Source organism: Mixophyes fleayi, chromosome 6, assembly GCF_038048845.1.
Source record: "Mixophyes fleayi isolate aMixFle1 chromosome 6, aMixFle1.hap1, whole genome shotgun sequence".
In the NCBI taxonomy this organism is placed as follows: Eukaryota; Metazoa; Chordata; class Amphibia; order Anura; family Limnodynastidae; genus Mixophyes; species Mixophyes fleayi.
This window is the reverse complement of record NC_134407.1, coordinates 166,095,199-166,239,377: the sequence shown is the minus strand read 5'-3', so window position 1 is coordinate 166,239,377 and position 144,179 is coordinate 166,095,199. Positions and strand designations below refer to the sequence as shown.

The following is a 144,179-nucleotide window of genomic DNA, read 5'->3' as shown; positions in this document are numbered from 1 at the left end:
GGGCTTACAGACAGGCAAAACAGCGCACATGTCCTAAACAGCTATATCTAGGGAGGTGAGTAATGTCAAATTCAGGGAGAAGACATGGGTTTGACAACTGGATAGAACTGGGAGGAACTTGGGGTTTAAGATACCTGTGTTTCTTCTGAGCAGGACGTTTGATGCCAGAAAAGCTGGCGAACATAATAGACACATGGTTTCTGTTAAATTAGTGCTAGGGATCGCCAAGGGGAAATTGCATGTTTAGTTGAAATCTTGTTTGCCATACTGACAATAAAATGGAAGACTGTTATATCAGAAATATTTTGTGAGTGTCATCTTCTAGGTGCCAGTGACACAATGTGTTTATATATATATATATTAGACACACACACGTTTTAATACATTTATGTCCCTTTGTTTTAACAGCATCTGCAACAAGCCCATAAAAATATACGTTGCATATTACATTACACAATATAAATGTCAACAATTGGATAGTAATGATACAAGTATATGTCTGGATGACATCACAGTATACCTACTGCACACCACTGAAAATCAGCCTTAAAACAAAGATATCCACTTTCATCCACTGGTGTATACTGCACTATTGTCCTGTACAGAAGTGAAATGGTTAACTTAGGGGGCCCCTACAAATGTTCCCTACGTGGGGTCTGAGTCTCCATAAAACGCCAGGCGGAAGGAAGGCGCCTTTACGATGGCGCTTTGAGGCAGGGAGAGATGGGGTCAGAGGTCAGCAGGCCCCAAATAACTTCATACTGCTTTTATAAAACCCAACCCAGAGCTATTATGGATGGGGTCACAACTCTAAGGCAATGACTGGGAGGGGGTACCCAGAGCAGGCAGAGGTACACGCAAACAGTAGAGTCACATAAAAGGGTAAAGAAAAAACTAGAGAATAAAATAGGAGAATCTAGAAACTAGAATGCAGATTGAAATTTAATACGAGCAATAAAAACAGGAGTTTAGATGGATACAGCACAAGGGTAGTAAAGGGCTATATGATAGAAAATATAAAGTAAAACAGTTGTGTTAAAGATTTCTACATAATGAAAAAAATGGCATATTTAGCAGCAATGGTTTAGGACTATCTATATCTATCTATCTATCTATCTATCTATCTATCTATATATATATATATATATACACACACACACAAAACAATGTACATATATAAAAGTAGTGGACATGGAAAGATGGAGAGTCCCCTGTGACTCCATAAACTGTCTGTTTTATTATTTATTCCAAGTAAAAAAAAAGTTAAATATTTTAGAGGCTTCTGAGAAGGCAGCCAGAAGAGAGGGAGGGGGGGAAATGAAACAGGAGGCATATGGGCCTCTGTGCCACAGTCTCCTGCAAAAAAAGGAGGACACAAGGCTGGGCTAGTGTTAGTGAACAGAGGGAGCTGTCAGACTGCGTCTTCACCCTGTATTATGCTGTGTTCTCTGTCATTGTCACAGTCAATGGAAGACATGGCTTTCTCTCCTGTCAATTATGTTCTGTAAAGTGACCTAAACGGACTGTATTGGTCTGGACCCCATTCCAAGACTTAGGGGTATATTTACTAAACTGCAGGTTTAAAAAAGTGGAGATGTTGCCTATAGCAACCAATCGGATTCTAGCCGTCATCTTGTAGAATGTACTAAATAAATGATAACTAGAATCTGATTGGTTGCTATAGGAAACATCTCCACTTTTTCAAACCAACAGTTTCGTAAATCTAGTTTTTAAACTCGGTAAAAAAAATTAATCCCTTTCTTTCAAAGGATTTACACATTCTGTATAACAACAACAGGGATGGACATAAAGGATAATGTCCCAGTGTAGATGGGCACTTCAGGTTTTTAAAAAGCACACTCCAAACATTCTAATAGAATATGTGCCGCTATATGTCTACATATCACCATACATGGTTTAATTTAGAGTTGGGAACAAAACAAATAAAGAAGCAGATTTTCACCTTGGCAAAAACATGTTGTACTGCCGGAGAGGCAAATTTAAAATGTACTGACAGATTTTGTGTTAGGAAGGGCCTATCCTAACTCAACCCTAAACTGCAGCATATAAATGCAATTGCACCCCTTCCATTGCAATATGGTTCCTCCAGGTACAAATTTGCACCTTTTTTGTTGCTTTACTCCTAACTCTATATAAGACCCATAGCTTCAACCAATTGCTCCAACTTCTTCTATCTAAACCTGATATTTCCATATATCAGGATGTGCTGTCTACCAACTCTGAACTCTTTCTCAATATAAAGTATTGTGGAGCGCTGACAATGAAACTTACAGAACAGAGTGTGAGGCTATAAGATAAAAGATGAATAACCATCAACTTCTCCCAATGATTTCAAAATAACCATGTGAAGGAATGACCTTAGAGACCTAACAGAGCTATGTGTATGTGTTCATTGAAGGATTTGTGGAAAGGCTGAAGTGTAGGATACAGATCATAGCCGTGTGTTTCAGAGAACAATCACAGTGAAAAGACTAAATATGTGTTGAGCACATTTAGCAGCAGAGGTTGCAGGACATGATAGATTAACAATGATGGGTCATGATGTAGGTGTCAGTACTGGGTCAGTGAACAAGATGTGTATATGTTGAAAGTACGGAAACATTAGTAAACGAAGCAATTTTTCGCCATAATTTAAGTACGGGTGGTGGTGTCTACAGCATCAAAGATGTGTGGAGTAACCCAAGAAGTGACAAGATGCTGCTGATGTACACTGATACAGCTATGTGACTGCATGGTACACATGTTCACATTTACAATCATTCAGCGAAGGGGTTAAACAAACATCTATTAGCCTTTATTCATAACATATCCCACCTTCCCCCCGACCCTAAACAGGGAGCCCCTCTCTCCTGCTGCCACTCAGACCTAAGAGGGCCCCTTCTGGGTCAGAGGAGTTTCGGCTCCCTAAATCCTGTCCTCATAAATCTGCATCGTGCAGCACCCTGTCAGTCGGAACAGAAAATATTGAATTTAGTCGGATACCTTAGGACTAGTGCATGAGAACAGCCCAAATAGCGTGTTGGTAACATGTGCGTTCCTCTTATGATCATGTGTGTACCTGCATTTTTTTCTTATGTGCATATATAACATTCAATAATACATGCTCATTTATCTGAAGTAATGTAAGATATAAAATGTATCAACATCCAACTTGGCAGTATTCCCAGAATGTTACTGTAGCAACTATGGTCAGGATTTATCCTGATTTACAAAGAGAGTCAGGGATGGTCTTTAATCTAATGCTATATCTGACAGCAAATTATTAGGACAGGACTAGACATGCTGGGTGTCTACATGTAGAAGTCCTAGTCAATTGCTGTTTTTTTAGATAATATTTGTATAATTGACATGTTCTGACGTAAGAACAATACAATTATACACTAAGGAATATTCAGTTACCTTTTCCTGATGAAAGGAATCAGATACCAAGTTTTGCACTAGTGCCCCTAGGTGGTCGCTCAGTGCACATTAAGGTGCATGCCTCCTCTTCACTCTTGGGAGATGAAAATCCAAACTAGAAGTGCACCTCGGTGTGTGGTGAGGGCGAAAACACTTGCACAAGAGTAAACATCACATCAAAAGTCCTGAACTTTAGTACCATCCATTAAATACAAGTTTTCCATTTTTCTCCTAAACTACTTCTCCATTCAGCCTCATTTATGGCTAAAAATTATCATGCAAGTAAGGGGACAATGGGACAGTCTTTATTACTTGTGGTGCTGTGTTTGAAGCTTTGTTTTACATTGGGCAAAGACCACCTAGCTCTGTGTTAATCCAGTTGCTAAGTGCAACTGGAAGTCACAAAATACATCCCATTAAAAAACAGTTTAGAGCTGGTGCAAAAACCAAGTTGCTTTTTGGTGTGGAAATTGCTGTGCAATCTTCATCATCATCATCATCATCATTTATTTATTTATATAATTTATATTTAATCTTCTACAACTTTATCTTATTTCAGTAATCATGTTCTGCAAAATCAAGTCTTTTATTTGCACTGGTCCACAAAAGCAGGTACACTAATGCAGCTACCCTGTACTTTGCACTCCGCTGATCTCCTTCCAGTAGCAAACTTCTACTCTTTATAAAAATTATAAGGACTTACATTCATTTTTGATTTCCAAACCATTACTACATAACATAGGCCTATGTCCGTCACCTCAACAGCATGTGCCCCACACGCTTCTCTTCTCGTCTCCCTCTAACCCACATGGCCCTCCTCACCAGTCTCACATGTCCCTCTACTCGCCAGCCTGTGTCCTATTTGCACCCTCCTCGTCTGCCACTACCCCACATGCCCTCTACTGACAAACCTGTGCCCCACATACTCACCACTCACCTGTGCTCTCTGTATCATGCGACTGTAGTGTCACATGACATGGTGATGTCACAGTGTCAACCTTATCGCAAAGGAGAACTGATACCATAGTGGTGGGAGATAGCAGGGGAAAGCAATGATGGGGAATAGCATAGTTCCAACACCTGCAATCATTGACGAATTAGTGATTTGTTGCAATCCCGACCCATTCTAGCCCAGGGAATAGGTTATCCATATTAGCAGTATTCTAGCTGCAGAGAATCCAGACACGATGAGACAGTGTTGGGGTTTTATATACTGTACAGTGATCTCCTGACTGTAGTCTGTGTCATTGTGTATATAAATAGCAGATGCTATGTACTATAAGGTGAACATCATGTAATACATAATGTACTACATTATGCATCCCTATTGTAAATGATTAAATAAACTAGGATTGAATCAGACAGTGCCTGGTTTCTATATATCTATATGTGCAGTGGGCAACTGCCTACAGTTTATCAGGACTGTGTTTTAGTATTACGAAAATGGCTTCCTGATTGCAGTTTGCAATCACAGGTTCACGGTCATGTTGTTGAGTGACGTCTGACCACAGCTTTTCTCACAAATTAACACTTTCTTCCCTAGAATGTTGAACCTCTAGGCTTGGCAGTGAAGCAGTTACAGCCTGTAACAGAAAGCAGTGCAGGAGGAGTGATATCACTGCAGAAGCATGCAAAAACACAACTCCATTTCCCTCAATTAGCATAGCGGTTTAGCTACACATATTTCCAGAAAGCGTCTAATCAATTTTTGGCTGGGAGAGGAGAATCAGACGCCAGTTGCTTTGAGTTCCAACATGCTAATCAGGACTCGTGGGGAATGAAGACTGACGTGAGGGGTTGAAGGAGGGGGTATGTGCGGAATGAGAAATACATATTGTATATTTATTACAGATTCAGTTTCAGAAAAGTCCAGACCAATGGATATTGTGACCTGGTGTGTTGGGATGTACTGTGGACAGAAAGTGCTCATCACCATTGCACAAGCTTAAAAATACATAATGGGCCTCATTTTAGGAGGGCACAGCAAAATGCCTTGTTTTTCCGCCAAACTATAAGTGTATCTGGATTTGTGGTAGGCAGCAAAAGTCTGATGACATACAATGCGAAAGTAAAAATGTTACATCAAAAATAAAACCTATCACTTTAGAACAACCCCTTTCATTAAATTAAACTTTTATCTTTCTTCTAAAACTCTGCCAGCTCTGAGCTGGTGCAAAATGTCCTTTTGCAGAACAAAAGTTGCAATGCACTTTTCTGCTGAGCTGGGAATGTCCCTAAACATTAGCCTTCCCCACGCATTAATATATCCACCCAATTGTCTCAAGGGCTCAAATTTACATGCTAAGCCACAGGTGCCTTCTTTCAATGTTTGTAAGCAGAAAGAAGTTCTTATTCACTACAAAACCCTTAATATAACATCAAATAACTACTTGAAGCATGCAAATATAAGATAAATAATAGTGAACATACTGGAAATACGGAATGTTGTTGGCACTGTAGAAAAACTAAAATATTGTCCTTGGTGTCGGTGAGGTGCCCACGTTGAAATTACTAGGGCAGGTACGGTCCTAATATGATATCTGACCTCAGTAGCATTTCCATGCTCTGTGTCAGATTTTTGTCCATAAAGATCCACCAGAGAAAAGTGGCTAGCTGGGCCAACTAATGAAATATGTGTTATCTGTGACATATTGTATCCTCTTATTAAGTTGTTTGAAAAATAACCTGAATAACTAGAGGGACATAAAGAAACGTGTCCTTTCTTTAGCAAAAAAAACATGGATTTTGTGCAAGTTTTGTGTCCCAAGCTCAGTACATCTCTACTACATGAAGAATACTTTGCCGTGATAAAAATATCGTCAAAAAACATATATAAGTCGCTTAAGAAGATCTTTTGGTATGATTTTTAAATGCATATGGCATTTAAAAGTTATATAAATTTTTGCCCTGTTCCTTATTTGATATAGCTATGCAGCTACTGCATGCCCGGCCAATTTGACTGTACTCTAAAAATGAAACAGGTCATTTGTTCTTTTGGAAACCCGTAAAAGACATTTCATGGTCGATAAATATCAAAACAATATTTAAGATTTGGCACAAAATATATGTTATCTTTTATTTATAAACTGCCACCATACTAAGTAGTGGTGTACATTGAGGGGATCATAATCCAAATAAATAACATAGAAAGACATGAAATAGAAGGTACAATACCAACTCACTTCTCAAATTAAGCAGAAGAGTTACACGCTGTAAGATTCAAAGTGCTAATATTTTGCAGGGACCACTGTGTCAGCAGCCAGAACTGCTCTGGATCAACATTAAACTCTGCTTGCAGCTTACTTGCAAATTAGGCCCTGTGCTAGGCGCTAATTAAATGGGAGCAAGAGGAATGGGTCGATTACTTTTCAAAATGTCCCAACTACAGGAGAATTAGCCTTTAAATAAGATGTGTAGGTGGTGCTGTCCCACAAATACTGAGAGTGAAGTATATTGTATAATGGAAACATTTTGCTATGATTAAGGATGTGGAACGGATTGTCATGGAAATATCCCAGCACTCAGTAGCATTCAGTGAGAATCTTTGGATTTTCTGATTAACCAGAGCTGTTCTAAAATTCAAGGGAAGGTAAGCCAATACAGTTTATCCTCCTTCAGAACATGTCAAATTATCAACCTGAAAGATGACTGCTTACTTGTATGGTCCTTGCTGTCTGTTGTCACGGTAACTCTTCCCGCTAAGGATGCTACGTGGGTGGATGTGAATGCTGCCGTCAGTGGCTCAAAGTAGACAAACAAACTCTAGTGACCCCTCAGACACGATGTGAGGACTATAGCACATTACCTACCCCCACCACATTAGGTGGTTCTCCGCTCAGGTACTCAAATCTAGGCATTTTATTTGCACCAAGTCCAGTGTTATGAGATGAAAGATAAAGAATGTTTTAAAACAGTTATGAGCATCTTCATTTCCTTGACATTAATAAGATATCTGTCTATAAACAATGTAAAACTATCTTTTAATAATCTCAATGTCAAACTATCTTCAAATAACCAATATCCCTAGTACCTAAGTGCTTGTTACTCTAGCTATAAAGTGCAGATCTGCCTGTGGTTCTCCAGTCTCTTAGGTGCCCATGTTAATGCTCGCTAATAACCCAAGACTTCTTCTTGAAGTTTACAGCGGGTTCAAGGACAGAGAATGTGGATATAATCACTACAATATTGAATCAACGATTTTATTCTCAGCACAATTAAATAAAAAAAAAGGTCTTATTTGTAAGTCTAAGGCTAAGGCTACTGCTTCTTGGAAATAGTCCTTACTTGTTAACTTAATATTTCCAATTTCCAACAAAATAAATAAAATATAAAAATAAACACTGCAGTTGCATTGTTATGGCAATATCCAGTTACACACAGAATTGTTTTGGTCCTCAGGAACAGTGTAATCAAAGTACCACATAACCCAAGTACAAATCATGCCATCTCAGCAGCAAACAGGTTAATGTGACTGTACTGTAAAGTATTAATCTGTGAAGAGACATATGGACTTCAGAGCAGAGATTACTTATAGTGTGCAGTAAGTAGTGACTGAGTAGGTCTGTGCAAAACAGCCAAGGGATCAGACAAGCAGAAACAGAGAGAGGAAAAGGTGTAAAAAACATAAAGGGAATATTTAAAAGCGGGTGAGAATGAGAAGACCAAAGTTGAGCGATGAAAGCAGATGAACGAAACAATAGAAGCCAGAAATGTGAATGTGGTCTGACCAAGATGTGGTGAGAGAACAAGGACAGAGGAGATCCAGAAAACAAGAGCGATATGGGAAACAATTTTGAAAAAGAGCAGACCTACAAATTTGTTAGTAGACAGCGGCTGGTGTTTGTGAGACGCAGAGGTGTGACAGAAGAGTGAGAGGGAAGATCTGGAAAACTAATACAAAAGTCTCAGGAAGGTGTGAGAGAAAATGGAGGTACACCCAGGGCCGCCGAGAGGGGGGGGAGCGGGTACTAATTACCCGGGCATGTCAGGGCCCCCGCGCCTACGATTTTTTTTTTTATTTTATTTTTATTTCTTCACAACTAATTTTTTTTCTTTTTTTTTTTTTTTCGGCGGGGGAGGGGGGCTCGGTCGTTGGTGGGGGGAGCAGGGCAGTAAAAAAAAAAACAAAACCATACTCACGTGATTGCAGCGCCGACGTCCCTCCTCTATGCTGCTCTGTGCTCTATTGCTCCAGGCTGACTGATTGCCGGGTGTGACATCATCATGTCACGCCCAGCATTCAGTCAGTCTGGAGCAATGGAGCACAGAGCAGCAGAGAAGACAAGAAAGAAGAGAGAAGTAAAGGTAAGTGAAGGGAGGAAAACAGGGGGGGGGGGGTTAAAAAAACTGGGGGGGCAGCATGACACAGAGAGGTTAAAGAAAAGAGGGACAATAGCAGTATGACACAGAGGGGTTAAAAAACGAGGGACAAGCAGCATGGCACAGAGGGGTTAAAGAAAGGAGGGACAATAGCAGCATGACACAGGGGGTTAAAGAAAGGAGGGACAATAGCAGTATGACACAGAGGGGTTAAAAAACGAGGGACAAGCAGCATGGCACAGAGGGGTTAAAGAAAAGAGGGACAAGACAAGCAGCATGGCACAGGGGGTTAAAGAAAGAAAGGTGAAATGCAGAGAGGCACAGGGGGTTAAAGAAAGGAGGGACAATAGCAGCATGGCACAGGGGGTTAAAGAAAGGGGCAAAGGCAGCATGGAGGGCGCAGTGTGATCATAAGGGGGCAAAGCGTGGTAATGATAAAGGGGCACAGTAATGTGTGTGAGATGGCACGGAGCTTTTGGCAATGTAGTGTGTGTGAGGTAGATGGTGACTAATTAATGGCTGCTATTTTGTTTGCGGGGTAATGGGAATACTATTATTTTAATGTTAGGGCTGGAGGAAAGCCTAATTATTAATCATGGATGTTATTGATTTAACGGTGGGGCTGGCTGTAATTTTCTAAATGTAGCCATTTTTTTTCCAAATAGGTCCTCCAACATTCCAGGATCCGGACAAGCCGCAACTAAAGAAACCAGCAGCCATATGTGGTAAAAGTGAGAAGAACAGGTAGGACAGAGCAGCATAGTGTGTGAAATGTTGTGATTCTAGTAGGGACAATGCCAATGTTTGGTGAGCCCAGTGGGCGCAGGCCAAGACTGTACTCTTTCTGTACACACTGCATTCTTCCTATACTACACAAGGGTGCTAGATGTCCTGAAAGTCAGGAGTGCTTGGACAAATGTCACTCTCCGGGGAATTCAGGAACTAGTGATTTTATTGTGCTAGCCACGCCCCAACGGCACATCACCACACCCCCAATTGTGTGACCAAATTTTTTTTGCTTACTCAACTATAAGGGGGGCCCCATGAATTTGTTGTACCGGGCCCTGAATTCCTCTTGGCAGCCCTGGGTACACCATAATCCAGCCACCATAATATTCTATGAATGCTGGCTACACAGCAAAATTTCCATAGAATAGCATAGGGCAGATCTCACTCAGGACAGAAAGTTCAGAAACCTACATTATTGCTGCTTTATAATCATATACTCCAGTGGCTTTTAATACTTGGCCCTTACATCTGTTACCCTGCAATAAAAGGGTCAGGGTCCATGCAGGAATGCTATGACACAAATGCTCTATAAATGTGCCTGTGATTACATTTTTCTGTGGAACATTTTAAACAAAAGTTTAATGTACAATAGTACTGCTCTTCCTGTCATAATAATGTGGAGGACAGATGTGGGGAATCACTTTTACTGGCAAACCCTATTAGTACATTTAAATTGCCTGTTTGAATTATATTCCATCCAGCTACTTAGGTACATCCTGGGAACGATTCTCTAAGTGCTGGATGACCGGGCCCCACCAAGTGTGAAGCTTGTGACCCATAATTAAATTACTTTGAGTATTATCGCTACTTCTGTGATAATATTTGTGCCCTCATTTCATAAAACTCCTCATACAAACAACAATAGAACTAAGTTGAAGAACAATTCCACTTTCAAACAAATGGCTTCCATTAAATAGATTATTTCGAAACAGATATATTTATAATACATCCTTTGAGATTCAGCATGGAAGATATAGCAATGCCTGGCTTCTATTGGAGTAAAATTGTTCCGTTAGGCAGGTATAGGTAAAAGACACTGCTACTCAGCCTCACTGTCGGTCTCAGTTCAAACTCTATTTTGTGTTATATTCTCTGCAAGTGTTAGCTCTCAAAATTCAAACACTAGCTGACATATACATGATGCAGACAGCTTGACGATGGAAGCCCCAATGGAACAGAATATACTGATTAGTGGTGGAGTAATACTTGCACAACTGTAATGGATGATAGGAGGCGCAGTTCATTGACAAAATCACTGCACACAGAAGTTGCTATTACTGCACTTTACTACCAGGACTATATATAAAAAGACACAAAGCCAGAAATCTACTACTGGGATTCACAGAAATAAAATAAATGTAAAATGGTTATTCTGGCTTCTGGGCAAAAAATAGCTTTAATGCGATGTACTAAGGCAAATATGGAGGAAAGAGCGGCACATTGTCACTCTTTCCTCTATATTTGCCTCCTCCTGCTATATCATGAAAATGAGGTAGTAGCATGATGGTGTTGGGAGAGCAGGGTGTCCGGACTGCCAGAACTCTATTATTTATATTTGGCCCTTCACCGTTTAAACCTGACTTCCTCAAGGGTACCCTAGACATAGAGGAACAGAGTCAAAGGAAAAGACAACCATTCTGCATGTATGTAGGGGGACAAATACATCCATTTTTTATGGTACTATATCTATTTTTGCATTACATAGTATTTTGTTGTTTATTGAATCCCTCGCTCTATATAGGTATCTCATTCTGCAGAATGTTGCTTTGCAACTAATTATCTGATACAGCTCATATCTTACTGTTTCCCTTGCTGCCTTTCTTCTGTTCCCACTGCTTTCATTCTCTTTCCTGTTCTATCCCTACATCCTGGGGCTCCCCCAGCAGCATCTCCACACCAATCTCTCACTAACCCTTCCACACTTTGTTTCGCACCATGTCTCCTCTCTCCTGATCTGGCGTCCATCAAACTTCTTGCCCTTTCTTCCTCCTTTGACCTATTACAATGGAGATCCTCCCCCACCCACACTATCATGGTCAGTCCCTTGTCCTTGTCTTCATTGACCTCTGCGCTCTTTTTAACTTCTCCAACTTACCCATCCATATTCTCTGACCACCACCTCCTTTCCTTTTACCTGTCCTCATCTAATGCATTCCTCCCCTCACCCAAATCCTTACTCGCTAGACATAATTTTAATACCCTTGACCTTGCTGCATTTTTCCTCACATGAAAATCTCCTCACCTACAACCTCCAGGGCCCAAAAAGAAGGCCTTCCTCTTCACTCACACTCTCGCATTGACCCTTAACACTGCTGCTGACATCACTTCTGTTTGCCTCTGCTGTTCCAAACTACAACCTTGCCACTCTAAACTTACCCAGTTCCTTCAAAAATGCTCATTTAGCGCCAAATGCCAAATGAGGAAATCTCGCTCTCTCGCAGATTTTAATTTTAAGTTCATCCTTAACTCCTACAGTCCCGCCCCTTTCTTTGCTAAACAATCCTTATTCAAGTCTTTCATCTCCTCCCAGTCTTCCAACTCCCGCCACCTCTTTGCCACCTACAATTCCCTCCTCTGCAATCCCCTCCTCCATTACTGCCACTGATTTTGCTTTCCTTTTTCACCTCCAAAATTGATTTAATCAGACACAAAATCAGCTCATACCATGTGTTTCCTGCCACCTTACCAAACCCATACACCCTTGTTCTTCAGCCACCATCCCATGTGCTCCTTCTGCCCCACCACGAACAACAAAGTTCAGTCTCTATTATTGTCCTCTTCCCCATCAAACTTCCCCCTGGATCTCATCCCCTCTCACCTCCTTCTATCCTTCTCCCTCATCACCGGCTCCCACCTTGCTTACCTTTTCAACTTATCCCTCTCCACTGAATCTACCCCTCATCTTTCAAACATGCTCTTGACCCAACCTCCCTAACTACCACCCCATCTCTTTCCTCCACTTTCCCTCCAACATACTCTAATGGCTCATCTACAACTGCTTCGCCAGCTACCCCTCTGATTAATCCCGCCTTGATCATCTCTAATCTGGCTTCTGCCCTTTTACTCTACAGAAACTACCCTGATCAATGTCATGAATAATCTTGTTTTTGCAAAATCCAAAGGCCACTGTTTATCCTCATATAAATCTATGCTGCCTTTGACACAGTAGATTGCCCTTTCCTAATTTGCTCCCTTCACAAAATTGGCTTTTCTGCCACAGTCCTATCTTGGTTCACCTCCTACCTGTCCAACTGCTCTTTCTCTGTTTCTACCTCTTGCTCTGCCTCCCCGCTTCTCGTAGGAGAGGCTCAGGGCTTTGTCCTCGACCCTGAGGACTTCTCTTTATACACCCCAGTCCTGGGTGTACATATCAGCTCCTTCGACCTCCAGTATCACTTCTATGCTGTTGATACCCAAATCTACTTTTCATCTCCTGACCTCTCCCCTTCACTCTTCTCTTGGTGTCCTGCTGCCTTTCTGCCATCTCCTCTTGGATATCCTAATGTTTTCTTAAACTCAACATGGCCAAAACTGAATTTGTAGTCTTTCCTCCCTCTAACGTTTCCTCACATCCCCACCTCACCATCACTGACAACACCACCATCTCCTCCCACCCCCAAATCCGATGCCAGGGCATCATCCTTGACACTACGCCACCCATACCCTTACATCTCTGCAACATTTCTCTTATCAGACCCTTTCTCTCCTGTGGTGCCACCAATACTGTCATCCAGTCTCTGATCATTTCTTGCCTTGATTACTACAATATTCTCTTGACTGACCTCCCCCACACCCATATTGCTCTTCTTCAAGCTATTCTCAAGGCTGCAGCTATACTGATCTTCCTCTCTTGCCCTCTACTTCTGCCTCCACTCGCTGACAAGCCTTACACTAGCTCACCTTCCCCTACAGAATCATCTTGAATGTCCACACCCTAACCTATTAAGCCCTCTCCAACTCCTCTGCTCCATACATCCCCAACCTCATGCCCATACATACTTCCTCTCACCTTTTCCACAAGGCCAAAGACCTCCACTTTCCCTTCCACATCCAAGATTTCTCCCATACTGCCCCACAACTGTGAAATGATCTCCGTGTGTTCTATCAGACTATCTTCTAGCTTGCAAAGCTTCAAACGTTTCACCACTCTCTCTTTACCGCCTGTTTATTTGCCCTTTCACAGTCACAAAGTAGTCATCACCCTCATTTGTCCTTCCCTCTTTGAGTCACCCACTATTCATCCCACCCATCTGATTTTTAGTTCCCTTTCCACTGACTCACCACTATGTGTCACCCCATCCTCTCTAGATTGTAAGCACTCACAAACAGGGACTTTTTCCCTTGTGACCTCCTCCTTTTGTTACCTTTGCCTTCTCCAAGCCCACTATATTTTGCACCTTCTCCATGAGATTTCTGCCCTCAGTCTCCACATCTCCCTTGTCTACGCATCTCAATCACTGGAACTAATCCAGTTAGTTGTACCCATGCTCCTTACGCATAGGTTCACCTTACTCTAATACCCCTTGCACTTTATTGCCGTGTATGCTATTCATAGTTGTCTCATTAATTTGCTCTGCAATGTTTATTTTATTGTCCTGTAATGCTATGTAATGTTTTGTTTTTTTGTATATGTCCTGTATGGCGCTGCAGACCCTTGATGACGACCTAGAAATAAAGGATAATTAGAACAGCTACATTTCAGAATATGTGCTATAATTATATTTATAAATATGCCTTTCTGATACATGGAAGGCAGCATGCACCCACATCTAGCTTACCCCATCAAGGGATAAACAGCAGGCATTGTTAACAAGAACTTATACATTGTGCACACATGGTTAATACTACTTGCTTTTGACAAGTTATAGGACCAAGTTGGCTACACAGCCATCTGTGCCAGTTTACACTGTTTCATCCTCAGATGTTACACCAATATTTCCTTTCTTTCTTCACTGATATCTGATACACATTTTGCAACTGCACACATTTTTTTAAAAGAAATTAAAATATGTAATTATTGCTTTTTTAAAAATATACATTAGTGGTTAAAAAAAATCTCACTGTTTCCTCTCCACATCATTTAGCGAAATTAACAAGCATTGCATGACAAACAGTTCAACGAATCAAAGAAAAACGTGCACATAAATTGAGCCTTCTGGGTATTTTGAAGCAAAAATATATCAAATCTAGACAGAGATATGATACCCAGAGTGTGCCAGCCTGCCCGCCTCTCTTGTTATGCTCCATTTCCTTCACATGTCTAGGATCGTCTAAAACCCACCCTGAAGGAATCTGTAACCCAGAAAGGACAGACAAATATTATTTATAGGGAAGTGCCCATATGCAGCAGAAGGAGATTATCGATGAAGCATTATGAGATATAGATAAATGTTACATGTAGCAGTAGGCTGTTACAGCCAGACCTATGAGAAGTGGCGGAAGGATTAAACAAAAACAACACGATATATTATGAACAATGACGAAGTTTCCTAAATGACAGTGGTTCCTAACATTTTTGACATTATGGCAAACCTGCTGACATGCCTTCTATGTCAGAAATTTGCATGTGACACACCAATCTTAAAGCTGCATTACCACCTTAGTGGCAGAACATTTAGATTTGCAATGTTAAAATGGCTGTGGAGGGGTAGTGTGAGCAAGAGGACCAATCAGAAGCTGCATCCGTGACTGTAGCTTCTGATTGGTCCTCCCGCTCACAACGCCTTTCACACAACCCTGGTTTTCACTTGTGACTGCTATACAAATTATATACTCCTTGAGGAAAATGCCGACATGGAGCAGTCCACAGGGCAAGGAAGGACCATCTAGTGTGGTAATGCAGCTTTAAAATATTGCATATTTTTTTACATATGACACAAGGTCTGATGATACATCCAGTCTGTTAATGTGATACACAAATATGTCCTGACACACTGGGAATGAGCAGTCTTTGGGGTATGCATGCACTGTAGTTCCTAAATCTAGTTATCTGTGTATACTATACACCAATCAACCACATTAAAACCACTGACAAGTGAAGTGAATACATTAGCTTATTACAATGGCACCTGTCAAGGGGTGTGATATCTTAAGTAGCAAGTGAACAGTCAGTTCTTGAAGATGATGTGTTGGAAGTAGAAAAATGAGCAAGTGTTAGGATCTTAGCAACTTTGATAAGGACCATATCGGCATAGCTAGACGACTGGGTCAGAACATCTCCAAAACGGCAGTTCGAGTGGGGTGTTCCCGGTATGTAGTGGTGTCACGATTTGCACTCTGCAGCTGCTGTCTGCAGTGACTCTATTGGATTTGGTATGCTTTCCACTTGTAGTACTGCCCACCAAAGGGGCCACTGTGCTACTGTACCCCCTCCTTAAAGGGCGGATTCCAGACGCCCAAATACTAGAAATGGTCAGAAAAGTCAGAGTCATAGTCCAGAATTGGGCATGTATTTGAGAAGTCCTCATGCAGCTGAAACCACTCCCAGTGATCAAGGAGAATAATCAAGTAGCACAGTGGCCCCTTTGGTGGGCAGTGGTACTACAAGTGGAAAGCATACCAAATCCAATAGAGTCACTGCAGACAGCAGCTGCAGAGTGCAAATCGTGACAAGTGGTTAGTACCTACCAAAAGTGGTCCAAGGAAGGACATCCATTGAACCAGGTCATAAGTGTCCAAGGCTCATTGATGTCTGTGGGAAGTGAAGTCTAGCCTGTCTGGTCCAATTCCACAGCAAAGCCACTGTAGTACAAATTCTGGAAAAGTTAATTCTGGCTATGATAGAACGGTGTCAGAACACACAGTGCATCGCAGCTTGCTGTGTATGGGGCTACGTAGCCGCAGATCAGTCAGAGTGCCCATGCTGACCAGTGTCCACAGCTGAAAGCACCTACAATGGGCACATGAACGCCAGAACTGGACCATGGAACAGTGGAAGAAGGTGTCCTGGAATGATGAATCACTTTTTTATTTTACATCATGTGCACAGCCGAGTGTGTGTGCGTCATTTACCTGAGGAAGAGATGGCACGAGGATGCACTATGGGAAGAAGGCAAGCTGGCGGAGGCAGTATGGTGCTCTGGACAATATTCTACTGGGAAACCTTGGGTCCTGCATTAATGTGGATTTTATTTTGACACATATCACCTACCTAAACATTGTTGCAGACCAAGTACACCCCTTCATGGCAATGGTATTCCCTGGTGGCAGTGGCCTCATTCAGCTGGATAATGTGCCCTGCCACACTGCAAAAATTGTTCAGGAATGTTTTGAGGAACATGACAAAGAGTTCAAGGTGTTTACTTGGCCTCCAAATTCCCAAGATCTCAATCTGATCAAGCATCTGTGGGATGTGCTGGTGCAAGTCCGAGCCTTGGAGGCACCACCAGGGGCAAATCTATACTTTTCTTTTAGAGTTAAGGGGGTATTTATTAATCCCAACTCCTGTACGCCCTGTGCCCTACAACACTATGGGCCTGATTCATTAAGGAACTTAACTTAAGAAACGTCTTATTTAAGTCTCCTGGACAAAACCATGTTACAATGCAAGGGGTGCAAATTAGTTTTCTGTTTTGCACATAAGTTAAATACTGACTGTTTTTTCATGTAGCACACAAATACTTGATAGCTTATTTGTACAATGAAATTTAAAGTTAATATGTGTGTGCTACATGAAAAAGCAGTCAGTATTTAACTTATGTGCAAAACAGAATACTAATTTTCACCCCTTGCATTGTAACATGGTTTTGTCCAGGAGACTGGAAAAAGAAATTTCTTCATTTGAGTTCCTTAATGAATCAGGACCTATGTGTCACACAAATTAATGTACAGTATTTTAGAATACAAGTCAGTCAGGTTTGTTCTTTTCTTTACTTCAAGTAAAACATTATATAGCTATAAAATTATAACAATAAGAACAACAAATAATGGATATCTGCCCCATCATCACACTGCTGTCCCCTTCATCACAATGTTCCCCTCCTTGCTCACTGCTGCCCTCTTAGCACACCGTGCCCCTTTTCACACCATGCTTTGCTTACCTTACGGTCTTCTTTCCCTCTGTCTGATGACATCATGCCCGACAGTCAAGGAGGAGGATGTTAGGCAGGGTTGCAAGGCACTGTCCCATCGCAGTGTCGGGGGAGTGGGGGGTTCTGCCCCTGTGCCCCACCTCTCAGCTTACAGGACTTAAAGGATCTGCTGCTAATGTCTAATGCCAGATACCACAGGTCACCTTCAGAGGTTTTGTGGAGTCTATGTCTCCACGGGTCAGCAATGTTTTGGTGCGACGAGGGGGACTTTTCAAATAGTAGGCAGGTGGTTTTAATGTTGTGGCCGATCGGTGTATACTAGCACTACCAAAGTCCACATTAGAAAATAAACACACAACAGCTAGAGCCCACTAGCGCTAATACTCAAACAGTGAATGTCCTTGTGCGCCAAAAAATATAACTTAAGTTTAAGATGATATTATTAGTTCTACATTTCGTACAGCTTGAGCTAAAAGGGAAACACATGTCTAATCCACACCGACACATTATTTTTAAATGGATTTATTTATTCATTTATAATAAATACTTAATAGTAACATAATATAATATTTTTCTATACATGAAGTGTAAATCAGAGCAATATTATGATTTGTTTGGGACTATGGTCTATGTCCAGATACTCTTGTGTGTATGGCCACATACATATAGCATAGGGACCAATAATCCTGTATTTTAGCATTATTTCAATGTAGGGGCATTCCATAAGATACATATCATAACAGACCACATATTGGCATAATATAGCCCTTACAAATGCAATGGAGGCAGACAGTGTTGGGCATAAATCAATATTCCTACTAATGCAGCCTATTAAATTACAAGGAACCAATGCCTTATCAGTGCCTATTGTTCTTGCCTCATAAATACTCGTTATGAAATGCTTTGGTGATGTCACTGACTCTTAGGGAACTGATAGGATGGATACTCATAAATATTGGTTTAGCCATTACATTGCTGACTCCACTGCATGTATACTTCAGGGTCTCTATAAAACTATATAGTAAAAAAACCCCAAAATAAACAGTATAGTTTGCTCAAGTATTAGATATTTGTGTATCTGTTTATTCTTTATATCATGGCTGGATTTATCCAAGGAACCTGGTAGCCAATCTGCCTAAAAAAAGTACTGATGTTGCCTAACGTTTCAGTGTCATCACTGTTGATGTCAATGGATGCACATTTCTCCCAGGCTCCTTTGAAGATCAACCCAGCTCCTCGGTTTTACGGTCATCCAAATTCTAAAATATCCTGCCCATCTCTGCTTTAAATGTATTTGTTTTGCTTGTGAATTAGCAAAGGTGAAGAAGGACAAATCAAAGCATAACAGCCAATCAGGCATTTGCTTCAGGGTACGGGAAGAATCCAGTCTCATGAAAATCCTCATTTTGTTACCTGCATGCTATGGAAGAGCCTGTCCATTTTTCATATACATAACATTTAAGCTGCCGGTCATTTTTCACTAATGGAAAAGCTGTACTTTGAGAGGGACTACAGTAAAATTCTGTAAAGAAGGCTTTAGCATATGTCCCAATGTGGATAATGTAAATTTCCTGAGCTCTAGATTTAAAATGATTGGCTTGGCTCTCACTTCTCTGGTGCCCAACACTGGTGAAGGACTGTGAATGGGTAATCAGGGGGAGAGGCAAAAATTTGGGTATGAGTCAGAGTCAGTTGGCAATAGAAACCAACAAAATATTATATTCTGTTTAAAAAGGTAAACACATAAGTTAACTTCTACATCACAGTGACCTTAAAAGAGTGAGACATTTGTTACTCAAAAAAACGAAAAGCAAAAATTGAATGTTTTTCATTGCAAAATTAAAGTTACGAAGGAAAATCGACATAGAATTATCTGTTACACCCACAGTAACAGACTATGGCATCATCTATAAAGGTAGTATATTTCACCCAGTAAAAGTTTAAATGCAGCAGCAGTAGTAGTGCACACACAATTTATTGTGACAGAAGCACTGGGCAAATGGTGAATGTCCCAGGCTTTCTGTCTTGTATGCTCTAAAAACCCCCAGGGAGATTGTCTTGTATGAGAAGGAGCTTCCCAAAGAGTATATTCAGCTTCAGGAAAAGCAAACTGGTAAAGGTCCCTGGAATTATGTATCATCATCAGCAGCAGCTAATTATATAGCGCCTCTAATTCCACAGCGCAGAGAACTCACTCACACCAGTCCCTTCCCCCATTGGAGCTTACAGTCTAAATTTCATAACATACACACAGAGAGAGAGAGAGAGAGAGAGAGAGAGAGAGAGAGAGTCTAGGGGCAATTTGATAGCAGCCATTTAACCTACCAGTATGTTTTTGGAGTGTGGGAGGAAACTGGAGCACCTGGAGGAGACCCATGTAAACACAGGGAGAACATATAAACTCCACACGGCTAAGGTTGGGAATTGAACTCATGACCCTACTGCTGTGAGGCAGAAGTGCTAGCCACTGTGCTGCCCAGTCCAGGTCTTCTGTCCTTCCAGTCTGGCAGAAGACTGATCAGGAGTGCTGATAAAAAAAACTGCTACGCAGTTTCCTCTGTGTCTCACAGTCTGGGGAGCAAGTTGGATGCTATGAGACACTGCAAACAGTGACCAGTAAGCGTTGTATTTTGTATGTGTGTGTGGGACACAAGGTACCTCACTTGAGACAGGGTGTTCCTGTATGTTTAGTAAGTGCTGGACAAGATTTTGTTTCTGTTTGTTTATTTTTATGACTGGAAAATAAAACTAGATGTGGCTATTAAAACTAAAACAATTGACTGTGAATCCTTGGCTGATCTGTCTGAAGTGCAACCATCTACCCCAGAAGGCGGTAACCAGAAGGCAGGAACTTATAGAAAGTGTGCTCAGTATGCTAAATGCATGCCTTGCAGCACTCTGTCCACCTCCTTGCTTCTCCCTGGTGTAGGGAGTTGGTAGTGATAATTATTAGCATGCTGACCAGCGCTGTTCAGCATTCTAGCCGCGTTAACTGGCATGGCAATCACACCAAGTCACAGAGCCTCTCTCTACCAAACAGGGGACTTTTTTCCCCACTAGAGTTTTTGATAAGCCTGTAATAAACAAAGGAAGATGTGTCATAGAGGTGACTGTTCTTTTTCTAAATGCTCTGTAATCCTGTACAGTATTGGTCAATTACAATGCTTCTTACCCTTTTTTGGTGGCCAGCATCCCTTTGATTTTCATAGAATAGTTTTAGATTTTTATACAAAGAAAACATTTATTTCAAAATACTAATAGATACATGTTTATTATTGCGCAGTGGAATCACTGCCATCTTGCACCAATCTTTTTGGACACCGTTTAATTACTTATTTGATCTACATAACTAGAGCTTAAAAATAACTTTGCGCTAGATTAAAAATCTAGCGAGAAAACGTGCACCTCCAAAAATGTTGTCACGCACCCCTGGTCTATGGTCTATTAGAATACAGCAGAGACAGACTTTAATACCAATATTAAGAAGAAAAAAATGGAGACAAGAAACTGTCACTTGTCTCCTAAATATAACCATATAGTTTTGTGGGCTTTCTTTTTTTTTTTAATAAAGAAACCACTGGAAATTTCCACTTCCACTTTGGGGATGGCTGAAGATGGTCAGCGATGACAAAATGAGACAGCTCCCCCTACTGGACATGAGCAAGAAGGATGCTCTAGTCATACCACCTGTAATTTCTTACCTGCTTATTTTTGAGTGTTTCTTCAGTCTGACTAAATAATTAACCCAGCGGTGCCTTTAAAATGTTAACCTGTAAATGCGGCTGTAGTTATTGCCAGATGCCAATGCTAAGAAACTGATCTAAGTGACTGAGAGAAGGGTGGTATGAAGCTCGATACAGACCATTAATAGTGGAGGAGTGTGTTGGGCTGTGCATAATTTGTTACGAATGTGATAGCAGTGTTAGATAAATGTAGGGAGGCAGAAAAAGTCATTAAGTAAAGTAACAACATTTCTACAGCTACAAGCACCATTAAGTATGGATAGGAGAGGCTCTTAGAGCCAGGCTGACTCCCAGCCCCCTACTGAGGACTGCAAGCTGCAGGAACACATGGAAACCAGGACGAAATTATCTTAACTAAATTGTACTTGCCCCTTTGAAGTACATTGTGCCTACGTTCAATGAGTAATGTACGAGAAGGACTAAAACAATATGCTACGCTTACCTATACATTCCATATAGAATAATGTATTTTATTTAGAGTACAGACACTATAGTGAATCCTGATCTTGAAATTTCTTATGATTGTTTATTCAGGGAACCAAGATCACTTGCAAATTTTCCAAATAAAAAGTTCTTTTTTGTAGTACAAAATATTGTTATGCTTCCCTCTATTGCTGAAAGGCTGTGAAAGAGATCATTTGACCGTATTAAACAAAAGAGGATTTTGACGTAAGAGGTACTTATGTCAAATCTCTTTCTCTGAATCCATCTGGGGGACACTGCTACCATGGGGTTTTATGAGGGCGTACGGAGTTGGCACTTAAATTGTTAACTAGCTGCTGCTGGCCCCTCCCCTCTGCAACCCCTGCTAGCCTCAGTATAATAGAAAATCCCCAAGGAAGGAGAGAAGAAGAGCAAAAGGGAGGGAACTCCGTGTCCCCCAGATGGATTCAGAGAAAGAGATTTGATGTAAGCACCAAAATCCTCTCTTTTCAGTCATTCAATCTGGGGGACACTGCTACCATGGGGACCTTCTAAAGTAGCCCCTAAAAGAGGGTTTGCTTGGAAACCCCTGCGCGCAAAACACTGCAGCCAAAGGTAGTATCCGAAGCAGCAAAAACATTAAATTGGTAAAATCTGGTAAAGGTGTGAACTGAGGACCAGGTAGCAGCCCTGCACAGCTGATCCGCTGAGGCACCATGACGAGCAACCCAAGACGCTCCCACCGAACGCTTGGAGTGAGCTATGAGTCTCTCTGGCACCTGCCTGCTAGAACTCACATAAGCTTGCCGAATCGTAGATGTAATCCAACGGGCAATGGTTTGCTTGGATGCTGGCCAACCCCTCTTATGAGAGTCATATCAATGAACGAGATAGTCCTTCTTGTGATAAACAGAGGTCCTATCCAAATCAGTGCGTAAAGCCTGCACAACATCCAACAATGAACCCTCACGAAAAAGCAGGAACTACTATATCTTGGTTCACGTGGAAACCTGACACAATCTTTGGCAGAAAAGAAGGCACCGTCCTCAAGACTGCCCTGTCTTCATGAAAAATCAGGTAGGGAGCCCTATAGGACAAGGCCCCGAACTCTGACACCCTGTGTGCCAAACCGATAGCCAACAAGAATACTACCTTCCAAGTCACAAATATGAGCTCAGCCGAATGCATCGTTTCGAAAGGTGGCTTTTGAAGAGCACCTAGGACCAAATTGAGATCCCAGGGCGCAATCGGCGGAACGTAAGGAGGCTGAATGTGCAACACTCACTGAAAGGAGGTTTGAACTTCTGGAAGAATAGCCAGATGGCGTTGAAAAAACACAGGAGAGCTGAATCCTGAGGGAACTAAGACGGAGCCCAACATTCAAACCATCCTGGAGGAACTCCAATTAATGAGACAGGCGGAAAGAAGATGACTGGCAAGAATGAGCCTCACACCATTTAACATACGCCAGCCACGTTCTATGGTAAATGCGTGCTGAGGACGGCTTCCTTTCATCAAGGTCTGCATGACCCCTGAGAAGAACCCCCTGCCCCGCCAAATGCTAGCCTCAACAGCCATGCAGTTAAAGGAACCCAAAGTGAAAGTGGTGAAAGGGTCCCTTTTCCAGTAAATCGGGCCTAAGAGAAAGAGGCCAACCCGGTCCGTCTGTGAGCAGAAAAATGTTGGCGTACTAAACCTTCTTGGGCCAGTTTGGCACCATCAGAATTACCGAATAGCCCCCCAGAGTCACCCGTCAAATACTTGCTGAATCATGGGAATGGGAGGAAACAAGTATCCCAGTTGAAATTCCCAATGCATGGTCATTACATCCACTGCCGCTGCCATGGGATCCCTGGATCTTGCGCAAAACCTTGGTACATGGCAATTGTAACGAGAGGTCATCAAGTCTATGTCAGGGAGGACCCATCTGTCGACTAGATTCTAAAAACTTGAGGATGCAAGGACCATTCTCCTGGGAGGATCGCATGCCTGCTCAGATAATCCGCCTCCCAGTTAGCCACTCCCGGTATGAACACTGCAGATATGGCTGGAACAAACCTTTCTGCCCAAGATAAGATCTCGTTTACCAATGCCATGGCGCCTGCACTTCTTGTCCCCCCCTGCAGGGTATGTAGGCCACCTGATTACGGAAGCCGTGTTCTCTGGTAGAAAAGCCTTCTGTTGACTGGTGTCCATGAGAAGGCCCAAGAACACCATCCTCTGAGACGGAACCCACTGCGACTTCGGGTAATTTATTACCCACCTGTGTTGTTCCAGAATCCGAATGGTCAGAAGAAGATGTTGCTCCACGGCATTCTTCGCAGGAGCCTTTATAAGGAGATTGTCCAAATACGGGATTATGTTCACACCCATGGCTCGCAGACGAGCAGCCATGATGGACATGATCTTTGTGAACACACAGGGCGCTGTTGTTGACAGACCAAAGGGAAGCACCCTGAATAGAAAATGGTCCCTCCCTACCATGAACCAGAGAAGAGACTGATGCCACTCCCAAATGGGGACATGGAGATAGACATCAAAGACGCCTATCGACGCTTTAAACTTACGGGGTTCCAGGCCATTGATAACGGAGCAGACCAATTCCATCCGGAACATGTCCACCAGCAAATGTTGGTTGAGTTCCTTGAGGTTTAAGATTGGCTTAAATGACCCATCCTGTTTTGGCACCAGGAATAGATTCTAATAAAATCCGCGACCCTTCTGGGAATCTGGAACTCGGCAAACGACTCCTGCCGAAAGAAGAGAATCGATGGCTCGAGTCGAAGCCCTTCGTTTAAGAGAATTGCGAGGAAGAGAAGTTGAGAAGAACCGTTTGGGAGCAGGACCCAAAAGGTCTATCACATAATCTCTGGATATGATCCCCAAAATCCAGCTGTCTCGTGAAGACACCGCCCACTGGTCTCTGAAAAGTTGCAGACGGCCCCCACCCGCGCAGCCATAAGTAGAGGGATGTTCCCGTCATGCCGGGGACTTGTCCGGGATCTTGGAAGTTGGGTGTCACCTGGGGAACCCCTACCCCTGTGAGACTGCCATCTGGATGAAAAGGGTCCACCTCTTGCTGACGACTGACCACTGCCAGAGTTGTGGCCCCGAAAGGACTACCGAAAGGAACTGAACCTGGGGGGCCTGGCCCTAGGAGCATTCACCGGCAGAAAATGACTCTTACTGCCAGTGGACTGGGAAATCATAGTGTCCAGTTCTGGACCAACTAAGACCGACCCAGAATAAGGGTTGGTCTTATTTGGCCGCCACAGCCGTTCTAGCGCCACAGCAGTGGCAGAAATCGAAGAAGCCACCGATGCCGCATTCTGGGCCACTTCGTAAAGATAGCCCAAGGCCTCCCTCAAATGAAGAGCTAAAGGCAGAAGATCAGAATCCTGCAAACCTGATGCCAATTGGTCAGCCCAGGTTTCCATGACTCCGGCTATCCACTCAGATGAGAACATGGGCCGGAATGAAGAGACTACTGCTGAAAACATGCTCTTAAGAAAACTCTCAGTCTTCCTATCTGTGGGGTCCTGCAAGACTGCAAGAACTGGGAACCTGCAACGTGGCATGACGAGCTAAATTAGCCACTGGCATATCCACCTTGGGAATCTGCTCCCAGCGCGAGGCATCCTGGTCCTGCAGTGGATAAAGCTGAAGGAACGTGCGAGGGAAAGAGAATTTCCGGTCCGGAGCCTTCCAAGCGGACTCTGCAATCTCTGACAGCTCTGAAGAGGAAGGAAACATACAGTCTTCGGCTTTTTCCATTTATAAAGACCCTGAACTGAGGTGCTCTGCTCCTCTGAGTCCAAGGCCTGACATACAGCTAGCACCAAGTACTGTACCCCTTGGTTTCTTGCATTGTCCTCCCAGTCACCCCACTGGGTGGAGTCAGAATCCTCTACTAGCTCCCCTTCTTCCTCAGAGGACACCTCTGAGCCCAAGGCCAAAAACAGAGCATGGGATAACTTAGCCCACTTGGCCCTTGGGGGAAGCAGCCCTGGGCAATCCAGGAATCTATTTAAATGGTCCAATCTTCTCCCCAAGGAAGAAAACAAAGCTGGCTTCCCCTGGCAGCCTGAGGATACAGGGGTAAAAAAATGGGGTGTCGCCCCCATATTACCCGCAGAAATTGTGTTAGTAACCCCTTCTGCTGAAGTAGCTGGCGTGGAACACGCGGCGGAGTGTACAGGCGCTGTCTGTGTCTCTGCCTGTCGGGAACTGAGCTGTTCAAGTAAGGAGACCGATTGGACCAGAGAAGACGCCCATGCCGGCTTCCCTGCCAACAGCGATGACGCCCCTTGTGCCCGCTCATCCTGGACCCCAGCTACACACTGTGCACAGAGCGCATCCCGGTCCGTCTGTCCCACCAGAAGTTTAGCAGAACATTTTGAACAGACATAAACTTTGACACTGGCAGATTTACCCTTATCTGACATGATAACAAGCAGAAAAGGAATACACCAACAACAGTAGCAATCACTCCACACAAACACAGGGTGGGTAGAAAGACAGGAACGGAGGATCTCAACATCAAAAACCCTGTCCAGCAGTTAAATAAGTATGTCTCACTTATTTGCTTTGCTCTCTTTCTGCCTTATAACATATATGTCCTTTTTCTTTTCTTTTTTTTCTAGCAAAATAAACTTGAGAGTAAGCTCAAAATTGCTACCATGGCAGACTAGCCCCTTTAAAGAAATGTAAACTTAACCAACTAAGTATACCCCAAAATTTAACCCACAGATGGGGAAAAAAACTAAACAGCTTGACTGCATGTGTCTCACAGATTAAGAACTAAGGCAATGACACTTAGCTGGGTCCCAGGGTAAAGAAAGAAGGAGTCAGCAACAGCGCACTTCTTTCCCCCCACAGAGCCACCCGAGGAACTTACATTATTCTCTGCATTCACAGGAGATTTCACGCTCGTGGGACATACCATCTAGTAGGGGGAAAGCCTCCACTGCTTCCTCCTGTCAAGACTTTTACTGACAGCAGACTGCAGCGCGGTACACACCTTCCGTGTCATCCGCTTGCAGTTCAGAGACACGTGTCCCGCGCTTCTGCTGTTTGACCTAGCCAGGCACTGCCGTAGACTGGCCCTGCGTCCTGAAATCCAGGTTCCCCATCCGCCTTAGCGGGGAACATGGTATCTCCCAACATGTCCAGCTTCCTCCTCACTGCGACCTCTTTGCCTGCCGACAGCGCTGGTCCCGAGCAGCGCTGGTGACAGCGTCGCAGTGAGCGGCTGCTGTCACCCTAAGAACAAGCCCAAAAGCCTGTCTGTACGGGCAATAGGGAAAAAAATCTTCGTCCGTCCGTCCAGACCGCTGACCTAACAGATAGCCTACAGCACCTTTATCCGTCTACACTGCACTCCAGTATAGAAAACTAAAATAAAAATAAAAGAACCGTACTAATTTATCTAAAAAGCAACAGCACAATAAAACAACAGCCCAACTCCTTAGGCACTTAAATTAAACTGAGGCTGGCAGGGGGGAGGAGCCAGCAGCAGTTAGTTAACTATTTAAGTGCCAACTCCATGCGCCCTCATACAACTCCATGGTAGCAGTATCCCCCAGATTGGATGACTGAGAAATCACTTGTATTTTCTGTTTTAATAAATGTGCTAACCTTGGTTTTTCTCCATATACTAGCTTAGGACAGACTAGCTCTACCCCGCACGAGCCTATGACTCAAGTCTTGCCTATTGGTTAGGATCCTTCACACAGAACAAAAAAAGAAGAAAAGAAATACTTGATAAAACAATGAGTCTGAGCTTTTGAATGTATATAGGACAATTACAAGTTCATCGCCTTTGAAAATATGGACAGTTGATAGAAAATGAAGCATTTGCAAGCAGTGCCCCATGACCTCTTGTCTCAATATATATCCCTGTATTGTTACCAATGTACATTCAATTTCATCTCCCTTATTGTACAACTGTCTGCCTCTTAACAGCAGTCATCTGCTTTGGTCGCCATGGTGACCAGTATTTGCCCAGCTCTGCCTTAAAAATAATAAAAAAAAAAATATTAATGTGAACCTGTTGCAGGAAGAGGCATAGGGATTGTTTATTTATAAGTTCATACATATTTTTAAGGAGTTTCTTAAAATAAAACAAGTTTTATAATCACAGATTTGCTGATGAGAAAGGCTGCATTGTTGAGTGCACAATACGCTAAATAGCAGATATAAGCACTGCAATCATCGCTTCACCAGCCGCTTGCTCTTTGTCAGGTATCTTGATGAGTAGGAAATGCTGAGGGGTGATGTACTGGAGGGAGGCTGGCACTGGAGAGACTCTGCTCTGTTCACCCACCTTTCATCTAAACAAATGGGCCAGGCAGAGATGCATCTCCAGCATCAACCTCCTTTATCACCAGGATTGCTGTGTGTGGAAGCACGGCTTTTTCCACAGGATTGTTAAAATAATCGATGTCCCATAGATTGTAAGCTTGCGAGCAGGGCCTTCTCACCTCTTTGTCTGTTTTACCCAGTTTGTTTATTACTTTACTGTGTTTGTCCCTAATTGTAAAGCGCTACGGAATATGTTAGCGCTATATAAATAAATGATGATGATGTATTGGATGCACAGACTGATATAATATAGTGTATGTGTATGGGGGTGGGAGTCACTGTCTGATATCATTGTGCGGTTCAGAAACTGTTACACAATTGAGCTGATATAACACATGGTGGCACAGGCTGGTATAATTATTTGTTGGAGGGACCAAAGTGCAAAGTGGGTGTCCAAGGTTGGTATAATAGTGAAAATGGGCAGGTTCTGGCTGGCAGACTTTATCCTGGGGAGCAAGCACACAGCACTGGTCCATAAGTAGCAGCCTATCGATAAAGTTTTCGGTACAATATATATTTATCAATATATAAAAGAGGCTATTTTAGTGTTGCTTAATCCAGCGTTACTTTATTATTATAAAAGTCAATCTTAAACAATAAAAATAAATAATGCAACAAAAGACAAACTTACTATTGTATTTTATTTTAAATGTTCTTTCCCCCTACAGCACCTTTTATTAATTGATAGATAGACAGACAGACAGACAGACAGACAGACAGGACACTCAAATGTGGTTCGGTATGTGCTGGTATGATATACTATCACTTCTTCTCCACACTTCCTTACGGGACAATGAAGTGCTGAACCAAACTCTAGATCTATCTGTGGTCTTTAACAGCTCCGCCTGTCTACTGCTGCTCTAGACATCACCGGGTTCCTTCAGATCACCTCACTAGCTCGCCTATCACCTCCAATCACACTGCACTCCTAGCCCTGGGAAATTAGTTTCCGCCCTAACCATGCCGTGAGAGTCACATCTTTACCCTTTCCACTCTGGCCCAAGACTGTCATAAGGTCATAACCAATGGGCATGGCCTCCTCTGCGTTACATACCGAAGTGCACCACGTCTCCCCTGGTGGACCTACTGGACTCTTGCTGCTGCGGACAAAAGCAGATGGACTTCCTGTCCACTATCTGCCTCCACAAGGACGAATTTTCCAGCCCATGCTGCGCCCAACTGCAGTATGCACCTGAATGTTTCATGTGCAGGCGCTATACCAAATCCCGAACCTGGTCAGCTGGGGGTCCACCCTATCACGGTTCACCATGATCCCACCCAACCTTGTAATGGGTAGCTCTTCCCCCTAGGGCTACTTCACCCTTCCTGATGCAAATGTGAGTCTCTACTGTCCGGCTGCCTGTGTCCTGATGTCTGGCGGTGCATGCTACTCTGCCGATCTACAATCTAATTGGGCTTCTGTTCTGCTTAGTGTCTCAGCTTCATTTTGGTTTATTCACCAACTTGGCCAAATCAGGAACCATCTCCTGGTGCAGCACTGCGTCTCCAGTCCACAGCCATAGCCTTCCTCTGCGCTACTAACGGTAATTGCTCCACACTATTGCTACTGCTGTACCCTAGTTTTATTGTTTGAATATTGAAATAATATTGCCACTGTTAAACCTCCACTGTGTTACTTCACCTGCCTCTTCACTGTTCTTACTGACTCTATCTATCCTCTTTTCCCTTCACTTACCTCATTGCCACTGTTTTACCTTGTCCTCTATTAACATTTCCATTGCTTGAATTGCTTCTTAACTGCTCATAGCTTGACTGCCTCTTTGCTGTCTTCACTACCTGTGTAATTATAGCTATTTTGCTTTTTAAGTTGTTTAACATTTAACTCTGTCTCAGCTGGTGACACTATTATGTCTTATGCAATTATGTATTAAAATAATTAAAAAAAACAACCCCTTTCCATAAACACATATATATATATATATATATATATATATATATATATATATATATATATATATATATTAGTCGTCCCCCCCCCACTGGTTATTTACTTCTATAAAAATATGGAAGAACATGAAACATGTATCATAGTGTTGATTCAAAATTCAACAGTCAGAAGGAATAATAGGAGTAGGAAAAGTGATAGATAGAAGGGAGCAGGGAGTCAGAAGAGCAGGGGTTGAGGCACAGAGGAGAGGGAGAGAGAGAGGTACAGATGATGAAGATAAGAGAACACGGGGAGAGAGAACAGAGAAATTAAATAGAAAAGGGAAAGATGAAGGGACACATGGAAGACGTATGGGAGAGGTGAAGAAACTCAGGGGAGATATTATAGAAAGTATATTATAATATTATAATATTATGGAGATATGAAGGGAAATGCAAGTACACAAAGGAGACATGAGAGATGTGGGGAACACAGGGTGGATTGCCTTACATCATTTAATATGGACTAGGTTGTCCCCAGCCATTCATTTAAAACTTCTATACAAGAACTTCTAAATTTCCACTTTGAAGAGTGTGTCGGATAGGTAGAAATCCCAAACAGTCTGCAGGTACAGGCTGCTGACAGGGTTAAATTCCCAGTCTTTCCCACAGCGCAGAGACAAACAGGTGCATGACATGGGTGTGATTGCTGTTGTGTGTTTATTGTGAATAAAAGGATTGAAAGATCTGGTGGGTGGGGCTTCTGAAGCTGAATAGCAGCTGGACCATAGCTAGGGCTAGTGTCTGGAAGCTGTGAAATATTTGACGATTGTGTTACAGAGTTATCGTGATGAAATAAAACATCAACTTGTTAAGAAGAATGTAGTAAGGAGTCACTTACTTTGTTATTCCTACAATATCTATATATCTATCTATATCTATATCTATATCTATATCTATATATATATATATATATATAGACACACACACATATAAAAACTTTTGTACTGGCTCCTCTTGTCTCCTGTGTTCTGAAAGCAGCCAGACCTCATTTTTGCACGTCAGGACGCTGTAGTGAAATGGAGCTGGTCCCTTCCCCAGTGCGCCGGCTCTGTCAATAGGCAGTGTAGTCCTACAGTAACGGGCAGGTGTTGCACCCCCCACTGCTGACCAGGCAGCCCAAAATGGACTGTGGGCATCTGACCTGGGGGGCCCATGGTAATTAGGTGTCCAAGGCTGGTATAATAGTATAATGGGGTTTCTAAACTGGTATAATAGTGTAATGGAGTGTCTAAAAGTGTCATAATATCGTACTGGCTTCTCATTTGGGCTGTATGACCTAAAATAAATGCTGTTTATATAAAGCATGCATTGATATGATAAAATGCTGTGCAATGAAAATATTTTGTAAAGCCACACATCGAGTTTGTGGTACACAGCTTGCACCTTTCACATCTCAAAATTTCAGGATTCTAAGGCTTTGACAGATTTGTCCAGGCCTGCTCTAATGATAAGGACAAGACATGAACTGTATAGAAAGGGAAAGTTACCTTATAAAAATCATCCTACTTTTTGTACTACGCTTTATTTTTGTCTACTTTTTACCCCTAATCAGGTAGACAACTAGAATCTGATTGGCTGCTATAGGCAACATCTCTACTTTTTCAAACCTGCAGTTCAGTAAATATACACCCAAGATGTTTGTTCTAATTGGCGAATGAAAAAATGATTTTCTTTACAGCTTTACACTACTGTACCTGTGATACCCCTGGTCCTGACTCTGAGATCCCTGTCACATGTGCATAAACATGCATTTTTTTAATCTATAAATGTGTATTTTAAACCCTGTACGTTTGTTATAATGGCTAAATATTCCCACGTTATGGCTAATATGTATTTGACAATGTAATGTAAAACATAGATTTCTTTAAAAAAGGAATGAAGCACTAACCATTTTGGTTTTTTTTTAAAAAAATGGGCATTTGGCTTTAAATATGCGCAAAGTGAATATAGTGAATATACCCATTCACTTGTGCTCCATATATTAAACCTGAATATAAGTTAAATATGCATTATTGATGCACACGTGAACGGGCTCTAAGATGCTCTTTTCAATGTCATTAACATTCTTAAAGGTAGCAGAGTGCCTACCTTAATATCAGCTTAATCTTGCAAATCTCTGGATCTGATAAATGTCTGAGATTCATATATACTTGTTATTAGTAACCATTTTAAATAAGGCAGTTTGTATTTTAGGTTTAATGTTCACACTGAACCCTTCAAAATTTTTTATAAAAGATTGGAAATAGGGGAAATCACAAGAAAAATGTCAGTACCGGAAATACACAGTTGTTAATATTAGAATTCAGTAAATACTGAGCAGGTACATCCAAAAAATAAGTTTGCCTTCTAAACAGACACAGCTGCTGTAATCACGACAATAACATGGCACTTGAATGATTTCATGACATAACAGGTAATCATAGTGTCCCAAATTATTTCAACAACATGGAAAATGAGTTATATAATCTTCATTACTGACTGTTCATTGTGTTTAGATAACAAGAGCCTAATTTCTAGTTCTATTGAATTTTACTAATCTCCTCTAATTAAAATAAAAATAGTGGGGCCCATTTGTCATCCAGTAGCAATATTGATGACTTTCTTCTTATTTCCACAATAAAAAAATCTATGATCTACACAATAGATCAATAAAATCTTGCTGAGGCAGCAGAGCAATAGTGGCCCAGAGTAACAAAGGCTAACTTACTTAAGTAGGCCACTGATAGAAATGCTTTACTCAAATAATAAAGAATTTGTCATTAACTTCCTTCTGTTATAAGGGTTTTATTATAGTATATACAGTACAGTATCAAACATGATATTTTGTGGAAATGTTAGTTAAACTATTGTATCGTACGTATCTTACTCAGGCTTGTATCCAAAAGATTTGGCCCAACCACTCTAAATTTTGCTGGCATAACTGTGGAGCTATAGTTGATCTAATACATGTGTTTTGGTTGTGTCCCATCATAAGGCCCCTCTGACTTGAGGTCTTTCACCTAGCCCGTAGAGTAACCTCTGTATCTTTGACCCCAACCCCACTTATAGCCCTCCTGCATTTATACCCCGACCAACTTCCTAAACACCATCGCTATGGTTGGGGTCATATCCTAGTCGCCATTAGAGTGGCAATTGCGCAATTTTGGAAGCAACCATCTCCTCCCACCCTCCAAAAAGTTATCTAAAAAATTCACTTTAGTTTCTAGATGGACACATTAGACGCCCCATACTATATGGCTCGATCCTCCCTATTGTTAAATGGATGTCGTGGCACGTATTTACAACCGACGGAGAGGGCATCCGAGCTTATCCACCCTCTGGCAATATCCAACATTCCCACACATAATCCAGCTGACTCACCCTTGATTTTTAGTGGAGTTCTCTATACTGTGCTAACCTATGACCCTCTAACAAGATACTGCTGTTATGTATCCTGATTAATGTTCCATAAATAGATATTTATGGTTATGTCTGCTCCCCACTCTGTACCCCTCTCACTCCCCCATTTTTTTCTGTACCCCCTCATCCCTTACATACAAAAATTGAATAATAAAAACTATTGATGACAAACATAATATTATGAAAACCCTTACAAAATAATATTCAAAAGTCAACTGAAACTAGAGAAAACCCGGCGGTAACTGCCTTAAATTAATGTATTGACTAAATTACTTTATTAACAGAATTCAATGACTTTTCTATATGCTACATTACATGTAGAAATTTTAATATTGGGCCCAGTAGAAATGTAACAGGCAGGGCCACCCTCCTTCCTTCTCTCACCCGACCTTTACTTTTAAATTATGCTCTAACCAACATTTGCCTTCCCCCTCATTCTGTACAGTCACCCCCATTCCCGGTTCCATCTAATCCCTACAGTAGTTTACTTATCTTTCTGAATCTACTTGCTGTCTACTTTTTGGCTCCTCTCTATTAACAGCGCTGTGACGTTATTAATTAGAGATGCTCAGGCTCGGTTCCCTGAGTACCGAGCATACCCGAACTTACCAGATCCGAGTTGGCTCGGTACTTTTGCGCTTTTTCGGAATTGAAAAACAGGCAAAACGTCATTGTCACGTCATCGGATCTCGCGGTTTTGGATTCTATAAGTATCACCCTCCACGGCCATCTAGCGCCATTTCACAGAGGGACACAGAAGGGGTAGCACAGACTGTAGAGCAGTTGGGCAGCAACATAGGTATAATAGAAAGTGGAGGTAGGAGTGTTCTTCAAATCTACAGTGACAATCAGGAGAGCTCCAATGCTCCTAAATATGCAGTCCCATTGGAGCTTACAGTCTAAATTTCCTAGCATACACACACACACACACACACAAACAGATAGAGAGAGACAGACTAGGGTCAAATTTGATAGCAGCCAATTAATCTAATAGTATGTTTTTGTAATGTGGGAGGAAACTGGAGTACCCGGAGAAAACCCATACAAACACAGGGAGAACATACAAACTCCACACAGATAAGTCCATGGTCGGGAATTGAACTCATGACCCCAGCGCTGTGAGGCAGAAGTGCTAACCACGGAGCCACCGTGCTGCTCCATTGCTAATTGTCATTGCTGATATACAAATACTGGGGCTGGCAGGCTCGGTCTTCTGAATTTGCAGTCAAATCGTATGGTGTTATATAGGTTACACACAAAGAGGAGAGCTCTATTGCTCCATTGCTAATTGTCATTGCTGAAGTAGAAATACTAGGGCTGGCAGGCTTGGTCTTCTGAATTTGCAGTCAAATCGTATGGTGTTATATAGGTTACACACAAAGAGGAGAGTCTCATTGATCCATTGCGAATTGCCATTGCTGAAATAGAAATACTAGGGCTGGCAGTCTTGGTCTAAATCTGCAGTTACATTTTACTGTACCATAGCTCATTCAGAAACAGGAGAGGTGGCAGGGTTCACTGCTGAAACATAAATTGTAATAATAGGGCTGTCAGTGTTCTTAAAAGTCTCCAGTGACTTTCTACTGTGCTATAGCTCAGACAGAAACAGGATCAGTGGCATTGTTCGTATCACTCTCCAGTCTCAGTCCTGATGATACTAATCCCTCTATCTCATGTGCTAAAGACTATGTTCAAGTGCATAGTGGTTTTAAATCGGTGAATCCAAAATGTATCTAATAAGCTTGTGCCTTTTGAAAGAAAAAAACCACCTTTCTAATAAAGGTGAAAGTTTGATGTAGAAAAACATAAAATTGCCAACATGCCATTCTACCAAAAATATTACCAAGCATACCAGCATCAGCTAGCTACCTTCTCTCAGCTAGATTTCAGCACCTGCAACCTACACTCATCATATTCACCCTCATCAGTGTGTACATCATCCTTAAACAATACTAATTCATCCCCGCTGGAATCCACCATCACAGAAGTCTGTATACTTTAATGTAATTGCCAGTAATGGCCTTCCTCATGGAATTTGTAGTTCATTTTACGGAAGAACTGTCATGATTTTTGGACAATTCTTTTAGACTAGACCAAATGTCAAAATGTTGTGCAGACTCATCTGCATCGCCACTGGGTGTCTTGGGAAAGCTAAGTATTTTCCTAGCATCAATTTCCAGAGAAACTGAAGGAGGAGACGTCATTGTGTCATGTACCACTTGAGCTTGCTGACCAGGAGCTCACTGTATCTCTTGAGATCTGGGTCAGTTGGAAAGAAAAAAAATACATAGTTCTTAAACCTAGGATCAAGCACAGTTGCCAAAATGTAATGATGTTGATAACTCTTGGATCCTGGCGAAGCAAATAAAGTACTTAATCTACAAGTCCAACATAATTAGCAGAATTGCTTTGTTTCATGTCCTCCTTCAATTTCCCCTGCTACTTTTCAAAAAGTCTAATTAGGGGAATAACTTGACTCAAGCTAACAGTGTCTGCACTCTCTTCACAGATGACTACTTCGAGTGGTTTCAGCACCTTGCACAACACGGAAAGAATTATCCACTGCGCTGGACTAAAGTACATTCCCCATAAATGCTATTCTTCTTGCAGCTGCTGCATTCTCCTACATGCTGTTGCAGAATCCCGAAAATGACCCTAAATATTTCGGGACACAGCCAGCATCGCCTGCATGTCATTTTCATTTTTTAAAAAGTTCTGATACACTAAGTTGATTGTGTGAGCAAAACAGGGAATGTGATGGAATTCCCCCCGCTCTAACAATATTGGTGGCGTTATCAGAAATCGCATATCCTCAGGAGAGTCCAAGTAGAATAAGCCATGTTGCCATGACATCCCTTAGTTTTTCAAACAGGTTGTCAGCGGTATTACCTCTGACCTGCGCCTTGTCTCGTCTCTGATAACCAGTTCTCACGCCCGCCTTCAACACTTCTCCCGTGCTGCTCCCCACTTATTATGGAATTCCCTACCACGCTCAATCACTTTCCCACAGCCTTCAAATCTTTGATGCTCTTTGAAAACCCATCTCTTTTATAGAGATGACCTTATCCTCGATAACACTATTCACACTAATGCACCCTCACAACTATCCCAATCTCCACTCTGAGCCACACTCGCTCCTCTTGTTTCAGCTGTGCCCTCTTCCCTTTAGAATGTAAGCTCTCTAATGAGCAGGGTACATACCCTTTGTTTTCATGTCTCTATTAATTTTGTCTGCCTTGTCTGTTTTTGTTTTATGTATGTCCTTGTCTTCCCTACTGTACGGCGCTGTGGAGCACTGTGATGCCTTACAAACCTACGATAATAATACTATTAATGATAATAATATGCCTCTTAGTGAAGCAGATGTTACACAGAGTAGCCTTCCTCTAAAAAATGTGACGTACTTGGGTACATGCCGATTGCTGTTCCTGCTGGTGAAGGCGAATCACCAACCCAGTTGGCAGTCACAGTCATATAATCTTTAGTTTGCCCAGTTCCGCTTGTCCACATACCTGTGGTTAAGTGTACAGTGAGTAGAATGGAATTTTGTAGCCCAATAATTACATTTTTACAAACCTTCTGGTGCATCTGAGAAATAGTTTTTCTAGTAAATTGGTGTCGTGATGGAATTTGGTAACGGAGACACAAAACCACAAGTAACTGTCTAAAACCATATTGGACGCAGATCTAATACTAGCATAGTCGCCATAGCGTTTGTGATCCGCTTTGCGACTGGGTGACAGCTTTCATACTTGCTAAGGATTGTTTAACAGTCAATTGTTGTAAACTGCTAGTAGTCTTCTTCTTCTGGGTCTGGGTCTGCTTCTGCGTTGAAGATCCACTCCCAGCAGCCGGAGAAGCAGCAGTGGGCCTAACGCTCAAGGATTCTTCTGAGGAGTCCTGGATAAGGAAGGAGTCATCTCGCATTAGCAACTTGGATGCAGGACTAACTCTGATCACTTGTGAGGATATTGCTGATAAAGGTGTTGGGGGTGTAGAAAGCAGGTGCTGGGATCTAGATGAGAGAAGGGAGGTAGCTGATGCTGGACTGCTTGCTGTTATTTTTTTTTAGATAAGTTTCTGATTTTCCGAAGAGCTTTCCATGAACTTGCTTCAAATGGCGTAACATGGATGAGTTAGATGGTTAAGGTCTCTACCTCTACTGACTGTGGCTTTACAATGCTACAAATGGCTAGACAACTCTTGTCAGAATTTGGGCAAAAATAATTCCACACATAAGGGTGGATTTTTTGATCTTATGCCCACGCATGACAATGGCCTTCTTATCACTGGCAAGAACTGCTGCAGTCTTTGTTTGAAAGTGTATGAAAATAATATTGTGAGGTGGTCAATATTGACTGCAAATGACTTGAAATTAGTGTTATTGAGGTTAATAATAATGTAGGAACAAAAAACGAGCAAAATGATATAATTTTAGCATATTTTAGCTGTTCTAAAAAATACAGATCCAAAACCAAAACACACAAGGGCAGTTTTGCCAAAACCAAAACCAAAACACGAAGTTAATCCAGATCCAAAATCAAAACCAAAACTAGAACACGGGGGTCAGTGAACATCTCTATTAATTATATGACGTCAGCGATGCTGTAATCACTATATTAAAGGAACTAAAGTGTCACTCACCGGACTATTAGTGCCTCTAGTTTTAGACATGGGTCTCGCTCTCTCTTGCCGGCGCCTGTCTTGCCGCAGCCGTCCGCCATCTTGACCAAAGGATTGCGCATGTGCAAGACCCACGGACTGTTAAAACCTTGTTCCTAGTCTCATTGGATAATTAATCACCTCTCACTATTTAGGGCACCTGTTGCCCTATTACCTTTGCCTGTTCTTGGTCCTCATTCCATTGAGACACCGAGGAGTTTCCTGTTCCTGCTTGTGCTATCTGTTTGCTGTGGACGCTACCTGCACCTGGACAAGTTCTTCTCTCCACATCAGTGGTAATACCTGCCAGCCGCAGACCGCTCCATGCTACATTGTATCCTACCTGCGCCTGGACAAGTCTTCTCTCCACATCAGTGGTAATACCTGCCAGCTGCAGACCGCTTCACGCTACATTGTATCGTATCTGCACCTAGACAAGTCTTTCTCCACATCAGTGGTAATACCTGCCAGCCGCAGACCGCTCCATGCTACATTGTATCTTACCTGCACCTAGACAAGTCTTTTCTCTACATCAGTGGTAATACCTGCCAGCCGCAGACCGTTCCATGCTACATTGCATCTTACCTGCACCTGGACAAGTCTCCTCTCCATATCAGTGGTAATACCTGCCAGCCGCAGACCGCTTCAGGCTACCTTGTACTCTACCTATCCCTGGACAAGTCTTTACTTCATGCCAGCGGTAACACCTGTCAGGAGCAGCTTACTCTACTACTTTGCATGTTACCTATTTTTGGGACTAAAGTCTATAGTTTCTCGGGAGTATAGCTTTGAGTCGCTGACTCTCCTATTACATTGTTGATTGATTGTTTGCATAGACTTTTTCCAGTTGTCAAGTATTTGCCTGCTGTATGCTACCTGCGTCCTAAGCACTTTGGAACGCTCTTCTTCTTTTATCACTACTCATCATTCTGCCGTGCTACCATTGTTTCCACTGCTCAGAGACTATGCATATATATATCATTGACGTTCCTTCTTCCATTCAGTTTGTATAGTTCCGTATATTCACCACACTCCCCAGAGGGCCGTGACCTGCACAGTGGCAGCTGCTAAAACCATACTTCCTTGCGGGAGTTCCTGGAGAAGACCAGCCACTGTGTTAGACTTCGCGCCTCTGGTGAGTAAAGCTACACCTGGTGAATTCTGGGTAAAACTCCTAGTGCCGTGACATTAAGAATTTCCTTTAAATTTCCTTCCATTTTTCATAATTTACCTCATAGGTAAAGAAACAGTATTTTTTTGGTCTTGAGTTATTAAGCAAATAAAATAATTTTGTTTTGTGCCATCAAAATTTTCAAGAAGCCATATAAACTTTTGAAACCTTGACAGAATGGACCACTCTTATTTGTATGAAGAATATTCTCAATATTGATGGAAAGTAACATAATTAACATACTGTATAGAAATGGAAAATGTTGTTAATATCCTATTTGTTTTCATGTTTCTTGCCAGGAAAATTAAAAAAACATAAAAATGTGTGTTCAATGGAGTTCTTCACCTGGAGGCGCCTTATTGTCCATAAAAGAAACATCAGGGGGTAAATGTATTAAACAGTGCTTTTTGCAACTCGCCGATATTCGGCGAGCTTGACAGCTACATTTAAAAGGGCCATGATTGCCTTTAAACACTTTGCCGTTTTAAATTTAGCTGTCAAACTCGATGAATATCTGTAACTTACAAAAAGTGCTGTTTAATACATTTACCCACTGATGTTGAATTTAGAAATAAAGTGCAAAAACAATGTGGTCATATTTTGAAAACACAAAACTGTCCTTGGAAACTGTTAGTTTCTGGAAATGCGAGAACAGCAGTGTCAGTTTTATGTACCTGGAAATTCCCTGTTCACAGACGATATGCACAGCATAATTCCTGTTTATTTATTATGGGGGAATTCATTTAGCCACGAAGTGTACCATAGAGGTGCAAGGAAAAACGAGTGAAGACTTCTACCAAAATTGGCAGCAAAGTGCACTATGTCCATGCGCTACATCGCCGGCAATTGAATTCCCCCCTTAGTATACTGAATGTGCTCCTAATATATATATATATTTTAATAGAATCGTATTGGGGATGCCGTCCTCTGGGGTGGACAGTTGCACTTCAGCCAGGAGAAAATCACACAAATCCAGTGTTTCAAGTTCAATAGCCTAAGGTAGTTTTTTTCACCAGTTTGCAAACACAACAAAAACATAAACAAAATCCTAGCCGTCCAGCTACTAGCTAATACAAAGGTATTCCCTCTCTAGTGTGATGGGCCTAGTGTCCTTCACTTAAACCAAGCAAATGGAACTCACAGGATAAAGTTGCAGTTTCTCTCAGGAACCGTCTGACCCCCTCCCCAGACAGTGAGAGGCAGAGTGATCAGAGCTGCAGCTTTTTCCAGGAACCACACAAGTGCAACTCCTAATGAGTCTGCTCCAAAATCTGCACTGGGAAGCTTTTCCCACACACAAAAACTCCCTGGTGTTTTAAAATACAAAGGAGAGGAATCTAGGACTTATATACCTGTATGTATGTGTATATAAATAATATATATATATATATATATATATATATATATATATATATATCTGGAAACAAATGAGAAAGGATAGGGTGCCAAAACAGAGGATATGTATGGGGGGGGGAGAGGAGAGGAGAGAGAGATATACAATGTGTATGTATATATATATATATATATATATATATATATATATATATATATATATAGTTAAAATAACAGTACTTAGTAAATAGAATATGCGTACCAGATGAAATAATATACATATATCAAATATTCTCAGAATATTCCAGCTCTCACTGCAAATTCAGAGACAGGGTGATCAGAAGCAAGTAAGACAAGAAAAATGTGAATACACCTTCACGCTTATATCTTATCCACCACACCCATCCAAAGGTATATATGTGTACCAGAAATGTAAACTTTATAGTTTATGTTTGTAGTCATGGAATCTTCACATATGCACTGTCGCTCTCCCAAGTACAGGGGCTTACATCTAGCAAAGGATATATGTATATCATCATCATCATTTATATAGCGCCACTATGTCTGCAGAGCTGTACAGAGAACTTACTCACATCATTCCCTGCCCCAATAGAGCTTACAGTCTAAATTCCCTAACACATACATACACACACACACACACACACACACACACACACAGGCTAGGGTCTATTTGATAGCAGCCAGTTAACCTACTAGTATGTTTTTGGATTGTGGGAGAAAACAGGAGAGACTGGAGGAGACCCATGCGAACATGAGAATATACAACAAACTCCACACAAATATATATGTATGTGTATATATATATATATATATATATATATATATATATATATATATAAATAAAACGACGTGCTTCATAAGATGATTTTGCACATCTCCTGTGCGGCGAAGTTCCGGTTAGCTCGCAATTGGAAGAAAAGCAGCCCCCGCTCACGCCGGGAGGTAGTCAACCGCATCTGGTTTGTGTCCCGTATGGAAAATATCACTAATCTCCAGAACAACAACGTGCCGTATGGAAAATATCACTAATCTCCAGAACAACAACGTGGCTTCCTTTCATAAAATCTGGGGAGGTTGGTACTCACACCACGTGACCCCAATACTGTACAACTTTCCCTATCTTTACTTAATACCTCAAACCCCAAGGCACATCACCCCCTTAAGGTCCCCCCATGGCAGCGTAACACCTAGTTCGACGCAAGGTACACGTCCCAAACCGCTCTCTCCTTTTTCAGACATTGTACTTGCCCGATATGCCACCTCAGGTGACGTACCTGTTAAGCTGTGCCGTTTTGTGAAATAAGTATTGAACACATCAACATTTTTACATAGTACATATATATTTAATGCGGCTATTGTAATGAAATTTACACCATATGTCAGCAACAACCCTTACAATGCATACATGCAAAGAAATCAAACCATAGCTGTCCATAATTTAAGTTTTGTGTAATAATGTGAAATGACACAGGGAAAAAGTATTGAACATGCTTCCTGAAAAATATTTAATACTTTGTACAAAAGCGTTTGTTGGTAATGACAGCTTCAAGACGCTTCCTGTATGGAGAAACTAGTCGCATGCATTGTGTGATTTTGCCCCATTCTTCAACGCAATAATTTGAAGGTTCCGTGGGCTTCTTCTATGAACTCTGACCTTTAGTTCTTTCCATAGATTTTCAATTGGATTCAAGTCAAGTGATTGGCTGGGCCATTCTAGCAGCTTTTTCTTTCTATGAAACCAATTGAGTGTACTTGGCTGTGTGTTTTGGATCACTGTCTTGCTGAAATGTCCACCCTTGTTTCACCTTCAGCATGCTGGTAGATGGCAGCAGATTTTTATCAAGAATGTCTCGATATATTTTACCATTCATCCTTCCTTCAATCATAAGCAGTATTCCAGTACCGTGTGCAGAAAAACAGCCCCACAGTGCCATTTCTCCTCTAAACATGGTGTGTATTATGGCATCCAGAGTCCAATTTTGCTCTCATCTGACCACCCTGTATTCTCCCAGTGTCACAGGCTTGTCCAAATGTTGTGCAGCAAACTTTAAACGAGCTTCAACATGTTTTTTCTTCAGGAAATAAGTCTTATGTGGTGAGCGTGCATACAGGCCATGGTGGTTGGGTGCATTACTTATTGTTTTATTTGAAACAATTGTACCTGCTAATTCCAGGAGTTTCTGAAGCTCTCCACAAGTGGTCCTTGGTTTTTCGACAACTCTTCAGATAATTTTTTTCACTCCTCTGTCAGAAATCTTGCGAGGTGCACCTGGTATGGTGAAATTATGTTCTTTCCACTTCCGGATTATGGCCCCAACAGTGCTCACTAGAACATTCAGCAGTTAAGAGATCCTTCTGTAACCAATGCCATCAGTATGTTTTGCAACAATAAGGAAGCAAAGGTCTTGAGAGAGCTCTTTGCTGTTGCCCATCATGAGATGTTTCATGTGACACCTTAGTAATGAGACACCTTTTTATAGGACATCAGTTGTGGCTGAACCAGCTGGCAGGATTGCTTTCTAATTACTGATAGATTTCAGCTGGTGTCTTAGCTTGTCATTTCACATTATTACACAAAACTTAAATTATAGACATCTTTGGTTTGATTTCTTTGCATGTGTGGATTGCAAGGGTTGTTGCTGACATTTGGTGTAAATTTCATTACAATAGCCATATTAAATATATATTTACTAAAAAAAATGTTGATGTGTTCAATACTTATTTCACCCACTGTATATATATATATATATATAGCATTGTGTATGTATTTATAGGGCATTGTGGGACGTGAAGGATATATCCCCTTTTAGTTGTAATTGGCAACATAAAGTGCGATCAGCTGTATTTCTGTATTAGGGCTAGAAATTGTGTGCAAATCATAGGCATTGTTGTAAATCAGGCAAACTCTGCTAAAGTATACTGAGGGCAGTTGTCTGATACAAGCTCTTCTGGGGGTAAATGTATCAAACTGAGAGTTTCTGGCGTGTTTGAAAAGTGGAGATGTTGCCTATAGCAACCAATCAGATTCTAGCTATCATTTTGTAGAATGCACTAAATAATAGCTAGAATCTGATTGGTTGCTATAGGCAACATCTCTACTATTCAAACCCACCGGAAACTCTCAGCTTGATACATTTACCCCCTGGAGTTCTATGCCTAAAATATAAATAAACTAATAAAGTACATTAGAGATCAATGTGTTTTTCAAAGGTTCCAATTTTAAAAAAACAACAAAAACCTTGCAATGACTCATTCTCCGGAGATCCCTGTTGAAAACCTTTCTTTACAATAAGCAATATGGTGACAAAATACCTGCAACTTGCCAAATTATTTGTTTTCATGTGACCTCAATTTCATCTGGATTGGATTTTAAGTACTTCAGCTAGCGATCACAAGACTGTCCTATAATGTGTGGTCAGGGGCGCACGCAGGATTTTTAGGGGGGTTCCCCTCCCCACCCCAAAAAGACCCGAGAGAGCCCGCGCATGCGTAGCAGCTCAGTTTCGGCAGCACTGTACTATACAGCAGCCGCGCCGCTGTCAAAGAAGCGTCCGTGGCGGTGCTGTAGCCGCGGATGCTTCCTTGACAGCGCAGCGCCGCAACTGCTGTATAGTACAGTGCCGCTATGTGGGGCACTTCGTTAGCGGAGGGGAGGGATTTCTGGAGACCCAGAAACCCCCCCTGTGTGTGCCCCTGGTGGTGGTCACAAGGGTGCTGTGTATTGTGTGGTGGGCACAAGGGTGCTCTATCTATTGTGTGGCGGGCACAAGGGAGCTCTCTCTATTCACTGTATTATCTGTGTTCACTTATTTTCATATGTCATGTACTTATATATTTTCCAAACAGGCCCCAACATGCCAGGATCCATACAGAAACCAACTGCTGGTTGTTAAAGCTGCAATAACAGGTAAGAGAGAACATAGTCCACCAACAGCCTCATCCTTTAGCCCTCCTAATGTTGTTTTTCTAACCTCTCTTAACTCTATTTTTCTTCCCCTCCCCCTTGCTGTTCTATATCACTCTCCTTCCTCAATGTTCTGTCCATCTCCTGCTGTGTTTCTATCTCCCATCCTACTCACCTACTCCCAGTCACTTTACCCCTCCTTCACTCCTCTTCATCTTCTCCAATCTTACCCACACTGCAAAGTGGGGTTTGATGAGCAGAATTACCTTTCATCTTTGCGGACCAGAAGAAATTGTATTTTATCGATAATTTTGAAGTTGTATTTTAGGTCTGCCTACTGTGACAGTCCCCCTTGCATTGATGTGATTTTACCTACCATTGCATATGACATTAGCCTCGTCTACCACCGGCAACAGTGTGTTAACCAGTGGCGGATCGAGGGGCGATTGCCTCGATCGCCCCCCCCCCCCCCCTAGCAGGGGCTTTCTGCCGGCGGCTGCACACTATGTGCAGGTCCGTTCAGCAGAGACAGTCAGAGAGTCCACATAGTGTGCAGCCGTAGGCAGTCTTAGGTGTCAAAAAGGGGGTGAGGACTAAATCGCCCCCGGGTAAAATTATTTTCTAGATCTGCCCCTGGTGTTAACCCCGTCTACATTTAAGATAGCCCCGCCCTTAAATTGATTTGGTCCGCTCACATGAGGTCACTTTCAGATTTTTTTCCAGGCCACTTTCAGTTCCCAATCCACCCGACTATATTATCAGGTGACATTAACTGAATTGCCACCTAGACCTGTGTTAAACAACAGACGTCTCTTCAGATCCACTCCTCGCTTAATACAGACGTGCGCAAGCGTAATTAACGTGGTTTTTTTTGTGTTTTATAAACGCTATTTACGTTCGTGATTAAAGCATGTCCCAAATATCTAGACTGTACCACACCTGAGGTGCTGGGATGATCTTGCTCACCTCCAAACTCCCTAGATTATTTTACAATGTTTGCACTGATACAATAACCGGTAACTAGGTAAATATAGATGTAATATGCTTGTCATTCTCACATGCAAGTCTCTAAAACCAGCACACTGTAAAGACGTAACTGGAAAAATGTCTTCATTTCTAGCTATAATAAATATAACACAAAAATAAATTGCCTACTACTGTCTGTGAGAGGCCTCACTTTTGTGACAATCAGACTGGCATCCGTCACTCGGGAAAAACCAGAGCACATATTTCAGTTTCCCGGCATGCTTCTTCCAGGGCTACGGAACTACAATTCCCGTGACCCCTCTCACCCAAAAATGACGTCATTCATTCGCGACTCAGCCAATCAGGGGCGATAAGCTGTCATGGCGACTGCTCATTCGGAGATTTGAGTGTAGTGGTCGGAGGTAAGGAGGGTGATAATTGTGCAGATTGGGGTTATATGAAGTGCCCGGTGTATCGGGGATTTAGGCAAATCCTGTATGATTATTTGTAAAGTAAAGCGTTACACTAAATAGAGCTTGTGTTCAATATACAGACCACCCATCCTGATCACTTATGAGCGTAAGGTGTTATTATTAATAAAGCTGTGTAATTTATCGTAAGATAAATCCCCTGGTCAAATAGTAGAAACTGAAGGTGCCTTAAACTTTTGTTGGGCAAACTGTGCCTCTCCAGATGTGGTGGAACTACAAGTCCCAGCACTTCCTGCCTGCCAAAGAAAGACTTAGGCTTATAGTTCAATAACACCAGCAGAGATAGATTGTGTAGCTCTGCTTTACACTAGGAATACTTCAGTAAAAGTGTCCTAACTATATTAAAATACATATTAATATTTTAATGAACATGTGGTCCTGAAATCAGAATGTATAATAAACATGATACACAGTTAAATTAATATCTGATATTTCTTTTATGATTTTGTAGGGAAGTCTCACAACTTGAAGCATCTAGAAGCTGCCTGGAATTAACACAGAGGTAGGCAACCTGAGGTTCCATTATGCAAGGCTGTGGCACACAGGTTGCCTTATGGTGCCAACACAAGCTGAAAATTGGCTGTATGCCATGACCATTGAATGCAGTTGTATTAGATTGCAGGACTGATCACATTCGCTTATGAAAATTCCAAACACACAGAAATTGGGTCAACATTTGACCTGTTTTTTCAACATACCAGATGAAATCTGAGCCAAGCTGATTAGATTTTGTTTTTTTACACTGCGATTTAGAGTTGAGCTAGAAGGAAGTTTCCTCCTTCCCAGCTCTAAATATGTCCACACATTTTAAATGTGCCCATTCATGTAAACAAACAAGGCTTTCACTAAAAGCCAGTAATCTGTCATTCACAGTTGGGATATATGTCTGCTGTTATGTATTAAAGCTTGACAAACAAGATCCAATATTAACTGGGAGCACCAGTTAATTTTCAGCTTTTTATTATTTCTAGGAATTGTCCAATGTTTTGAAATAATTGAATTGGGTACCCTTTATCATAAGATACTGGTGCAAGTAGAAAAAAACAGCACATTTTCTTAATACAATAGTTTTGGTTATAGCCTAGTGGAAATAGATATGTGTGTTGCCTGGAAATGACTAAAAATGTCACAGGGAGCCGGCAAACACATAGCACAGAACTTCCTACATTTGCTCATAGCATGTACAGAAGAGTAATCTAAAACAAAAAAGGCACAAATGCAGAAAATGTTGATGTTCTAGACCTTTGATTATGTTGATATGTTTAGTTTGTTTGTTTTGATAGCTCAATATTTTAAAGCTCCAGTAGTTTAGGAGCAGGGTGGCACTGTGTGTTGAATCCATATTCATTATGACCATCTCTTCTTTCTTTGACATGTTTTAACATTGCGTTGGTCATTTTCACCTTGGACAGACTTGAAAAATGAAGCTGGTAAATCTGAAACAGGCCATCCTACAGGCCTGGAAGGAGAGGTGGAGCGATTACCAATGGGCTATCAACATGAAGAGATTCTTTCCCAAAGGAGTCACATGGGACATCTTGAACTTAGCAGGTCAGCTGAACCAATGTAATGGAACATCTTACACAGTGATCAAAATATTCAAGTGAAAATATATTGTGCTATATTTTTCAGCACAATCTGTCTCTTCAGCATGCCTTTCTTTATTCACAAGTAGGCAACGCAAAAATGCATATTAAAAACTTGCATTTTTATATTTTGGTGTGCGTTATGGACCATCTTTAAGATAAGCTTTAGAGATTCTCCCACCTTAAATGTTTTAACTGCAGAGTTTTGTGCAATTTCAGATGAAGGTCCTTATATTGGCTAAACAGCTGAAATAAAAGCTGTTATTTTCACTTCAGTATTTTATTTGTTGATATTGTTTTTTGCATTGTATTAGTTATCTGCTTCCCAAACAGATGTTTGTTACTAACTGGTTTTGGTGAAATATACCGTATTGTCAGTTTTTCCTCCCTGTTATGTTTGCACGTTAATGTGGCAGAGCAAGCCATTAATACAAAATGAATTGCAAGAAATTAAATGACAGGAATCTGTAAAAATTAATAAAATAAAATCTTAATTGCCTTCCAATGAGTCCAGGCTCCTCACGTTTATCCTGGCAACTGATTATTTATATGTATTTTTTAAAATAGTTCTCCCTCTTTTCCTCAACTAATTAGTAAAACATATATCTAGGGTAGAATTACAGTTTCACCATTGCTATGAGAACTAATATTACATGTAGCGTTATACAAATTCTTGTAGTTCTTGAAGTCATATGTCCTTTATCTTTTTCTGCCGGATGTTATGTCTGAATCTGAATTACAACCTGATGTTCAAGATTTAAGAAATTAAATATTTTGCTTTTAACCACTCTTTTTGCACATATTTTCCTGTGCCCAAGTTTAATTTCCTCTCTTGGTCTGGATACCTAGTTCCAAAACTGGAAGATGGTACCCTTTATCCATCCCCACTGGTGGTCCAGCTTCAGTCTTGATTTGAGCTTCTTGGGAGAAAGGTCAAGGGAATGATACACGCTGTGCTAGCTTTGTACCAGCTAGTACAGGCCTGGACAGACACCATACGCAATTAAATAGGCAAATTAGTAGTTGGTGTTAGAAATACACCAAGCAAATAAAATAACTAAAGTAGAGAACCAACAGATCCAGAACCACATTTTTTTCATTTACTAGCCCAGTCCTGGACATCCTGTGGCTCTCCAGGTCTTGTTAAAACTAGCAGTCTACCCTGCCAGATATCAGCTGGCAAAACATGCTGGGGTTTGTAGTTTCAAAAGATCTGGAAAACCACAGGATGTCCAGGCCTAGGCTAGTATATTAAAATGGAATGTTGTTCTGAATTTGTACTTTAGTTCTGTTAATTGTTTGGTGTATTTAGAACCACAACTAATAATTTGCCTATTTCCTTGTGTATGCAAATGAAAAAAAAAGTTATTATTCAACTTCTCTACTCTTACAATGGCAGGTTTAATCCGTCTTCCTGAACTATTAGCATGTCTGCAGATTCTGCCTTCTCACTCTCCCCTGCATACAGTGCTATTGGAATTAAGCAGCTGCCAACGGTGGAGGAGACAGATAAATAAACGATTACTGTAATAAATGGCTAACTTGATGTATAGAGGTTTCAAATCAGCAAAGTGTTAGGACACCTTTACATGATCAATTTAAAGAATAATTCACATTAAAAAAAAACAAAACAAAAGAAAAAACAAACCCAAGCCATTTATTAGGGCTGCCAGGGTATTTCCCTATTCATCTAAGCAGAAAAAGGAAATACCCTCGGGAATATAATGTAGCTCCTCCTCTACTTAAGTGTTTTTTTTTCATCTGAATAGGCAGTGCAGAGAGCTGCTGGTTCATTTTTGTTCACTGATGGGACTTACCATAACTCCTGAAACAGGATCTGGTAGATTTCAGTATAGCAAACCACAAGTGGTGGGCTTGCCGCATCGGGGGGTGGCTACCTGGGACCACTATCTGACTACAAATGTGGTGAAGAGTGGAGTCACATGCACTGTAGTGTTACAAAAGGCACAAACATTTGACCTCCGCGTCCTAAGGCAGCACTGGGTCAGTCATTCCCATCACTTCTGGTTGTAGGCTGTTAAAAGCAGATACACCAGTCTAGCACACTTGGCAGAGAGAATTCTTGAGACATGAGTCCGGAGCCCGCCCCAAAAGAAGTTATGAGCACCGAACTTAGGCAAGCCCTTATTTATTTGTGCACACATTATTAATAGAATAGGTTGTATTTTTCTATCAGCACCCTTGTAGAGACTATGGGAGCAGCCAGAAAGAGGTCAGTCTAAGGATTGAAAGAATGTATCCTTTTCCAGATAATGATACGGATAAATGAGCTTTCATCCCAAAAGTAAATGCAGTAGTTGCTAATCTGTCAATTTAGGCCACCATTCCTTTAGAAGACAGTGGGCCATTGAAATATTCCATGGATAGAAAAGTGTTTTAACAGATTGTATCTTTCTTTGGGAACCGCAGTCAAATCGGGGGTAATTGTAGCAAAGTCATGGTTGGAGCTAACTGGGGGAAAAGTCATCTACTTCCGTTAACATGACTATTGGTCCTGGGTATATGTATAAATACAACAGAGGACAAGTTGTCCTTATCATCAAAAAGAATGGGCAAATTCTATCTCGGCAACCTCATCCAACAAGAGATTGTCGTTTAGGGATGTTCTCTTCAACAATAGAACAAGATAATATATGAGCAGTCTGCAACTAGGTTTACTCTGACAATGGTACCACAGGCAAGAGTCCCCTGGATAACGGCATCAAACTAACGGGTGTTGTCCAAAAGTCCATCAAATGGTGGAAGGATCCCATAATAAGAAATCATGAGATATCACTCTCAAAGCCAGTGTGGCTGGTATTAAAGACAGATTCCAGCACCAAAGGCTGGGTGTCATTTCAACTCGCATACAGGGTACGATAGCTGTACAGAGAACTCGCTCACATCAGTCCCTGCCCCTTTGGAGCTTACAGTCTAAATTCCCTAACATACACACAGGCCAAGGTCAATTTAATAGCAGCCAATTAACCTACTAGTATGTTTTTGGAGTGTGGGAGGAAACTGGAGCACCCGGAAGAAACCCACGCAAACCCAGAGAGAACATAGGAACTCCGCACATAAGTCCATGGTCAAGAATCAAACTCATGACCCCAGTGCTGTGAGGCAGAAGTACTTACCACTATGCCACCGTGCTGCTCAAAACTAAATAAAAGCTTCATAAAAAATGGTAGCATTCATAAACGTACAGGGCGGTACCAGAAACACAACCTTGATAGAGAGGCTAGCGCCAATTATGGCATGGACATAAAATACTATATTGTCTCTTTCAACACTTCATGTAACCAGTAGAAGCAATATGATGGCAGACTATCTCAGCCATTGTGGGTGGTCCCTGCACAAGGAGATAAACAAGTTTGGCTCCCTTCAAATAGTTTTAGTGGCAACAGGTGAAAATACCAAGAAGATTTGTTTTTCCATTTCCCGTCACAAAGATCCCAGAGCAGAAGGAATAGATTCTTTGACCAAGATCTGCCTCTTCCATTTGGGATATGTATTCCTTCCATTTCTGCTTATCCCACGAACCTTGAGGTAGATCAGGAAGGGGGCAGTGGAGGTGATAGCCATCCTCCCATTTTGGCCTCTGTGGTCGTGGTTTGCCATAGCCTCAGAAGCTTCTAGAGCTCTGACTGGACCGCCTGCGTCAGGGGCCAGTTCCGCAACCCGAACCCATGTACGCTCTCCTTGATGGGGAAATTGAGCGGGCGTTGCTCAGACACAGGAGAGTTTCTAGCCAGATTACCAAATTCATCAATAATTTATGACAGAATTTGCAAAAGATCTGGTGCAAGAAAAGATCATTTAAACCAATGGCAGCAGACGCCTCACAAGTACTGGATTGCCTGCAGGAGGGGTTAAAGAGAGCTTTTGCTTCCAAAACTTTAAAAGTACAGGTGTAAGTGTCAGCACTAAGCATCCTTTTGACACAAGACTGACATTAAATAGTTTAATAACACGCTTCTTTCAAACAGTGAAAGGAATTCTGCCTCACATTAGACCTTTCTTAGATATGTGGGATCTTATTATCGTATTATCGTGTTAGAGGCATTAGTGTCATGTCGTTTTGAGCTGTTGCAGGACATTCCACTTAAATGGCTTACATTCAAAATATTGTTGGTTGCAATGCCTTCTGCCAAAAAAATAGCTGTATGCATTGTGGTGCAAAGAACCGTTCTTGAATGTCATTCTGGATAAGATACTAGTCCTAGACAAATCCAGCTGTCCTACCTAAAATAATGTATGACTTCCAAATAAAGCAGAAGAATGTTTTACTCACAACAGAAAAATGAAGGAGACATGTTTGCATACACTGGATGTGGTGAGAGCAAGACTGAACACCTTTTAGTACTACCTGCAAGGTACAACAGGGGCATGCTCCATCAACGGATACCCTTTCAAGAAGGATTCGGGAAGTCATCATGCAGGCATACAAGGGGAAAAGGTCTTGCAGTGCCTAAAATCTGGAGCATGCATTTAACGTGAGCGGTGGCAAGCAGGACTCAAGTCTCAACAAGTGGAATTTGCAAAGCGGGTCATTATCTGCTGGATGTGACAGCAGAGAAGGAGATTCAGTGTGGAAGGAACATCCGTCAGACTACAGATCAATAAAGAACTTTTTGTTGTGCTCATTTTGGTGTACTGTTCATTACCCTGCCCTTTGTTATTGCTTGTCTACATCCCATTCATTAGCACTGCCAGAGAGTCCAAAGAGGAAATAAACCAATTATATTTACCTTTTCATTGCATCTCCTTAAATGACTCCATGGCAGCCCCAATATTCCCACCCTTGTTATTGATGATATATTTCATTGGGAAGTTAGATACAGAGGAAGAGGAGGAGCCACACTGTATACTCTTCTGGTCTTTGCTCAGCTAAAGAGGGAGTTATCCCTTTTGTTAGTGCTGCCATGGAGTCCTTCAAGGAAACAATTAACAGGTAAACATAATTTGTTTGCAGTCCTGCCTGACTCAAATAATTGGTTAGATTCTCTCTTGGATAATGTATTGCACAGCTCTGTTTCTCTTTCCTATTTTCATAGGACACTATGAAAAAACGGAAATCTTAGTGAACAGATCTACATCTTAGTAAAACGAACAAAGCCCCTCCCCAGCCACATTATTTACTCAACATCACTTTGGTTACAAACACATGGTGCCAATAGTTATTGACATCCAATGACATCAGGTAAATGTTGTGGCTGGGGTTGTGTGGACCATATGCTGCTTTCTCCAGCAGTTAGAAATGTAAACAGTGAAGTGAATCCCACAGTTTGGTACACATATTTGTCAAATAAACAGATGAACCATCATTCTCAAAAATAACAATAAAAACAAGATCTAATAATAATATAATGAAAACAAGCTTAATAATTATTTTGTGCACAATTTTTAAGGTCTAATCTTAGAGAGAATTTTTTTTATGAAAGTGGTGTTACATGCAGTTTAGTTTTGATAGAGTTTGAGATCCCTGCTTGTGGTAAGATTATTATTAACATTTATTTATATAATGCCAGCATATTCCATAGCGTACATACCCCAGTAATGTCAGATGTGTTTTTGTGCATTGACAGAGGCACTTTTGGATCAGGCTATGATTGGACCAGCACCAAACCCTCTCATCCTCTCCTATCTCAAGTATGCCATTAACTCTCAGGTATGTCAGTTCAAGCCAATCTTAACTTTTTATTGTCCAGCACCCATATTTAAGTGTCTCATACACTATAGCTTAATCTGAGACCATATAAGCTTGTGGCCCAGTCATGGAGAACTGATCGTTGGGTGCTTAGGCCAAAAAGTCATATCCTATGGGGAAATACAGTATGTTTGAACAATGGCTGCACATATGGCCAGGTTGGGGTTATTGTTCCACTGTTTTTCTGCTAGTCCTGATTTACATCTAATAGATGAAGAGGCAAATTTATCAAGCTGCAGGTTTGAAAAAGTGGAGATGTTGTCTATAGCAACCAATCAGATTCTGTTATTTAGTACATTAATTCTACAAAATGATAGCTAGAATCTGATTGGTTGCTTTAGGCAACATCTCCACTTTTTAAAACCCACAACTTGATAAATTTACTCCCAAGTGTTGATAGGGATTACCAGTTGTTTTGGACCATTATATGTCGTGTTTTAGGCCAATCTAAACACAAATGGCTGTCTGTATCACCTCGTATATGGGCGGCTTAGTTTTGTGAATTTGTTTTGTGGTCCATTGTTTTAAAGTTATGGATTTTTTTTATTATTTAATTGTCTTCATTAGCTGTATATCACTTTGCATACTTATGACTAGTTAATTGTGTACGGCACTATAATGAAAACAAGATTAATAGTTAGTGCACAGTTTTTTACAAAAGAAAAAGTTCATCATGAATTGCCTCTGACATGGCTTACCACTTTCTGTACCTGACCTATAGGTTAATAGCATCTGTTTTTAACCCATGAGTATGTACTATTGCATTCATCTATACTGTTTCTCTTTCAGATGGTGTCTTACTCCACAGTCCTGATGGCTATCAGTAAGGTATGATATAGATAGATATATTATATATATATAATAGCGTGTATGGTTGGTGTCTACTAAATTCTTAAAAATGTACATATTGTGTACTCCTTGTCGGGGTTTCCATGAAAATGATGTTCTCTAATGCAAAAGCCAACTATGATACAAAAACACTTATGGTCATGTTTACATGGCCATGTCTGGTGATTGGTCACTCTTAAGCTTGCTAATGGGGAATTATCCGTTTTGACAATCTGGACATTTGGATGCTATGGTGTACAGGCTTGCATAAAGGTTGTGGACTAACTCAAACAGGGATTTTGTAAGCTTCAGAATGTGGAATGTGATAATTCTTTGGAATATCTCTTGGGATTATTAGTCATACCCTAAAAAGCTGATGCTTAAATTGATTTTATAAATAAAGAGTGATATATTGTCTCTTTAAACCACTGATAAAGGTATCTAGAACAGGTATTCTCTTTCTGGAGTTGATTGTTTACTATCTATGCACTGCTTAGAGATGGATAGGTATGTAGGTTCAGGGCTTGGAGTTGGTTGTGTATCTAGGCTATATGATTTGGAGCCAGTTAGGTATCAAGTTAGTTGCTTGGGCAAATTATGCTTGCATCTCTATGGCTGTGAATTGCAAGGGAATAGATATCTAGGCTCACTACTTGACTATATTTAAGAATATGACCTGGAAGTGATTAGATATAAAGGACTGTGGCTCAGACTCTGTCAGTAGTATGCAAACTTGGAGAGTGTCTGAGAAAAGGTCAGAATTCTGTTGGGCAAGGCTAGGCAGTGTATAGATATCGAGTGGCTGGAGTGAACCTTGCCAGTATTTTGATCACTGAATGACTGGCGTGTGGTCATCTTGCAACTACTTCTACGAACCTGTCAGAGATTATAATATTTTCACCATTGGGCGTTTCTGTCTTTTTCAGGCCATACATGCTGCAATATTTGACCAGATGCACGATATCAGCTGCTGTAATGCAGCATGGATGATCAGCATTACATCTCTTGGGATGAGGGTCTGCATGTTTATACCTCTATTGGTCATTTTTGGCAGCAGTTAGATCCCTGCAGATGTACCTCTTCTACAGTTATAGTTCAGGGAGTGTGACTCATAAGGCCTAACGTGAGGATTTGAAAAATAAAAACAGATTTTGGAAAATATGATAAATATATGTAAAGTAGATATTGAGGATGATGAGCTGTATTGCATCTAGAGGTGGGATCTTGATTATATCCCCAGGGATCAGGTGCTGTTTGTTATCTAGGGAAGTGACTCACTTGTGGTTATATGTTTTGACATGTGCTTTGGTTAAAACGCAAAGTGTTTTTGAAAAGGATACCTACACTAATTTGAAATTAATAGATCATGTGATATGGCTTGTGTATGGTAAGGTCTTTGGGAACGTGGTTCGTGGTTTACTAAACTGCGGGTTTGGAAAAGTGGAGATTTTGCCTAAAACAACCAATCAGATTCTAGTTATCATGTATTTGGTACATTCTGCAATATGGCAGCTAGAATCTGATTGGTTGCTATAGGCAACATCTCCACTTTTTCAAACCCGCAGTTTAGTAAATATACCCCTAGATCTCTTGTCCTCTGCCTCTTTGTATGCATTCTGTAATATTTCGGACCCACATGCCTTGCCACTAGGCTCATTCTAAGCTGCTGTTTTGGGCAAGTATAACCATGCAGCATTATGGAACTTGAATTAGACTGACAAAAATGGTCTAGCAATGAGTTCAAGGGATTACTATAAAACAGTGGCATCTATATTAATGATATACTGAATTGCGTGCTCTAAATGCTGGCTTACTATCTATATCCATAAGTATTAAACAAATACAAATGAAAAGTAAAAAATAAAGGTTTTTATTTAAAAGCTTCTGAGAGCAAGACCCTTCTCCATTGCGATCTTTTGATACATGGCTCTGAAACAAATCTTAGTTAGTAGCTCTGAAGTGGGTAGATCTGGTCAACCTGGCTCCAAGCAGTTACAACGCAGGAAGTGGCTTGGAATCGGACAGATTGTAGTGAATAATTCTATGGGGCATGGCTCAGAATTAGATACATCTCTGAGTGCATTTAGTATAATTATACGGCTGCTGTCTAAATAATGTCCTATTTTGGGCAGTCTGCCTAGTACAATAAATAAAGAGACGTCCATTCCAGCCAGTTAGCCAGGGAATTTGAAGGGATCTACTTGATGGACATATGTCTCCTCATCCTAAATAACCATGCAACCACCAAACAGACTATTTTTAGTTACCATCCAGTACACTACACTGAGTACTGCTGCCGTTAAATAAATACCATAACTGGTTACTGTTTGTAGTCTATATTTTTCCATCTCAAATAAACCAGACGATATTGAAGATGAAGTGAGCAGCCTCACTGAGGATATATGTCATTGAGCAGGAACTACAGAAAGAAGACTGTTTTTCCCTTTTATAAAGAAACATTGGATTGTTGAAGGCAAATGAGGACTGCGTGTTTACATTTTTATGTATACATTTATGTGTACATAATATTGCTCTCTGGTCACCTCGCCTCCAGAGCGGAAAAAAATCAGGTCTCTAGCTGAGAAACGCAAATATTTACATTAGGGGAAGAAATATGGTCAGCGGAGAGGGAGATGTATGTAAGAGGAATTTAACCCTTTGGTGTTTGTAGACTGCAGCAATTGGAAGGTTATATGGGGTTTACCATAGAAAGAAGTCCTTTTGTGGCAGGCGATGCAGAGCAGAAATGACAGAAGATAATGTAAGAAGGAACCTATTTTTAGCTTATGGATGAGAAATAAGGTTACTAAATAGAGAGATAATGTGGCAAGTGTACAGACTGACTGCCTGTGGTTTTGTGGAGACATAGGAGTGCTATACAGGCTGTGTCTCCCATAGGAGCCTAAGGAGGGACAGCACAGTCTGTAGGGAAGTACAAGGGCCCAACAAAGGAAAGAAAACCTCCATTCTATTGACCTCCGCAACACTGTCCTCTCCTGGTTTTTACTAGGGGTGTGCACCGGCCACTTTTAGTGTTTTGGGTTCTGATTAGCTTGAGGTTTTGGGTTCTGATTTGTTTTGCCAAAACACCTGACGAAAGGTTTTGGTTCTGGTTTAGGGTTTTGGGTTCTGATTTATTTTTAAAAAGGCATAAAAAGCACTAAAATCCATTTTTTTTTTTTTTTTTTTTTTTTTTTTACACTCCTACGCTATTATTAACCTCAATAACATTCAATAACAATCATTTGCACTAATTTCCAGTCTATTCTGAACACCTCACACCTCACAATATTGTTTTTAGTCCAAAACGTTGCACCGAGGTAGCTTTCTGGACTGCGTAGTGGAGTGGCCCCGGTACCCAATTTGGTACCGGGGCCACAATACCTCCTCCAACTGGTCTCAATTCCACTGCACATATGGCTGCTCCTCCATCCTCTGCAGCATATAGAGGGTGGAGTTCTAGCGTGTCAATACCTCTTGTTTTCGATCATGACAGTGCATTTTAATTATTTTTGGATTTGGCCCCAACACTGAATGTAGTTTAATATCTGATACGCAGCTATCTGGACTGCGTAGTGGAGTGGCCCCGGTACCCAATTTGGTACCGGGGCCACAATACCTCCTCTAACTGGTCTGAATTCCACTGCACAGATGTCTGCTCCTACCTCCTCCAACTGGTCTAAATTCCACTGCACAGATGGCGGACACCGGATGGACGTCTAACACCAACATAGCTGTTAAGGCCGCAGTTCCTCTTTTTTGGAACTATAAAAACAAAGAACATAGTAATAGAAATGGCAGTTCCTCTTTTTTGGAACTATAAAAACAATGACCGTAGTAATAGAACTGGCAGTTCCTATTTTTTGGAACTACAGAAATAATGAACGTAGTAATAGAACTGGCAGTTCCTCTTTTTGGGAACTACAGAAACAATGAATGTAGTAATAGAACTGGCAGTTCCTATTTTTTGGAACTACACAAACAATGACCGTAGTAATAGAACTGGCAGTTCCTATTTTTTGGAACTACAGAAATAATGAACATAGTAATAGAAATGGCAGGTCCTCTTTTTTTGGACTGCAAGAATATATTGCTCTATAATATTTTTTATACTTTTTCAATTATTTTTTTAATCTTTTTTTTTTTTTTTATTATATTTTTTAGTTTTTTCTTTTTTTAAAAAAAAAGATTTTTGGCTGATTAACAAATTGCTATGGACTTATAAGAAACAAATACAGGACAAAAGCACCACTGGACTCAGCAGCACAGACACTGGCCAAAGCACCACTGGAATCAGCAGGACAGAGCACTGGAAAAAGTACTACTGCACTCAGTAGGACAAATTACCACTTGACTAAATAAATCAGCAGGACAAAGCACTGGACAAAGTACTAATGCACTCAGCAGGACAAAGCACCACTTTAGTAAAGTTATCAGCAGGACAGAGCACATCAACCTCCCTTTTCACTAACCACAGGGAGAATGAAGATGGCGGCCGCGAGCGGGGCATTTATGAGATCCCGTCGGATCCGCACTGTTCGGGTGGGCTCGGATTAGCGAAATCCGAGCCCGCTCATCTCTAGTTTTTACCTACAGTGTCTTCACCCTTGCCTACAAAGTCCCCAGCCACCCTTTCTCTCCCCCCCCCCCCCCCACATCTAAAACCTCATTTCTACCCCTTCCTGCTCTGCCACAGCCTTACTACCACACTGATTACCTCTTCGCCCTTGATGTTGTCTGTGCTTCGCCGGACCTACGACTCCCTACTAGATTAGCCACTAGTCTCCAAGGCATCAAATGTGCCCTCAAAACTCATCTCTTCTTTCAAGCCTATCGGCCTCCTCCTATCTCCTTTGCCTTTGCCACTATCCCTGCTCCCCACTCAGTGTCGCCCTACTTGGGTCAACTCCTTCCCTCTAGCATATAAGTTCTCACGAGCAGGGCCCTCTTTCCTTGTGTTTTACTTCCTACCAATGCACCTCTAGGCCCGTCTCCCCCCAGCAATGTTCTTCGAAACCACACTCCTGGGTGCTATTTATCACTGTCTTGTCAATAGCTGGACCTGCTGTTCTATGTTCTCTGTTTATACTCTATTAATTCATTGTTGTCTGGTCATTGTATAATTTTGTATTGTGTGAGAATGTATTTTTTTTAGCTGTCTGTGCATTGTGTAATACTGTTACTTGTGTACTCTTTCACCCCCTACGCACAGGGCTGCGGAACATTTTCAGAATAATTTTTATAAATTAAAATATAGTTATGAAAAAGCAACCTTAAAATCCATTAAATTATAAAATGTGCATGATTGCTAATTTGACCTACAGTTAAGCTGGGTGCACACCTATATAATCTTACTTAAGATGCAATTTCTGTAACTGTTTCACCAACAATTGAATGTCCGGATGAGCATGCAGATTCATGTGTACACTCCTACACAATTTACCTCTAGATCTGACCCATGACTCTGTACACTACAAATATCTGCCTACACTGCTGGACGTGAGTGCTTAGACCCTTCCACAGTTGCTTGACATCGTTCCATAGTTGATTGTGATTTTTAGTAAGTGTATAAAACCAAATCAACAGATACGTTGTGTTTTGGTATAATAAAACATGATGGGTGGAGCGTACACACGCTTGCAATATCCGACCAAACGGTTGTTTATTGTAAGTGTGTGCCTTTATCTACACAATTCCTTCAGTGTGTACCCAGCTTAACTGAAAGTGACCTGGGTCAGCACAAACTGTAACTGTTACATTGGTGCTACATGGATTAGTAAAGGGAGTGAATATGATATTCGTGCAGTCTGTATCCATGAACTGAGGCACATGTGCAAATGATTTATGGTCATGAAGTAGAAGGATGTTGGGATGAGAACATTTATACCAGAGATTTAAATGGAGCAAAGTGTAAATAAATATATAATAACTATATTTCTCTTTCATCCAGTCTGGGGGACACTGCTTACCATGGGTTGTGGAGGGAGCTTGGGGAGTTGGCACCTAACTAGTTAACTTTTAGTACTGCCAACAGACCCCTCCCCTCTACAATCCCCCTGCCCCCTCTTGCTCAGTTTTATTAGGTGCCCAGGGAGTTGGGCAGTGTTTTTTAGTGCTTAATGTAATTTTTTTCATTTTTATTTCATTTTATTTTATTGTATTTTTTTACAGGTGGCAGAGCTGGAGTGTGTTCTACTATAGAGAACACACTCACAGCTAGACAGCGCAGGCACTCCCCTGTCAGAGGAGAGCCAGCGGCTCTCACTGACAGGGACAGTAAGAATAGGTGCCTGATTTAGGAGTGACAAGCGGTCTCACGGACCGCTGTCACTCCTGGAGCCCCCCCGATAACCGGCGCTGCCACTGCAGGCATAGAGCGCCGGTTATCGGATAGTTAATATGCCGTCGGCCATCTTGGATCGGGTCAGAGCGGCGCTACGGAGGAGAGGAGAAGGGGGCTATACCAGGATCCCCCCTCATACATAGGAGGGGGCATCGGGTATCATCCGCTGCGGAGACCTCTGTTCTGGAGGTCTCCACTACTCTGCCACATAACCAGTTTTTATTTTTGATACGGACCACAGAAACAGCCTTACTGAAGGGGGAAAGCTAAGACATAGAGCTCCCCCCTCCTTCCAGAGAGAGAGATGGTTTGTCCCAGTCTTCTGGCGCCAAGGAGAAGCCCGGGAAGAGAGAACAGATCTGAGGGAGCAGGCACCAGGATACTGCTGTTGGACTTCTCCCCTGTTTGGCCTATGGGCTAAGTATCTGATTTACTTAAACACATACTTTGTATTGCTGTGTACAATTGGGGCTAGTAGTGGTTATATCATAGTCTCCTACTTGCTTAACTATTATTTGTGTTTAAGATAATTTCAAGTACAACTTTTATATCTACATTAGTTGATTACTTGTTGTTACACTATTCTCTCCATACATTTATACCTCTCTCCCTACTCAACTAAATTTAACAATTTAAGTCTGTGTGTTTGGTGTGCCTTCCTTTATTAGGAAATGACAGATAAGGGAAAGGGCCCTATTGCAAAATATTTTACATGTTCTAAATGTAGTGTAAAATTACCTTGTGGGCAGAAGGACCCGTTGGCGCTCTGCTCTGTCTGCGAAGCAGGGGTCTCCCCTGCGCAAACCCAGCATATTTCAGCCCCACTGACGGAGGAACCGGCCTGGGTCACCTCCCTGACACAGTCAGTTTCCTCTTTAGCACAGATGGTTTTTCAATCCAATCAATTGCTATCTACTGTGGCAACTTCGGTGGCTAATAATACTAGTACGCAGTTGGGCCTCCCTGTTACCACAGGTTCTATTGGAACGTCTATACCAGGACCTTCCTCTCTACATACAGACCAAGCCCCTGTTCCCACAAAACCGGCATGGTCTGCAGCATTTTTAAAGGGTTTAGATAAACTAAACCAGTTACTTGAATCCCCAAATATTCCGCCTGCTAATAGAAGGAGGCCTAGATCTGATAATCCCTTTTATGGTCCTTTCAGATTCTGAGGAGTTTTCAGAGGAAGAGGGGAAATTAATTCTGATCCTGACCAGGTTCAAACTTTGGGACAGGAAGAAAGCTCTAAAAGTCAATTTATTAACGATTTGATTTTAGCAGTAAGACAGGCGTTGGACCTCCCAGAACCGGCGGATCCTATTCCTAGAGACAGAAGTCTCTTTAAGAAGGCCAAAAGAAAGACTATTTGTTTTCCCCCTTCCGTAGAGCTTAAGGATATTGCAGAAGGAGCCTGGAAACAGCCTGATAAAAGGTTCTCTGTTCCCAAAAGGTTCTCTTCCTTGTATCCATTGCAGGAGCAAGATGTGGTTCGCTAGGAGAGTATTCCAAAAGTGGATATTCCAATAGCCCGATTGGCCAAGCACACTTTACTCCCAGCTCCTGGTTCTGCATCTCTGCAGGACGTCAGTGACTGCAGAGTGGAATCCCAGCTGAAATCTATATTTGCGGCTGCGGGTTCTTCCTTTAGGCCCACATTTGCTTCAGCTTGGGTTGGTAGAGCTATGGAAGCATGGGCAGACCAGCTGGCAGAGGCCTTACAGGACTCTGATTTACTTCCCCTGGCTTTGCATTTGAAGGAGGCATCGGGGTACCTTTATGAGGCGGCCCAGAACACAGCGGCTGTATCCTCTTCTATTCAGGCTGCATCTATTTCAGCAAGAAGAACATTATGGCTGAAATCCAGGGAAGGAGATGCGAAATCAAAAAAGTCAGTGGAAACCATTCCTTTTTCTGCAGCAGGTTTGTTCGGCCCGGAATTGGATACCCTGATCTCACAGGCAACGGGGGGCAAAAGCACTTCCTTGCCAGTATTCCCTAGCAGGAGCCGAAACCCTCGGGTCAGCTCCTTTCGTCAGCCCTTTCGGAGGACCTCCTTGCCTAGAGGACAGTCCTTTAGAGGCAGACAGCCCAATTCTCGAGGCTCCTGTGCCAGGGGGAGATCCTCATTTGCAGCTAGGCGCCAGGCCTCCAAGACTCGGGAGAGGCCTGCGTCCTAACGACCACTCTGTTCTCCTGGAAGGGGCGCCAGTGGGGGGACGTCTGTCTTTGTTTCTAGAACAGTGGGCAGCGTCCTCCCAAGATCCCTGGATTCGGGGCATTATATCAGAGGGGTACAGGATAGACCTGCTGGGCCCAGTTTCACATCGCTTCTTCATGACTCCGCTCCCCCGAGATCCATCAAGAAGGCAGGCGATACAGGTTTGTGTCCTCTCTCTTCTTTCTCAAAGAGTTATCTGCAGGGTCCCAGATTTCCAGAAGGGACGGGTTTTATTCAAACCTGTTTCTGGTCAAGAAGCCGGACGGCTCCTTTCGTCCCATCCTAAACCTAAAGGGCCTCAATGTGCACTTACGGGTGGACAAATTTCGGATGGAATCCCTAAGGTCGGTGATAAACGGCTTAGAGAAGGATCAGTTTATGGCGTCTATAGACATAAAAGACGCATACTTTCACATTCCCATTTGGATCCACCATCAGTCCCTCCTAAGATTCTCGGTGGGGTCCTTCCACTATCGGTTTCGGGCCCTCCCCATCGGCATCTCAACAGCGCCGAGGGTTTTCACAAAGATCATGTCAGTAATTGCAGCATGTCTTCACCTTCAGGGAGTTCAGGTCGTGCCTTATTTGGACGACCTGCTCATCAAATCCTCCACAGAAAATGGCTTACATCATCACTTATCCCTCACCTTGGCAGTTCTCGAGGGCCATGGATGGCTAATAAATTTAAAGAAATCCCAGTTGGTTTCGTGTCAACGCATGGTTTTCCTAGGGCTCATTATGGACACCAGCCAGCAAAGGGTATTCCTTCCTGTCGAGAAGGTCAGTTCTATTCAGAGCATAACAACTCAGGTCTTGTCTTCTCCCAGCCCCTCAATGCACTTGTGCATGCGGCTGCTGGGAAAAATAGTGGCCTCCTTCGAGACTATCCCCTTCGGTTCGAGCCCATTCTCAATGTTTTCAGTGGGATCTTTTGACGAAATGGTCAGGATCCCACCTACGCTTGGACCTTCAGAGGATCTCTCTATCTCCGAGGGCGAGAGAATCGCTTCAGTGGTGGCTGATTCAGGATCACATGACAGTGGGCAGGTCCTTCGCTCCATGGTCATGGATCATAGCCACGACGGACGCCAGCCTGAAAGGTTGGTGGGCGGTAATCCGCACCTCCGGCTCCAGGGGCTTTGGTCGGTTCAGGAATCAGCCCTGGCATTAAACGTGCTAGAGTTAAAGGCTAATCTTTTGGCCCTCTGGGGGGCCCAGTCCCTTCTCCGGGGCCACCCTGTCAGAGTTCAGTCCGACAATGCCACGGCCGTGGCATATGTCAACAGACAGGGAGGAACCAGGAGTGCAGCTGCAATGAATATTGCAGCTCAAATTCTGGTTTGGGCAGAACAGCATGTTCCAGCAATATCGGCAGTATACATTCCAGGAATAAGAAATTAGGAGGCCGACTACCTAAGTCGAAACCAGATGATGCCGGGGGAGTGGTCACTCCATCCGGAAGTTTTCCAGTCTCTGGTTCAGAGGTGGGGTCTTCCGGACATAGATCTCATGGCCTCCAGACACAACAGAAAGGTTTAGAGGTTTTGCGCAAGGGCAAGAGACCCCTTAGCGGTGGCAGTGGACTTTATGACAATGCCATGGGAGTTCAGGTTGGGATACCTGTTTCCTCCGATCCCCATGCTTCCTCGCGTACTCAGGCGAGTAAGGCAGGGCGGTCTGCCAGTAATTCTAAAAGCTCCCTCATGGCCGCGCCGAGTCTGGTACGCAGACATAATCTCTATGGAGGAAAAACAGGGTTTCCGTCTTCCGTCTCGAGACGACCTTCTTCTGCAGGGTCCCTTCCGTCACCAGAATTTACCTCAGCTCACTTTAACGGCATGGCTATTGAAGCCAGCCTCTGGTGGGCTAGAGGTTTTTCCTCCAGCGTAGTGAACACTATGATGTGAGCCAGAAAGCCAGTTTCAGCTAGCATCTATCACCGGATTTGGAGAGCCTATATCAGGTGGTGTGAAAATAGGACATGTCACTCGTCCTCCTTTCGTATCCCTCGCTTGTTGCCTTTCCTTCAGGATGGCCTGGAAGCAGGGCTTCGGTTAGGTTCTCTAAAGGTCCAGGTATCGGCTCTTTCAGTATTTTTTCACCTGAAATTAGCGGATTTACCAAATGTTAGGACTTTCCTCCAGGGAGTCTTGCATATTCAGCCTCCCTATGTTCCGCCTACAGCACCATGGGATCTCAACCTGGTACTGGATATGCTTAAAGGGCCTTCTTCTGAGCCATTGCTTCTGGCAGATTTGAAGTGGTTGACCTCTTTCTTTTGGCTATTGCATCTGCACGTAGAGTTTCGGAATTAGGAGCTCTGTCTTGTCGGGAACCATATCTGGTTTTCCACGAGGACAGAGCGGTGTTAAGAACCCTCCCTTCCTTCGTTCCAAAAGTAGTTTTCGGCTTTTCATCTGAACCAGGAAATCGTAGTTCCGGTCTTCTCATCTACCTCCCATTCGGATCAACAGTCTATGGAAAAGTTAGATGTGGTTAGGGCTCTCCGCATTTATGTCAAAAGAACTTCTCAGATTAGACGTACTGATTCCCTGTTTGTTCTTTATGATGCCAATAAGAGAGGCTGGCCAGCCTCAAAACAGTCCATTGCAAGATGGATTACGGCAACCATCAAGCAAGCTTACATAAAGGCTAACCGTCCTGTGCCGGAGAGACTTACGGCCCATTCCACCAGATCGGTAGGGGCGTCGTGGGCAGCGAGAAATGGGGCTTCTGCAGACCAGCTTTGTAGGGCAGCCACCTGGTCCTCTGTCCACACCTTTACAAAATTTTACCAGTTTAATGTTTTTGCATACGCGGATGCAAATTTCTCTCGTAGTGCTTTACGAGCGGGGCTTTCAGAGTAGTCCCATCCTTAGGGGGCTGCTTTAGAACATCCCCATGGTAAGCAGTGTCCCCCAGACTGGATGAAGGAGAAAAGAGGATTTATGTACTTACGTTAAATCCGTTTCTCTGATTCCGTCTGGGGGACACTGCGATCCCTCCCTTCTGCTTTTCTTCTGTGTGCTCTTGTTTGACTGGCCTTTCCTCCTTGGGCTTTTTAATTAACTGAGCAAGAGGGGGCAGGGGGATTGTAGAGGGGAGGGGTCTGTCGGCAGTACTAAAAGTTAACTAGTTAGGTGCCAACTCCCCAAGCTCCCTCCACAACCCATGGTAAGCAGTGTCCCCCAGACGGAATCAGAGAAACGGATTTAACGTAAGTACATAAATCCTCTTATTGTGGTCTCTCTCCTCTTCAGTTTGATGACTTTTCAAGAGATCTCTGCATCCAGTCTCTATTGGAAGTCATGGACATGTTCTGTGATAATCTGAGGTAATGTTTGTTTCTCTGCATGCTAGAATGATAGTAATCCTTGTTCCAGTTCATTGGACATAGCTAAACGCCAAAAGTGTTTGAAATTAAATGGTGGTATTGATATTACTGCCTCATGCACAGCCAAGAAGAGAAAAAAAATATCTCCTAACAACCAGCTTCTGTCATATAGTAGTGCTTTGAAAATGAATGCAAACATCTGATTGCTGTGAGTTACAGTAACTCTTATTTTTCTTGTGCACCATTTTACACACATTTTTTCATCTTGGCTCACAGCTGTCATGGTAAAGCAGAAGAATGCATCAGTCTATGTCGGGCCCTGATGAGCGCTGCAAACTGGCTCCTGCGATGCTCCGCGTTTTATGCTGAAAAGCTGAAGGAAGTTCTTGATCCAGTGACTGGGGAATGTCACCTATCAATGTGCCTCAAGAGACTGGAGACCATCCTCAGCAGTACCAAGAACTGTGCACTCATCCACATAGCCAAGCTTGAGGAACCAAGTATGTCTTGTTCTGGTTTCTCTTCCTCTTTTATTTATTTATTTTATTTATTTATCTTTTTAATATATAATACAAACCTTTTCACTGTATGTGTAAAGGTAGATGAGTGATTTTTGATGTAGAAAATTGTCTATGCTGTCTTATATTTTCTTGAATGCTTGTTTGCGGTTTCAAAACATTGCTGACATTTGTGAAGTTTCTCACAGGATACTGCAATATCGATTGTTTATTGATCAATCTCTGTTAAAGAACATAGTGCATCTGTGTTGTGTAAAGAATGTGGCCATCAGCAGCAATGTATACAGTTACATTCTCTTACATCTTAAGCTTTCTAAATATGGTTGTGCAATTTGATGCAGGTTAACATGGCAACTGGTCAAATATATTGCTATTTTCTTTACGTTCCAAAAGTTTGAATAGATGCATCTTAAACTATTTTCAATACATTTTTTTTTACTTGTTTGTTTTTTTTATGTGTATTAAAATTTAAGGAGATAGATATATATAAAATAAGAACTGGAGAGCGCTCATAGAGGCGTATTCAATTGTTAGCGTTAACGCTAACAAACGAGCACTCAAAAAATCTTAGCGTTAATACGGTAATTACTCGCGGAATTACAGCTCGCTGCTCCCTGAGCTGCGAGTAAACTACCGTATTAACGCTTTTCGCGCGCAATATTACCATATAAACGGTAATATTTGTCGAGCAAACACCATATAGCGCGCAATATTTGATATAAACACTGTGTACAATTAAAGATCATAAATCCTGCTTATCTGTAATGGTTTCACTGATCTCCTTTCTTTTAACCTGCTTGGGTTCAATTTCACACCAGGATCACCACACAAGCTGATTTATTCTCTTTAACGGTATGCAGTTTTTTTTGTTTTTTTTCTATCAAATATTGTGTGCTATATGGTGTTTGCAATATTACACTATGAGCGCTCTCCAGCTCTTGTTGTTTTTCCATTTTCTAGATTGCTCCTTGGCTGGTTGAGGTACTTGGGCTGGAGCAGCTGCTGTTTAATTCTTAAGATATCTATTTGGAGCGTTATTAGCAGAACTCTTAGAGCCAATTCGGCCATATTGTTCTAGGAATAACGCGGTCTGCCCACTATTACCATTACCAAGGTAATTTATAACACTGATTTTTGCTTGCAGCAAAAATTCAGGTTAAAATTACCGTATTAACGGTAATACTATTGGCGCCGCGTTATTCCTAGAATAATGTGGTTGAATTGTATCGGGCCCTTTGTATATTACGTATGTATGCTACTATTTTCTATTACAGCTATTATAGGTTTAGTCAGTTTCTAGCAATATTAATAGCCAAATACATGCTGAACTTACTTTTTGAAAGCTTTGTAGACTTGGCATATTAAATAAAACAATTCTTGCTAGATAATTTTATAGATATATTTAATTCAGACCTTTCCAAGATTCCCTTCCTAAATGTGAGGTCCACTGTACTAATGCATGTCATAGTTTCTACCTTTCAAGTTAGTAGTCTTTTTATGTTTTATGACTAATAGTTGCCTTATGTAATCTCTATCCGATCAGCGATGTCTTCTAGACCATGGCACTTGTGCTGGGTGATAGTCTCTAGCTGGCAGTTATGTCAGACCTCGTTATCGTGTCTTTATCTACTTGTAGCCTCCTGGGCATCCATGGAACAGTCATTGCTACGACTTGCCGAATGTATAAATCTCCTTCCAAGTGTTCAGCTACGGAGCCTGGCAGAGAATTGTGTCAAACTAATCAGGAGGTACGGCCCTGTCTCACTGACTTACTTTACTGTGCGTATGTATTTATTGGAAGGGAACTGTATACATATTTTGTTACTGGGAGCCAAAAAGCTTAGGGCACTAAATAAAAGAATTGCATAGAGTCTGTGTAACATTAATCTGAGAATGCTAAAAGTAGATCCTTTTGGCTAATGTAGTGAAGAATGATAAAGGGCCATTAACCCTAAATTTGTTTATTCTATCTGAATGGCATCGTGTGTCAGTCACAAATATACATGCAAACTGCCCATAGCCTCATTGTAACCTTTTAATTATCCTCTGTTATCAGCCATTTTAGGCTCAGATAGGCTAATTGTAATGTCTTTTAATGGCCTTACCGACACTGCAGGTGTGCGTAGGAAAAAATGATTCAGCCACGATGAAGACACCTTAGAAATAACTCCAGGGGTAAATTTATCAAGGTGCGGGTTTGAAGAAATGGAGATGTTGCCTATAGCATCCAATCAGATTCTAGTTATCATTTATTTAGTACATTCTACAAAATGGCAGCTAGAATTTGGTTGCTGTAGGCAACATATTCACTTTTTCAAACCCACAACTTGATAAATTTACCCCCAGTTCTGATAAGCTTTTATTATGAATTGTGAATGCTCTTTGAAGCTTATTTATTTAATGTTTATTGTTTATAAAAGTAAAAACCGTGAGGTTAGTTCCTTTTATTTGTGTCGTTTGCAAGATAGTAAATGTCTGTTTTAATGTTCTGTTTTTGGGTAAGGAAATTTCTGTGGTAATTTGTTTCCACACAGCAATCGGCCATAATTAGGGGTCGGTGGCCTCCTCTGAACAAGGCATTATGTAGTTATGTAGAGATATAAGATCCTAGAACAGGGTGACAGGCCTCTTTTAGCGGCTGTTTGTGGCTACATTCTCGCAGAATGCCGTTTTATGTACATATTTCTTTATAACTAGTTAAATATATCTTCTCTGTACCTCGCTGCAGGAAAGTTCTAGAGTAGGGATTTGTCATTTTCTTTGAATTTTTTTGTGTGCTCTGTCTTTGTAGTTTCACTCTCTGCTTCTGATTGTGTACTACAGCTGTCCACTCTCCTCCTCCTTTTTTTTCTGTCATATTTAAATCTGGAGGTTTGATATCGGTTATATTTTGCCCCTATAAAAATGTCAGGCAAAATTGCCCAGTGGACAATTGGGAGAGGATGCCGATTGGTGGATAATAATTTACTAACCATTCAATCTAACACTTTTAAGAGGTGTGGGCTAAACCTGACAAGAAGTTCCAGGTTTCACGCAGACTTCAGACCCTTTATCTTCTCCTCAGTGACAAAACTATAGGGATGCCCCCATAGCGTGCTTGCCAAGGTTCACAGAAGGCAGTGAATTAGGTTAACATAGCAGTGGAAAGTGGTCTGAACAGCTTTCAGACTGCCTCCAGTCTGGTAAGTCAAGGTTTGAATTGCTGACATTGGTTGACCACATACCAGAGGCATCCAAGTATCTGGACAATGTGGCTCTTGATGCGGGACTCATTTGGGCTAGAATTTCAGCCACTGGTCTCCGCACGCTGTATGCTTTGGCTTAAGGCCTGGACGCAGATGCAGAGTTTAAGAAGGCTCTTGAGTCCCTACCTTTTATAAGTAATAAGTAATATTCTCATGAACTTTATAAAATGATTAATCAAGGGCGGTGGTGGTAATTATATTCTGCCTGTTCCCAGGCCAAACTGTCATTTGTCATGCCTTTCATTTCTCAGTCAAACCAGCTGTTCTAATTGCAAAGTACAATCCTCTACTCCGCATGGATGGCAACATGGAGGGATATAGGCTTGGTTGGCTAAGCGATCAGCCCACCCAAGAACATCTGTGGTGGGAGCTCATATACTTCTCTTTCGAGATCAGTGGTTCATTTCCACTTCAGAGAAAATTTGTTGGTCTGGGTTACATCATAGATCTCCCAAAGTCCCCATCTGGACGGTTTGTCACCACTGGTCTTCCCTGATACGGAACAAAGAGACTTTCTCTAAGAGAGGCCTTTCTGTCTTTAGAGCCTTCAGGGATGGTCATTTCAGTTCCAGAATAGCAGGCGGGGTTGGGATGCTATTCAAATTTTTTCTTGGTCCCAAAAACAGACCTTTTTTTTTTTTGCCCCATTTTGAACCTGAAATCCGTAAGCCGTCATTTTTGCATGGACATGGTTCAAATTGGAGGCTCAGAGGCCGGACGTCCATGCCTTGGAGTGCCATATGTGGACCATCAATTACCAAAAATCCAGTTGAATACCTGCACAGCAAATTATTTTTCTAGGGCTGCTTTTTGATACCAGACAGCTGAATGTATTCTTGCAAGAAAACAAGATTTTCTCTTTACAGAGACTAATATGGTCTCTCTCAGCTCAAAGACAGATGTCTGCTCTGTTCTGCATGAAGGTCTTAGAAAAGAAGGTCTCGACCTTCTAGGTGGTTCTACTAGAGAGTTTTCCAAATCAAAGTAATATCGAAATGGAACAAGACGCTTCTTGACTGTCTACAAGGGTGCATCAGTCACTCATCTGGTGTCTCAAGGTTGATAACCTCAACAGGGGTTGTGCCTTCACCATTTGTGACTGGAGGGATTCTAAGTTGAACCACAAGGCAGAATGTTACTTCTGAAAAGCAAGGGTTTGGAGGCGTTTTTGTGTAGACACGTCAGTTGCTTGGAATTTTCATCCGCCCCCCTCCGTAGTAATGCTTCCATAGGTTCTAAAGAAGACGAAGGTAAAGAGCAGAGGGTGTTCACGTGATTCAATTGCACAGGATTGCCAGAAGGTATACCGGACATTCCCAGTATGGAAAAATGTAAAATACTAGCGCTTCTCCTTTAAGTGAGAACCTGCTACTACATGTTATAAAAGGTATACACCAGATAAAAATCTTATATTCAGCGCATGGAACACTTACATGGATAATGTTGGATCTTGCACACACAAGATAAACTGCGATATACACCTGATAAATGCTGTGAAGATACCGGGTATATGTGGCCCAATGCTACCCACTTCACGCTGGCTTGCCACCCACGGGTGCCTTCCTATGCCAGGGAAGTCTACCCAGTACTTTCTAGGATTCGTATGGTCACTCAGGCGAAATGCAGTTATTCTAGTGTTGTTTGTATGACAAATATACTGTTGTATTTTTATATTATGTACACACAGTAAATAAATGCCAGGCGGGTTTACCACATTATCTGTCCCTTACCCCAATAGCTTAAGGAATTATAGTCACCTGCTGTCCAGACTTCACGACCCATGGATCCCTCTCAGCTGCATATATAGACTCTAGTTAGAAAACGACAATTCAAAACTAGTAGATCTTGCACCTTCATGAATGAAATCCCAGAATGAACACCCTTCCCCCCTAGAGTTGATCCTTCTATCACAGGTCTAATGTCCACAGTCTTTCCCCTCCCTGGGCAAACCCCTGGGTCTATTCTACTTAACCATTGGTCAGTGCTGGACTAGGGGGGGTTGGACAGGGGAGTGAAGATGAGCTGTCCTTCCAGAGAAAGTCCCCTGTTAGATGGCCTGTCTGGACTAGCCTGGTGAGAACAATGGACACTAATTAGTTTTACTACTCCAGCACATGGCAACCTGATCCATACCCACAATCCCTCTGGCTTCACTTAAAGACAATGAATAGCAACCTTACTGCAAGTCATCAATATACAATACACAATATACATATTTACACTGAACTACAATGTCCCTTTAGCCACATGTTATTGGACAATGCAGTTGTAGTCTGGTGAGCTGGGGAACAAAAGCATGGGCTATAAAAAGTACTTGCTATAATCCACATTATGTGAGAAATGAGAAACCGAATGGTCACAGGGTTATCACACTCATTTTGTCACAAATGCTTATGCTCTTCTATTGAAAATTGGTAGGTAATGAGCACTCGACAGTGACTGAGGAAGGAACTCTTACCCTAATCTCTCCCTGTTTAACGTGACATTCAATCCTCCCGATTGTTCCTGGCGAATCCACCTATCTGAGCTCTTTCCGAGAGATATCTTCTTTAAAGGTGGTTCCGACCTTCGTTCCAGCTCATACTGCGTCTTCCTCCGTCCAGGGGTACTTGAAACGCACGTGGAACGCAAAGTACTTCCTGGTAGTACAGGAGCCTGAGCAACTTAAAAACCTTCAAACGACTTCTATCCGACGCGTTGTGTCCTATTAGGACTTTGTCAAGGATTCCCAGTATGTCAGCAGGCCTTTTGTGGCGTCTTTCCCTAAGACAGGACTTAAGTCAAGGACCCTTCCATCATCAAAATTTAGCTTGGCTGACTTTAACAACGTGGCTATTAAAGTCTTTATTCATAAGGCAAAGTGCGTCTGACAGCGCAGTTGAGACTATGCTTAAGGCTAGAAATCTGGTTAAGGCTAACAATGATAATAGGATGTGTAAGATTTATCTTTCTTGATGTGAGAAGGAGTTTACTACCTCCTCTTATCATTTGGTTTGGTTATATCTGTTTTTGCTGGAGTATTTGGACAGTGGTTTGAGACTTCGTTTTTTAAAAGTTCAAATCTCAGCCAAGTCAATCTTCTTTGAAAAGCTAAAACTTTTGCCGAGAGAACAGACTTTTTGTGGAGCAGCTACTGTTTTTGCTAATGTGTTTGGACAGTGGTTTTGTAAACTTCAACCCTATCAGTCTTCTTTCAGAAAAAGCTAAAAATTTGCCAGAAGTACAGGCTTTTTTTGCATGGAATGCTGCATGTGCAACTGCTGTATATATTCGTTTTGTAACATATTGGTACCTAAACTTAGTCTTAACAGCCTCACAACACCCTTCTTTTGAACCCTTGAAGTCTGTGGAGCTGAAATTTCCTACATGGAAGACAACCTTTTTTGTCTATCTGTACAGCGAGGAGAGTTTCATATTGAAGGGCTCTATATTGCAGATCTTCATATTTAATTTTTCATGAAGATAGGGCTGTTAGAGCTGAATCCTCTTTTTAGCCTAAGGAATTGTACAGTTTCCACTTAAATTAGGATACTTTCTTCCCGACCTTAGGCCATGGTTGGTCTTTAGAAGAGGAGGATCCCTTGAATAATGTTAGGGCCTTTAGTAATAGGAATTTAGAGCTTTGCAAAATGGATGACCGTGCAGTCCTCTATAATACTCATAAGTGGTTGGCTTGTGTTTAAGCATATTATTGCTAGGTGGATTTCTTCAGAGCTTCAACGGAATCTTATTCAGGAAGTGTCCTCACATTTCAGGAATATCGGTTAGTACCTTTTAGGCGGCCTGCCACAGTCTTTGGCTGAGCAGCTGTGAAGGGCAGCCACTTTGTTCTCTGTCTATACATTTATAAAGTTTTACAGGTTCAATGATTATGCCTCTTAAGATGCTAGTTTTGGCAGTAGTTGTTGCGCACCACAATTTCAGAGTGTACCCAACCATAGGGGCAGCTTTGGTATGTCTCCCTGGTTCCAGTGTCCCCCCCCCCCCCCCCCCCTCCCCCAAAAGGATGATGGAGAAAAAGAGATTTTTGTACTTGCATTAAATCCTTTTCTCTGAATTCATTGGCAGACACTGGGCACCCATCAATTGCTCTTGGTTGATGATGGTAGGAGGACATTGTCTTCCTCTCTTTCTTGGTTTCGTCTCCCTCTCTCCCTCCCTTCCCCTGAGCTTGTTTAGTAAATAACTAGGGCATATAGATAGGGAGGAGTTGACACTGTGTCAGAATCTTACCGTGCCCAAACTCCTGGTTGAGCCACTATACCCATGCAGTCAGAGAAAAGGATTTAACATAAGTACAATGCTCCTGTTTTATATGATCAGTTTTTCGTTTTAATAAAGCTTCATAGAGAAATTACATGACAACAAAACCTGCTTTATAAAGATTGTATTTTCCGCTTTGAGATAAATGTCTTATGGTGTGTTATAGCACATTTGCTTTCTTAAGGTATTATCTCTGTTTCTCTCCTCCCTCCATAGCATACCATCCATGCTGTCCACTCACTCTGACCAGCTGCATCGGACTGGTTTCCCCACGGTACACGCTGTTGTTATGTTAGAAGGCACAATGAATCTGACAGGGGAGGCACAGCCTTTGGTGGAACAGCTGAATACAGTGAAGAGGATGCAGGTGAGAACATATTCTCTCTACTGGTGCAATTCTAAAGGTTTCCGGTAGCGTTTTCATTAGTGTTACTACTACTACAGACGGCTTGACAGAAAATACTCTGTCATGTCCCAAAGTCTTCTATCAATGCTTGTGAACATCTCTCAAAGCTTTCACTATGTTAATTGCAGTCAGAGCAATGTCTCATCATTATTCCACTTTATCAGTGTGAGCGTTAAATGTCTGATTCTGACAGTATCCTGTCTCCCACAGCGGATCCCATCCCACCTCTTTCTCCTGGAAATCTGGAAAGCATGTGTTGTGGGGTTAATAGAGTCCCCAGCAGGGACTGATGAACTGAAATGGACTGCATTCACTTTCCTCAAGGTGTGTCCTGGTAAAAAAAAAATGAACTAAGGGAACAAGCACACAGACACTTTTTAGGCCCCCTTGGCCTTTTGGTACATTCAGCTATATCAAAACATGGCTTTATGCACCTCAGACCATCAGACAATTGTTGCATTAAATTAGGAGGCATTACTCGCTATTTTGAGGTATTTGTGGCATGGTAAGCTTGCCTCTCTGTGGTGCTAAAGGTTTACCCAAAGCAATTTATTAGTTGTATAGAATTCTGTCACATTTCTGATGGTGTCACTGGCTCCTACTGAAAGGATAGAGTTCATTCTCGTACATATTGGTTCAGCTACAAAACGACACTACTGTGTAGGTGACACCATACACGTTAAGTACTGTTTAAGATTGGGGAGAGGTCTACTTTAACTGCTAATCTGCGCTGTCTCCTGTTTGGTAGCTGAGGATGAGACCTTATCCCATTTACCTGTACTTCATTGTAATGGTGCAACTTCTGGGTGCTACACGAATATTATTGCAGTCGCCACTCATATTGTCAAGTTGGTGCTTCCCATTACTGGGGCTGTATTAACTGGTAGTTAAGGGACGTAACTGTCTACTTGGATACAAAAGTAAATTGGAGTAGCTGTTCAATGGACCAGAAGATTAATATAACCTTTAAGTGGGCATTTAAGAGGTAATCTCCACAAAATATATTTATCGACCATCTTGTGGCATCCGATGGGTGGTAAGATCACATCCCAAGTAGGCGGAACACTAAAAATGTAGACACCCCCTCCCCCCTATTAACCTATATCCCATATAGGAGCCTAGTTATTTTAGTTAGTTCTCTCCACAGGAGGATCAGGGTCCTGGGGCCACCCGATTTTGATTGTATAGTATATATTTTTTTTCCTATTGTTATCGCTTTCTCATTTCTTAGTTACTGATATATGGGGGATACACACCTGCTTTCCCTGGGACGTCTTGTTAGTTGTTTGTTGATGCTAGCATACAACCCAACACTTTCCAACTAATAACACACAGTAATCATTCAAGAATTGGCAATTAGAAAGAAGGACCTGTTCTCAAGCTTACAATCTGTTTATTTTGGTGGTTACTTTCGCAGATTCCGCAGGTTTTATCAAAATTAAAGAAATTCTGGCAAGTGGATCAGGTAAGAATTTTATGTATACACAATATACATTACACTTGTATTCCATAATATAACTCAGTGTTCATTGATTATTACATGGACCTTACTTATCTAGTTCTGTCAATCTCCTGTCTCTTAAAGGATTTCAACGAGGATATGAACACCGCTTTTGAGTATCTACTTAAACTTACACCACTTCTAGACAAAGCGGACCAGAGATGCAAGTAAGTCATCTACAGCACAATTGTCTTCCCTGATTTAATCCTTAAGACAATCATGGTCATATTCTTTTAACCGCTTCAGTGCTGAAGGACCAGTGAGACTCGTCATGTACATCAAAATCACAAAGGTTGAGTCCCACTGCAGGAGCTCAAAGTAATAAACATACTAACATGTGCGTGATGATGGCACTGAGGGGGCTGAGCTAAGTAACTGCAATACTGAAAAATGTACAGAGCCAGGAGGTGGCAGAAGGGCACAGTAAACTCATGGGTGCCCTCATTTGAATGAGTGAACTCCCCTCTTTCAAATGATATGGTCTCTTAGTAGTTAACCGCCCCACATTACAGAAAACATGAAGGAGCCCAGGATGATGGTGAGGGGGGTTTATAATGCCCATATCACCCTCATCCTGGCTCCAAGATACTATGGTGACCCTTCATTAGAAAGAGGACAGTGCCCCCTTAGTAACACTCTTAACTTCCAGGTATGGGGGGGACAGATGTTAATGTTCATATCGTCCCCATACTGTCTTCAGTAAACACAAGGGTATCTTTATTTGTTGTGGTAGGTTGTCTGTTTTAATAACATTTTATGCATTTCATTCAAGACTGTTGCAAACTAGCAAACAAAAAATATATATACTGATCAGCCACAACATGAAAACCCCTGAAAAGTGAAGTGAATAACATTACTTATTTTGTTACAATGGCACCTGTCAAGTGGTGGGGTATATTAGGCATTAAGTGTCAAACAGTTCATGAATTTAATGTGTTGAAAGCAGGGAAAATGGGCAAGCATAAGGATCTGAACGGCTTTGACAAGGGAAAAATTGATGACTAGACTGATGCAGAGCATCTTCAGAATGGCAGTTCTTGTGAGGTGTTCCTGGTATGCAGTGATTAGTACCTACCAAAAGTGGTCCAAGGCGCATGGTGCGCCCATGGCTCATTGATGGCAGTGTGGAGAAAAGGCTAGCCTGTCTGGTCCAATACCACAAAGACCTACTGTAGCACACGTTGCTGACTAAGTTAATACTGGCTATGATAGAAAGGTGTCTGAACACATAGAGCATCGCAACTTGCTGTGTAGTTGCAGAATGCCTATGCTGACTCCTGTCCACCGCCGAAAGCAAATACAATGAGTATGTGAGCGCCAAAACTGGACAATGGAGCAAATGAAGAAGGTGGACAGGTCTGATGATTCATGTTTTCTTCTATCACATGGATGGCCTTGTGCATAGTTTACCTGGGAAAGAGATTTCACCAGGATGCACTATGGAAAGAAGGTAAGCCAGCGGAGGCAGTGTGATGCTCTGGGCAATGTTCTGCTGGGAAACCTTGGATCCTGTCATTCATGTGGATGTTACTTTGACATGTACCACCTACCTAAAGATTGTTGCAGACCAAGTATACCCCTTCATGGCAATGGTATTCCCTGATAGCAGTGGCTTCTTTTACCAGAATAATGCACCTGTGCCACATTGCAATAATTGTCCAGGAATGATTTGAGGCACATGAAAAAGAGTTCATGGTGTTGACTTGGCCTCCAAAATCTCAATACAATCAAGCATCTGTGGGATGCACTGGAACAACAAGTCCGAACCATGGAGGTTCCACCTAGCAGCAGATCTTTTAAGTCCTATAAGTTGCGAACATCTTGGTACCAGATAGCACAAGACACTATAAAAGGTCTTGTGAAGTCCATGCCTTGACGGGGCAGAGCTGTATTGCGGCATTGCTTGTGTGGGTACTATATAAAATTACAAAAATTGATGTTCGTATTCAATAGCCCAAAAAGTGCCAAAATAGGCTCAGCACAGTGGGACCTGGTCACTACTAACGCAGGTAGTGACTGCGATCCCTATGCCTCTAGCACCAACAGGCACCAGGGCTAGCATTTGATCTTTAACCAGAAGTGTGGCTACAAGGTAAGTGGCTCCCCACTCCTGCCATGGACATCGAATCTGGGTGGGACACCAGTGTCTTCCCATATTTGCAGTTTCTAATCTTCGGCCCATCAACATCTCCTAATGTGTTCACCAAGATAATGCCTGTGATGGCTGCACTTCTGAGATCTGGTGAGGTGACTTTCATTCCCTACCTGAATGATCTGCTGATCAAGGCAGGCTCTGTGGCCTTGCTGCAAGTGGATTCAGACAATGCTCAAGGCCAGAAAGCCATTTTTGCCAGTAATTATGACAGTGCTTAGAAGAGCAGTTGTACGAGGTGGTCTTCGGTACAAACATACGCACAAAATTTTACAGATTCAACATTTTTGAATCCAAAGATGCCAGTTTAGGAAGTAAGGTACGATTATACACACTACTATTTTTGGGGATATCCTCCCATATAAACAAACAGCTTTAGGACTTACAAGTGTTTCCAGTCTCAGTAAATGGGATTTTTATACTTGTTTTAAATCCTTTTTTTCCTGAGTCCCATGGGGGACACTGGAAGGCCATTCTTAATGCTCTTCTAGTTCTTTCTGTTCTTTGTTCTTCACGTTCTCCTTGTTAGGTTCTTGATCGTGATGTTGGAGAACCTTGTTCTCTCCTCTGTTGTGTTCTGTGCTTCTGGTTCTCTTCCTGGGCTTTATTAGAAAAATACTGAATTCCTGGAAGCCCATGAGTTATAGAGGGGAAGTTTTTGGTAAAAGTTTTTAAAGTGACCAACCTCCTGTTCTCTGCACTTCTATAACCAGTGTCCCCCAGGAAATAAGCAATGTTTCAATATAATATTTAATTTTCTGTGGCATCACTCACTGCATGCAGAATATCTATTGAGATATTTGCTTTCATTGAACCAATCGAGAGTAACCTTAGTAATTGTACGTCTCTTCTCCAGTTGTGACTGTGTCAGTTTGCTACTACAGGAGTGTAACAAGCTGGGTTTGCTGTCTGATCTTCACTTGGAGAACCTTGTGGCTAAAAGGTAACATCTCAGTCTGTTTCCACCATTCCTCTTTCCTAACATCCTTTCCAAGCCAGTTTCCCATTATGCCTGTTAACGTTACCTAGGTCTGCAGATCGAGAACATGCTCCACGCTCATCTGAAAGCTCCGCCATCCAACCCAACCCAGGGCTGATACTCCGTGCAGAGCCTACAGTGACCAACATCCTGAAGGTGAGAACTCCTATAAGAGTCATGTGATATGCAAAAGTGAAGCAGTTTGTTATGTGTCACTGAATGCAGAGTCGAACTTACTCTACCACCTGTATCAAAGTGTAGGCAATCATTCTGTGGGCTAAACCAAAATTCAGTCTATCCATTCATTTGGACTAGAAACATCCCCTAGTGAAGTGATGTTCTACATTGTCTTATCTTTTTTTGTTCTGTCTCCACTCTTTAGGTGATGTGTGCCCTTTAAAGGGAAAATATTTGTTAATTTTGTTATAATTAACTGAATGGATGTTGCCATTCTGCTCTCTTTGTAAGAGAAAGTTGGCTCCTTTAGAAGTGATATATTGCACTCTTTTTTTTTTTTTCTTTTTTTTTTCTTTTCTTTTTTTTTTTTTTTAAAAAAAAGTCACCTTTTCTGCAAAGCATCTTAGATATGCTTTGTTCATCAAGAAAATATTGTGGTTTTTTTTTTAAATTCTTTATTTTTAAACCACATCATGAGTGCAATATAACATGAAATCCCATTGGGAACAGCACAGTGTATAATATAAACAGCTTATAGAATGTAAGATAAGAGTGTGGTTTCCTGTGAAAAGAGGCAACGGAAGCACACTAAAGAACCGTGGTATCTCAAGCAGGTACTACAATCTAAGCAAAGATGGATGTGGGCGTCTGTTGAAATAGAGAAGCTGATGCGGGGTTTTTATTTGTATATGGAATAGAGGGGGTGGGGGGACAGTATTCTTATCTGGTCAAGCAATACCCAGAGCCAAGAAGATATTGTTTTTAAGAAAAATCTTGTGTTTTCATATAATCCTTTTTCTTATAGGGATCCCTCTCATTTAGAGATGGTTTTTGTTTTACAGACTATGGATGCAGATCATTCAAAGTCTCCAGAGGGTCTTCTGGGAGTCTTGGGGCATATGTTGACTGGGAAGAGTCTGGATCTCCTATTGGCTGCTGCAGCTGCTACTGGGAAATTGAAATCTTTTGCCCGCAAATTCATCCAGTAAGTGATATGTGGGTTGGGGAGACCTGATCAGGTGATACTGTGCTCCTGCCGTGACCTGCATATAACGTGTCGTCTTCCTCCAGGTTGAATGAATTCACCCGCCATATTGGTGCTGAAAGCTGTAAGTTGGACATCTTTCTGTATGTTTAATAGCTGGACCCAGTCTTCTTTTTGTAATGCATGTGTACCTAAGACATGAAACACCAGATACACTTACCTGACTTTCTTCATGCATATTTTTAATTGCACAATAAGTAGTTGGCCACATATAGGGGCATATTCAATTCTCGGCGGTTTCCGCCGCAGAAAAACTATTACAGGTATTGAGCCGCGAGCTGAAATCCAGCGAGAAAAGTACCGTAATACCGGTATTTACGCGCACTATTACCGTAATGACGGTAATAGTGCACGCGGCGAGTTAATTATGGCTAGAACGCCAACAATTGAATATGCCCCATAGACTTATTTGTTCATATCCTTAGACAAACTTTCTGAATCACCGCAATAGTGAGGCTGGCCATTGATGTAGTTCTATGAGTACTATATTTATTTTCAACTTGAGTTCTATTAAATAATTGACTGCATTGTTTTCTCTTCTGTACAGCAAAGGCTGCCTCAACACGTGCTCTTCTTTTCGATATCTCTTTCTTGATGCTCTGTCATGTGGCACAGACCTATGGCTCAGAGGTAATTTATTCTTAAGTCACTCGACTGTCTTGTTTCTTTATTATTGTGAACTTGCCATAGGTCTAGGGTTTCTGAAAACTAGTTTTGCTTTATATCCACAAGAGTGTGCTGTTGGTTAATAAATAATTAATTTAACAGGCTAAAAAGGTCTTTGTAAGAGTAGTGTCACACCAGCATTTTATGTGCTAGATATTTTTTTTTTAGTGTTTCTTACAGTGTATGAAGAATACATGCAAGTATTAATAGAATTTTTTTTATTTGTGAAACGACGGCTGGTACACAACTCTCCTGTCTTACACTACATGCAGAAATTTGTGCTGGTTGAGCATCCAAGGGTGAGGAGCAAGGCAAATGTAGAACTTTATTCTTTTCCTGTAGTTTTGATTTTGTCTGCTATGTAACCTAGCAAACAAGGAGAATATGTCAGCAGAGATTATCGAGAAATCATGAAACCTCTAATTTCTTTTTTTTTCTTTTTTTGTGATCATGCTAATTTTAAGCGGGGGACATGTAATTTGCTGTCAGTGGAGGGCCCTTTGGCTGCGTTCAGCACTCCTCACACTTGCAGGGTTTCTTCAATATTTTTTAATGGCATTGTGTTAACCATTTGATGACCTGAAACATAGTTTTTTTTGTACCAAATTGAAAGAAAATCTTCATTTTAGAAACATATTTAGACAAATGTAGGAAAATGTTGAAGTATCTCAATGCCAAATATGTTTCTTTTTTTCGAGATTTATTTAGTTACAGAGCCTAAAAACCAGTAATGCTAAATTGACTGGTGAACATCTGGATCGGGGGGGGGCTTTGTGCTGGTTGCGCTGTGGTGTCTGTGATGTTACAGCCTAAAGACAGCTCCATTCAGGGCAGAGAGCCTCTCGAGTGGGTGGCAGCTTTGTCACAGGGGGTTAATACCCTACTGAACCTTTTATCTAAACCAGCAGAGATCCCAGTGGTGGCTATGAGGCTCCCATCTACCTCTGGGACGCTACCCTCAGTGAGTTCAGGAGGGGGAATAATCAGTTCATTGCCACCAGGGGTTGGACAGTCCTTCCCTGGCACAACAGGAGTCACCCCAGACGGGGGAGGCTGGATGGTCGGTAGTGGCTAGGGGTTTAGACTGACTAAACCATTTGCTGGAAAATCCCAGGCATATACATAGAAATAAGAGACATAGATAAGCTAATACACTGTTGTCTCCGTCTGATTCAGAGGGATCCTCTGCGGAGGAAGGTGAATTGTTAGAAGATTCTGATCTTTCATTGATAGAGTCAGAGGAAGGCTCTAGGTACCAGGGTATGGACGATCTGGTAAAAGCAGTACATCAGACCTTGGGATTTATTGAAGTCGAAGAGACGAGGTCCTTGGACCGGTCTCTTTTTGAAAAAAGGCTTCTAAACAAGTCGTCGGGTTCCCTCCCTCAGCAGAGCTGAGAGAGATTGCAGAGGCCACTTGGAAGCATCCGGATAAGAGGTTCTCTGTGCCAAAAAAGTTTGGGTCATTATATTCACTACAGGAGGAGGATATGACCCGATGGGAACAGGTGGCGAGAGTAGATACGCCTGTGGCGAGGTTGGTTCGCCAGACCACGCTACAGGTACCAGGAACGGCTGCCCTACAGGACCCGACCGATCGTAAGTTGGAAACTATTCTGAAATCTGTCTTTATGGCCGCTGGTACAAACTTCAGACTGGCGTTGTCTTCGGCCTGGGGGGCAAGGGCTATGGAAGCTTGGGCTGGGCAGTTAGCATCCGCATTACAGGATTCGGAATTGCTCCCTTTGGCCATGCACCTTAAGGAGGCGGCAGGTTATGTGTATAAGGGGGCCCAGAATTCAGCTTCCATATCATCTTCTATTTCTGCTACAGCAGTAGCAGCAAGAAGAACACTATGGTTAAGAGCTTGGAATGCGGATCTGGAGTCTAAGAGATCATTAGAATCCATTCCGTATACTAGTGGGGTGCTGTTTGGTCCAGAGTTGGACTCCTGGATCTCACAGGCCTCGGGGGTGGTAAGAGTACGTCCTTACCTGTGAATACTCCTAGGCCTAGGGCTCCAAGGTTTAGTTCTTTTAGACAGCCTTTTCGTGCGGGCGTGTCTGACAGAGGCCAGACAGTCAGGTCAAGAGCTTTTGGAGGTAGGAGACAGTCGCTTAGGGGAAGGTCATCCTTTTCCTCCGCAGCAGGTAGGTCCTCTTCCGCCATGCTTCCGGATAGACTGGCAGCATGACTACCACCCTCCTCCGATAGCAGAGGGTGGAGTGGGAGAACGGTTACTTGGGTTCGCCCAGCAGTGGACAGAGTCGGGACAGGTGGATTCAGGGGATCATGAGAAGGGGTTACATGATAGATCTGGTAGGGCCAGCTCCGCACAGGTTTTTTGTAACCAGTTTACCCCGCTGTCCTCAAAAAAAGACAGGCAATGCTCTCTTCTGTCAATTTGCTTCTTTCACAGGAGGTTATTGTACAGGTTCCGGAGTACCAGAGAAGGAAAGGGTTTTACTCAAACCTCTTCTTGGTACGGAAACCAGATGGTTCGTTCAGACCAGTGCTGAACCTCAAGCAACTAAATCTTCATCTGAAGGTAGTCTCCTTTCGGATGGAATCCCTGAGATCAGTCATAAACGGCCTGGAGGCAGGCCAGTTCATGGAATCAATAGACATCAAGGATGCCTATCTCCATGTTCCGATCTGGGAGGGGCATCAGCCACTTCTCAGATTTACGGTGGGCTCAGTTCACTATCGGTTCAGGACTATTCCGTTCGGGCTTGCCACAGCCCCAAGGGTGTTTACAAAGATTATGGCAATAATGGCGGCACTCCTTCATTCCAAGTGGGTGCAGATTGTACCCTTATTTGGACGATTTACTAATCAAGGCGTCAACAGTTCAGTTGTTGGAACAACATCTTCGCCTTACGGTGAGGGTGCTGGAACGACACAGTTGGCTCCTGAATGGAGCAAAGTCTCAAATGATACCATGTCAAAGGATGACATTTTTGGGATTGATAATGGACACTGCAGACAGCAGGGTTTTTCTTCCGGAGGACAAGGTAAGGTCCTTACAGGAGTGGACAGACGAGGTTCTGTCGCACAGGAGGCTTTCAGTACTCGTGTATGAAACTGTTAGGGAAGATGGTGGCATCTTTCGAGACGCTTCCGTACGGAAGGATTCACTCCAGATGTCTTCAATGGGACATACTGAGGAAGTGTTTGGGATCCTTCCTCTGGTTGGATCGTCAGCGGATGAGATTGTCTAGAGGCGAGAGAATCCCTCAGTTGGTGGTTGGTGAGGGACAACCTAGCAGAAGGCAGGTCCTTTTCCTCGTGGTCCTGGATCTTAGTATCCACGGACGCCAGTCTGAGTGGTTTGGGGGCAGTGGTCCTTCACCTAAGGATTCAGGGGCTGTGGTCAGATCAACAGTCGGTTCTTCCCATAAATGTGCTGGAACTCATGGCTGTCTTAAAAGCAGTGCAGAGGGCTCAGAGTGTTTTGCAAGGAAGGCCGGTCCGCATCCAATCCGACAATGCCACGGCAGTGTCATACATAAACAGACAAGAGGGCACCAGGAGTGCAAGAGCGATGAAGGTCACGTTTCAGATTTTTGCCTGGGCCAAAAGGAACGTGCCCGCGCTATCAGCTGTTTTCATCCCAGGAATACAGAACTTGCAGGCAGACTATCTAAGTTGGCACGAAGTTCTATCGGGGGAGTGGGCTCTGCATCCGGAAGTGTTACAGTTGCTGGTAGACAGGCGGGGACTTCCGGATCGAGACCTGATGGCGTCAAGAGTCAACAGGAAAGTTCCAGAGTTTTGCGCAAGAACAAGAGATCCACTTGCAGTGGACATCCTGACAATGCCGTGGGACTTCAGGTTAGGTTACCTGTCTCCCCCCATATCAATGATTCCCAGGGTCCTACGAAGAGTCAGACAGGGAGATCGACCAGTCATTCTGGTGGCTCCAGCCTGGCCACGAAGAGTATGGTTCCCAGAGATTCTTCTTGTGGCATTAAGTCAGGGGGTTCGGTTGCCGCTTCGAAGAGATCTGCTGACCTAGGGACCGTTCTTGCATCAGGGTCCAGACCAGCTGAATTTAATGACATCGCTTTTGAATCCGGTCTGTGGAGATCGAGAGGGTTCTCTTTGAGCGTAGTAGACACTCTCCTCAAAGCTAGAAAGCCAGTTTCGGCTAGGATTTATCACCGCATCTGGCATGCTTATATAAGGTGGTGTAAGAAGAAATTCTACAATTCAAAGTCGTTTTGTCTGACTGGATTTCTGGCCTTTTTACAGGTTGGCTTGGATACAGGTCTCCGGTTGGGAACCCTAAAGGTTCAGGTGTCAGCCTTGTCTGTGTATTTATTACAGACGGTTGGCGGAGATTCCGGATGTTAAGACTTTCAGGGAGTGCTTCACATTCAACCGCCCTACGTTCATCCAACGGCACCTTGGGATCTTAATTTGGTCCTTAATATGTTGCAGGAGCCTCCATTCGAACCGTTACACTCAGTGGAATTGCGGTACTTGACTTAGAAGGCAGTCTTCCTGCTGGCTATTGCCTCAGCCAGGAGGGTCTCTGAGCTGGGGGCTTTATCTTGCCGGGAACCTTATCTGGTCTTTCATGAGGATAGAGCAGTTTTAAGGACTATTCCATCCTTTCTCCCTAAGGTGGTGTCGGGTTTCAATATAAATCAGGAAATAGTAGTTCCGGTGTTCAGAGAGGAGCCTCAGGCTTCTGGAACAGGGGGAAGTAAATTTTTGGATGTGGTTAGGGCGCTACGGATGTATGTTAAGAGAACTGCAAAGATGCGTAAGACAGATTCTCTATTTGTGTTATTTGATTTTTCTAGACGTGGATGGCCAGCGTCTAAGCAATCAATTGCTAGATGGCTTACCCTAACAATTAGGGAGACTTATGTCCGTACTAACCGTCCTGTGCCGAAGCGTATTGTTGCCCATTCTACCCGTTCGGTTGGGGCGTCTTGGGCGGCGCGCAATGGGGCCTCAGCAGACCAGCTATGCAGAGCAACCACCTGGTCCTCGGTCCATACTTTCACAAAATTCTACCGATTTTAATGTTTTTGCGTCTGAGGACGCCTCATTTGGCCGTAGTGCTCTACGTGCTGGGCTATCAGAGCGGTCCCACCCATCAGAGGGGCTGCTTTAGTAAGTCCCCATGGTTAGCAGTGTCCCCCAGATGGATGAAAGAGAAAAGAGGATTTATACTTACGATAAATCAATTTCTCTGATTCCATCTGGGGGACACTGCGTTCCCTCCTCTTTGCTTTCTTTTGTGTATCTTGGTTGATTGGCCTATCTTCCTGGGGCTTTGTTAATCAAACTGAGTTATGTTGGGAGTTGGTGGGGGGATGGTCTGTCAGCAGCAAAAGAATTAACTGGTTAGGTGCCAGACTCCTCCCTACCCTACTCAACCCCATGGTTAGCAGTGTCCCCCAGATGGAATCAGAGAAACCGATTTATCGTAAGTATAAATCCTCTTTTCCTTGTGGTATTATGATACATCTGCACATGTGTGCAAAACCCTTTTAATTGGTGAAAGTGTAGATAATATGGCCAGGGGTGGGCAGCCAAGCATTGGCTGGATAGAGATTTTTTTTTGTGTGTATATGGGTAACCACAGATTTACGTGTTACTATATAAGTGTCCGATACCCATACAGAGTACTTCAGTGTTGCACAAGATGGGTTGGAAGGGATTTGGATGGATGGCGCACACTTTTTTTAGTTTTAATGTTTTTCATTATTTTGTATTTTTTTTTAACATTTGTTATACATTTCATTATTTTATTTTATATTTCATTTTTGTGCACTGGTGGCCATCAGAGTTTGAGGTCTCTGGTCCTTTGCAATGTTAGATCACTCCTAATAGTGATATATGAGATCAGTCATAACAGTGATCTGATGCTAGTGAAAGGCAGGAGAGACATGATCTTATATAGTCAGCCCTTCTTAAAGGAAACAAGTGTCAGATTGAGTGTTGTTTTACTAATATTGTCAAAATAGTGACAGCCTGATTCCAGCATATATATATTTATACACACTGTGCACACAGCACCTTATTAGTAAATTTTAAGTCTTGTTAGGTGATTATGCTATGTATATACTTAGCAATTGGATAAAATAGAAATATTTTTTTTTACTGTTAAGGTCTGTAAAGAATTGGGAAGATTTTGCAGATAGAGGCGGGCAGAACATTTCCTTATACCTTAAACACAGTCTTTGTTACAGATGATCCTGTCAGATGGGAGTTCCGGTTCAGAGACGCCATTCTTTGAGAGCTGGATGCAAACGTGCATGCCAGGAGAGGGCAAGGTTTTAAACCCAGAGCACCCCTGCTTCCGCCACCCTGATATCCCAAAAGTGGAAGCCTTGGTTACTCTTCTCAATACGTCCACAGAGATGAAACTGGTGTATGTTTGAGTGTGTCATGTAACATTGTGATTATATAGATCACAAGCTGCCGTACCTCTGTTTGCCCCTGCAATAGATGATTCCATGTGCTTCTCCTCTGCTAATCGGCCTCTAGTTGTAACTCTGTGTTCGACTGAGGTATCTAAATGCAGCTGCAGGGAGCAGCCATATGCTGCACATCACAATATTCTCTTATTCTAATCATTTTTAAATGAAAAATTAAAATTAAATATTTTAGAGCAACTGTTTTTTGTTATACAATATTTTTTAATTTTTGATTTGTTGTAATAGCCATTAATTATCTGAAAGTTAGCAATAAACATGGTAAATTCATGGAAAGAAATGATAATATTGGATGTGTCCTTTCTTTTTTTTTTTTTAGGTTTTTTCATAATTGTATTCTATTTTTTTTCTGTTTTGTGCAGTCAGACGAAGTGGCATGAAGTTTGTCTAAGTATTCCTGCTGCAATCTTAGAGGTTCATAATGCCTGGGAGAATGGAGTCCTTTCGTTTGAAGCCATTCAGGTATAAATCTATCTCTCCTGCTAATGTGCAGACATCGGGTCACGTGCCTCTCACCTCGCCCTAATGTGCAGACATTGGGACACGTGCCTCTCACCTCCTCGTAATACGCAGACATTGGGGGCACGTACCACTTATCCCCTTCCTAGTACACAGACGACATGACACTTGAGCTCACACACTTATATATTTCTATCCATCTGTGGTTGTATATTGCAGAAAATTACAGACAATATTAAAGGGAAGGTGTGCAGTCTGGCGGTATGTGCTGTTGCCTGGCTTGTGGCCCATGTTCGCATGCTGGGCCTAGACGAGAGGGATAAGTCTCTGCAGATGATCCGCCAGTTGGGGACACCCTTGTATGGAGACAACATACTGCAATTCTATAATGAACGGTGAGCTTTTAAGTTTCTGAATTATGTCTGTTCTAAAAAAAAATCTCTGCTTTTTATGTGCTGGCAATAAATCCCATATCCAGCACCCTGATATACAAAGAGTCCATTAATCAGACAACCTCAGTAAATAATGATATTCATGTGGTCTGTGCAGATAATTGCAGATTGCTGCCCACGTCTCTGCACACACGGCCTGATGTAGAGTCCAATGCAATTTACACTTAACTCATAAGTGTAAATTGCATCCTGAAATTTACACAGTATTCCAAGTCAAACAGATCTTTAGATCCATGAGACTTACTATGCAAATTGCACAAAAACACCTCTTTAGCTGCCTTATGGGCCGGGTGTGCATGATACACTTAAAAGCAGATTACTGAATAAATAAATAAATGATTGTACAAAAAAAAAAAAAAATTGTGCTCTCTTCCCCCCCCCCCCCTTCCCCCCACTGGGGGTGGTTAAGCTGTTTAGAAGGGGGTGCACACCTTTAGTCATTTTTTTTATTTTTTTTAATACTGCAAGGTCTGTTGCACCAGCAGAAAGCACCTGCATGAGATACGTCTCCTAGAGACTTATCTTATGCGGGTGCTTTCTGCATAAGATACATCTCCTAGAGACTTATCTGCGGCTGCTTTCAACTCAGCATAGCATGTAAAGTGCGTGAACACACCTTTACATTGCTAGAGCTGCCCACTTCCTTTCCCGTTCCACCTCTATAAGCGCAGAGAGGTGCACGAAGGAGATCCGTCTCAGTCATGCAAACTGAGACGGATCCTTGGCTAAAAGTGCTTTTTGCACTGTTCAGTTGTTCAGGCCCAGAGTGTAGTAGGAAAACTCGCATTCAATACTGAAAAGGGAGAGCGTGCTACTTGTCACCACTAGAGTACTTCTGCATTACCATCTATTAGTGAGAATGGAGAGGGATACTGCTTTCTTTCATGCTAATATTATAGATTGCCCTTCTACTCCCTACACAGGGCTGTCCAGACGAGGCTCACTGTAAGCTACTCTATAAGTGTATTGTACTGCAGTCTACAATAAACATTATCCTCTTCCTTTACAGCATTTAAAATACATTCATATTTATGATAGAATAGTTGTCTTGTGTTGATTCATTTTGAGTTTCATTAAACTATTTTCCCTGTCCTTTTGTTGCTGACATGATCTTGCTGTTCAATTTCCTCTATGTAGTTTTAATCATTTGTTCAATTCTCTTGACACACAGAGTGATCATCATGAGTTCCATACTGGAGAACATGTGCTCAGAAGTCCTGCAACAGACTGCCACTCAGATCAAATTTGCAGTGACAGGCAGTGAGCCTGTGCCATATGTTCACCGGCTACCCCCAAAGAAGCCTATTAAGGAGGTCTTGCATGGAGCCTTCAGCACCACATTAGAGAAGGGCTGGGTGGACATCCGATCACTCCACATCTTTGACACGTTACTTCACATGGGAGGAGTCTACTGGTTCTGCAACAACTTGGTGAAGGTGCGGCATGTTGCAGGGTGAATTGGATGGTATACTTTACTAATGAGCAATTGCAGACTCCGTAGTAGTTGGGGTACAATTCAATCTTTACAAGACAACAATATCTTCCATATGGTTCATTGCTGCATTGTATATGTTGTAGATATTGCAGGGCCATGAATCTAAAATTTAATTTTATTTAACTTCATAATTTACTAGTAATATTCACAATTATATATGTTTCAGTTTATCAGGAAAAAAAATATTAATCAAAAGGGTATTGTCACCCATAATTGGTACTGACCAGTGTTACTATAATGTAAACAAACTACCAGCAGTAATTAACCAATATGCAAATCCCAGTGTTGAACGTGGTTCCAAGGATCCTGGCTCCCTGCACAGCATAGGGGAGAATCGGTCCACTCCATCAAATGGTAACCAGGCCAAAAAGGCAATCTGCATAGATCAGTCATCAATGGATTCCGAATATTGGTTAAGTGATAGTATATTGCTTAATATTTACCATTTTTTTGGACCATAACACGACTTTTCAGACTAAAAATAATGTCTTGTAAGTTGTATTGGTCTAGATGTATAAGTCAGGCATTGCATAGTTACTCGAACAATGAGCTGCTTGTTTCTCAGCCTATAGTCTGCCTTCCCAGCCTCTCAAATGATTTCCCTGCTGCAGACAGAAGACAGGGGAACCAATCGGGTGGCAGGCCTTCACGGGAGGTGGACTGTAGGTAGCTTAAGCAAACCGCTTGTTGCCATAGTAACATCATGGAGTGAGAAGACTAGGAAAGGGAAGCATTCCAAACACCTGATCCTGTCGGCTGATTGACGTTATGAGTGAAGCAGCTGCTGCATAGTTACCGTGACCTCATCAGGTACATGGGAAATGAGATGTCTCTTCACAAAGTCGCAGCAGATTGAGGACAAGCCACTGTTGTATAGTAACTATGCAAGTAGTAGTTGAATAATTGCTTGTTCGGGAGATACAGAAGAGAGGTGTCACTTCTCAGCATTCCCAGGTACCCATAATAAGTATACAGAGCTGGGCACATAGGGATTGGAGAGGGGAAGTGTCACGGGTAAGGGTAGGAAGTTACAGTTAAAATCTGTGTGCTTCTTATGGTCTGGTGTGTGTTGCAGACCACAAACTATGTTATCTACTAAATATATTTATCTGTAAAGCAGGGGGTTACATGTGTTATTAAATTATGAGTGTAGTGGCTATTAATCATGGTGAAAGACTTTTAATGAGCTTTAGAGCATTGAAACAACCTCACAGGAGCCTTTCTGAGCCTTGAATGGCTGAAAACAAGTTGACCGTGAGATAAATGTATGAAATGCTTTGAAATATGAAACCTGTATAATTGTGAATGCTACAGAAATGTCTCATCATATCCAATGTACTTTTATTTAATGTTAAGAGACCTTTTAGCACAGGACTTTCATTTTCCACTATGCAGCATTTTTAGAATGAAAGGATTGTGCAATACAGCAAATAACTAACAAACATTATAGCAAACAAGACTAGTACGGAACAATAACGGCAGTTACAGAAAAGATTTGCATCTTTGGTAGGTACATATTTCTTATATTAGATTATTGCTTAATCAGTGGACAGATTTGTGGATAAACATTGCTCACAAGAGGTGCTATTTGTTTACTGCACATATATGAAATCTGAAACCTGTAATCTCAAATGTGGTGGAACTAGCTGGAGAGACAGTTTCCTGAAGCTTACATTAAATTTCAAGAATGTTTACTTAGCTCAGACATTGCAAAATGGAATTTGTTATTGTAATTCTATGATCGTACTATTTGTCACATATGCAGTCATTCTCAGCATATTGGTTACAGTATTTATCCCTGTGGAAAGCGATTTTCCTTTTCACTTCTGACTTCCTGGTTTGCAGAATTGGAAGCCAGTTAGTTTAGTAAGAAACTAAACTGCTCTTTCAATTAGAGAGTAGTACCACTATGCTAGGATGTTTAAACTGCCTGTGGTGGAGGTGTGTAGTGAATGCAACACATGACTGGGCAGGTTTCACAGCCAGTCCAATCAGGTGCCACATTCACCGCTCATCTCTCAGACTAAGAGATTGATTCCTAAGTACGGGTTTTCTGTGATAGCTACTTTCTTTGCATTTGTATCTGATCAGCAGCCCAGCAGTACAGCCCATAGAGGGGTGACTTGCATCAGAAGAGAGTGGACCTTCCACTAAGGGCTGGACATCCATTTTAATTTAATTTCAGTTTTTTAGGGGGTTTTTACACACTCAGTTGATATTGGGATTTTTAAACACGTTCGAGAATGTTGCACGGGGGTTTTTTTTTATTGGATGAACAAATGATCTATGTAATCCATGACAGTAATTCAGTTTAATCAGGTGTACCTATAATAACTGAGGGATAGCCAATAAGTGTGTAATCACCCTCTTCTGTGCAGGAGCTACTGAGAGAGACTCGGATGGAATTTGCTGTGCGCGCAGTAGAACTGCTGTATGCCATTTTTTCTTTGGACATGCAACAGCTCACACTCACTCTCCTAGGACATGTACTACCCTCTCTTTTGACTGACTCTGCCAAATGGCACACCTTAATGGACCCACCAGGCCGGGCACTGGCAAAGTGAGTATGCATTTACTAACCTGCTTTAGTGCTTGATATGAGCAGTCCGTTCTGCCACAGATGTGTGGTGTTAGCCTGCCGCTCGGCGCTTCAAGTATAATTGTCTTAATTCTTTCTTACAGGCTGTCTGTCTGGTGTGCAATGACTTCTTACTCTATCCACAACAAAGGACAGCCTTCACCCCGACAAAGGAAAAGACACAGGGAAGACATTGAGGTGTGTCCAAGGTGCATTCAGTTCAATCTTCATTCATTCACTATTATCTCAGCTGAAGAGGCCTTAATACTTGGTGATTGGTGTAAATTATGGCCATTGCCTACACATAATGAAAGCAACCATTTTATGGGATGAACTCACGGAGTTCAACTTGTCAATTGTCATGTTTCATCCCTGAATATTCTACACATAATATTTTTAAACTTCCATTTACAGTGCATATAGAAGGGTTGTATCAACGCTGGCTCGCGGCCTATTGGAAAACCCTACATTATAGTCTTAGACTGAAATAGTATAGTTTTATGTACATGGGAAAGATATTGTTCATTTGGTTCAATGAATGGTTATTATACTACAAATAAATGTAATAATATATTGAGGAATAATGATGGTTATCAAGACGAGAGCACATGTTTTTCTCCTTGTAGGACTACAGCAGCCTTTTTCCCCTGGATGACACCCAGCAATCCAAACTGATGCGTCTTCTCAGCTCCAATGAGGAGGAACATTCTGTACCAGCAAATCCCTGTAAGTAGAGTTCTCTTTACAAGCTCAGGAACTTTATTCCAACACAGCTGATGTTGATGTTACAGATATTATATTATTGAATAAAAGTGTATACCCAGGGCCTCAATTAGCGAGTATGGTGTATAATTTATTGATTCCTAATTAAGGACCAGACAAGATTGTCAGATGTCGATCAGAACGAGCTGTAAATCTGGTCTGACAATAACAGTATCTGTAATCTGACTGCTCTAATGGAGCCCTGCTAGATCAGGCCATGTAGTCTGAGCGCACATGTATGGACATCTCTCAGGTGTCTGGCCATTCGGTGGTCAGGCTAAGTGGCGCTAGTATCCCAACGCTGACTCCCAGGATTGATCTGGACAACAAATTTTAAAGGTTTTCTAAACCTCAAAATTTACATTTTCAAATACGAAGGGCAAATACAGTGTTCAGTGTTCAGCTGATATCTCACTGCAGCACTGCTAAAAAGTACAAATCTTGCCTCCCGCTCCATCACAAGAGCTGCCAACAATTCTCTTCCCGCTCACAGACAGCTTAAGCTCCTCATAACTTCAGAGTCCAGTTGCTTCATGTATAATAATCATAATACACAGATTTTGATATACAGTATAGTAATGTGAGATATTGTAATTATTTACTTACTGTTTAAGAACCTCAGATCTTCAGCCCTGTTTGATACCATACAAACTAAACTCTGGATTAGGGCACACAGCAGAGTTTTTAGCTGGGCAGTATATATTACCACACAATATTTAATAGTGATTGAGATATCTGTAAAATGTTGGTCATCATAGGACAGATGGTACTTGTCTTGGTCTATTAAGGGGAATGGGACTATTAGGTGACATCCCTTTGCTTTCACATTATTGCTCCCATATACTGTGGGACAGGATAAGTATATCCCGCTCTCTTCAATTGTTGTTCCCTCTTGAGTTATTTCATCTTGCTAAAGTTTACCATATGTTGGAATTAGGGAGCCTGTGTCCCTCCAGCTGTTCTGGAGCTAAAGTCCTATTCTGAGTTGTTTATTTTTATATGTGCTGGAATGTGGTGCTTTCTATGTGAGCACTGTATATTTGGTATCTCTGGTACAACCTGAAATGTAGGTTAGAAGATTTTAATTCACTGACGTTTATTGGGTATAAACGTAATAGAGTTCATAGCACAGGCAAATGTGAAACACTTCTTGTCCTTAGCTTGTATGGCACTACCGTGCTCTGCAGTGCCAGACAGGGGGAAACAGTATATGTAAAACAGGGTCATATAAGGTAAGTAAAATACATGTAATGTATACAAAGTGTATGGAAGGCCCTGATTAAAATTTAGTAGGAAAAGGGCACAGCTTAAAAAAGAGGTGCAGGTGAGTCTCAGAGTGGAGATTGGCATAGTAGCAACAGTATGAGTAGAATGTGTGTGAGTAGGTGAGGTTCTAGTAAATAGGTGGGTTTTCAGTGTTTAAAGATTTGAAGGCTGAGGGAGAGACTATTCGGGCCTGGTAGGGTATTTCATAGGCAGAGAGCAGCACGGGAGAAGTCCTGAAGGCGAGGGTGAGAAGTGGTCATCGGGTTAGATTCCGATCTTAAAGGGTGTAATGGAGAGTGTTTGAAGATGAGATTCAAGTTTATGAAGGTGGTGTTTGGTGTTGAGCACTTTTGGTAGCCAATTGGATTATGAAGTATATTTGGACCCGGTGTTTGGATTCCCATAGTGGTGTGGTGAATGTGAAGCAAAGAGAGCAGAAGTTCAGTAGTGCTGTGGCATTGGAGATGGGTTGTAGTCGAACAGATCAGTGAAGAGATGGTTTGTAAAGGAGAGGAGGATGTGAGTGTTTTAAAGGGGGTGGGTTTGTGCCACTGGAGAGAGACACATTGAAGAATTGAGGAAGAATGCAAAATAGGAAGCTGGTAGCGAATAGGTTTGAGTGGGCATGTTGTGGGGGAAAGGCAAAAAGATGAGTTTGGAGACTTTGTCCTCAGGTATGGAGAAGAATTGGGGGTGCAGGAGAAAGTTGGGATGAGAGAGATGTGGCATAAAATGATCTCCAGTTAAATGGTGTTAATTATGTTTTTGAAGTTTGTGGCAAGGTCATGAAGTGTGAGGAAGATGTGGTGCTTGTGGGCAGAGAAGTGAGAGGCTGCAATATTAGAGAAGTGAAGTAGTTTTGTTTAATGAGTGAAGGTGCAGTGTTGTAAAATGTAATCTGTTTAAATCTACATAAACTGACCTGTTTTCCAGCAGTCTCTTTTTTTAAGTATTTTTCAAGTATTTCGTTTGGAATTTTGCTTTCCAGCTTATATAAGTTGTGACTGTTTCCTCTAATTAAGGGTGTGACATATTAATTTCCCTATTTTTTTTTTTCTCACAACTTCCTGGTGGTAGGGCTGGCACACCCAGCATCAGGAGCCAGTTGAAAATTCCCTTCTGATAAGACAATAGTCCTGGACAGAATTTTGGCATCATATCCTAGTAGAGCAATCGTATATATAAATGACAGTTGGTTCTGCATGCCAACATGGGATATTCTCTTTCAATTTATATTTTCATTCACCTATAAAGAGTTCTCAATGTTATTTTTGTGAACAGGAATACAATCGGTCATATCACAAATGCATTATAACTTTACCACAATTACCAATAGTATATACCCATTAAGACACTGTATGCTTCCTTTATTAGCTGGGATTAGTTTATTTTTTTGTCTTTTAATCTTATTTTAAAATTATTTTAAACTTACTGTCAGTGGGAGCACTGGTATATATACACTGGTCTTGGAAGAGACTCCCTCCAGAAAGGCATGTGACTTCTTATATTCTTCTCCGGTACTAGAAATGGAAACATCCCCTACCCCCAGCCATATTCTGGGGGTGGCTATAAGTTATACGTTTTTGCCGGGCAACTGCTGCTCATGTGAACTAGTATCTATGCCTGGCTTTGCTATTGCAACGGAGCCAGCAACTGTGTTTCATTTTCCTACTCCATGGCAGCCGTTACTGATGGGTTACCCCTAATTCACTTGAATAAAGACAGACTAAAAAGGTTGCCAGCCCGGAAGGTGTAATGTCTGTTTCTATCATGGCCAATAATGATTGTCCGATGCAATTAATGTGGTTCCAGCGCACAAAGAGATTTAATAGCAACAAAATAACAAAGCATAACAAAATACAAGAAAGTATAACCGATACATTACGCTTGCACACTGCATCCAGTAACAGTCATTCAGTCCTGAAGTCTGTAGTCAGAAAGTGAGTGATACTGTCCAGTGGCTTTTTATGCAGTTTGAGTTGACAAAAACAAACAAACAAACAGTGATGATGTCACAATGTACACAAAGATAACACTAAGATTGTTATTCATTGATTCAGGTTTTAACAATCCAGACTATAGGTCAGTTCAAACGATGCTTCTTCAAAGGTGGGGGCAACTCACACCAACAGCTGTGTAAGTGTCTTTCCTCGGGAACCGCCGAAAATCTGGATTAAACTGACCCATTAACAGAGTATCTATGAGAAGTAATCTTATACTAATCATAACTAGCGACCGCTATATGCCAATGCTTCTCCGATGATACCGAATTCCTGCTGAAATGTGGATTAATTTAAGACCAAACACCATACATTTCTTAGGACCTGAATCACAGCTATATGTAATGTATTATTTATCTTTGTATAAATAATCTCTAAACGGCGGGTTTGAAAAAGTGGAGATGTTGCCTATAGCAACCAATCAGATTCTAGCTATCATTTATTTAATGTATTCTACAAAATGAAAGCTAGAATCTGATTGGTCGCTATAGGCAACATCACCACTTCTTCAAACCTGCAGTTTAGTAAATCTAGCCCTAAGTCTTAATAGTAAAAGAATGTCAGTTGGAACTTTATTAAAAGTGAACTATTTACATATGTAGTGTGAATGTAAGTGTATTTGTTTTGTTTACCTGTGTGATTGCGTAATTAACCCTGGTATGACGTAGCATGCTATTCGCAATCGCACGGAAAACAATTACAATCTGTATTTATTAATTTAGAATGACTTCATCCAATTATTCGACTTCGACAAAGATATATAGTGTGATGCCCCCTTCAATAGCTTGTCTTTATCGTGTCTCTTCATAGCTGAGTAAAGCAGTGGTAGTGTAGGGAATGTTTCTTGTTTTTTCTCTGACAGGGAAAGCATAGGTAATTCCACTCAGGGTCCTGCAGTTCCACCATCTCTGGAGTGGTGTTGCGTTATAGTGCTCCAAGCAGTTGACATCACTACCGTCATCAGTATGGCGCCAGTAACAAGGAATTGGTTCAGTCCTCTAATATTTGAAGGCACAGCATCCTGAGTTTAAGCACACAGCCTGCATCATGAATCCTGAACCCCCACCAAAGAAGTCTAAGGACATGTTCTAGGTAATCCCCTGCTAAGGGTGTTTTTCTTCAAATATAGAAGCATTGGATAGAAATTCTTATACACCCTCCTTCTTTGAGTACTCATGTAGAGGGAAACAAGACCAGTACATCTTATAACTGCATATGTGGAGCCTGTGATGAGGGTTTAACCAATGATTATAAAGAAATTTTATGTATGTATTGTATTTCATAGAGGCTACATCGCAACCCCCAAAAGAAAAATGTAAGGAATAAATTGGATGGATGATGAAGTTCTTTCTATCAAAATAGGAACTTCAAGCTAACCAAGGAGTTAGAAGGTTAAAATTTCAGATGTGTATGAATGTTTATTAGGGATGTATTTGTCGACCATAAGTGGCGGTCAAGATTGCATTTGAGAAATCTTCAGCTAGATGTGCTGGACGAATGGAATCGCAATGCAGAGTCTCTGGTTCAATTGATCACAATAACATGCATGACCAGGAAATCTCTATTAATGGTGAAGACCAAAACAAGGGAATCTCCCTGTCGGAGCCCAAATGCACAGCCAATAACCACAGATTGACGCTCCAAAAGATAGAGCTCATCTACAAACAGAAGTAGTACAGGGGCTATAAAGAATAGAGGTTGCATGCAAATATCTTGGAAGCAAGAGCAGCCTGGTGAGCAACACAAAATGTTCAGCAGCAACTACTTCTCGGACTATTGCACAGTAGTGGCGTTTTTAAGTCGACACAGGGGAACCAAGAGTATGCCCCCGATGACTGACAGAAGGAACATCGATTGTAGCAAGGACAGAGGACAGTCCCTGGCAGCTCTGCATATAGTGAGCATTGACACCAAATTGGCAAACTAATTGAGCCAGTAACAGATTCATTCAGGAGAATGGAGCCTAAGCAAGGATATGTTCCAACTGGTGAAAAAAGGGTACCTTTTGGCAACAAGTAAAGATGCCAAGATAACAAAAATTTGTGCTCATCATAAGGATCGCAAAGCACAGGAAACGGATGCACTGATAAATCTATGGAGTTACAAATTAAATTATATATGACCCCCAATAACCCTCCTTGCTCACACATTGAGCAAAACAGAAAAGGAGTGGAAGTGATAATAATCTTCCATACTGACCTTGCCAGCAGTGGCTCACACAGGCATGGCATCTGTGCAACCATGACATCTGCAGAACAACCTACTCCCATAACCCACTTATATATAGATGATTATTTTCCCTTTAGATTATGCACTCTTAACTTCCAGGTCAGCAGAACGGGAAGTCATATTTTCCAGCTATCAAAGAATGTGACTAGAATGCAGAACTGATTGTTTGCAGCAAGGAATCTGCTTGTCATTGTATGGAAGCTTTTGCATGTATAATTTTTCACAAAATTGTGGCTAGTATTAGATTTTTTTGCTGAATTCACACATGCTCAAGCCGGGGGCATAACATTCTGAGAAAATAGGAAAAAGCTAAAAATCTTTTACTGAGGAATCATGAAAAGGAAGTTTGTAAGAGACACTTGTCTTACTTCTCCTTTCTATTTCAACTTGACAGTTTTGTCTTTATTTTTGGTCAGTGGGTTACGTAGGCTGTTGGTGCACATCGGGCAGTTTCTGCTTTGTCAGAGGCGCTTAAAAATAGCATTCGGAAACCTCTGGCCAATCCATTCCAGCAGGAGATTGCCTCACTGCTTTTGCTGCATTGTATGCTCTGAGTGCTGTAACTCTAGAAATTTGGAATGACAGACTTCCTGTGTGACCTGAGGTGTTCGTGTATTTCCATATCTATAAGTTCATGTTTAGGACAGGATGTGGCCCAAGATTAATACCAGGATACCAGGTAAATATTCGTTATTACCAATACAGGGACATCGGTACTGTCACATAAGTCCTGGAAGAAGGATTTTCCCCACTAAGGTTCCTAGAAGCTGTCCAGTATAGAAGTGAGGGAATACCCCACACATGGAAGTTTTCCGGCTCTAATTAAGAGCATATGTATTGTGAAGTAAGCAAGACAATGCAACTTTTCAGTTTATTTATCACTCCATTATGTGCTAATAATTACATGTTATCAAAGACCTTCTATTGGGTGTGTCTGTGTAACTAAGCAGTATCACATGATTATTACAGGCCAATCAGATTGGACTATAATTCTTTATTTTTAAATGGTTTTTATTGGTTTATAACATTATTTCACAATAAATAGTGAACTAGACTCATAAGGAACATTGCGGGGAAGGGGGGGGGTATAGGCACATCCCATTAATTCATTCACATGCCATTTTGTCAGCTGGTTACAGCATATATCACTGCATAGCAGGCACTGATGCACATTTCTATACTTGAGTTATAAACACAATAAAATATGGTATTTCAGCCTTGATATCATTTGTGATTTGAATGTTTGCCCCATAGTATAGGAATTAAATGTGTGATGCAATCATCAGTATAACATGGGGGGGTCTAGATCTCCATTATCTTGGTTTCATAGTTGATGCAGCATAATTGACTCTTGCTTATCTGCTTACTTACATTTCTCTTAATTTGCAGATTAGGAGATGTGAAGATCACGCTTCTAACTTTTTTGGCCTATACATACACCCCATGTTTTTGTTTCACTGTGGAAATAAATTTGATAACTGGCAGATGTGCACTTGCCATGTTTTTCCATATCTGAATTGAGTAGTGCTCTGGTGACATCCATCTGGATGTTATAGGCTGCATTACATAAAAAGGACAGCCTGTAATGATGGCCCATTAGGGGCAGGAGCAGTCCTCTTATACCACTCTCACGTATCTAGGGGGTTACGCCTAATTGGCATAAGACTCTGAATCAGTTATTATGTAAACTGCTCGATATTAAATGTAGAGAGGTGTCTTCTTGAATATGGCATTTAGGGCACAAAGACAAATTTCAGATGGCCCAATTATACATTTGAACTGGATATAGGTAAGCTCTATGCAAAATCAACATTTGTATATATTGATGTCTCGTGTGCAGAGAGAATTTGTTGGGGTTATATGTGCCTCTTGCCATTCTTGTCATATTCTCCACCTACTGCAAGTGTTTATTTGCTGAAACTGGTTGGCTAATGTAAAATATTAGCCAATGCTAATTTTCATCTGTGGCAAATTCTAGTTTAGAAGAAATGAAGTAAACCACTTGGATCCCACGGAGTTCTGATTACATGATCCATTTATAAGAAATGAAAGAACCTGAAATTAACATACATACTTTGGAGCTGCTGAAATGTTAAAATTGTATTACTGCCTTGTGGGTGTGTATGGTTTGTGTATGATTTGTATGAAAATACACCAGTATTTTCATACAAATATACCACACTTGAAACATGTGAGTGTGCTATGGACCTTGGGTGGCCGAGTTTGAGCTACCTTGTTTGAACCATGATTTACCATGAACCATCTGAGAAGCAAGGTAATATCTATATATCTCTATTACCGCCATTCCTTCTTTGTTCTTAGCTCTCTGCAGTGTTGTGAAGGATGTACAGGGCCATTTACCAGCCTATATAAACAAGATAAATAGTTCATTTAATATTATGTTTGGGGATATTACATGGAGCTTGCTGTATGGAATATAAAATCTGATGGAGAAAATGATTTTTATGACAGCCATTATACCAGGGGAAGTTATAGGGATCATACACCAAATACCCATTTTAATTTTCATTTCATCAATCACCAGTAAAATGTGTAATTTAACATATTCCTCCCATTTGATCCGAAACTGTAATTCCAAGATTTTTAGGAGAATGGGACCAGATTAGTGGGTGTCTTATAAGGCATTTATCTATGGGGAAAAATGTCTGCGAAAATGAGCGATTAATCCCAATTTATTTTAAACCTGAGTATGTTCCAAATTTGTCAATGATTTGTAAGATTTATGATTCATTGGGATTGTTTAAGAATAATAAACAATAAATGTATAAGTGTAAAATGCAAGTTTCTCCTTCTGTCCTCTCATTCTCTTGATGTCTGTTACCTCTAATGCAGTTTGCTAATGGTTCAGTTGTTCTTACTGGGATAAGGAGCATCCCTGTCAAGTATCTCTATGAAGGTAGAAGAGAGAAGAAGGCAAATCTACCTGATAGTTCCTCAGCCACAGGCTTATTATATCACCTCTTAATCCATTTTTGAAATTGGGATCCAAAGCCAAGTTTAGACTTTCGACTAGGCAAAGATATTTCCACTCTACCAAGTGAAAGGTTCCGGCAATGTTACGGAATCCTATAGACTACGTGTAGACTACTGGTGTTACGTAATCCTATAGTGGGAGTTGCACATTGTAGTCTAATTTTCTAATAGTAATTGAGAGGGATTTGCCAGGCATGAATCCTGGTCTCAGTGTGCTATGCTGTGAATGGCTGAATTGAGTCTAATGGCTACAACTTTACTAGTATCTCAGCATCAATATTGAGTAAGGATATAATAACCCCTTAGGATGTAAGCTCATTTGAGCAGGGCCCTCTTCCCTCGTGTGTCACTACCTACTCTTCTGCTCCGTCTTTTCTGCACTAGCCTGCTTGGAGCTTTTGAAGTGTTGGTATTTTTGTTTACTGCTCAGTAATGTTTTACCCTGTACTGTCTATTGTTTGTGCATTGTACGGCGCTGCAGAACTTTTGTGGCACCTATCAAATAAAGGATAATAATATTGTTCAATATAAGCTGCATTCCACTGGATCTGTGTTTGACTTGGGGAAAACGACTTGAGTCTCCAGATTGCATGTAGTGTTTAAAGCATTTGTGTAACTGTGGCGCTAGAATATCAGTGTTTTGTATATCTGTTGGTAGACCAGCTGGCCCAGGAGCATTGTTAGGTGGGGAGGATTTTAATGGCTTCTAGAACTAACTTTATCCTTATTGGGGCATATGTTTAGGTGTTTTACTTAGGCTGAGAAAGTTAATAGCATTCACAAATTGGTCTACAGATGTGTCACAGGTATTTGCAGAGAAAGTACATAATGTGTCATAGAATTCCTAGCATTAACGACCTGTTTGTCCCCAAATTCAAACATCTAGATGTTGAGCAGTAGACATGGTATTTATGATTGTCTTCTCAAAGACTGTGAGTCTCTCATCATCATCATCCTCATCATTTATTTATATAGCGCCACTAATTCTGCAGCGCTGTACAGAGAACTCATTCACATCAGTCCCTGCCCCATTGGAGCTTACAGTCTAAATTCCCTACCACATACAGACAGAGAGACTAGGGTCAATTTTGATAGCAGCCAATTAACCTAACAGTATGTTTTTGGCGTGTGGGAGGAAACCGGAGCACCCGGAGGAAACCCACGCAGACACAGGGAGAACATACAAACTCCACACAGATAAGGCCATGGTTGGGAATTGAACTCATGACCCCAGTGCTGTGAGGCAGGAGTGCTAACCACTAGGCCACTGTGCTGTCTCTTTCTGCAATCCTACACTTCTCATGAAGTATATATAGTAGTATTATTAGTAAAATAATTAGTAACATCTGATAATCATGTTAAATGTGCTGCAGGGAAACCCACCCAGAAAGCATTACTTTGCCTTCTTTCAGAGGACAGATATAATTGCAGTTTAACAATATGGTTAGTGGCGAATGGTCAAATATCCCTCTGGTAAGAAATGTAGCCAAGCCATTAACGAGCAGTAAATCAGCAGAGATATAAGCAAGTAGAGAGAGCATGAAAAGTGGCTCAATATCTGTCATAAAATGTATGACTTTTTAGATTACTAATTAGACATGCCACATCTATAGAGGTGCTTAATCCTTCAAAGTACATCCTGCTGCCCCTCCCCAATCCTGCAGGTGACCTCTGGATTACTCATCACTTATATCCTAAACACAGCAAACTAGCAACTGGTGGCAGCTTGGGAATCTTCTGGGTCACCATCTCTCACCTCTGTATCAATTTCAGCTTCACTCTTTTATAAATAAAATACATTGATTGACTGCCTCCAGCCCTAGAGAAATAGTAACAAATATACAAATGAGAGGTCGGGCAATAAAAGACAAAGGTTAATACTAAGAATAGGTCAGAGAAACCGAAACACTGTACAGATAGAATGGTATAATAGCCACTATTTGTTATTTATTTACATACTGTATAACCTCATTAATGTGTTTTTAAAAAAAGTGTCTCAGTGGCACACACAAGCTTTATCTAGCATCGACCATTTATAGTAGTAGCCCACAGTTGAGTGTCTACCTTGCTCCTAGGTATGATATTAAAATCTTCAAGCCATATTGATTTACGGCAGGAATATTCTGGTAAAAATCCAGCACATTTCTCTAGAGTCTGTAAGTCAAATGTTTTGAATGCATTTAAACTCCAGATGTGTGTAAGCTTATCCTGCTCCATTCATAGCATGGATGTATATCTACTATATGCATTTATTTTACTCTGGAGCCTTAGGGCCTCAGTTAGCAGCAAAGCAACAATAAAAAATAGTGAAGATTTGCCCCAGGATTTGCATGTAGCACAGAAAAATTGCACAACTTTAATTTTACACTGCAATTTAGAGTTGAGCTGCACATTTTATTTATTTTTTACTGTGCTCCTATATTGCTTTTTGAATTGAAACTTTAGTGATCTTTTTGATTTTGCTCTTTAGGCCTCCTTACATTCCAGGACATAATACTTACTTTGGAATCCATCTAGTTACTTGCTGTTACTCCAACACTAGTCATGTCATGTCACTATCCCCATGTGATTGTTCCAACACATTTCCTATATTATCAGTTTATCAGTATGTTTCCCCACATGTATGTTACATACACATACATGGGGACAGTATACTTTTTCATATAAGTAATCAATTGAAAAGATAGAAAAAAGAGAGTGGAAGCACGGTTGAGAAAAACAGAACAATTTTGCTTAGTTGAAGGTAGGATATAATGCTCTCTCTGTTTAGTATTTCAAATCATTATCACCAGTTATTTATATAGCGCCACTAATCCCGCAGCACTGTGCAGAGAACTTACACACATTTAGTCCCTGACCCATTGAAGTTTACAGTCTAAATTCCCTACCACATACAGACAGAGAGACTAGGGTCAATTTGATAGCAGCCAATTAACCTTCTAGTATGTTTTTGACGTGTGGGAGGGAACCGGAGCACTTGGAGGAGACTCATGCAAACACGGGCATAACATACAAACTTCACATAGATGCGGCCATGGTCAGGAATCGAACTCATGACCCCAGTGCTGTGAGGCAGAAGTGCTAACCACTGAGCCACCATGCTGCACAAATTAACACTTTACCCTTCAGTCCTAAACCACCCTATCTACAGCCCCCAACTGGATTCGATTTTTAATCCGTGAATACTTAAGAAACACTGTCCAGTAGATCAGGTAATAAGCTGTGTGCACTTGTTAAAACTGTCAGGATGTGATACACCCCCCACACAAGCTTTGTATAGTTGCTCCCTTATCCCAGAATGTTGTTCCAGCTAATTGGGCAGTCCCCGGCTATAAAGAGAGATTCTTGGTAGTGCAGATGAGTATCATGACCATAGTGGATCCCATTTATTCCTTGTTATTGAAGCATGCACTTTCCAGCCAGTGTTGCACATCATATGGGTCCAGAAAAATAGTGCCTTGCCAGTGTGTCAGACTTGTAGGCGTGATGGGAACGGCATAGCATATTGTAGGCCTTTTAGAGTTGCTTATTGACATGAATGAGCATTGTTGCTTTTGCAGCGTCACAGAGAAATCCAGAAAGATAGATTTCTGGCAGCCTGTACTATGGCTTCCAAATCTATTACTGGTCAATGTCTGTAACATGGGGCGAGGTGGGAGCCCATTGGCAGACTGCTTGATTCCTGGATTTTCTCAAATAATTTCTCCAATAACTGCTTCCGGTGATCCACCCTCCATTCTTTCATGCCGTCCAACAATTATAACATTATTGCGCCTTGGTTAATTCTATAAATAATTTGCTTTTGCCATCTACTCAGAGTTCTTAAGATTGTAAACTGTCTTCTCTTTAAAAATGTATTCCATCATCAGACAACTTTCACAAAATGCTTAAATGGTTAGTCTGGGTACACACTACAGTGTTTTCAGAAGATGATCAGGCCAATCACACGATAAACGACCGTTTGCCCCGATATCGCATTAGTGTGTACGCTGCAATGATGAACAAATATCGTTCCATAGCACATTGTATCGTTTCATTTGAGTTTTAAACCAAACTAAAATTGTTGTTCAACGATGGAACGATGTTGTTCCAATTCTGCAGTGTATATGTACTCATGATCGGCAGTGTCCATAGATCTCTATGGAGTGTGCAGAGTCGCTATCTTTTCAGCTGATTGTTATGACAGATAAAGAGCACAGATCTGAAGGTAAATTGCATAAAACATGTATCGTGTGTACACATGAATCGGCATGCTGATCGGGATTTCTATTTTTTTTTTTTCTTTCATAGGTAAACTCGTTACAGATGTCGCATTGGGAGAAATTTTCTGTAGTGTGTACCCAGCCGAACTCCTTGTTCAGAGAAATCTATTGTCCAGGCAGCTTTTCACTGCCCTTATGTACAATGACAGATCTACTGTGTAAATAGTTGTATTCAATACACAGACTTGAACCAGCATGTCGTCGTATCAAGGGCAATTAGAGTAAACAAATTTACCTGAACAATTGGGTTTTCTGAAGGTGGTTTCCCTTTACTTTTGTGTTTAGTAAAATGTGCAGATGGTCTTGTACAAAGTAATAGTCATCTGAATGTCTTTAATTGCCTTGTTGTTTTTTTGTTTTAGTTTTTTTTATAGAGGTGCGATATCCTGACCCATCATTTTAATTTGTATAAGGACGAATAATGAAATAACATGTGTCTTTTCCATTCACAGCAGATCGTCCTATGAACAGTTCTCTCTCAGCCTCCCAAATCCACAACATCAGCTCCAAAGAGCCATTAAACAGAGTGCTAGGTAAGGCTCTAAGTCATCTTATCTTCATTCACATTTATTCTATATCAAACTCCTCCTCCTCTCTCTCGGGTGCACAATTATTATAATGCAACCTCTTAATTCCATTTGATTCTTCCAAGACTGGAATCCACAGATTCACTCAAATCTAAGGTCCATTAACATGATCACTGATACTTTAAAATCTGCTCTCTCTCCTGGGCGTTTCGCACATTAAGAGATATTATTTAGAAGCACAACTTGCCCATTGTGCCTCCTCCTCCTCAGTCAGTGTGTCAATTATTATCTCTACTCTGGTTCCTGGGGCACTGGCATCCTCCCTCTGCAAGGTCTCACCCCCTGGTCTCGTTTTCATTATCCACGTTTGGATTATGCCACAAGGTATTGATCCCCTATGGAGTGATTGAGATATCCCCTCTACCCCCAGCTGGAAGGGAGCACTACAGCCTCTGGCTGGTTGCGGGCATCTGGTTTCTAAACCACTCCAGTTCATAAAATTAGTTTGCCCTCATAAGATCATTATTAATTATTGTTTCTGTCCCAGGAGGAGAAGTGCCATACTGCAGCCCCTTCCGCTTGGAAGAGGTGCTAGAGCAGGTATCTTTGTAATATTGGGCAGGATATTTAAATATAAGTCTCTACACCACACTTCCTTACTGAGTGCTATGTTGGAAGTAAGATTCACTTACAAGATAAGTGAATCCATCTGGCCTTTCTTTCAGCATACAGTTTAAAATTCTGCTTCTAACTTACAACATTTTGCACAATACTGTATCATTTGATATCTCTTGTGCTTTCTTATTTTCTTAAATTACGTTTTGGTTTTATTTTCCAAGTTTTTATAGAGATGGTACAAAAAGCAGTGAGGTTGGAGGAAAAAATATACACTTCCAAGACCACAAAACTTACACAAAAATGTTTTTCCATCAATATATATGCAAATGTTCAGGTAATATATAAAAGTCTAGAGTCTGCTAGTGCAAGCTTAGGTTTAGTAGGCACTAGGGATAGAGGAAATAGGAAAATGGATTTCTGAGGAAAGGAGTATATAGAGTGAAGGGAGAGCTGGCATAGTTGGAGTCTCCTAGTTGGTGTAGCTTTTTCAAGTGTTAGCTAAGTGTCGCCGCGACTCTCCTCCCTCCATCCCGGCTGTCGCTATGACGACCGGGACGTCACTTCCGGGGCCCAGCCGACCGTTATGGCAACGGTCGGACGATTGTCAGTTCAGCGCCGCTTCCCGGCATTACAAGGCAGCCGGGCGCGTGCGCAGTAGCTCAGCAAGCCTGCGGGCTAATTAATATTATCATTAGCAGAGTCTGAGGGCGATTACAGAGCTAGGCTCTGATTGGCTGATTCCTGTATTTAAGGCAGGGAAGGCTTAGCCTCCATGCCGGTTATTGTTTCCAGATCCCTGTGTTGCTGCCTGCTGCTGTACTCCTGTACGCTTGGTGTTAAGCCTTTGGATTTTTGCCTGCTGTGTAGGACCCCTGCCTGTTTCCTGGATTTGTCTTTTGCCTGTGTCCTAGACCATTTGGCCTGTACCACCGTTTCTGCTGATTTGCCCGTGACCTCGACCCTTGGCGTCTTTCCTGACGATTCTTCCTAGCAAGTGACCTCTGACCTCGGCCTGTTCTTTGGAATTGCTGTCTGCCATTACCCTCTGCTCCTGGGTTCCCCACAGCTGGTACACGCCACACGACCCTCTGTAGTCTGCAGCCAAGTCTGTCCCCACCACTAGGGGCTCCAGTGAACACCTGACTGTCAGAGTAGACTCCGGGTGGTGTTGTACTGGTTGGAGGGGTTCCTGACACTAAGTTGGAGAGACAATGAGGCCCCAAGTAGTCATGAATTTATTAGGGATGTTGTGAATTATTTTCGTGTTATACTCCATATGAAATGTTTGCTCTGTTCGGTTGATGATTGATGGAAGGGAGAGTATGCATCTCTTTATCTCTGTTTATCACTCTACATGTGCTTTATGGTCTGCCAATGACCATCATCTATCGTACTCCTTAATAACCACCTCACACTGCCATCTCCAAGACCTTTCTCATAATGTACTCCTTATCTGGAATGCTGTACAATCGGTTCTATTACTTCTTTATTATGGATGAGGAGTATAATTGTAGTGGTACCACACTATCTTTATCCAAGGTATTGTGTGACATAACTAATATACACAATTACACAAATACACAATTCATTGTGTAAAAGTGTGTAAAATAGAGTGACTGAAGAAAAATTGTAGGGAAAAAGGGATATACAAAGCACCATTCATTCATTCAATAGGGTGGCTTGTTGTCCAGATTAGAAAATACACAATATGCCACCATTAGAGTTATTAGTTTAGCTCACTGTTAGGATTGTATGTAAGCACAGTCTCTGCTGCCGCCTGTAAAGTATAGCTACTATTACTTCCAGATCTTAACAGTTGCTCAAGTTGATTAGACAGTCCGACTCTGGAAAGCTTTATGTGTGCCTTGAAAACGCATCTCTTTAGAGACGCTCATCAAATTTCTTAAATCATCTGGTATTTAAACACTTAGTTTAGTTGTAGATAGCCCTAATCTCCTATCATTAATTCCTGCCCTACACAAACTATTTACTCAACATTTATAAAAGTCACACTACACCCTTCGGCCTGAGTTATCTCCTCTTTAGTTCTTCACTTTTTCTGCATCGAGCATTACTTTACACTGTCATCCCCAGTGGCTGCTTCACTATACAACAGAAGGGTTTCTGCCTTTATGTCTCATTTACTTCATCTTTAGATCTTAATCTCTCCCGAACAGGATCCTGTCACTTTCTGTTTCGTTATATTCCATTTCATATGACTTAATAATTGGGTGATGTTCCACCCCTTCTCCACTGATGACACTGCTGCTGCTTCTTGTTCACAGCCAACCTCTTCTTGTTGATCTCGTCCATTCTCGGAGCCCGGACGGCTGGGGCCCACACACAGTTTGTGCAGTGGTTTATGGAGGAATGTGTAGAGAGCCTTGAGCAAGGAGGGAAAGGGGGTATCTTGCAGTTTATGCCCTTCAGCATGGTGAGTAACAAGGATCTTTTGTGTATACTGTTGGTTTGTGTTCCTGAGGACAAGTTAAAAGTAAATGGATTTATCATATATTTGGTACTGTGCTTTTATCCTCTGTCCATTAATCGGTTTCCAGCCTTGCTGCACTATAAGTAGTGAATGACAGCATTGTTCAAAATTCTTTCTCGTGTTTTTAGTTTCTGCTTTGTTACTTTATTTGCTAAACTTGTAAATGTACAACAGTGAGTAGGCCAATAGTCAAACCTCTCACTGAATATTCATTTTATTTTATCTTTTTCCTACACAGGTTTCTGAGTTGGTTAAAGTCTCCACCCTTTCTAGCCCTAAAATTGTGTTGGCGATAACAGACCTGACCCTTCCTCTTGGGAGAAGAGTGGCTGCCAAGGCTTTGACTGCCCTATAACATTATATTCTTCGGACATTTCTCTCTGCTGTATTGTGTGCCTTTCCCCGTGCCTTTACACAGGTTCGGCCAACTACCTAAGCCCACCCATTTTATAACCATCTTGTTACCTTCTGCTGCCAAAGTCACACATGTTGTCAAACATCTTGACGATGTTTTGTCTTCTAACGTTAACAACAAATTTAAATAGATTACTTAAAGGGCCAATAAACCAAAATGACAAAATTCCCCATTAGGATAAGATCTCTTAACATTCTGAATTGAGTTAAAGATACCCATACTGAGTTAAGATTCCACACACAATGTGATATTAAAGGTGAGATCGGTAGTATATTTGATGTTGCAGCATATGTCACCCCAAAATGACCTTGAGGCCCAATATTGGTGCTCTAGAAATCAATACAATCAGTATTGGGCATATTGGAAAATGACCCTTCTAGACCTGTTTGTGGGCATCTTCTTTCTGCATTAACGGGGTCCAATGACACTGGAAGCGATCCAGCTATTTGGTTTATGCAGCAGGATCGGGGGAGGTAGCCAGCTTTAAAGCTGCTGTTTAGGCTTTGGATGGCCCCCTGCAGGCCCTTCAGTGTACTGACTGGAAGTTTGATATGAAACATGTATAAATACATACATACAGGTAAGGGATATCTTATCCAAAAGGGTTCTGATAACCAGAATGAAAAGTGTTCTGTGTTTTTGTTATACAGGTAGACGTGATTTTCAGCTCTACTAAACAACTGAATGGCATTTATAAATGTGTTTTAGTAGATTGTAGGTATGATGCTGCAAATCATACCTCCCAACACTGGAGGATTTCTAAGCAGGACAGTAGACTGAAGGGGGTGTGTCAACGTTGTCTCCCCTGGTGGGAGTGCCTAGCAATCTGACAGCGCTAGACCGCCCCTTAACCCACTCACTCCCCTATTCATACAATACTGTTTAATTGCCATGTGCACCAATTGCGGGAGCAGCAGTGAATGCATTTTACCTCACAACATTCTGGCCCGATTGGGACAGATCCCACAAATTGAGACCGTCCCGCCTATATCGGGATAGTTGGAAGGTATGCCAAATTACAGAGGAACCCCAAGTATTCTGCACGGTAGATCCCATAACTGTATGTATATATTATGCATAATTTGTAAGTGCTACTGGTAGGTTTTATGTAACACATATTGTTTTAATGTGTTTTTTTAATTTGCATCCATCAAGTACACTCAGTGGAGGTAGCCATTTTGTAAGCTAAACCAATATTCATTAATATACAGCTTCTACATTCTCTAGGAGCTATTGAATTAATAGGCTGAGTTCTCATGGAAGCTTTAAGCCAGGGCAGGACAAATTCCAGTAACCAGGTTGCCAATGTGCCTAAAAACTAACTGCAGTAATCTAACCTTTGCATGTAATTTTTGTTGATGTCAATGGATGCACATCTTCCCTGGCACCTTTAAAACGTTCTGTTAGCTCCTAGATCTGACCGACTGTCTTGTGAATTCTACATTATTTTGTCCACCCTGAGCTACAAACTGGCTGTCTCAACTGCAGTAGGCAACAAGAAGAGACTTTTATGTGAGATGGAGGGCAAGTAATGTGACTGCAATACAAATTTTTGTCTCTTTATGCCCATGTAAATATGTATATGTAGACCTATGCGGAAGGCCCAGAGCTAAGTTTTTAACAAGTGAATGTTTTCAGATATCATCTGATGGTAGGATCAGCCACTAAATGTCTCTTTGGATTGAATGCTCCTGATTTAAAGTGGCTGGAAATATTCCAGGAAAGGAATTTTCTCTGGCACTAAGAAAAACTTTTCCAGGCATTTCGGAAAAATGTGATCATTCTGTTTTTGTTATCTTGGCATTATACTGTTGTATAATTTATAATATCAAATTAAACTTCTTACATGTACCATTTTGATACAGGTTTGTTCGAGACTATATTTTATTTCAAATTTCTATCTGTTAAAAGGACTGTCTATTACTGTATTGATTTTTACATGACCTTTCTGGAAAACATTTCTTTCATTGTCTGACTTATTGAAAGAAATTAACTGTAGCAGATATAGAATGAAGTTGAGCTTAGACAGCCCCTATGGAGGAAACATGAGGGCTCATTTAGCAATGAACTTTTATCTGTCTCGTTCAAGTTATATAATGGAAGCTATCTGTCTGGTTGCTCTGTTTAGTGCAATTATTCTAACTAATGCAATATTAGTATAATAATTTTATGATATTTTGTGAGACTCACTTTGTGCAACCAGACTATTGAGCTTTTCTCAGATATGCGGAGCAAAGATGGGGATGTTTGGGCAGGCTGAGCAGTGCACCCAGAGGAGGAGGATGTTTGGGCAGGCTGGGCAGTGCACCCAGAGGAGGATGTTTGGGCAGGCTGAGCACTGTACCCAGAGCAGGATGTTTGGGCGGGCTGAGCACTGCACCCAGAGGAGGATGTTTGGGCAAGCTGAGCAGTGCACCCCAGAGGAGGAGGATGTTTGGGCAAGCTGAGCAGTGCACCCCAGAGGAGGAGGATGTTTAGGCAGGCTGAGCAGTGCCCCCAGAGGAGGAGGATGTTTGGGCAGGCTGAGCAGTGCCCCCAGAGGAGGAGGATGTTTGGGCAGGCTGAGCAGTGCACCCAGAGGAGGAGGATGTTTGGGCAGGCTGAGCAGTGCACCCAGAGGAGGATGTTTGGGCAGGATGTTTGTCACATGGATGATCAAATTCTCCCCCTGTATTACAGTAGGGCTGTGACTAGTGACCTTAGCGGGAAAAGTGATTTGTCATATAAATTTGCAAGTCCGATCTGTAGAGAAATATAATTCATTTGTTTGTGCTGCATGTATAGTATGTTTAATGAAAATAACCTTTTTATGCTTGTTCCCAGCAGTTACTGGGCAAGGTACCAGATACGTCAAATATCCATCATTTGCCGTTTATTTTGTTTATTATAGCTACATAATAGCTACACAATATTTACATGCTTTCTGTCATTTCCGTCTTTTTCTTGTGACATCACTTTTCTCTACTCTAAACAATCAGCGGTACATCTGTTGTGTCTCTTAAACTATTTTTGACTAATTCAGCTCTTGAGATCACCATACAACAACAGATTAATATGCCACATTGATTGTTTGAAAGAACTGTGCTGACTCTGCAACATTGGAATCACCAGGAAGAGAAGCAGAGTGGAAACTATTTTTGTCCTGAGGGCCTATGTTAACTACATTGGACTTTGCTGCTGGTCCTTTGTTCACAACTATTCAATCTAATAAAAGGAAATGTAAAGTGAAATAACGGTTATGTTGTGTTGCCAAGGTTAAAAAAAAAATGCCCGCTGTGCTTACCTGTTCCATCTGCCTATTCTAAAATAGGTGTATCTGTGGGCCTACTCACCTTGCTTGAGTAACTACCAGGCCCATATACCAAGCAGCGTGTAGCTAAGCTGAATTAGTTAATGAAGAAAAGATGTTGGGCTTCTACTACGCTGGGTATTACTATTATTAAGTCAAGTTATTAATTGCATTAAACAAATGTTGTTGTGATCTGTAGCAAACAGGAGACCCTGTGTGATCAACAACAAAAACAGTATCTGGGTCTTCAGGTCTGACCTATACATGAAAAAAAAAAATATTGTGTATAAACATTTCAGTAGTAAATGCTGATACATACCACGAATTGTGAGCCACAGTCAAAGGGTTTCACTAGCAATCTTTGATAAATAGGTTGTGATAGTAGATGAGAACCATTCCACCCTCCTAGTCTACCCATTTTTTTTAATTATTTATTATCCGTGATAACATCATCTCCTGTTTCATTCTTTAATTTTTTTCAGATTTAAAATCACCTTAGGTGTATCCCACACATTTACATTTGCCATAGTTTAGCAGTACTCAGAGATGTTGGGTTAGCTGAACTCTGTGACACCCACATACACTGCTCATAAAGTCCAATAAACATACTAATAATCCGGAATTTACAAAAGTGTGATCACAAACTATGCAGTATGGGCCCTAAGATACACAAAAGGAATAAGTGTTCCCTGAATGCACTTATGGAGACCACTCGCTGTGAGGTCTGGCACTCCTCAAAATACAGGCTTCTGACCACACATCCACCTGTCTCCGTCCAGATATTTTATCACCATTGGTACATCCTGATCCAGATGGAACGTTAACAAAGATTTCATCACTCTTATCGTGAACTGCACTGAAAGCCGACTCAGACCTTTACACTTCCTTCCATGCGGAGAAGGCCAAGATATCAGGGTTGGGTGACTGAACTGATCATATTAAAACTAAAATGGAAGAGAGTATTTCATTGCATAATAATTTAATAGCAGCCCATGAGGTACTAGAGGCTGATATTTCACCGCAAGAGAAACTGACATTTCTGAAAGAATTATTTTTTTATTTTATTTTTTTAAATATAACCTTTCCTTAATCTTTGCACATAGGACATTCCAAACAGTCCCAGAACTAGAAATGTATGCCCCAACTTATTTAGAAGTTCATTATTAATAGAATCTACAGGTTGCTGGGACCTCAGCACTTCACAGAAAATATCCCAGGGACATTCCCTTGAATCCTATTTCTTACATTCTAGTTTTAAAACAGCAAGACAGGTACAGGCCCAAGTTGTCCTCTAATGGGCATTTGGATATTTCCAGATCTCCTACCTTTGACCATAGTGAACAGAAAAATATTTACACACAGCACTTGGAACAGGAGGAGCCACAACCATCCTCATGCAAGAAGCTGGACTGGTGTCTGGTATATACAACCTTTTACGCAACAAGTTGATCAGCTCCTTGCATATCAACTGACCATCCAAGTAGAGGTTTTCAGTCCATCTAGAACAGTGTTTCCCAACCCTAGTCCTCAAGTACCCCTAACAGTGCATATTTTCCATATCTCTTTGTTGGACAAATTTTGAAAGATCCACAGGTGGTATAATTATATCACTGGTCACCTGGAAAACCTGCTCTGTTAGGGGTACTTGTGGACTAGGGTTGGGAAACACTATTCTAGAATCACTAAAAAAAAAATTAGCATGTATTACCACCATCTACACATATTTACCGTCCACGTAAGATGTCTACCTTCCTGACTATAAACCCACAGGGAATGCAATTATTATTTTTTTTACAACTCAATAAAACAATGGGGGTGGGGGGGGGGTAGGTTTTGGGGTGGAACTGAAATAATGGTCAATAAAAGAACAGAACAATCCTACAAACAATGTAGACATGACAACAAATTTTAAAGTGCACTATTCACCATGAACTAATCTTTCCTGATTGGAAGGTATATAAAGAGCACCTATCACCTATCAGATGTGATCCTGAAGTGCTAGATTTCTTGGTTGTATTTTGATTATTCCTTGTATTTCCTGCTGTTTATGCAAATACACGATAGGGAATAGGTTCACTTACATTATTTTGTTGTTAAAAGAAAGCTGTTCTTAGCACTGTGTGTGTGTGTTACATTTACATTGATACCTTTATATGTTCGAAACCGCGTTGTGTCAGAACAAGCCCTGTTACTTTAAATAAATTGCAAGAGATACTACTCTGCAGTAACTGAACAGATAAGACATTCACAAGGCCAGGAGCATACATGAAATAACCAAGAACATGGAAGTAGGCTGAAAAAAAAAAGAGATGTGAAAATGCTGCATTGTTAAAAATTACGCTCTTGGTTAACAGTATGATCAGAGTGTTGAAGCCAATATATTTTATTCATGGTGACCTCTTTATGTAGGTTATTATGCTAACATTTTAAGATCTCAATCTCTCAACTATTGTACATACCTTTAAACGTCGACCGCTTGCAAACAATGTGCCTAGAAACAATATTATGCTAATGGGAATACATGGCCAAATGGGAAAGGTGTTCGGTCACATTGAGGAAGGCACAATCACAGGTCGTCAAATCAGACAGCTGCATAAAAGTATTAATAATGTGTCTGGATTTTTCAGAACTGAAAATTTTTAAGATCAGGGTTGGGCTGGTCTGGTACAATTTGGACACGCTTGGGCCACCTAGTTCATAACTGCGCCTGGAGACAGGCACAGGGTGCTCCCTGGCATTTCTGAATGTGTTTCCTAAATATTTTATTTTCTAGCTTATAGACAGTTTTACAGAAAATTGAATTCAATGTGAATCAACTCCATTTCTCGCATTTTATGCAATCTTTTACTTGTTTACTTTATTTCTTAAGATTGAGACTTTTATAGTGAATCATTAGCTGTTTTAGGTTAAATGGTTAATGCTTTTTTGAGGTAGATTAGGAGAAAGTATTGTAGGAAAGAAAATGTAGATATAAAAAAAAATAAATTCTATTCACTTCTATTTAAAGTGATATTTCAACCTATTGTTTTAGCGTGAAGAAGGGAAGTAAATCTGGTGATACAAATAGCAATGCGATTGCATCAAGCAGCAAGATCAGCATCCAAATTGGCCACACATGAATGGACCATTTGGTGCTCAGTCCCTTCAGGAATGTAGTGGTGGCGGTTTGGAATGACAATGTAAGCGAATGGAATTTACAATGAAAACATTAGGCAAAGTGGTGGTATGCATACCACTGCCTATACCCCCATTTGGCCCACTGTATGTATATATCTATATATGTGTGTGTGTATAAATATATATATATATATATATATATATATATATATATATATATTTCTGGCAATAGGGATAGTTTCCATACACTAGTAAAGGAAAGACTAATAGTTTCCCGAAGAATATGCAGGCTAAGGATAGACAGGATTAAGGCAGCGCACTCTTTCACTCACACACAGCACAGGAAGCATTAGGGCTATGGGACTTTGGGAAAATGTTTGGTGTGATTTTTGGTGCGAATGCTGAAGTCACTGCAGAAGCTGTATGATCCATCCTGACAAGAGAATAAATGGTAAAGTGATGCATTTTGTTTGGCCCGCTTTTCAATATTATATATATTGAGGCATGGTCTTTACAAGACCTCTGAAGGTGTTCTGTGGTATCTAGCACCAAGACGTTAGCAGCAGATCCTTTAGGTGCTGGAAGTTTCAAGGTGGAGTCTCCATGACTCGGATTTGTTTTTCCTGCACATCCCACTCGGGGAATAGCTATAGCAGGGAAGAGAGAGTATGGCAGATTGGAGGGTCTGGAAGCAGGGAAGAAGGTGTGTGGCAGATGGGGTAGCTGGCATCAGGGATGGTGGAGTGTGGCAGATGGGGTAGCTGGCAGCAGGGAATGGAGTGTGTGTGGCAGACAAGGTGCTTGGAATCCAGGAGGGAACACACTAGTCCCCACAGTATATTAACTCTACATACACACACCAGTCTCTACAGTATTTTATTGAAGCCTGACTCCAATGACCTAGTGTGGTGCTCACACTGTGCTGGGGCCTTGATCCTTTGGAAGAGGGTCTCTACCTTCCGTCCCCCAGGAGACAAAAGGCCACCAGGCCTCCTTCACCGTAGCTAGGGAGAGCCCCTTGACATCCCCGAATGCCAGAGCCAAAAGGCCCCTTAGGAGGCAACGGTCTTCTAGCCCACCTCTTCCATAAGACTTGGGTAGGCTCCTTTTCCAAGGGGTCAGCTGAAGCCTTCCACATCCCATTTGCAGCGCTGTACTTTATCTTTTTTTGAAGCCTTCCACTGAGACTAGAAACTTCAGAACCCCTTAAACACACGAACGCACTCACACACATCCAACATATCTGGGAAGGATGGTATTCAATTTTCAAGGGTCCTACTGTTCTGCCCAAAAAACTGAAAGTGGAGGTGTAGTACAGTATGTAAAATAAAGTACCACATAGACTCCAGCCTTTCAGCCAGAAGATAAAGTTATTCTTGCAACCGGCCTCTAGGCTAGGGCAATGGAAAGCGGTGCTCAAAAATCAAAGTTCTGTAGTGCAAAGTGCTTTACTCTGTGCATTTTTGGGCACCAACACTTCAGGTTGCAGCAGGAGCACATACCACCTTGTGCTTCAAGAAACCAGCCTATTGCCCAGAAGCAAAGGTGAAGGCCATCGCCTACAGAGGACTTCTTTAAGCCGGTCATTGTATATATAGGTAACTGCACCTGATCTTAGCCAAAAGGCAGGTAAGTGATTAATAATCACACTTACCTTATTTGTAGAAGTTGTAGCTGTCTGCTTCCTTGAGGTCTCCACAGGTCCTGAAGGCAGTAGTGAAGGGGAGGCACCTACAATCCAGGAGTAGGGGAGGAACCAGCCAGCAGGAACATCAACAGTTCAAGGGTCATGTAGCTCCGCCACCACCTACCACCTGCAGAAACAAGGAAGAGGAGGAAAGTTCCTCTTTCTTTTAGGTTTGCCCATGCAGTCCACTACAGAACCAACCTGGGAAGGCATACAAGTGACCCCCTGTACACCTGGTGCACAATCTTGGCCCCGCCCCATATGGAAAGGGGGCAGAGCCTTCAAGCAGCAGGGCCCCTTTGGGATTCTCCCAGTACTCCAGTGGGCCAGTCCGACACTGTATATATATATATATATATATATATATAGATATAGATATATATAGATATATATAGATATAGATATATATAGATATATATATATATAGATATAGATATATATATATAGATATATATATATATGTGTGTATGTGTGTATTGATATATTTTCTCTTGATCAGCTGAGCAGAGACAGGAAAGGCAAAACACCTCCAGAAGGTATATAGTAGAGATGGGCGGGTCCGGTTCTCCGAGAACCGAACCCACCCGAACTTTGGGTATCCGAGTACCGAGCTGAGCAGCTCGGTACTCTCCCGCCCATTCCGAATCCAAATCGAGGCCGAACGTCATTGTGACGTCGTCGGATCTCGGGACTCGGTTCTCGCGATAGTTCAACTTTATAAATACACGCCTCCACAGCAATCCATCGCCATTTGACAGAGGGAGAGAGCAGGGTGTAGTCATAGGCTAATTAGAGCAGGGACAGAGAATACCATATTGTTCTTGCAATTGCTCTAACCAAAATCGCTAGTGCAGAGAGGAGGATAGAGGTTTATTATTTTTTCTTCATATTTGGCACTCCCCAGCGCTTTTGGGGTGTCCCCCATAATTGTGCATTAATATTTCTGGCTGTCAAAAGTCATATCTGTCAGCAGTATCTACTCAATAATTTTTAGCACTCCTCAGTGTTTTTGGGGTGTCCTCCCTAATTGTGCATTAATATTTCTGGCTGTCAAAAGTCATATCTGTCAGCAGTATCTACTCAATAATTTTTAGCACTCCTCAGTGGTTTGCGCTCAGAATGGATTCAAAGCAGTCCACATATGATCTAAATGAGCAACCAGGTTCTGTCACCAGTCCTGATGTTAGTGTTCCCAGTACGTCATCTGGCCAAGGCGATGTCAAACAACAGAGTGTTTTCAAATTAGTGCAAAAAACAAAAACCAAAAAAAAATTTACTGTATTGAAGCGAAAAAGAAGTGTAACTGAGCAAAAGTTAAGTGACGATAAAAAAAAAATTGCAAGCATGCCATTCTACACACGCAGTGGCAAAGAGAGAATGAGGCCTTCACCTTTGGCTATTAGTGGCAGATCCCAAAAAGTTACCCAGGCTACAATTGGTGCACAACTACTGTTACGCGTCAAAGCTGAGCTGCAAGATACCAGTGAGGCATTACAGGAGAATATTTGCTCTGATTCACAAATGACAACAATCCCTGTGGAGAGTCCATCCAACAGTGGGATGTCTAATCGTGAGCATTCTGCTGATGTGTGCCTTAATAGCCCGAGTGTAGCCGGTGATACCCAAATTGAGGATGCCACTTTGGAATTAGAAGAGGATGAGGGGGAGATTTGTGTAGGCGACGAGGGCGCTAATGATGATGTTGATGATTATGATGCAGACAGATACCAAATTGCCTTTCTCAATTTCTATTTATATTCTAGATTATATAACGGCTGAATAGTTTTCTATTTTACTCCTAGTGGAGAGAGGATCTGATGCAGACAGATACCAAACTGCCTTTGTCCATTTCAATTTATATTGTACAGTCTATAATGGCTGAATTTTTTAGTATTTTATACAAGTGGAGGGGGGCCTAGAGAGACAGAAACCAAACTGGCTTTCTCCATGTCAATTAATATTGTACAGTCTATAATGGCTGAATTTTTTGGTATTTTATACAAGTGGAGGGGGGCCTAGAGAGACAGAGTGACCCCAAACTGTCTTTCTCCATGTCAATTAATATTGTACAGTCTATAATGGCTGAATTTTTTAGTATTTTATACAAGTGGAGGGGGGCCTTGAGAGACAGAAACCAAACTGGCTTTTTCCATTTCTTTACATATTTAACTATAAGTGTAGGGTGTAATATACATTCAAAGACGATGGCTGCATTGCCAATATGCATAGATGGAGAGGAAGACAATCTGTTTTGTGTGTAGAATAGGCCTACCAACGAAGAATTAAACTGTTTTTTTGGATGATTTATTACCTCAACAATTAGATTACTTGTCTCTAAAACAGTTGGAGCACTAAATTGGGTTAATTTAGGCCCAAAAACATGGATTTTCCCAAAAAATAGCAAAACAAAACCAAACAAAACCAAAACCAAAACCAAAACACGCAATGGCGGTTTTGCAAAACCAAAACCAAAACCAAAACACGACGGTAATCCAGATCCAAAACCGAATCCAAAACCAAAACACGGGGGTCAGTGACCATCTCTAGTATATAGTAATGTCCCTTAGGTGCCTTGTTAAGCTGAGTAAGCTGTACTAGTATAGAGAGGTTATTTTTTATTTCAATTTACATTTATTGATGAGAAAATTATCACTGTCTCCTGACAAAATAGATATAAAGATAGATATACACCATTGTGTGTATATCTGTTTGAATCTGTAAAAGCTTCAAAACATTCATAGTAACAATTGCAATAAATTGTATTTGTGTTATTACTTGAACAGTCACGATCATTTTTCTCTTTCCAAGAACCACAGAAACCACAGGAAGGAGGAAATGCCAGATAATGTCTCACAGACTGCCTATACATTGTGTTTTGCAACCTGAGAAGCTTTTCATGACCGGCTGATAATTTGTCTACGTTGACTAGCCCAGCATGTTGCAGCAGGCTGATCAGAAGTCATAGTAAACCTCACATGGGGTTTAGCTAATATTTAGAACTTAAATACAACAAATTTGCAGAAATCTACCCCTACAACCACCACTCTCTTGACGCAACCTACAGTTCAGACAAGACCCTTATCTACACCTGGCTATGGAGAACTCTTGTGTATCTTTGCTATCTATGTCTCCTGCTTCAAAAGGAAACACAACTAAAAAGAAATGGAAAGTGATCCTTATGAAACATCTGCAGAGAGATCTGGCCATTCATTGAAGAGGCTGATGACATAGATTTTCTCAGGCCCAATTCGTCATGTCTGACAATAATCCCATCTCTTGTCTGATCACTGATTTTCAAACTAGATTTTGAGTTCAATATCAGTCCTTTGGATTCACTGTGAGCCTGGACAGTTGAAGTAATCAGAAAAATACATTAGTTATTGTCAGATATGAACAAAACATAATGAAATACATTTTCAAAATCAATATTTTTGGACTCTTTTTAAAAGAGATATACTTTTCATAATTTTGCCGTATTTACTAAAATGACAGCCTTCTAATTGGTCTTTAGTTACAAGTAATTTACAGAAGCATCCTCCTAGGTACCAAGTTTACAGAAAATGTCAAAGATTATTGGCAAACAATTTTTTAACATTTTCCTCTGATAGCAGCATTGTATATATTGTTAAAATTTGCAAACAGTATCTTTTTGTCCTATATGAATACCTGTGATTACAAATATAAATACCTTGCTACTTCTGTTGTAGTTACATTATCAACAATAAGGGATATATCTATCAATATGTGTGTATGTATGTATATATATATATATATATATATATATATATATATATATATATATATATATATATATATATATACACATACGAAGAGAAAGAACACAACAACACTCAAAGTAGTGATATTGGTAGAATTGGGGGATATCCCACTCCCACTTGGGAGAATGTACTTGCCAAATAAAACATCAGCACACCTGTATCTTCAAGACCAATGAAGACACACACAGCAAAAATCAGGACATTCTGTACATCACCAACTTCAGATTATTGCACTAGGCACTGACACTTTAGTATAACGTGTATAAAAGTTTGTGTCATCTGAAGCTGTCTGCCATATTAAGGCTTTGTATAGGATTGATGACTGATGTGATATTTTGTTATACAGTTAGGTCTGTTAAGATGTAAATATCATATCCTACAGTGAACCTTTATCTAACCCCTGGTTTTTCATAAATTACAGTCAAGGGTCATGCAACAAACATGAGGACTCTAAAACTAACATTCTTCAGATTATCTCAAATTGCTTTAGGATAGTATAGAGATAAGTAAGGGATTGTTGTTTTCTCCTGGGATAAGTATGAAACTGGGGAGTGTGGCAAATGGGAGGAGGTTTTGTAAAGTTGGGAATTCCAAAGATTGCCTAACCAGAGAGAAATGGTAAAGCATATAACCTCAGTACTGAAGTCCCTAGTTCATCTTGGTAAATTATATTTTTGCAAACAATTGTCCCAAATGTTTTCATTTTGTTTGGTCACCAATATTTTAGAAATACATGCTTATAGGTAAGAACCTTTCTGCAAATACTGTAAAATAATAATCAATTAAATTATAATAAAAATGTTAGTAAATCAATAAAAAGATGCAGCATCAGACAGATAAATGAAAAATATGCAACATGATTCTGAAAACAAAATTAAATTGCAGGGGAGCAGAACTTTGAACCAGCCAATCGGAGTTGGGCGGAGTGAGGGTGCTCTTTGCTAAGTATGGAGAAGGCGCACCACTGCGCCTCCTATGACAGAGCAATGCGCACATAAAATTTAATTTTGGGGGCGGGAAGGATTTTTTTATGGCGCACTGTCATTTTCACTCTCCAAACACCTGAATCCAGTTTTTAGCTCGTTTTGCATCTGTGCAAACCTAGGGCAGACAATCTAGGCGCAGTGGTGCAAAACCAAATAGTTCTCCTCTATGTACATCCAGCGTACCACTTAAATGAAGTCCAATAAAAGAATGAGTACTGGTTCATACACATGGGCTTAATATTTTTGTGTCTGTTTGTAAATTTGAAAGGTGTTTTTACACATGTTCCAAATGCTTTGCACTCCTATGTGTATTTCGGTATAGAACATGTCCTACTCACTGTCATGTAACATACATTTGTATTTCTATTAGAACAAATGGTATTGCCTGATAAATGACTGTAGGTTGTGTCTAAGTTGCATATAATGAAAGAGTTTGTCAGAAAGCTCAGGGTGCATGCTTTGTAGGCAGTTGAAAGTCAGCCAGGAACCTCTGTCAACCAGATCATAAGCGAAACGTATGCCTACCGCCCTCCAGGGTTCTCTTACCTCTCTGTCTGTATGTATGTATTACCCAGTATTGTCTTATCAATGTTTGTTCCCAATTGTAAAGCGCTACGGAATTTGCTGGCACTATATAAATAAATGATGATGATGATGATGATGATAGTAGCAATGTGAGGAGCCCAGGGGGCCTCAGGGTTGTCCTATAGTGGAAGTATGGGGAGGTAAGCCACCTGCAAGGTGACTCGGTTTTACACCTGTCCGAAATCATGGCTGAAAATTGCTAATTGTCAAGAAACAAGTGACATCACAGAGTTACAAAGTACCTTATACCTCTGTGATGTCACTAGTATAAAGGCTAAATCAGTGTTGTTTACTCTTCCAACATGTCCGGGAGACTGCCAGGATGGGGAGACCTCTTGGAGGAGCAAATCAATTCTCCTGTAAAGGAACTTACCTGCCTGTACAGTGCATGTCAATGTGACCTAATGATGCTAATCCCATCATAATATACTTTGGACCGCCCATTTGATGACAGGAATGTCCTCCTCCAGGACATTCTTCCCCCAAGAAACAACTAAAACAGTGGTACTATCGCTCATTATTTCCCACCTTGACTAATGTAACTTCCTCCTCTAACTTGCCTTTCCCCTTTACAATCCAGCCTGAATGCTGTTGCTATTCTTACTCTCCCAACGCTCCTTATTCGCTGACCACTCTGTAAATTCCTTCTTTGGCTCAGTTCAAGCTGCTCACCCTCTTCTACAAGGCCTTCATTAGCACTTCCCCTCAGTATATCTCTGACCTTGTCACAAGATGCACCCTAACTGGACCACTCCATTCCTCCTTTGATCTCCACATCTCTTTCTCTCACATAACCTTTCCCCACTTTCCTAAAATGTCTCCTGTGCTGCACACCCACCTATGGAACTCCCTGTTTCTCTCTACCAGACTCTCCCACAGCCTACAATCCTTCAAACGCTCCATCAAAACTCACCTCTCATGTTGCCTACCTACTTCTCCTAAACCCTCATGACCACTATCTCTACTTTCTCCACCCACCACATCCTCCCATGTCCTATTTCCACCTACAGTGTTTCATTACATCCTCCCTCTAATGCTTGTGTGTGTATCTCTGTGTTAGTACAGTTACTACTTTGCAAAGCAAGTGCAGTCTGGCTGGATAAACTGGGATGCAGTTTGCTCGCTGTGCACGTGTTATATAATAGTTTTATTCCCTGCAGAGTTCTATTTCATGATTAGTTCTATAGTAAGTCAATCAACATGTGGTAAAGATATACCTGCCAACAGTCCCAATTGGTGGCATTCTGACCTCTCCACGTTTAATAAGTGAAAGTGCAAGGTGTTATCATGGAATGAAGCTTGGTGTATATGTGAGTAGACAATGAGATGTATATGTCATAGTTAAGGGATAATGAATAAGAGTTTGTATTGTGAGATACTCAAGATCTGATTAGTGTGAAGGGATGGGTGATGATGTCAGTAGAAAGAAATGGGTAGGAACAGTGGAAATTTGAAGTGGTGGTAAGGATAATTTAAGTGAATGGAACATAATAGTTTTACAATCTAAGCAGGACGAGGAGTGATGGTATGACATACCACCCTATACCAGCACACTTCAAACACTGCGTAGAAATATGAAAAACAATTGAACTGGGAAAAATGTTATGTGTGAAAAATAAATAAATTGTGTATGTGTGCAATGGCTTGCAAAACTAGCTCACTAAAAGGTCAACGGATTTGTTTGTATTACAAGTGGCATTACCCAGATTGTCTAGACAGTATTTTTATTGTGAACCAGTAGGCTCTTAAAATAAAATTTCAAACTCAAAATTCATTATTTGTCTGCATATGTAAAAAACAAAGTAAAAAAAGAAAAGAAAAATGATTGTTGCATAAGTATTCAACCCCATTCAGACTAGTACCTGGAATTTTGCACTATCCATCCGTCCTTCAATTTTAACAAGATGTCTAGTCCCCATTTATGAAAAGCATCCCCATATCACGATGCTGCCACCACCAAATTTAACTGTTGGGATCAGACATGGAAATAGCGAGCTTTGGGCCCTGGTGCAGGTAGGTAGGGAGGAGGGAACCATGGCCCCGGTGCACTGCACCTGCCGCACCAATGGTAGTTCCACCACTGTGTCACTCACCGGACTGTGAGTGCCATTTCTCCTGTGTTCAGGAACAGTGGCCGTCCGCCATCCCGAGGGTCTGCGCATGTGCAGCCCTTATGAAACCTTCAGTACCTGTTGCTTTTAATTAATTGGATGATCAGGCAACCCTCCCTATTTAAACCACCTGTGATCATTACCTAGTTGCCTGATCTTGGAGTCTCATTCCCCATGAGCCTCTGAAGGTGTTCCTGTGTTTCCTCGTGTATTCAGCTCCAGCTGATTCCTGTCTACTACGATTGTGGTTTCCAGACCACTTCAACTCTCCTGTGTTCATCGTGTCTGCACTCAGCTGATTCCTATCTGTTACTGCTGCCGGATTTCAGACCGCCTCAACTCTCCTGTGTTCAGCGTGTCTGCTCTCCGCTGCCTCAGTTACTACTGCCGGGTTCCAGACCGTCTCAACTCTCCTGTGTTCATCGTGTCAGCTCTCCACTTATTCCTATCTGCTACTGCTGCCTGATTCCAGACCGCCTCTACTCTCCTGTGTTCAGCGTGTCTCCCCTCCGCTACTACTGCCGGATACCAGACAGCCTCAACTCTCTCGTGTTCATCATGTTTCCAGTTTTACTTACTACTGCTTCCTGAGTATTGCTCCTTTGATTACCGGTTACCTTTCGTGCGCTGCACCAACCTGATTACCGCTTCCATCCTCCAGTGGTCTCTCCTCCTGCCGGCGTTCAGCCGTTCAGGTATCCCTGCACTTCTCCTTGACAGCCTGCTCTCCTGAACCGCGGTATGCATACTTTCCATTGACTTTGCTATTGTATTGCATATCCGTCTGGACTGTGTTGTGTTCATCTCCGGAGTCTTCCATCTACTGAAGCTATTGTTACTATTGACTTTGTTTCCTATTACCTGGATCTCTATAGAGACTTTGTATACTTCAAGCAGCGCTTGTCAGTTATTATTGTATTGTGGTTATCATCGTGGGATCAAGTTCCGCGTGCCCCCGTGTATCCTCTGTATTCCATTAATCTCCTCGTGCCCCTCCTCACATATATATAGTAGTGGTACAACTTGCTGAACGCAGACCACTGACTCCTGTTTCCCATTGGCACCAGTTTCAAGTATCCTCTCACATAAGCAGTGGTACAACTTGCTGTACGCAGACCACTGACTTCCCCGTTACCTACTTGCACCTGGAACCCATTCCTTCACTATAGACAGTGGTACAACTTGCTATACGCAGACCACTGACTTTCACTACCTCCTCTCTACTCCTGGACATTCCTCCTCACTATAGCAGTGTTACAACTTGCTGTACGCAGACCACTGACTCTCACCACGTTTACTTGTCCATCTGGTTCCTCGTGTTCATACATCTAAGTCATTACCAGTTGCTGCTAGTCATAGACTTTAATTGAGCATTCTCTCACCATCTGCTGATTCTCCTGTTCCGTTGTCACCCTGCTATCAGAGGACCATAGTACCAGCTATATTACTCTGGTAAGAACATCATCTGGTGATATCCTAGGCAAAGACTCCTAGTGCGCGTGACACACTGGTTGGGATGGTGTTTGCTGAGGAATGGTCAGTATTAGATTTGCGCCACACATAGCATTTTGAATTGGGACCAAACCACTCAATTTTTGTCTCATCCAACCACAAAACCTTATCCCACATTTTAAGTGGATCTTTGTGATGTTTTATTGCAAACACTGTGCTTTTTATTCAGTTATGGCTTCGTTCTAGCCTTGCTCCCATACTAGCCAGTTGTATGCAGAGCTCTTGATATGTTTGATTGGTGTACCTTCACTTCAGTCTCAGCCACTGAATGCTGTAGCTCCATCAAAGTGATAGTATTCCTTTCTGTGGCTTCCTTCACAAGTCTCCTTCTTTCTCTGCCACTGAGTTTTGAAGGACGGCCTTGTCTAGGCAGTGCCTGGGTGGTATGATACAGCTTCTATTTCCTCACAATTGATCCACCAGTGCTCACTGGGACAGCCAAGCATTTGGATATTATTCTGTAGCCTCTTTTATCTTGTGCACATCTATAACTTTATCTTTAATTTTGTTAGAATGTTTGGTCTTCATTTTCACAGCTTTCCTTCAGATTCACAGTATGACCAATTGAGTTATTTGAATTAGAGGGTTTTTTTAAACATAAAAGCTGACCTTTTTTTAATGATTCACAGGTAGAGGCTAATTGAAAGCTAATTGTTAGGGCAATTTCTTTCATCTGAGTAAACTTGGAGATTCCATGGCACATGGGATTCAATATTTATGTAAGCAACATTTTTAAGTTTTTATTTAAAAAAAAAATAAACATTTGCAGGCAAATAATGAAATATGAGTTTTCACTTTAAGAGTCTGTTCACAATTAAAATACTGTATGGAACAATCTGTGTAAGCGTCATTTGTAATAGACAAATCTGTTGACTTTCTGGGGGTTGAATATGTGCGTGTGCGCGCGTGTGCGCGCGCGTGTATATATATGGACAATATATGGGTAAATTGCCTATATAAGAATGGATAATAAATGAAATTGTATAATGCCAAGTATAAGCAGTAAAAATGAATGAAGATGATTGAAAATTCTATGGCCACATGAGTAAACAGATTAGAGCACAGAGGCAATAAGTGGCATTAAAACAATAGGAGTAACATCAAAATAGGGAATTAAACAGAAGTAAGAGTAATAAAATAAAAAGTGATAATGAATACATGACAAGAAATATAACTAAAATAAATAGATAAAATTAAAATTAATATAAATAAATAGTAAAAAGTAAAACTATACAATAAAAAAACATAACTAGGGCAATGAGGCTTATTTATAGGTATACATACTGTACATTTGCTTGTTTTTTCAAAGGTTTTGCATTTTTGTACTGCACTAAAATGCATACACATATGTCTGTATACACATATTTGTGTATTGTTGACTTATATCGCCTTATGCATGGAGAGTGCAATAAGGGCATTTTCATACAATAGTGGCACTATTAGACGTGGAGGCATCTGCCTTTTACAAACATACACCTGATGTATGTATGACATAAAAATGCTGCTGTTTTTGTGCTGGAGACATGTGGCTCTGTCATTAATATTTGTTCTATTAATTTCTGGACAGATACGTCCGACGTATATACATACATATATTAAGTGCATTATTTATCTGAATGCGTCTTTTCCTAAAAACGCACAATTACTTCTAGTTCCTAGTTGCCCCAATATCTGTAGGATAAGAGCTGTATTAGCAGTTATCTAATCTTATTCCTTATTATGAATCTTCTTTCATCCACATTGTGTTACCTCACATGTCACCCAGGTTTATAACTACACCAAGGCATGTATTTAAAGTCTTTCGTTCATCTAAGGACAGATTACAATTAGTTTACTACAATCAATTAAGCCACCCACACTCGTTAGAGTTTGGGCTGTCATTGTATGTCTGGTTGTGTGTCCTACTTTTGACAGATATGAACATTAGTTGGACAGGTCAAATGGTAAAATGGTTAGTAGTACTGTTGGCTCATAATCCCACACAAATATTATTTGCAGTCAGGGGCAGGTGTGATTGCATACCTCTGGTTCTCTACCAGAAAGGAAAAGCACAGATTCAAAGTTGTGGAATTTGCATAAAATGTCATTACAACTTAGACTTTATTTCCATATTAAAAAATGAAATACAATTCTTTGCATAATATGAATTATATTACAAACTTGTAGGAGAACTTCTTCAGAGGACTTAGTATAATCCAGCGGTTCCCAAAGTGTGCGCCGCGGCTCCCAGGGGTGCCGCGGCGCTGTCACTGGGGAGCCGCTGCCAGCCAGAGGAAAAAGAAAAAAAAAGAAAAAACACTAACCAATCCGCGCGGCGCCGGGATCCAGCATCCTCCTCTCTCCTGCAGAGCGCCCGACAATCAGTGACAAGCTGCGGGAGAGAGGAGGATGCTTGGTCCCGGTGCCGCGCGGATTGGTTAGTGTTTTTTCTTTTTCTTTTGCTTTTCCTCTGGCTGGCCGCGGGGGAGGGGGGGGCAGTGTGGCGAAAGGGGGGGGTCAGAGTAGCTAAGGGGGGGGGCAGAGTGGCGGAGGGGGGCAGAGTGGCGGCCAAGTGAGAGAGAAGCATAGAGAAAGGGGCAGAGAGTGAGTGGCAGAGTGAGAGTGGGGCAGAGTGGTGGCAGAGTAAGAGAGGGTGGAAGAGTGGCAGGGGCAGAGTGAGAGGGGGGCAACGGGGACAGAGTGAAAGGGCAGAGTGAGAGGAGGCAGCATGAGAGAGGGCAGAGGGGCAGAGTGAGAGGAGGCAGCGTGAGAGAGGGCAGAGGGGCAGAGTGAGAGGAGGCAGCGTGAGATGAGGCAGTGTGAAAGAGGGCAGAGGGGCAGCGTGAGAGGAGGCAGCGTGAGAGAGGGCAAAGGGGCAGCTTGAGATGGGGCAGCGTGAGAGAGGGCAGAGGGGCAGAGTGAGAGGAGGCAGCGTGATAGAGGGCAGAGTGGCAGCGTGAGAGGAGGCAGCGTGGGAGAGGTCAGAGGGGCAGCATGAGATGAGGCAGTGTGAGAGAGGGCAGAGGGGCAGTGTGAGAGGAGGCAGCAAGAGAAAGGGCAGAGGGGCAGTGTGAGAGGAGGCAGCGTGAGAGAGGGCAGAGGGCAGAGTGAGAGGAGGCAGCGTGAGAGAGGGCAGAGGGGCAGTGTGAGAGGAGGCAGCGTGAGAGAGGGCAGAGTGAGAGGAAGCAGAGTGAGAGGCAGAAGCGTGAGAGAGGGCAGAGGGGCAGAGTGAGATGAGGCAGCGTGAGAGAGGGCAGAGGGGCAGTGTGAGAGGAGGCAGCGTGAGAGAGGGCAGAGGGGCAGTGTGAGAGGAGGCAGCGTGAGAGAGGGCAGAGGGGCAGAGTGAGAGAGGGCAGAGGGGCAGCGTGAGAGAGGGCAGAGGGGCAGCGTGAGAAAGGGCAGAGGGGCAGCGTGAGAGAGGGCAGAGTGACAGGGAGCAGACGGGGCAGAGTGAGAGAGGGCAGCGTGAGAGAGGGCAGAGTGAGATGAGGCAGCGTGAGAGAGGGCAGAGGGGCAGAGTGAGAGGAGTCAGCGTGAGAGAGGGCAGAGGGGCAGAGTGAGAGGAGGCAGTGTGAGAGAGAGCAGCGGGGCAGAGTGAGAGGAGGCAGCGTGAGAGAGGGCAGCGTGAGAGAGGGCAGAGGGGCAGCGTGAGAGAGGGCAGAGGGCAGCGCTGAGAGAGGGCAGAGTGAGAGGGCAGACGATGCAGCGTGAGAGAGGGCAGAGTGTGTGGAGATGAAGGAGGTCACAGTGTGAGTTAGTTGTCAATTATTCTTTGACAGAAATATAATTGAAAAAAATATATAAAAATATTATTTTTTTCCTTGGATCTATGCGTATTATTTTTGCATACAACTAAATAAGTATTTCTGTCCTGACCTAAATACTTATTATGTTTTTTTGACCCAACTACTTCTAAAACAGGACTGCTCTGTAATTATTTTGGAGGGGTGCCTTGAAAAAATTATGGAGACTCTAAGGATGCCGCGAACTGCAAAAGTTTGGGAACCACTGGTATAATCTCTTTGGATAGGAAAATCTTGATATTGATAGTTAGTCTTCGGAATTATTTGCAAAACAAGCACCCAGTTTAGTCAAATGGCTTGCTAGAAGTAAATACAAAGAAAGTTAAAAATAAACAAATGTAATATAACTAATAAAAGAATTAAATAAATAGAGTTACTGTAGTTTTTTTAATCCAATGTTTATTTTTTTTATTTAATTGTTGCTTACTCAACAAGAAAACAAAACATGCAGTCAAAACAGCAACTGCTAACAAACAAGCATTGCATAATAGAAAAGTAAAGCCGCAATAGAAATTAAATTGAGCAACGTCCAGATTCTTCACAAAGAAAACAATATGCAGTATTCAAAAAGAACAATGGTGCTTTTGGGTCTAATCCAGTAAGTTGGGTCTGATCAGTGATGATAAGGTGTATGGGCAGAGCCGTAACTTAAAATTTTAGCGCCTGGGGCGAGAAGGAAAACTGCTACCGCCCCCTAGCTTCATTTTTAACCAAATTAACCTAAAATATTCTTAAACTGCACCCCCCCATCAGCATTGTGGTCACCCCTCTTGCACAGCCTTATTTATGGCCCTACATATGGGGAATCTACCCAATGGCCCCAGATGCCTTCATTCTTCAAAGGGCATTTTCTACTAGTGGAGACAAATTGTTCATGACCCACTGTGTCATTAACTAGTTCAATCCAATCAGGAATGTGAGGAGCCGTGCAAAACCTGGCTATACAAACCTTGGCTAACATAAACGCATTAATAATATATTGTTGTGTCTCTTTTTAACATATCCTCCAGCTGTAAAACAAAGAGTCACGTGCCGGGTGAACAGAAAGGTACCGTCAAGCCAGTTTTCTTAATATACTTAATGAATCTAGTCCAAAAGTGTTTAAAGCCAAAAGGTCCCACATGGGTCACCACATTTGGGACAGTTAGTTGTTTGTTTGCTTCTAAATTTTTGCTAATCTACAGGGGGTAAGATATACCCTGTGGCGAATATATATTTGTTTTTGTTGAAATTGCAAACAGGAAGTTTAGCAACGCAAATTATTGAGAATAATTCCCCATTCTACTGTAGTAATTTTTATTACGTAATATACAATGTAGGGTAAGGATTTCTTTATGAGGTTAAACTGGTAACACTGTACCTACAAAAATAAAAAGAACCCTGTCAGGGATAAGCCCCTCTCTAGCTACTCCCTGATTTAATATCTTATCATATATTCCACCAGTCATACAATATATCACCTCTATTTTGTCAAGATACCGCTCCTGAACACCTTTATCTGTCACAAAACGCCTTCTGCGCACTTGTGACTTGGAAGTTTACTGTAAGGGAACACACAGGATTCCAGCCTAAACCTCACACTCACCTTTTATGCTACAGATTTCGCTGGTCCCTTTCCCAACACAGAAGCACGCTTCACACCTCTCCACCAACTGCCACCAGCTACGTATAAGGCCCGTAGCAAACCTATGACTTAATCACCAAATTGTGCACACTGTGCTCTGGAAGCTAAACAGTTAACCCTTCACACACTGGTTTCTAAAGAGTTAATCCAGCCAAGCAATCTGTCTCTTCTAAACAGGCAATGGATTTGTTTAGAGCAATAAGGACAGAACTATTAAATTGTTAGTTTTAATATACAAAAGGTACAATGTTTACAGATAATAAAAAACAATTTGATACAGATTTGACATACAAACAAAAAAATTGCAAACAGTTATAAAAACAAATGGGATGAAAGTACACAGCAGCACTTACGTATACTAATCTGTATGCCTGAGGGTAGGCAGAAAAGATGGACAGTCCTTCAATTAGATTGATCCTCAAGAAACTGACAATTTGTCCCTTCACAACACAGGTTTTTAAGCAAACTGAAATGGGACGGCATTCACGGGGCAGTGTGGATGCTAATGTGGGGGGCAGAAATGTTCCATGGATGTCACCTAGGGTTTGTTCAAAACGATTCCTAAAGTTTAGATCTTTGGTAACTTCTCTCAGATATATCCCAGAGACATAACTTCACTTTCAATAAACTGGTTATAACTTCCCGCACATTTAAATACCAAATATGATAGGGTTACAGCAATATCAGATCTCATCACGAAATACATGTGACTACGGCTGTTCCACATATAGTTGATATCTATGTTTTAAACCCCTTGTGCGGTTTTTGCCCCTCAGTATGGAGTGCCATATGGCTTTTCCAAAATGTGAAATATGAAGGCATTTTCTTGAAAGTTACTATTTTCAAATACCTGCCTAGAGAGCCTTTCAGGTTTTGCCTTCTGTCTCCAAGATTCTCATCATCATCATCATTTATTTATATAGTGCCACTGATTCTGCAACACTGTACAGAGAACTCATTCACATCAGTCCCTGCCCCATTGGAGCTTACAGTCTAAATTCTCTAACACACACACACAGACAGAGAGAGAGAGAGATTAGGGTCAATTTTGATAGCAGCCAATAAACCTACTAGGCATATGGCTCTCCATGATTCACACCTAGGGGTTATTTTGTGTTTACAATACCTATTGAAAGGAAGTCAATTAGGAAGTGGAATACATGATAAAAAACAATGGATGTCTGTGATCTGTATATTTTAAGTTAGTTTCCTGCCAGAGTGTGCTCTGAACCAAATTACCTCCCACTAGGCTACTTAATCAAATGTTTTAAAACGGAAACAAACTTATCTGAGGGGACAATCATGTTTACTTCTATTTATTAATGTAATATTTTATTTGGGCCCTGACATTTAATATTCAGTTCATCATATCATATTTTATGCCCTCATCCTGACACCTTCCCCCTTCAAGAGATGGCATGGGGAAGTTCATCTCATTTGGGGGTACAGCTATGTTGCATGCTATGAATTGGGGGGACAACTATGTTGCATGCTATGAATTGGGGGGACAACTATGTTGCATGCTATGAATTGGGGGGACAACTATGTTGCATGCTATGAATTGGGGGGACAACTATGTTGCATGCTATGAATTGGGGATATTTATGTGGCATACTATGAATAGGGGGACAACTATGTTGCATACTATGAATAGGGGGGACAACTATGTTGCATACTATGAATTGGGGGGACAGCTATGTTGCATACTATGAATAGGGGGGACAACTATGTTGCATACTATAAATAGGGGGGACAACTATGTGGCATACTATGAATTGTTTTCACAACTATTAGGCATAATATAAATTTGTGGCCCAATTATGAGCCATGATATGAATTTGGGGCTGAACTATGTGGCATAATACAAAGTAGGGGCACTACTGTGTGGCATAACAAACATTTATTCGCTGGTCCCATTACTATTAATATGATATTAGCATCACAAAATAAGACAAAATAGATAATAACTACACGTGCATTTCTCCCCCCAGTACAGGGAAAAATTAGGATCTGCTCTAGTTTGGTAACACAGGCATATGTTGAAGTAAGTTTCACCAAAAACATATGCATGGATAATCAATTTGACTGAATTCATTTCTGTTCTTTTTACTAAATATAATAACAGCTTCTTAGAAGCCAGCAAACTGTAAATAATGCAGAACGGAATGCTTCAATACTTGTAAAAAGATATATCGTAAAAGCAAATTGAAATCCAAGAAACTATTTTTGCAAAAACATTTTTATTTTTTCCTTTTAAATATTACACAAAGAATGTCATATCACCACTATTTTATAAATAAATAAGAGCATAGTTTAGTTAAATACATATAAATAATCAAAATACAGAGAATACACCAATGTATTGTACAAACAGCACAGGGTGTTAAATAAATAATATAAATATTTTAAATATTACAATACACTACAAAACTAGAACACAATAATATCTGCAAATTGCACATTACTAATTCTCATGTAAAATAGAGCACATTTCACAATAAAACACATAACCAATTAACTATAATATTTAAAGAAGTAAAAAAAAATAATTCCCCCCCCCAAATCACTTCTACAGGACATGAGGTTCTGGGTGAACGAGGAACCCAGTACCCCTCATATAAGGGTGTATCTTTATAAATGCATAGCTGCCAACTTTTCCCACTTTTGCCACTGTTGATTATTTAATTACACCAAGGTTTATTGAAAGTGGAACTTTTTTTAAAAAAAAAACCACAATAGATCTAGGCTTTGTGTGGCATGTAAATAGTTAAGGGTATAAAAAGTCTAATGTAACATACATTGATACTAACAGGTTCTGGTTTATTTATTGACCCACGTGACTTGAGATCAGAGAAGAACTTTCACAGGTATATGGCAGTATGCTGTGAATTTTTCCTCATTAAATTTCAGAGGAAATATAGATGTTCTGATATTTAAGGCAAGGAAATATAATCCCCCCTCCAACATAACAAAATACTTTGGGTTGTTTTTGTTAAGAGGATGCTGTCAAAAAAAGACCAGACCATTTTCACCATGTCTAAAGTCTGATAGGCTCCGTAATATAGTCAGAAGCCTGGCTTTCTATGGACATTGCACATTATTTAGATTAAAATATTCAAGTAACCATAATATAAGCTGTCTCTATTAAACAAGACAAGGAAGAAACCAGTGGTAGGAGAAGGCACATAGAAGTCCGGATTAGCCAGGATGCTCCGAGCCATAACATGGGAAAGGTTGGATATTTGTTAAGTGAATTATCCACTACTCGTGTTTATTCTTTTGCAGCCAGTGCAGGAATAGGTTTTGGACACAGCTTCTGGTTAGGTGGAGGATGTTTAAATATTAAACAGAAAATCTTCTTGAGCCTCTGTATTACTGACTCTATGAAGCAAGTGCTTTCTGCAATGTGCTCATGGCATTGCAGAGGTCATGGAGGATGAGAAAGACTCCAGCCTCCTCTTGGAATGGGCTGATACCATTAGGCAGTTCTTGAGGAGAATGAGGATCAATGGGAATTCCTTGAACATTCATCTGTGGATGAGATAAAGAAAAGGTCAGATTGTTATAAATTACACTGCTACCTATGCAATATGATACATATACCATCAGAGGTCTGGATTATTGGAAAAATATGGGGTCCCCAGGCAAGAAAAACAGCCTTCCAAAAATGATCCCGACATACATATTAGTAAAATAAAAATATATAAAAATAAAGTATACTAGATACTTATTATAAATATATAAAGTTACCATGTTCAATAATAAGAATAAAGAACTAGGGAGCTAGTAGATGTGAACTGGCCTTCAGAGTATTTTCTTTACGTAGGCCCTAGGTAGTTAATTGAATAAAGATCACAGCTTTGGATTAGTATAGTGAGCAAACCGATGTTGCACAAAAATCCCTATACACAGACATCTAATAATTTCCTCCACAGTCTGCTTTTTTCTGTGTACCATCCTTCTGATTACCCTACCATGTCCCCCTCTTCCCCCAGCAAAAGAATATATAGATAAGATGAAAAGCTTAAAAAGGATAGAGGGATTAAAACACTGTTAAAAAGGGCAAAAGTCATGAAACAATGCTATTCATACTCTCTTATCTCACTTACTTCTTCCTCTAAGTTGCTGATGAATTCCTGGAGGTCATAGAGCAGATCGGTCAGGCTGAATTTATTGTACAGCCGAGTAGAACTGAGGAGGGAGTGCATAGTCTTCAAACCATTTAACAACTTGGAGTAGCAATCACCCTGTATAGGTGAGAAGGAAGCAGTCAGATAAGTATAATTGTACTGTGAACATTACACTTTAAATTCTTTCGCTATATCCTACATCATTGGTACAACAAGATATTTAGTATCATCATATAAAGCTGTTTATTGTAAGTATAAATACTTTGTATCATTCTAAAAGAGTGTCTTTAATTTTCACTTTATAAATGTTCAGTATCAGTGTACAATGAATGCACTATGATTATCTGATGATTAACAGTGTATACATTTTCAGTACCACTAAATAATGCATCAGTTTCATGATTAAGTGCTGCATGTTTATTATCAGTATACCGGTAAATATTCAGAATGAATTTACAGCATGTTATCACTTCATGAATACTCATGGTCACGATACTATGCAGCATGACTGTTAGCAGTGTCTAGTATTTTTTGGCAAAACATGGGCCTGCAGTTATTGTTGAACTACAAGCCCCAGCATGCCATGCCGGCCATTCCACAACAGCTGGGAAAACACTGGTTGCCAAAGCCTGTTGTACAGTATTCAGTACTATTATACAGTGCAGTATGGTAACAAATAGTGTACTGATACTTAATAACAACATACAGGATATTAATACATAGTACAAAACAGGTAGCCGGCTGCTACTCACCTGGTTGAAGCTAACACTTTTACATTGTTCCAGGGGAAGTGGGAAGATTTTCAGTCCTTGCCTCAGTAGTTTCAAAGTATCTTGATTTAACCCCTGTGGAAAGTTTTAGTGTTATTGCTGATATAATCTCAGGCATTCATGTAATATTATTGTGGGCGGCACAGTGGTTAGCCTTGCTGCCTTGCAGTGCTGGGGTCAACTCTGAACCAGGGGGCTATAAGCTGACTAGTAACAAGGTGACAATGTGACAGTGAGGACACTGTGGTATACACTGACTAGTTATGAGGTGACACACTAACAGTGAGAACACTGCGTATACACTGACTAGTAATGAGGTGAACCTGTGACAATGAGGACACTGGGGTATACACCGACTAGTAACGAGGTGACACTGTCACAGTGAGGAAACTGAGATAGTCAATTACTAAAATACTGGATAGGAAGAACTCTTAGGGGTATATTTACTAAACTGCGGGTTTGAAAAAGTGGAGATGTTGCCTATAGCAACCAATCAGATTCTAGTTCTCATTTATTTAGTGCATTCTACAAAATGACAGCAAGAATCTGATTGGTTGCTATAGGCAACATCTCCACTTTTTCAAACCCAGTTTAGTAAATATACCTCTTAGTATTGCATGAATGTGTATTGCGATGAAGGTGACATAAAGGTAATGTTAACAAGTACTCACCATTTTGTTCTTTATGTCCATTGCTTCTAGCCTGATTTTTTCACTTAGCTCGTCAGCTGAATCCATAGGTAAAGGAGCTGCCATGATTGTTGAAATGAGTGTGAGGGCTACAGCCAGTCCTATAAGTAGAGAAAACAGTGTTTGTCAGAGCATGGTCACATCACACACCTCTAACTCTATCATTCCCACTGTCAGAAACAGTCTCTGGATCCTGCATGTCTCTCACTTACTCCTCCCTTTTACTTCCCCTTTTTATCTTACCCTTAGGACATCATCATGCCACACATTCCTATGACTATAACAAAATGTTTAACCCCATATGTTCTTGGGTTACAATAAGAGGAATTGCAGATAAATATCTAGGCCCCCACTGTTCATCGTAGCAGTCAATTAAAAAATTAAAAACAAAGCTCAATCAGATCTCAGTCTATAAAATACAGATTTAATGGGGGTGATTTAATAACAGGATTTAAATATACAGTAACCTATAGCAACCAGTCAGTAATTCGCTTTCAGTCTTCTAGTGCAAGTTATACAATGAAAGCAAATACCTGATTGGATGTTGCAGGTTTTTACATATTTACACTTTATTAGTAAAGGACCCTCCTTTCTAACCCTACCAAAGCACTTATCTACCTAAACTCAAACGTAATAATGGACAGCAAAGACATTAACAGAGAAAAAATATTAGTGGTGCAGTCTTCTACTTATCAATATACCTACCTCTAATTGTAAGCATTTCTTTAAGGGGTGACATGGTTTAAGTTCAGGCAAACTTAATGATTTCTGTAGTCTGGTCAAGTAGTGAATGCTCCATTCCTAGGCACCCCAGGATGCATTTATACCAAGCTAATAATGTGGAATTGCCCTTGTGATGTAATCAGTTGCATCATCACTTAGCAAGTACACTGTGACTAACCTGTGTGTAATAAACAGTAAAAACAATAGCCAATCGTCAATACCTCCTGGTTAGGCAATACATGGTGCACAGTGCTGCCAGCAGGAGGCCACTGAGTGAACTGATTCAGGGATTCCAAGATTCCCCCAAAAAATATGAATATCTAAAATTATCTGTCTAAACTGTGAGATACATTACATGACAAAGCCACCGGTAACAATCACAAAGATACAACTTTATTCATTTGCATTGGATTTATCTTGAATAAATGGTATCGTTTTATCTTGTCATTTTCTATTCTCATTATGTCTCAACAGAATGTCACTTTATAATATGTTGAAATAAAAAAGTAATATTACAGTGTAATCATAAATTAACCATAAAAGAACTAAATGTGCTACCATAGCTGCAATTCTGAAAATCTTTACACCTTTGTAAGGATCAATCAACATTGTTTTACTGGCCATTCAAATACAGCTCAATTGAAATATACAGGTAGAGGATTGCAAGCACCCGTGTATATGAATCTTTAGGTATACCTTTATCTACATTTTGTGCGTGGACCTATAATGCAGGGTAACTGCTGGTTAACTGTTAAGCTCTAGCGACACAGTAGAACTGCACATTCCGGCATTCCAGATGATAAAATAATAAAGGAAAGTCTAACTTGTTGCCACAATTGCACTTGCTGTAAATGGTAGAGATTGCGACACAGGTAGCAGGGTCCATAAGGGGGCTACAAATTACATTTTTAAGTGCTTAAACTCACATGATTTTGAATTGTGCTTGTATATACCTCTGCAGTGCTGTACCTTTAATTGTACCTACAGTGTATCAAACAGAGTGTCAAAAAATGTACAGATCTTCTGACTGCCTGCCAAGGTTTGTTGAAGTTAATGATGAAAGAAGAGGGATGCAAATGGCCAAACTATGTTAGGGAATTTAGACTGTAAGCTCCAATGGGGCAGATGTGAGTTCTCTGTGCAGCGCTGCGGAATTAGTAGCGCTATATAAATAGTTGATGATGATATTCCCTAGCACACAAACTAGTATATACTTACTTAATTTCCACCAGAAGAAAATACAATAATTAATAGAATTAATTTACAAACTACTTCATTATTTTAAGAAGTGGGTTGACTTATTTTTTTAAATCTTGGCTAAATAAGGAAACATCTTAAGTAAGCATTGGAAATGAAACTGGATAAGGACACACTGTTCTCTGATTCAGAGAAATGAAATGGAATCCATATGAGAACAATCATATCCATCATATTGGGGTTAATTACACCAACCGGTGTGGGGTAAAGTTTATTGCAGGAGGGACAAAATTGTTAAAATTTATGAAAACTAGTGCACAGAAAACAGAACTTATAACAACCAAACAAACATATGTCTTTATTCTAAACACTACTAGAAAAAGGACAGAATCCCCTCTCCCAAAAAGTCATAGAGGCAAAAGCATATAATACAAAGTGACAGTGTTTAAGAGCAGGAGGCATTTGTGAAAACTGGTGAACATTTACCATGCACAAAGGTGCTGCAATCCATAGCAACTAATGTGTTTGCTTTCAATTCTTTAAGTGTACTAGAAGTGAAGTGGGTGGAGTAGTGATGACCACGTCTTCATGTCCCCCCACACTTGTCCCATGGACTTCCCCTCCAGGATCTCCCAGAAAGGCAGGTCGAAAAGTAGTATTGTGTGGCTATATTTTGGAAATAAAGGGAAGTGGAAGGCTTTGCTGTGCAAGTCTCTCTATTTCCTGAATACATGTAGTCATAATTGATGTACAGTCAATATCTTATAAAGCTTGAGAAACACTGTACTAGAATGTAATGACAGCGCACAATGAGTCTGGTAATTTTATGTGTAGATGACACACTATTCTTTCTAGAAACGGTGAATCTGCAGTTCCTCCTGTACAATGACGTGATTGCTGATGGAAGAAGAATTACTTATAGGAAGGGGAAGAAGGGAACCTCTCACATTCCTCTCTCCTCTTCCTCTACTCTATATTCATGGTAGCAATAATAACTTTATATCTATTTCTATTCCTGCCAAAGTGCATAATTGATAACACACAATTGATTCAATTTTTTCTCCTATGTTATTATTATTATTATTATCATCCATTATTTATAAGATGCCACAAGGGGTCCATAGCTCTGTACAATGGGAGACTAATATAAAATTATTCAAAGATTACACACTGTGCAGACAACAAATGAGATACATAGTAGTGCAGAACAACCAACAATCATCATCATCAGCTCTTTATATAGCGCCACTAATTCTGCAACGCTGTACAGATAACTCACTCACATTAGTCCCTGCCCCATTGGAGCTTACAGTCTAAATTCCCTAACATAGTTTGGCTATTCATTAACTTCAACAAACATTGGCAGTCAGTCAGAAGATTTGACTTCCTAATATACACACACAGACATAGACAGAGAGAGACTAGGGTGAATTTGATAGCAGCCAATTAAACTACCAGTATATTTCTGGAGTGTGGGAGGAAACCGGAGCACCCGGAGGAAACCCACGCAAACACAGGGAGAATATACAAACTCCACACAGCTAAGACCGTGGTTGGGAATCGAACTCATGACCCCAGTGCTGCGAGGCAGAATTGCTAACCACTAAGCCCCCATGCTGCCCCAACAATCACATCAATAACAGGTATAACGAGCTTCATAAGTGAGAAAGGGACATACTAGGGAACATAAAAGTGTGAAGTGAGCCCTTGCTGCAGTTAGCAGGGCCCAAGGCGTTGAGTGAGACTTAAAAGCCAGACAGTAGGTAGTTAACTAAGGAGCACAGAAGGCTAAGAGATTGCATGGAGTAAACACAGGGAAAGAGAGTCCTGCACATGAGAACATACAATCTAGAGGGTAGGGGCAAAAAGAAATAGGGTAGCACAGAATGGGTGGGCAAGAGTGGGGGAGGCTGATAAGTTATGATAAGGGCTGGTAGGTATTTATGAAGACATTCATTTTTAGAGCATGTTTGAAGTTTTGGAGACTAGTGGAAAGTCTAATTGGGTATGGGAGTGAAATCTAGAGGTAAGGAGCAGTAGAGAAGACTTGGAGGTGGGAGTTACACAAGGTAACCAGAGGGGCAGAGCGGCAGTCGCCGGCAGAGTAGAAAGTGTGGAGCAAATATCGATGGAAATTATGTTGGAGATGTAGAGGCTTTGAAGGTGAATGTTAGAAGTTTGAACTGGATACTGAGAGGGACAAGGAGCCAGTGTAGCGATTAGCAGAATGGCGGCAGGCCGATGAGGAGTGTCATGAGAAGAAAATGAGTTGGGTGGCAGCGTTGAGGATGAATTGAATCATGGAAAGATTGTCCGGAGAGGAGGAGGTTCCAATAGTAGAGAGTTTCTGTGAGTTTTGGTAGCGTCTACGATGAAAAATGGTCTAACCCTGGAGACATTAGGAAGATGGAATTGGCAAAATTGAGAAAGGGACTGAATGTGGGATGTGAAAGAGAGGGAGAAAAATGGAGAGGAAGGGAGGTGAGGGGACAATAGAGAGGGGTAAGACATTGAGTTCAGAATTGGACATGTTGAGTTTGAGAGGGTGCTGGGACATCCAGGAGGAGATTTCAGAACACTGATAGGAGACACAAGAGAGGGTGGAGAAGGAACAGTCAGGGGAGAATCGTTGGCATCGAGCGGATATTGGAAGCCTAAGCAGCTGATGAGATCACTAAGAGAGGAAGTGTATAGGTAGAAGAGAATGGGACATAGAACAGATCCTTTGGGAACACCAAAATACAGAGGAAAAGGAGGGGAGGAGTAATCAGAGGTGGAGACTGAGAAGGAAGTGCTGAAGTGGTAGGAGGTTAACCAGGAGAATACAGTGTCGTGGAGACCAATTGAGTAGAGGGTTTGCAGGGGGTTAGGGATTGGAGAGGCTATGGGAAGGAGATAATGGTCAGAGAGAAGGAAGGACGACTTGGTAGATAGCACAAAGATGGGGGTAAAAACAAGATCAGTGCAGTGCTAGATATGAGGGAAGTTGTAGTTTTGGCTTTGTATGGTGTAAATTCTTAGGACATAGCTTCATACTGCCATATATCTGCTCATAATTTACAGTAGAGGCTACAATTTTGACAGTTGAAATAATATTCATGAGAATGTTGTGTTTTCATTCACTGTATCATGAGGCACTGCACAACCAAATATTCACAAAGCACTGGTCCCTAGTGAATTGATAGACTGAAGCCTCATGAATATTGGTTCAGCCCAAAAAATGGCTGCTCCATGATGTTTAGGCAATAAGCACACTTTAAATACACACATACATATGATACCTGTCAATCCTGATTGTCAAATAGGGACAAATTAGGTCACATATCCCATCTATTAGGTGACATCTCCCATACCATTAGGTCACATATCCCATTTTGAGCGAGGCGGCCACACCACTTTTAGCCTCTGAAAAGCTGTTGTATATCAACACACACAATTTGAGAATTTGATGTGTGTTTCCAATATTATTTCACAAACTGTCTTCAAAACTAGTTTTACTTATTGCAACAGAGTTCTGGGGACCCCTAAATGGCATTGTAAAATAGTCCCCCAGTCTAGTAACTGTGTAACAAAATCCATGCAGTTATAAACACATACTAGTCTCAGTTGCAAGAGCAGGAAGATTACATACACTTAGACAGTCAAAACCAGCCAAAGGTGCAATACACCTGACATCCACTGGGGATCATTAACTAAAAAAGTGACAAAGAGACAAAGAACAAAGTGACAAAGAACTAGAGATGCTCACTGACCCCCGTGTTTTGGTTTTGGTTTTGGTTTTGGATCTGGATTACAATCGTGTTTTGGTTTTAGTTTTGCCAAACCGTCATTGCGTGTTTTGGTTTTGGTTTTGTTTGGTTTTATTTTGCCATTTTTGAAAATAATACAATTTTTTTGGTCTAAAATAACCTAATTTAGTGCTCCACCAGTTTCTTGGATAAGTGAGGTAATTCTAAAGCTAATAAATTATGAAAAAAACCAGTTTAATCCCTGGTAGGCCGTCCTTAATTCGAACACTTGTCTGCAAATTATACAGACAAACCTGGTTGTCTATCTCCTCCATCTTTGATTATTGGCAATGTAGCCATCATCTTTGGGTGTATATTACATCCTCCACTTGTAGCTGAATAGAAAAAAAGCAGCCTGCATAGACTGTAGAATTAGAAAGTAAAAATAAATGGACCAAGGTAGTTTGGTATCTGTCTGCATCAGACCCCCTCTCCACTAGGAGTAAAATAG

General features: G+C 41.3%; 2 protein-coding genes across 6 annotated transcripts; one reads left to right on the top strand and one right to left on the bottom strand.

Moving 5' to 3' along the window:
• The first annotated feature begins 45,832 nt into the window (after positions 1–45,832).
• On the top strand, positions 45,833–111,821 carry MED24 (mediator complex subunit 24). 5 transcript variants are annotated; one of them, XM_075177104.1, is made up of 27 exons: positions 45,845–45,914; positions 46,435–46,485; positions 47,396–47,534; positions 53,158–53,240; positions 54,069–54,107; positions 65,932–66,005; positions 66,282–66,505; positions 68,160–68,271; positions 74,248–74,398; positions 74,648–74,761; positions 75,855–75,902; positions 76,023–76,105; positions 78,947–79,033; positions 79,120–79,225; positions 80,089–80,231; positions 80,318–80,355; positions 80,839–80,921; positions 87,166–87,347; positions 87,774–87,873; positions 88,090–88,265; positions 89,494–89,758; positions 92,196–92,377; positions 92,500–92,593; positions 93,022–93,121; positions 106,364–106,441; positions 109,339–109,487; positions 109,783–111,821. In XM_075177104.1, exons 3-27 carry the CDS (start codon positions 47,405–47,407, stop codon positions 109,897–109,899), a joined length of 2,958 nt encoding a protein of 985 aa, XP_075033205.1. In that variant the 5' UTR covers positions 45,845–45,914; positions 46,435–46,485; positions 47,396–47,404; the 3' UTR covers positions 109,900–111,821. The 5 variants fall into 5 exon arrangements, with proteins under 5 accessions (XP_075033202.1, XP_075033205.1, XP_075033204.1 ...); XM_075177103.1 differs by having other exon boundaries at positions 106,361–106,441; XM_075177102.1 differs by having other exon boundaries at positions 87,154–87,347.
• Positions 111,822–135,139: 23,318 nt separating this feature from the next.
• LOC142160464 (myelomonocytic growth factor-like) lies at positions 135,140–138,224 on the bottom strand. The gene is made up of 4 exons (XM_075215348.1): positions 138,003–138,224; positions 137,314–137,406; positions 136,541–136,678; positions 135,140–135,962 (listed from the first exon to the last, which is right to left on the bottom strand). Exons 1-4 carry the CDS (start codon positions 138,084–138,086, stop codon positions 135,813–135,815), a joined length of 465 nt encoding a protein of 154 aa, XP_075071449.1. The 5' UTR covers positions 138,087–138,224; the 3' UTR covers positions 135,140–135,812.
• Between the last annotated feature and the right edge of the window lie 5,955 nt (positions 138,225–144,179).

Bases quoted from the DNA above. Each gene is read 5' to 3' on its own strand.
- MED24 (XM_075177101.1), top strand. From the start codon at position 47,405: ATGAAGCTGGTAAATCTGAAACAGGCCATCCTACAGGCCTGGAAGGAG. The intron at 74,399-74,647 runs GTGAGAACATAT...TGTCTCCCACAG, and splicing joins ATACAGTGAAGAGGATGCAG to CGGATCCCATCCCACCTCTT. The intron at 80,922-87,153 runs GTAATTTATTCT...CCTTAAACACAG, and splicing joins CACAGACCTATGGCTCAGAG to TCTTTGTTACAGATGATCCT.
- LOC142160464 (XM_075215348.1), bottom strand. From the start codon at position 138,086: ATGGCAGCTCCTTTACCTATGGATTCAGCTGACGAGCTAAGTGAAAAA. The intron at 137,407-138,002 runs GTGAGTACTTGT...AACTTTCCACAG, and splicing joins TGGACATAAAGAACAAAATG to GGGTTAAATCAAGATACTTT. The intron at 136,679-137,313 runs GTGAGTAGCAGC...TCACCTATACAG, and splicing joins AAAGTGTTAGCTTCAACCAG to GGTGATTGCTACTCCAAGTT.